The sequence below is a fragment of the Centroberyx gerrardi genome, chromosome 15 (genome assembly GCF_048128805.1).
Source record: "Centroberyx gerrardi isolate f3 chromosome 15, fCenGer3.hap1.cur.20231027, whole genome shotgun sequence".
NCBI classification, from domain to species: domain Eukaryota; kingdom Metazoa; phylum Chordata; class Actinopteri; order Beryciformes; family Berycidae; genus Centroberyx; species Centroberyx gerrardi.
The window spans coordinates 17,785,404-17,929,582 of record NC_136011.1 but is presented as its reverse complement, the minus strand read 5'-3'; the positions used below and the strand labels follow the sequence as shown (position 1 = coordinate 17,929,582).

General features: G+C 41.1%; 7 protein-coding genes across 13 annotated transcripts in view; 2 read left to right on the top strand and 5 right to left on the bottom strand.

Annotated features, from left to right (window-relative positions):
- The window catches only part of LOC139911243 (transcription factor COE3), a 67,963-nt gene extending 25,953 nt beyond the window's left edge, over positions 1-42,010 (bottom strand). For all 6 annotated transcript variants that reach the window (XM_071898736.2, XM_071898741.2, XM_071898738.2 and 3 more), the window contains exons 1-7: positions 41,291-42,010; positions 40,846-41,002; positions 40,488-40,551; positions 40,116-40,171; positions 38,056-38,129; positions 36,292-36,360; positions 1,418-1,499 (exon numbers count right to left, since the gene is read on the bottom strand). In XM_071898736.2, coding sequence (XP_071754837.1) covers positions 1,418-1,499; positions 36,292-36,360; positions 38,056-38,129; positions 40,116-40,171; positions 40,488-40,551; positions 40,846-41,002; positions 41,291-41,421 — 633 coding nt within the window. In that variant the 5' untranslated portion in view covers positions 41,422-42,010. The remainder of the gene's footprint in view (positions 1-1,417; positions 1,500-36,291; positions 36,361-38,055; positions 38,130-40,115; positions 40,172-40,487; positions 40,552-40,845; positions 41,003-41,290) is intronic.
- Positions 42,011-55,373: 13,363 nt separating this feature from the next.
- On the top strand, positions 55,374-59,511 carry LOC139911236 (serine/threonine-protein phosphatase 2A 55 kDa regulatory subunit B delta isoform). The gene is made up of 10 exons (XM_071898729.2): positions 55,374-55,524; positions 55,719-55,793; positions 56,332-56,429; positions 56,573-56,738; positions 56,863-56,975; positions 57,076-57,253; positions 57,394-57,558; positions 57,795-57,964; positions 58,324-58,415; positions 58,592-59,511. Exons 1-10 carry the CDS (start codon positions 55,518-55,520, stop codon positions 58,869-58,871), a joined length of 1,344 nt encoding a protein of 447 aa, XP_071754830.1. The 5' UTR covers positions 55,374-55,517; the 3' UTR covers positions 58,872-59,511.
- Positions 59,512-60,384: 873 nt separating this feature from the next.
- LOC139911237 (BCL2/adenovirus E1B 19 kDa protein-interacting protein 3-like) lies at positions 60,385-64,004 on the bottom strand. The gene is made up of 6 exons (XM_071898731.2): positions 63,861-64,004; positions 63,207-63,372; positions 62,981-63,041; positions 62,678-62,784; positions 62,147-62,296; positions 60,385-61,081 (listed from the first exon to the last, which is right to left on the bottom strand). Exons 1-6 carry the CDS (start codon positions 63,901-63,903, stop codon positions 61,039-61,041), a joined length of 570 nt encoding a protein of 189 aa, XP_071754832.1. The 5' UTR covers positions 63,904-64,004; the 3' UTR covers positions 60,385-61,038.
- A 15,243-nt stretch (positions 64,005-79,247) lies between these two features.
- On the bottom strand, positions 79,248-80,453 carry LOC139911242 (alpha-2A adrenergic receptor-like). The gene has a single exon (XM_071898735.2). The coding sequence runs from the start codon at positions 80,451-80,453 to the stop codon at positions 79,248-79,250; it is 1,206 nt and encodes a 401-aa protein (XP_071754836.1).
- A 2,523-nt stretch (positions 80,454-82,976) lies between these two features.
- smndc1 (survival motor neuron domain containing 1) lies at positions 82,977-87,374 on the top strand. Its single transcript, XM_071898734.2, has 6 exons — positions 82,977-83,114; positions 83,507-83,626; positions 83,749-83,891; positions 85,054-85,215; positions 85,496-85,649; positions 86,761-87,374. The coding sequence occupies exons 2-6, from the start codon at positions 83,507-83,509 to the stop codon at positions 86,896-86,898; spliced, it is 717 nt and encodes a 238-aa protein (XP_071754835.1). The 5' UTR covers positions 82,977-83,114; the 3' UTR covers positions 86,899-87,374.
- A 154-nt stretch (positions 87,375-87,528) lies between these two features.
- Positions 87,529-99,185, bottom strand: LOC139911239 (max-interacting protein 1-like). The gene is made up of 6 exons (XM_071898733.2): positions 98,895-99,185; positions 97,435-97,537; positions 97,054-97,083; positions 94,963-95,077; positions 90,133-90,304; positions 87,529-89,903 (listed from the first exon to the last, which is right to left on the bottom strand). Exons 1-6 carry the CDS (start codon positions 99,121-99,123, stop codon positions 89,740-89,742), a joined length of 813 nt encoding a protein of 270 aa, XP_071754834.1. The 5' UTR covers positions 99,124-99,185; the 3' UTR covers positions 87,529-89,739.
- A 3,573-nt stretch (positions 99,186-102,758) lies between these two features.
- LOC139911244 (gamma-adducin-like) lies at positions 102,759-124,975 on the bottom strand. 2 transcript variants are annotated; one of them, XM_071898745.2, is made up of 15 exons: positions 124,818-124,975; positions 115,808-116,047; positions 114,342-114,486; positions 113,390-113,541; positions 112,285-112,365; positions 111,462-111,611; positions 110,999-111,142; positions 110,210-110,308; positions 109,266-109,439; positions 107,677-107,937; positions 107,353-107,469; positions 106,698-106,787; positions 106,338-106,461; positions 104,882-104,977; positions 102,759-104,623 (listed from the first exon to the last, which is right to left on the bottom strand). In XM_071898745.2, the coding sequence occupies exons 2-15, from the start codon at positions 116,006-116,008 to the stop codon at positions 104,376-104,378; spliced, it is 2,082 nt and encodes a 693-aa protein (XP_071754846.1). In that variant the 5' UTR covers positions 116,009-116,047; positions 124,818-124,975; the 3' UTR covers positions 102,759-104,375. The 2 variants fall into 2 exon arrangements, with proteins under 2 accessions (XP_071754846.1, XP_071754847.1); XM_071898746.2 differs by lacking the exon at positions 124,818-124,975 and adding an exon at positions 117,078-117,201.
- Between the last annotated feature and the right edge of the window lie 19,204 nt (positions 124,976-144,179).

Sequence of the window (144,179 nt, the reverse complement as noted above, 5' to 3'; positions counted from 1 at the left end):
TGGGGAGGGTGGGGGTGTAGAGGGAGGAGGGGAGAGAAGGGGAAGTGAAAGAGCTCCATTCTTGTGAGCAGGTTCAGAGCTGGGCCAAGCTGAGGATGATGGATTGGGCCCTCTCTGGCCTCCAGCTGGTTTTGGGGGGTAATAAGTGGAGTGGAAGGCATGCAGAATACACAACCTTGGCCAGAGAAACACCTATAGTGGAGCATCTGGGAAATCTATTTGGGAAAAAATGGAATACTAACTGTTGGATCGAAGACAAGAGATGATCGCCAAAGATCCCCCTTCATGCCAGAGCTAACAATAATGCAAAATCTGGTCTAGGTTTGCTGCCTTTTTGATTCAATGTAAACATTTCAATTTCACAAATTCAGAGAAGCCGCAACGTGGTGGGAGTCATTTTCTTGTATTCCTTTTGGCACAAAGAAGTGAGGGGTGAAAGCCCTCAGTGGCTGTCATGCATCAGTCCAGATTCACCCTGAGGGAAGATTGGAGGAGGCAGGGGAGGTCTGCTGGTGGTGACATCAGGAGGGGACACCCTGTCTTGTCTGTTTCATGTCCGGGCTTCCTCCTGGAGGATGCTGGGTCTTGTGTCTATCACAGAACACGGCTGGCAGTGACGGACGCCCTCCCGCAGTTTGCCAGATAGAACAAACCTCACTAAACTCTCACTCTCTCACCTTGACCTACTGGACTGCTTCTGGTGAAAATGTCTGGGTGGGATGGATGGATGGATAAATGGATCAACAGGGGGATCATTAATTCCAAGGCTTAACAACTTGACATATTAGGAGAGAGAGGGTTAAGGAACCACAAAAATGTGCTTACTGGTCATGTCATTTTGTCAGGGCGCACTTCTAAGATGGTTTTCTTTGGCTATACAGAGAATTGTGTGTGTGTGTGTGTGTGTGTGTGTAAGAGAGAGAGAGGGATAGAGAGAGACAGAGAGAGACATTGTGCATGCATGTTTCAGTCCGCATGTGTGTATGTGTGTATGTGTGTGTGCGCGCGTATGAGTAGGCATGTGTTTCCGCTGCCAGACAGACCCTGAGTTAACACTGTTGTTACATGTGGTTGGATCCTCCTCCCCTCTGTGCCGAGGCTCAGAAAGCTGTCAGGAACACAATTGATAGCACCTCTTAAATCCTATATCCTTATTTGTGTCAGATGGTATTCCCTAATAAATATTCTGTACATGTGTTCCGCAGAGCAGAGGACACAAAATCTCTCGCTCTCTCTTTCACTCCGTCTTGGCCTTCTTTAATGCCAATAATAGAATTGTATTCATATGTGTGTGAGTGTGCGGTTGCGCGTACGGTACGGCTGCGCGTTGTGTGTGTGTGTGAGAGAGAGAGAGAGAAAGAGAGAGAGGGAGAAAGAAAGAGAAAGAGAGAGAGTGTGTCTGATAGATTTCAGTTACCTGGAATCTGCGCATGTCTCGTGGATTTCCTGCATTCTTCAGACAGTTCTGATTGCACTTGAGGAAGAACTTTAGGAAGAATCTGAAACAGAGCACAAAACAAAACCAAAAGTCATTAACTTTACCCTTTAAGCAAAATCACTGAACGTTAAAACTCGCAGAGCATTTGAATTATTCTTAAACACTGACACACACACACGCATCAGTTCCATTCATCCGTCAGAAACAAACTTCCAACTCCACATCTCACATCATCGAACCACGGGACACTCTTCCACTATTTCCGTATCGGAGGCGACGGTATATTTATTATTCCCACCGAATCTACTGTATAGCATCAATCTCTTTGTCATCCCATCCGCTCACCTGAGTTCATGGGTCTTTCCCAACACCCATCTGCCACTAACATACAGGAAGTCACTTGATATTCCACCCACCTCTTTAATCCCAGGACACCCCCTGTGCAATTAAAGTTCTCCTGTTCAATAGGGAGGCAAATGAGGCCCACCTGTGACCAGGTCTTGTTTGAAGAGCATCAGGGATAAAGGACCTAACAAGGTGAGAGCGCGCCACAAAACTTATAGTCCTGTCAGGCAATTAGGCGGACACTCCTGGGACCACCGTATGCCACACACACACACAGACAGACCTGCACGCATACGCACACACACACACCCATGCACACACTAGTGGGTGGGTGAGGCAATTATGCCACAAATTACAACCTGGCTAATCGTCTCTGAACAAATGTCACGTCTGAGTGAGATCTGGGGTTGGTTAGTTTGCGAGCCGCCTCTCTCTCTCTCTCTCTCTCTGTCTCTTTCTCTGTCTCTCTCTCTCTCTTTCTCTCGCTCAGATCTCAGGGAATTTATTGATAATGCCTCGTATCGAGAGCTGTATTTCAAACGTAGCCTTGGTTTGTTTGGGTAGATACAATAAAATAGTAAGAGAAGAAGATTAACGACAACAGCAACAAGAAAAATTGTGCCAGAGGTAGCCTATTGTCTAAAATCTGACACAACCATGCAGAACAAACAATGAAATTGACTCATCTTTTTTGCAAATTCTCCCCACAGAATCATGACTGATGGTTCCTTAGCTTTCTCCAATTCATTATAAATACAGAGGAGTTTATTTTTCATCACCCTCACGCTAGGATTACTATATGTGCAATACTGTGGTTTCCATTGTAATACTAACTTGGCTCACAGTATCACAGCCACTCATTGGATTACCATAGATTGCACCATAGATTGCATGGCCATTTTATTCAGCTAAATACAGTGGCTTGTGTGGCCTGTGAGGACGCTTTCACAACACTTAAGACTTCTCGTTCGCTCAGTGGGATCCTGGCCAGGCCATAAATCAGAGTCTGAAATGACCCCCCTAACCCTGGCCACATTAACACATGCACTGGTCATTTAGAAGCGTTCTTCGATAGACTCCAATACCTTGTGCTCCGCTGAGGGCCCAGGAGAGAGAGGAGAGGTGAGAAAATATTTTCACTCCACATCCAAGGAGCTTTGGCTCGGACATCAATAAAAGACGTTTTAACCCATGCCAGAATGCTGATTGCCTGTCGGTGTGTGGTGAGGCCATAAAAAACCTGACTTGTCATTAGTGCATTTCGCTTGATTGTGTTCAGTGTGTTTTCGGGTTGCATCTGTTGGCTGATCATCAAAATGACCATTATGTACTCTAATTCCCTGACCCTGTTTTTATTTCCCCAAAGAGTCATAATGTAGAGCAGCAGACATCTGCGGAAAGCAGACCTGAAATACGACTTTTATTTGTCTGTCGCCTCTCATACAGATTGGGTAAAGCCAGTGTGTGTTTGAGTGTGAGTGCGTGTGAGTGTGTGTGTGTGTGTGTGTGAGCGCGTGTCTGCGCACGCATCGACATGTGCATGTGTGCATGTGAGTATGTGTGTGTACATGCATCACCCATTGCTAGACAATTTATGTCAGAGAAAGAGATAGAATACATTTCCTAGGCAATGCATTGACTTCATAAAAGAAACACATTACTTTCAGAGTTAGTCTCCTCTCTTTTCTGGGATACTTTAATGCTTTTACATACTGTTTCTACTACAGTGAAACCAAAAGTTAAGAAACAACAAACAGAAGAAATTGAGTGCCCACGCTATCATAAACTAGCTCCTTTATGTTTACTGTTATGAAGGCAATTAAGCACAATTTCCCCGCTAAAAAGATAAGCTTAATTTTCATAGTCCACAGCAGTGGCAGTGCTATAGCATCCATTACATTTGAGTTGGTTAAGATTCTCCATGAGCACGGTGCAAATTGGTCCTTGGTGAAAAGGAGAGCAATTAAGACAAGGCCCCTCTCTCTCTCTTTTACTTCTTAAATATCTACAGAAGTTTGTGCTGGTGTTTTGGCACGCACGGAGACAAAAGGAGGTTGTTTAATTGTTTTTTAATGGGATATCAAGTCGTCGCTGCCATTAGATGTTGGCAATGGAGGGCAAAGGGGGATAGAGAGAAAGAATGAACTGCAATTAGGTTTGATTAAAGCTATCCTTCTCAATAATCAGCTGTTCTGACAGGACAGGGGGACCCTGGTGGCCGCTGAGATGGAGGAAGGTGTTGAGTGATATTAAGGCCAATGAAGGGGATATTAACATGGCTAATTAAAGCTCTTCCAAAGCCGGGAGAGGAGGCTCTCAGTGGACCGCACTGGATGAAATAATCGGCCAAGGCAGCTATCAGTTGGAGGAGAGAGAGCGGGAAGGGGTGGGGTGCAGTCCATCTGAGGGATGGGGGGACGGAGGGAGGGATGGTGGGATAGAGGGAGGCGTGGAGGAAAACTATGAAGTGTGAAGAAAGACAAAGAGGAAGAAAGAGACAGGCATATAGAGATAGACTTACAGGGCAGCCATGGAAGCTCATTTTGACACCAACCCTCTCTCTCTCTACATGTCTGAAGACTGCCAGTATAACTAAGACCTGACATCAGCTTTTATCTCTGACAGCTAGTCGTACAGGTCCACAAATCAACGTTAAAACAATCCTGCTCATGCCTAGGTCTAAGGCAATTAATACGATTCTCCTGTAGTACCTCCATGCTCGCCCACTGCCGAAGCTACTAATCATGCCATAATGATTTCTCTCCCTCTGGTCAAAGGGGAAATAGATTGTCTCTTTAGTAATGCAGCAGGCTCTGCGCCTTCCACTCCCTGGCTTCACAGACCCGGTAATTGAGGAGAAAAAGGCCGACTTTGGCACTTTGACTGATTTGAGGGCTGCTAGACCCTCTTATCTTTACTCTGATCATTTTAGGCTGACACTCAAAGGAAGACCCATCGCCCTAATTCTAGCTCACCCTCTCCCATCATCAAACGGAAGGGGGAATAGAAAAAAAAGAAAAAGAAAAAAACAAACAGGCGAGGTGAGGAAAGCCTTCCCTCATTTAAGTGGCCAACTTAATTGCTGGGTTGATGTCACTCATGCATAAATGTCCAGCCCTTTGATTTGAGTGAAGAGGGCAAATAAGGATAATGTTGTATTATTAAGGAGGCTCCACTGTCACATCAGCGGAGGCTATGTGTAACTGTCTATTTGAACAATTTCATTCATTGTTTTATCCATTTATTACCTCTTGTTCTATTTTTATTTTACATTGAATTGTATGAGCAAAATATGCAAAAATTTTAAGTTATTTGAAATTATTTGTATTCTCTAATTTCTCAAATTACACACTTTAAAGATTTTTTTTTTTTCCTTCAGTGGTACACCTTGTTCTAATTGCACAATGAGCAGCCCCATATTTGTTTAGGACCGTTACACAATACACTGACAGATGGCCATAGTATCTGTAAGAGTCAGGTATTGACAACCCTAAGCTCCTGATTGGTGCCCCGGCACTAATGACTAGCATGCAGTGTCCACAGCCGGCAGCCATGACAGTGAGGTCATCCGTTGCAGGGCGGTGAGTATCGATCACCACCCAGCTCCAGCCCATCAGGCCCCAGCTGCCTCCCAGACTCAATGGGCCCCTGTTACAGGAGCCCTGTAAGAAACGGCTCCCAACACCAGACTACAATCTGCTGACACCAGATCTCTGCGCTGAGATAGTAGTACACGGGTCAATAGCGTATCGGATTTCCAAAACGCCGGGGTCTTAATGTCAAGCCTCCTGCCTTCCCTACCTACTGCTCCAGTTATTAGGCACTCCACTGAACTGCATTCAGATCCCTGTTGTGACAAGGCGGAGCAGGTAAAACGAGAAATAGAGACACTTATAGATCTTAATCTTCCTGAACACTTATTTATGCAACTGAGTGGGCTTGATATATCTGCCAGTTAAGTCCCTGGGAGGCCGAGCCGAGCTGCGCGGCCATTTCTGTCGTATTCTGGTTCGCCGCTGTCTGCTCTCGTCAAGCGGAGCTGTTTTTCTCGCCTTAGCTGAAGTAAACCACAGCACATTAACAATATTTGCTCTACCCCTGTACAAGCGCCGAGGGACCAGACCCACAGATCCTATCACTTCTTTATCAGGGAACAAGTGCCTCACTATCCAACCTTATTGGGTTTGGAAGATTAACCCTTTCCACTCATGGGCTCTACCCATCTCCTCCGAGAGCAGGGAGGCAGATGTCACAGTGATTATTATTGTTCAACATCACATATCGCGCCGACGCGTCTTGTAGAATTTATTGGGTATTTCCGAGGCTTTCTTTTATTTATTTTTTTTTATTTTTTTTTTTGCAGCTGCCGTAGTCAGTTGATTTTGTTTGTTTCATATTTCATATTTTTGTTGGTGGTGTGTGTGTATTGCGTGGGTGTCACAAATAATTAATGTGCTCCCGCTGCACCTTCAGATGTAGCTGTGTCCCTCCATTCATCCCTCTTTACCCTCTCCTCCACCACCACCCCCCACCCCCCCACCCCCCAACCCCCCTTTCTCTCTAATGGGCAGAGTGGCATTGACATTATTTCACTTGAGGATCCCCCACTCTGTCAATCCCTCTTCATTTACTCCATGGCTACAGAACTCATTATGGTACCTCTTCCTCCTTCTCTCTCTCTCTCTCCTCTCTCTCTCTTTCTCTCTCGCCCTCTCATTCTCTCACTCATTCTCTTCACCTCCTGTCTCGCTGCCCTCTCTCTCTCACCGGACACTGTTAGTTTCTTACTTAAGAGAATCGCTCGTCTTCACAAATGGTTTCACGTCAAACCTACTCCCGGCCAGCCCCCACTGACTCCCTTCAGGCTTCGGCACAGGTTTACTGTAACAGATTAGACGAAGACTCAGTGCTCCTGCTAACTATCCATCACTTGCTAACAGTGGACTAGGGCTGTGTGCTTTATGCAGCTTTTAGCTCCAGCCCGCCACATACTGCATGTTTAGCCCCAAGCTCTCTCCCTCTGCCTCTCCCATCCCCTCACATCAAGATACTGCTGAGGCTGTGTACTGTTGCACGCTGTTCTTTGTTTTACTCCGAATACGGCTTTTCTCCGCCACGGCTTTGAACACAATATAATAAGACACAAAACATAAATAATTCTGCGTTGTTTTGTCTTCTGTGGCCCTATTGTAAAAATGAATCAAACACTGGTTGCCGCTATAGAGCCAACATCATTTACATCCCAACTGGAATTCATAAATATTATCGCATCATCACCGGCGCCGTAAAAACTGTGTGATGATTATTGATAATGACTACGACAGTCTCAACGATGTCGGTCACGAGGTTGCTGACATTACAAAAATAATCACGTACATCAACAATACAGTCCTCCAGAATATTTACTCTGCTCACCAGCTGGACGGGAGAAAGGTATCTCCAGGTTATTTTTGCACAGGGGGAGAAATATGGTGCTTTGATTACTGGTTAGCATTGGAGCTTGGGGCCTTGAGGAAATACCAGTCAGCACCTCCCTGCACTGGTGAGATGGAAGATAAGCATATGTTGGGAGTAGCGGGCCTGGGTGAATAGTAGTATTTAGGGTGTTGGACGTGGGGTGCCTGGAAGGCCCCAGAGCCAGTCTACAATGAGAGCCATACAGCGGCGTTTCTCCCCTGCCCTCTGCTCTCCTGTGGCACCTTGGAGTGATCAGACCCAGGCAGACGCAGAGGAACGCAGCTGTACAGGGAAGGCCAGCAGGGGGGCTTTGACCATTTACTGACAGGCATGCTGGATCCAGCAGGACGGTGGGGGGTTGTTTGTGTGTGTGTGTGTGTGTGTGTGTATCCAGACGGTGTGCATACATGCGTGTGTGTGTGTGTGTGTACATATTTGCGCGTGTATGTGTTACGTAGGCCTGTGAGTCAGTGGTTTTGCTGTGTGTCCATGCATGCACAAATGTATGCGAGTGTACTTCTACATCATATTATTACTAATGTATAATACATACATCTAAAGTGGCTGTCAGGACTGGTCAGTCATCATAAAACATGAGGCAGCCACTCTGACACCGCTGCCACATTAACACTTTCTCAAAAAAAAAAAAAAAAAGAAAAAACACCTACTGTGGGCTGTCATGTAGGCAGGGGGGATAGAGACAGAAAGACACAGAGCGGGTCGGTGCTTAAAGCTAACAGGTAACCTTTCTGTGCACCTAGGACAAAGGCAGGGGGAAAAAGAAAATGTCAAATTAAGAGAGGCCAGGCAGAGAGACGTGGCTGCCATATTTGTGTGAAAGCCCAGTGCTGTTGGCAGCAGAGATGGCTGCTTTCTGATTCATCTGGGGCCGTATGGCAAAGCTTTGTCAGTCTGTGCGAGGTATAAATAATTCAGGGTGAGAGATGGCAATTACAGGGCCCTGCACAACCAAAATGAATATTTTATAAGGACTAAAACTGCCCTGGAATGAATCACACACATGGAGTCACACACACATACACACACACACACACACACACACAACCATAAGTGAATATGTGCACACGCACACACGTAAGCTCACATGCACACACAAATGTGCACAAACACACTCACACACAAAGGTAGCACATATGAACCCTTAGCACAGCTGTTGTACTGTTGACAATATCACTATTATATTGTATAAACCCTTGTATAATAGGTTCATAATTTGTAATATACTTGCACATTTGATTTATTATATTGCTTGGTTGAAGGTGTAAGAGCATATTTATTGTTTTCATTTTTTTGTTATTGTATTGTTTTGTTGTTTAAAAAAAAAGGTTTTACATTGTAAACAAATATGCATTTTTTAGTTTTTAGTTATCTACTCTTTATTAGCTTAAAAAATTAGCCTGTAAAAAATAAATTAGCAAAAAAAGTGATGTCAATATATAGTAAAGGCCTACACACAAAGCAGCCTCCTGAGACCCAGAGCCTTTACTTTTGACCCTGTAAATATGGTCTTTGTGTGAGAGCAGGGGGGAAAAAAAGCAAAATGCTAATGGGAAAAGATTAAACCCAAAAGCCGCCTGGAGCATTTACCTCTAAAGGGTTTTGTCTGTCAGGTTTCCTGCAAAACTCTGTCTTTATAATTCTGAGACAAAAAATAACATTGTTCCCCAGTCCTGAGGAGCGCAGCGGCTTGGTTGAATGGCCATTGTGTGGGCCTAGCTAATGATACCTTAGCCTTTGTGAGAGGGAGGCCAGGTAGGTCTGTGACATCAGCGCCACACAAGTGCTTCTCTGTCCGGATGTTTAGGGAAGGATTTCGTCCGTGGTGGGAAAAAGGTATAGAGAATAAACAGACCCTGTTTTTGTACCAGCGTTTCGAACCCCTCCGTCTAAGGTGGGGGTATTATAAGAATAGAATATTCCACTCAAAATAGCTCTTTATTTTAAATCATCAACATTACTTCTAATTATGTGGATTTAATGTACGTGCGCTGACTTGTTGTACATTTACTTAAGCCGTGAATGATGTAATTCCAGGAGTCTCTTTTTTCCTGTTTTTTTTTTTATTATTTTAGTGGGAGTGTGGGCGTATTATTTGTCAGTCCAAAGGGAAGATGGCAACCCTCTGAGGGAGGAGAGACCCCAAGCATGAAGACACAGATCGCGTGTGTTGGAAAAAGTGACAGCAAGGCAAATGCTAAGAGAAAGCTGCTTCCTTACCGAACCGCACACTGTTAGCGATATAGCTAGCTGTTGTGAAGGCAGCTGACAAACCCGTAGCGTGGCATGTCTCGCCCCGTTTGTGAGTTTTCAAAGAGTGTGATTTGCAAATAACATGAGTCTCTGGGCATAGACTGGGCATGTAAGTACGGTGAATAAAGCCCCCCTGCTCTGCTGAGGGAAACCCTTACTTGTCAGCTCAGTTCTTTGTCAGGAACCTGACAGATAAATAGACAGTGTTTTGCCGCTCACTCCTCCTGCCTTATGTACACAGAGGCGTGTGTCTGCTTCCACATACAGGTTGACTTGCTTTAGGGGAGGAATTTGTTGAAAGACACCCCACTGCTTCTCAGGGCAATGACTGAAAATATTGTGGGCCACTTCAGACAGCCTCAAACAACAAACAATGGGGGTTGATGTGTAACCAGATAAAACACAGATCGAGTAGCTGGGTATAAGCACCACTACAGGGCTTATTTTTCATGCAAATTACTACTAATGAGCTTCCTGAAATCTGACTAATTATATCAAAGTGATTTCTTTAATTAGTTTGTAATAATTCCTCGCATAAACATCATAGTAAACAGATTAAGCTATATAAAAATATCAATTTGTCACACTTTATACAAGATGCTGTGAGGTTGAAGCTAATGTCGCTTCTCCAAAATGCCAGCGCAAACATTTATTAAAGAATTAAATATGTACTTAGAGAATGTTTGGTAACATTAAGGAAGCATATCTTTTGCAAATTTGTCATGGCTTCTCCGTAAGGACCTCTGTGACTTATAGAGGAGAAGCCTCTATAAGTCAGAATAAGAAACAACCATGAAGTGAGAGGAATGACTTGCTTCCCCATATGTAAGTTTATTATACAGTATGATAATATAAAATACTCTTATCACTAGTATTAAAATATTGCATGAATACCCAACTAAAACACACAAAGACCTAGTGTTCAGCAGTAATCAGGCATCACAGAGTATACCACAGAATGACTGGAAATACTGTGTGTCAAGTCCAAATACCTATTTGAAAAATAACAGATGCCTTCAGAAAAGATAAGAAATTGCATTTATCTACCACTTTGCACCTCTTGCTAAGCCAACAACATTCCACAAACCCCTAAAGAGTAAAAATATCTAATATACTACCAGTCACAAGAGAACTCATCTGACTACCGATCTTTCTGATACCCTCAATCTGCACTGAGATGGATTAAACATTCAATTTGTTACTCGCCAGACCACCACCTAGGTTCACCACTTACCATACAAATGGAAAACACGCTAGTAATCTATTAGCCTGCTTGGCCTGACACTGTATTATGTTGTATTTGTATTATATTTACTTCAGGGAAATTACGATTCAAGTCATATTTATCTTCATGTGGAAATGTGTGTCTAAATGGAAATCACCTTTAGTGCGAGGGTGGATGCAGAGCAATACTAATGTGATCCATGAACCGTGCGATTTAGTCACCCTCTATGGATGCACTATGGGCTGATTCTACATATCAAACATGCTCTCCCCCTGTTAAAGCCCGTACCCAGAGCCCCCGATGCTGTTTGATAATTATTACGCTTACATTACAACACAAGACCTTGCCTGTGGAGCTGCAAGAGCCGCCCCTTCCCCATAAACACACACACATACGCACACACACATACCACACGCGCACACACACACACACACACACCCTTTGTCATATACAGTAGTAAACAGCTTCCCAGTAAGCTGTTTGCACTTCACTGCCCGCTCTAGGAAATAAAAACAAAGAGCAAATTGGGGGGTTTTGCGTCTCAGTGAATAAATAAGGTTGTTTTACTCACAGAATCCATTACCTTTTAAAACATGTGCCTAATGCGTTGAGCCTTTTCATTTTACAAACAAAGCCTAAATTAAGAATTAAATACATTCGTATTTAGATAACGGCATTAGCTTTATGACATCAATGTGAAAGAGTTGGACGCCATCCATATCATTCCCATGCTTCCATTGTCACGTTAAATTGCAATATTAATCCTGGCTGAAACCAAGGTACTGTAGCTTTTATGCAGTACACTTGAATTATGCTATTGAAGTAATTGATAGTGATTCAGTCGTTGAAGGTACTAATCCCATGATTCAGTTCATCTCTCTCAGTGCCATTTACCTCCAGATGTTTAGAGTTTGGGGTAATCAATAAAGAGGGAATAAAGATTGGCATTCACAATACTCCCCTTGACAAGCTCCAGCCGAATGTTTGTCAAGCAAATTAAACACACTTAGACTTTTCACCTGCTCCTACAACGACACCACATATGGCCGTGAAGTTAAAAATAAGAAACTGTGCATACATTACCATGCATAATGCACAACTCCCTCCATTTAATATGCAAATTTTGTAAAATATTACTGAATACCTTCTGTTCGGAATGAATAAATTTGAATTGCAATTAGAATAATCTTGTATAATTAATGAAAACTGTCAATTTTGGTTCCGAAGTAATTTGATTAGCATGTTGATAGGACACTTATCAAGTTCAGTAAACTGTTAGATTAAGAAGATGAAAAAAAAGATTCTAAGGATATTTTTCTCAACGGCTCTGACATTTTCCCTTGGCATTGTAAACAAAGACAGTAGCTGGCAAACTTCCTGAATCGAGGGGCGAGAGAGGGAGGGTGGAGAAAGAGAAAAAGAGAAATAGAGAAGAGGACAGAGATAGAGAGCCTCTTGAGATAATCTGCGAATCTCAGTCCACAGATGAAAAGGAGTCTATCGTCAAGGCTCCTGAGTGAGCTACTCATCTCTGCCCTATGCTCTCCAGCTAAGCCCAAGTTTATGGGATTTATCTCTTGAACCATTTGTAGTTTTCACATCACATGATGATTTAAAAACAGCACACAGCTTTTCTAAATGTTTGGAGGCTATAAATGTAGAGTTCTCGAGTAAAACCCACAGACAACTGATCTCACTCTCTCCAATTCATCTGAGAGTAGCTATCTATTAACGATCAACAAATTGATGTACGCCATTGTTGTATTGTATAAAACAGTACCATCTGTACTGTCTACAGATGAACAGAGCTAGTGACCTCCTTTTCCCCTCTCTTTCTCTGCTCATTAGCTATCCTGAACCTCTTTCTCTCCTGCTTTCAGTTTTCAAACCCCCAAATGAGACCTAAATCGCTTGCAATACAGGTTAGCTTGAGGGAGGGGGGGCAAACATCTGTCGCGCTAGGTACCCGCACGCAGCTCGGGGTATCTCCTGCGAGGAACTTTGGGGATGTTTAATTCATAAACGCTGTCATCCATGTAAACCTCCTGATTTCATAATGACTAACTCTTGGTGGTTTAATTAATTTAATAATGCCTTTCAGAAGCCATAAATGAAAGGGTCTCTGAAGTGGTGCATTAATTAGCCAGCGCCGATGCTAGCCCTGTCAGACTGGTGGCTGTCAAAACGCAGGGCAAAGCGGAGGATGGGCACAGCTGACGTCCCGGGGTCAGAGGTCATGCCAATCATGCTTCTCACCACACTTAATGAGTCATAATTTGTGTCTAGTATACACATGTATTAGGGTCAACCTGTGGTCATGTCCATAATTCTCTCCCCTTGCTAGACTACATGAAAATAACTGGCGGGCGACAAGGTAGTTACATTCTCGGTAATAAGCAGTGGCACGGCCACATTATGTTGCGACTTGTATTTACATGGTAACTACCTCTGAAAGTAGAATTCATCAGAGCTTTGCCTTTACCTTGTTTGAGCCGATGCCGCCGCTCTCTGCATCCCAGCATTTTGCTTTAATTACAATGTTATGACTTACTTGCTCACAAGGTTATAACATAGAATAAATCAAACTTCATTAAAAGTCTCAGCAACTCAACACATGAGCACACAAAATCATCACAGAACCAACCAGATTATATTCCAAACTAACTCCATGCATCTCATAAGGAGGTTGTTTTCCTTTTTCATATTTCATAAATATGAACCAGGGAGGCTTGTGTCTGTGCCTGTCCATTTATTACCATAAAAATCAGCTGACTGAAGTATCTCACTATCTGTGGAGGCAATTAACTGTTTTGAGAGAATGCGTAATACGGGACTTTGTAATGGTATCATTTGGAGTCAAGGCACAGATGCGCCGTGCGGAGCCATACTGTAATTAGAGAGAAACGCTGTACAGGTTTTCCACTAATTAGCAAATTATGCTGAAAATAGCATCAAGCTAATTAACAGTTATTATGGCATTTTTGAAAGTATGACTTTAATTAGCAAAGTCCTGACGCAGGCAATTTCAAACTCGTCTCCGAGAAGATGAGGAAGAAAAGAAAAAAAAAAAAAAACATGGGGCATGATCAAGAAGATACCCAGATTATTATGATGCCGTCAAAAACTAAAAGAAGGGAGAAAAAAAAAAAACAGGAGGAGAAAGAGAGAGACTGAGTGAGTGAGTGAGTGAGAGAGGGAAGGGAGGAGGAGGAGGACTGGGGGGGGGTAAAGCTTTTGTGTGTTGTGTCTGAATCTCCATCCAAATGAGGGGACATGTGTGCTGTGCCACGTTGCCAAGAGGAGCCCTGAGCCGTGTGCCCAGTGTCAGGTGGCAGCGGCTCACCCCTCAGCTACCAGGCGAAGACGAGAGTGAGCTCAGCTGGTGCCCACAGCCACTCACTTATTCTACTCCGCTGCACATTAAAGGAGCCCTCGAGTGGAGCCAAGCAACGCCAGCCAGCCAACCTGACAACAACACTGCACCTCCTCCTCCTCTCCAACAGTTTCTCCCAGCTCTTGCCGGGACCCACCTTGGTCCTAATGATGGTCGGTGACAGCAGATAAACCGGAAGAATTCTGCATCCTCTCAGTTTAAGAAAATTACCAGAAAGAAAACATCTTTTCATCCATTTCGGAAATGCGGTGGAGAATAATTGCTGTCGGGGGCAACGCCATTCATTAACCTCACAATTGTTGATACAATGGATAAGAGTGAGTATTTAAGTGTTTTGTGGAAAGGTGTGTTTTTAAAGGCACCTGTGCAGAAGCTTTGAAGGGAGAAAGTGTCACCAATGGAAGTGGGGAAGAGAGGAAAAGAGGAGTGGAAGAGATGGAGGAAGAGAGGGAAGAGAGGAGAGAAGGAGAGGGGTGGACTGGAGGGTCTTTGAAGGCCCAGTGTGTGAGAGAGAACAGAAGTGTGCCTAGCCCCAGGCAGCCTACGGCTCAGGCCCATTAGCTAGACTGACCTTGCCCGCGCCTTTGTCTTTGTGCTCTCCTCCCGCTGCTTCCCCTTCTCAAGCATTCCCTTTTTGTTGTCTCCGAGCGAGATTGGGAAGGGGGCCATAGCTTTCAGCTTTCTCCACCTCCCAACCCCCATCTACCCCCCCACACACACCCCCCGCTCCCACCCCTTGCCTGGAGCTTGTGCCCCAGAGGGCTCGGTACAGTGACACCCCTAGCCGGTGGCCACCTCTGCCCCGATGAGAACTTGGCTGGAATGGTCAGCGCCCCGAAGACCCCCAGAGAAAAAGGCTCCATATCGGGGGGCCCAAATCACGGCGCTGCAGGCCCCACATACGTGCACCCACTCTGGGCAGCCTGCCTCTTTATTGCCTGCCTCTCATTTGAGAGGATGGAGCCTGGCTGCCAAGTTTTGACACCGCCACATATGGCCTCCTCCATCAATCGGACTAATCAAGCATCAAGGGGAGGCAGGACCAGCTTAATTGCCAGCCAGATATAGCTGCTCTCACTTGACACGCAACCTGAAATAGATACAGGTCTGAGGAGACCTGACAGAAGATAAATGAATATGGCCATTGTTCTAATAATTATATCAAAATGCACTTCTTTACAATTTCTGTAACTCTGCCACTGCTGCCATTATTATGATAACTGTTTAAAGTTAGAATATAAATAGTAGGTAACGCAATACATACTACTATTTCAATGTTACACATTGCAAATCAACACTATTGCAAATATTGCCTTAATATAGCATCATCTACTCATTAAAATGTGGATTATGTTCACATTTGTAATGTTTGGTACCTCGGGTTAGAGAAGTGTACAGTAAGTTGTTGGGAGGGGTTTTTTTTCCCATGCAGGCTGCAGTGCTCTGCTCCTCCAGAGTCCTTGAGGCGTTCTGTCTGCCTCTGCCTGCCTCTCTCAACTTCCTGTTTCCCTGCACCCCCCACTGGGGTAGCAGCCACGGAATAACTTAGCACACGGAATGAGCAGGAGAGATCAACAGCAGTCATCCATTCATCTTGAGTTTCTCCTGTCACTCTCTCTTTCCGTTTGTAAACACTGAGGGTCTGTGGTCAGAATGGCCTTTTGTCCACTGTGTTTTTCTGCGTCCCTCTCTTATTCACTTCAAAGGTAACAAGTGACAGATGTCTGTCTTCTCTGCGGTCTTAAATACTAAGGCTCCGCGATAGCATCTGGGCTGAATGTCAAACTGTGAATCTTCCCTAAGAATGTACTGTGGTTATGCCAAGCTCATTGTTATTTATGTCAGGGACACAGCCTACAGAAGTATTTAAGATACGCCCTGTAGCTCGCAGCAGGCTACTCTTGAGGGGTGCGTATGTAAAAATGATGGACAAACAATTACGAGAAAAAAAGGAAAATTAAAATAAAGGAACTACTGCAAAGGATAAAGTCAATGGATGAATAGTTCAGTTAGCTCCATATCAAGATTTCCTGGTGGGCTTGCAACTTCCCATAGATTCTGACTCTGCGTGAATCAATTCAGCCACAGGAGATGATCAATCATACCTGCTTCAAAAAAAAAGGAGAAAAAAAAGAAATATAATATGTCAAAGCAGAAGTTTATTTGGATTAAAGGGTTTCTTGGAGTTGCGGGAACTAAAAAATGGCAAAGGTGGTGGCATTTTGAGCTTGTAATCACAGCACGGTGCAATGTTTATTTAACTTTACTCGTCTCCATCTCTGCCTGCTTTCGGTATTTACATGTTTAATTGAGAAGTGTGCTGCCGGTTTCTTCTGCCCATCTGCCGAGTCCCTTCCTCTTATCAGGCTCATTCCTCAAACTGACAGCTCTCCTTTTCTGCATATCTCTCTTTCACTCCCGTGCCACTGCACTACTAACTCCTTTTTCTCCCCTTCCCTCTCCCTCTTCAATCTGTCACAGCCGGTTATGAGTAATGACAATGCATTTTCCCCCAAATCAAACCAATAAGTAGAAATATGCACAAGGAACCTCGAAAGAAAATATCATGTTGTTGTCTGCATGAGACACACAACTGCGCTAAAGGGTATCGCGTCATGAAACTCTCTCTTCTGTGGTCCGGGATTTTATTTTTTTCCCACGTCTAAATCACCGCCTGTCAGACGCAACATGTGTGTCATTGTATCCCCATCAGCGTGTTTCATTGTACACACTACCACCTCTGAAGAGCTGCCTCTTATCAGTCGAGTGTCAGAAAGCCCCCCTGCACCACCACCTCCTCCCCGCTGCCTTTCTAAATGCTTTTCTATTAAGAGCAGTGTTGTGTCCCTCTGATAGCGGCAGCTCCTCCACTTCATCATTCATAATCCCAATGGGCATCAATGGACTCTATAGCCTCGCCATCCACACCAAAGGCTTTGTCATTCAGTGCCAGAGAAAACAACCTAAATGAGAGTGAGAATCTGAGTATTCACTCAAAGGGACCAGGAAGTGGCCCAATAGGCCAAAGCACTCCAGTCATGAATAGTCCACTTTACTGCAAGGCATTGGCAAAGGTACCTGCCGATGGTTGGAGGGGCTTTCGGTCTGGTTTCATCCTCCTTGAATTTAATTAAATGGTTTACTAACATATGGAGGGCATCTTACGAAGTGTAAAATGATACTACTCATCTGCTTTGTCTTTTGAATGCTGTTCTATTTTAGCTAACTACACGGTATGACAAAAAAAAAAGAATATTCCCTGAGGTAGACAAACGCTCTGAAAATCAAGAAATGAGAGGCATATAGGAAAACAAGAAGGAGGAAAAATACCCACTGCTCTACATTATAGCACCGGCGTAGTCTAACTTTCACCGGCTCAAAAAGTCTAAAATGATGTTCCCGCCCTTCCCAGCATGCAGAAGTCCCGCTGGGGGCCTCAATGTGATCAGTAGCATCCCCACCACGTCTCCTCATTATTGAGTAAATAGGTTTGGGCATGTCCTCAGTAAACAAAGCCAAGACTGACAGTTAAGGGAGAGAGGGGAGTGGGAGGCAGCCTCGTTCCCAATTAGAGTCGCCTCAGGCAAAACTTTAAAGAGGAGATCAATCCTACAGATCGCTAAACTGATCCTGTCACAGGCTGGGGATATTTAAACCGTGGCGCAGAGCAGAGCAGAGCGGTGCAGGGCAGTTCTCAGTACAGTTTGACTGTGTGTGCTAATGACTTGGGGGTAGGCTCTCTCACCAGGACACACACCCCACAGCGAGGCGGCCGTGATTGACGGGTGAAATCGGACCTCAGCTGCAGTTCTCGGCACAGTAGGGGCCAGATGGGGAAATAGTGATTTGCGTTTTTTAGTATGCAGCTCCTACACGCACGGATATTCCCTAATTGTCTCCCTTACTTACCTGTGAGGCTGTTTCCCATCACAGATGCAGAGTACATTTCAAATTAACCCAGAATGTTTTGATTTTTTTTTTTCTCAACCTACACCTTTGAAGCAGACTTATTAAAATTTGCCAGTGGGGCTCATCCCTGTCCATCTACTCGAGGTGAAAAGTTAGTTCTCACTGATGTTGAGGAAAAATAAAGGGACTAACATGAGGTGAATGAAGCTGGAGTGGTGGGGATGACAAGTGAGTTTAATCGCATTGTCAATTCATGACATCCTGCTAAAGCAGCAGATACTGTATCTTTGACTACAAGTGAGTCGCTGGCAGACTCCAACTCCCAGGCACACATGGGTAATGTGTAATGAGCTACCAGGCACTCTGCAACTGCAGAGGAACTGAACATTTAAATGAGCGAATGATGCATTATGTATATCACTGAGGTTCCTGTGCAGGAATTAATCATGATCATAAAAGCCAAACACAAAACAACATGCTGAGGCCATTGCTAAATTGTTGTGATCTAATGCAAAACAAATTCATTTTTCATGCCATTAAAGATAAAGAAAATCTTAAAAGGTTTGGTTTTGCTTGTCTGCGTCTCTTATTGAGAGTCATTCACTTTCAACTTTATTTGCGGATTATTGTAAATCCCCGGTACAAATCATATCATGAAATCATGTAGCTGGGACATTGGATGTGTTCTGCTAATGCTCAAGGAAGATCCCCTGAGGGAGCCATTGAGTGGGGGAGAAAGGGAAAGAAAAGAGAGAGAGGAAGGAGAGAGACAGACAGAGAGAGAGAGAGACAGAGGGAGAGAGAGTTACAGGATGGGGAAGGGAGGGAAGGGCAGGAAAGAAAGACGGAGAGGAGGGGAGGGCGGCAGCAGTCAAGCTGCACTTTATCCTGACAGATCTCCTTTACACACTAATTTCCTTGTTAAAGAAGAGAAAATGGCACTCAATCCGGAGAAATCCTTTTCTCCTGGAGCAGGCCTGTCAGCTGAGGGATGAGTGGATACAAGCAGAGCTTTCCTCCTCAGGCTAGCTCCCCCTGGCACACAGCAGCTAGGCTACAGCTCACAGCAGAGCTCTCTATCTATAGCCATAATTAATACACCATCGGAATATAATGAACCATACCATGATACATGGATTTCAGTGGGTGCTGTCGACAGCATTCATTTAACTGCTCGCTGGAAATCAAATGTGAAGTGAATTGATTTTTTGATCATGTCATCTCCATCACAAATGGCAAACAAATCGTGTACAACCATTTCACGCTCAGTTGTTGTGTATAAACATTCCCCATGACAAAATGGCAAGGCCTCCTTCATTCACAATTGCCACGTTATCAGCAAAGACATTAATATCCAACGAGGCACATCCTTCAGTGCAACATATTTATCATTGAATGTGCAATCCTCCAAAGTGTATTAGCTTGGATTTGAAAAAAGAAGCAAAGAAAAGCCTCTTTTATTTTAAGTCAGGGGTGTTAGCTGTTCAGTCTGCATGTTCTCATCTCCCAAGATTACTATTCGCAGGGTGTGTGTCAAGACTACTTTTCAGAAATCTCGGTAACAATTCAGATGCGATCGATAAGGAGTGACAGTTTATTCTAAGGCTTAGCACAGACCAAGAAAGGAACGGCTCAAGCATCAAGTTGAGAGGAATGAATTTGTTTTGTATTTGATTTTTCCATTAAATTTATCACCACTTTAACTCTCCCCCTTTTTTCTCTCTCCTTCTTTTTCTCCCTCTCACTCTGTCCCTCGCTTCCTTCCTCCCTCCCTCCTTCCCTCTCTCTGTCACTCACATCAACAACAAGGCTGTAAACGGCTGTCAATTTCTCCTCTCTGATTTCCATGTCTTCACTTTCATCCATTTTTGATTGCTTCACACCCTACACCTATGATGCTTTCAGTGCTCATCTGTGACCTTGTGAGATGATGGGGTAAATTATAAAATAAATGTTGAGAGGCAGAGCACTGCTGCCCTTTATAACACTTCATCATATCTGCTGTGGACGGAAAATAGTTGAGAAACATTTTCTTACAAAATTGCCTAATGCTGGTTTGGCACAAAATCATATGGTAAATCTATTACCACTTTGTCAAGAGAAACCACTTGAGGTTTCCTGCAGTGTAGCAGCGGGCAAAGTGGGAAACTATAACACTGAAACTACTGTCCGATTCCTCTTATTAAAGTGTTTTCAAAATCGTCTCCCTCTTCAGATTTAAGGGTCATTGAGAAAGCCAATCAGAGGGACAGGCCAGTCAGAAAGCCAGCGGCGTGAACAGGACAGGAACCAGCTGATGAAATTCATCCATACTTCTCACTTATGATGACATGATTGATTTTCCCTCAGAGTGCTCAAATGTAGGATTGTCTTCCTACCCCCATCTCCTCCTCCATCCCGCCTCAATCTGCCCACCCACCCGCCAAGCCAACAGCTAATGGATAAAGCCTCTGTCTGTCTCAGGCATGGCGGAGAGTTGACGAGTGGAAGAACAACTGCAACGAATGAAGGGTGAAATCTGAGAGTGCAATTTTCCGTCTGTCAATCTCCCTTCAAGAGAACAAGTTGACCACCAATCAGCGGAGTCGATTCAGGGCTGGCGGTTGATGGGAGCGTTTTGAGTGACAGCGTCATGTCACTACATTAACAGAGCAATGAAAGACATAAAAAGGATTTTTTTTGAAGGGTCCAGCGAGTTATTTGATTTTTTGGGATGTGATTTGGGGGGTTGGGACCATACTTTTCTGCCTTAACAAATGAACAAACTGACAGGTTAATGCATAACATATCACTCTCTATAATTCATGGTTCTGAATTTGGGAGACTCCTATATCATCTACTAGGTGCTTCAAAATACAACCAATTAAACTTTACTTAATTATTAAAGGTAGAAAGTGAGGGAGAAACATGCCTTAAAAACTCTTGCTTGCAGTCAATTACGATAAAACTTTAATGAGCCTGGATAGAGAGCCATAAAAACTGATAGCCCCTCCGTCATGAATTATATATCCATATCGATTTTGTTTCTTTGCCATAAGAATTGCAGGTAATCGTATGTTACCACATGTAAAGTGCACTTCCCTAGCGAGGATAAATATTAACTATCAAATATATATGAGGTGTGTGTGCATTTATGACCAAGCTCATGTAGAAAATGAAGAGCAGAGATGTCGAGGCAAGGGCCATTGGGAATGGATGAAGGGTGCCATATCTGACAGTAAGAGAGACCCTTAGCGGTGCTGGCTTGATATGTTACCTAGTTAGCGTCACAGAGAGAGGAATAAATAGTTCTTTATTATTTGTGGTTGCCATCATGTCTCTCCTAATAGACAGGCTATACTGAGTTTAAACCACATTATCCTCTGCGAGACCATCGCAATTACTCTTGAGAGCAGGGTCTGATGTGTGGATAAGGCAGGTCGCCCATGTCTTAATGAACACAAACAATGTGAAATGGAGGAAGGAGCAGTGGGGGGAAGGCTAATGGCAGGGGAGGGCTTGTTTTAATAGAGACAGCACTAAGTTGTTTGCTATGATCTATGCTGACTCTGAGAACGCTGAAAACCCCCAATGTTAGTTTGTAGAGATCTTTTTTTCATGATCCCATTACCAAACCCTTTCCACTGCTTTTCGCCGGTGAACAGCAGGCACAAATCCTGTTTAGTGGATCGCCATTTGTGGACTTGTGTATCTTGCCGTCATTGTCACAGAGGCCTGTCTTGTTGGACACTCGTAAGGTGAAAGGGCACCAAACCGGATCACCGTGACACCCAGAGAGAGCGTTATCCCCAGCACAAATGGCTCAGCGCTGGGTTAATTGATAAACTGCCGCTCCACTTCATTAGTCAGACAGACCAGGCTTAACGAACGAACACAGAGAGAGTGTCACTCTGAATATGTTAATCATGACTGGCCATTACGGGGCTCTCCCCTCTTCCTCCTTGTCTCAATCTCTGGTAAACTACAGAGAGGAGAGTTGGGCACTCACTTCAGACTCTGTGTACGCTTGTATCATCCGAGGCTATTTATCAATGACTGAAGAAAAAAAGGGAGATGGACAGACACAAGAGTGGTCCTTGGTGTTATTGAATATAAATATATAATAACCATGTAAAAAATGCATCATTTGGCCTTTTCACAAAGGCAGTTGTAATATAGCGCTAGGTGAGCACTGTACTTGACGTACACACTGGAGGTGAGGGTGTCAGGGGAGAGCTCGCTGGAGCGAGAGGAGGTTTTATTGTTGCCCAGCCCTTCCGCTTAAGTGCACATGGCTGGGAGGAAGCCGGGACCTCCAGCTCTGACCTCTGCGCATGTATATTTAATAGGCCATCAGTTGGCCGGGGCAGCGCTCTGATCAGGATTCAGAGAGGGGCTTTGAACACCCCTGTGTATTCCTGAGCGTGCAGCCTCAAGCTGCTCTCCCCAGCTGTGTCAATCCGACAGCACTGTTACAGGCACCCAGACAAGGCGCTGGGCACTACACTGCTACCGCCTAATGACTACAGAAAAAAAAGCAAAACAAACACAAAAACAATAACATTTGGCGTATGGAGCTCTGCTACCATCTAATGAGTGGCTTTAAAAAGTGAAAAATAACGCCAGCTGATATACTGTAGGGCTTGTGGGATGTGTTTGGATTACATCAGCTACATTGTACAATGCTGTGTTTCCCTTAATAATAACAAAAAGGCAATCTCACGGTGACTGCACTGCACACGCCGGTAACGATTGCAGAAACAAGGTGGCAAACAGAGAAGTGCCACTCGTGTGTCTTTTCTTCTAACAAGGTATCACTACACTTTGAATCAAATAGCCTGTGTGTGTGTGTGTGTGTGTGTGCGTGTGTGAGCATATGTGTGTCACAGTGCACGCACGTGTGTGTGTGTGTGGGCAGCTTAACGAGGGCGGTTCATTTGACAGGCAATTAGTTTGCGGAGCTGCTATTGACAGCCCCTGTGCTTGTGTTTGTTCAACAGCTCTGGGTGAGTTCCACGCTCCCTGGGCTACGTGACAAAGCACCTCCGACAGGGAGCTCCTGATCTCCACCGAGGCTCGGAGGCTCGCTCTGTGAGGGGGGTGGATATGTGACAGCCTGGTGGAGAGAAGAGAGGAGAGAGAAGGGGGAGAGCTACAAAACCACCAGGGTCTATTAGGGGGTTGTTGCAAGTTAATGTAGCTACAACCCACTTTTTTGTGTCGTATTTTGAAAGGCCTGAGCAATGATGTTGTCATTTGTTGTTTGATTGTGGGGATAGCGGAGGGTAATCTTAGGAGACACACAGGCTCTCACACTACATGCGCACACATAAAAATGCAGAAAGAGAGGAGAGAAGGAGGTGGGGGAGAGCTAGAGGGAGATAGAGGAGAGGAAAAATATAACAAGATCCAAACACTCTTTTATCCTCGAAAATCCCATATTCTAATGCAAGGGCCCATCCCTCTTTTAGTTGCAACCGTTTCGTTTGTAGAGCCAAGCTCCAATCAATATCATTATTTTCACAGAGGATCGAAGCGCCTTCACCGAGTTAATGGGGGATTGAGGTGGTAAACGTTTACCCTCTCACTGTCAGCAGTGCAGTGGTCCATAGTGGGGCCCAGATGACAGCACTGGCCCCACTGTGGACACACTGTGTGGAGATGTCCTGTGGGTAGACAGGCTGCATGGACTGTCAACCGCCTGCCATGCCCTAGATGGCCTAACACATCAGCCACTTGAGTTAGAGCAGCAGCATGGGCTTTGACTTCTGCTAGAGCTAACAGAAACAAACCGGCCAGCACAGCCACTAGCATTACTGCACTGTATGCCATTGTTACTGTTGATATAAGAGAAACTGTTAACCAGAAAATACACTTTGGTTAGTCTGTATTATTTTAACCAAATGGTCCAACTTAGTGCAGGAGTAAATGTGCTGTTTAATTAAGAAAAATAGCAAATAACATGCTGCATTAACATAAAACATTATTTTTGGTCACTGCTAGCTGTCTTACTATGGATCAGCTGTTCCACTGGATTTTTGGGAAATGAAGACTAATCTGCAGCTGGCAACGGCGAAGCAAATTCTCTCGTATAGCAGCATATGCTAAATAGCTCTTCAAGCACGCAGATGCATTGCTGTAAAATACCTCTCCTGTCTGGGTATCTGCGTCTCCCAGATGGGTCCCAAGCTGTGCCAAACCGCATCTCGTCAACAGCTATGAACTATGGCATCACATGACCACGGGAGATACGGGGAGTCCTTTTCTGTCTCGCCTTGGCACAACGTGGTCAACCGATGCATCATCAAGCCTACACTCTGTCTGTCAAAATGGAGGTAACTCACAGAGCAGAGCAGAGCGCCTTTTTACGCTCTGAGTGCTGAAACTTCTATTCAATGAACAGGAGAATAGAGCAAGAGTTTTGTCAGGTTTTTTTTTTTTTTCAGTTTGGAAAAAAGACTAATCAGCAAAGAGTTAGAGTTGATTTGGGTTTGCATGAGGGTGTGACAGAGTAGTGAGAGATTTCATGGGACGCTGCCCCATGATTCATTGAGTTATTGGTTTCCGCCCTGTTTTAATCGCTGGCGGGCCCGAGCCAAAAAATCTCGGAGGATTCCGGAGAGCTCTTTTCTCCACCATTCAGCAGAATGGAATTTGGTGTGCAAGTGCCTCACGTCATTCGAGGCGTCCTTCACAGCTTCGGGGGCCCTAATTCAAACCACATGGAGGCCAGCGTCCGGTTACGGACCTCTGCAAAAAAGGACACACTCCCATTGGCTGCTCCAGGATGGGAAATGGGGTGTCTCGATGGAGAAAGATAACAAACACATCTAAGTAGGAGTCACAACATAGCCAAAGCACACACACATTCTCATGCATAAATATACATACACATGTACATACACGGAGACATATACAAATATACATGCATATACACAAATACACACACAGACTGTGAAGTGTACACTTATGGGCCTGCAAAGGCTGTTTGCTTGACATGATGGAAGAATGAGCAGCAGGCTCTGTAATATTGCTCCTATTCTTCATTGACAAGCATATATATTTTTTGCTGTTCCCAACTGACTTTGCAGCGCTGAACTCCATTTATGAATTATCTGACATATTTCCTGCTATTTTTTTGACAGGAGTACTCAGAGGAAATTTCAAGGCACCTTTCTCCTGACAAGTAGAAATATCAATATTTGAATAAATTGCAGATTTGGATCTCCTCACATGGATGCTCTCCAGCAAGTGTGTGTGTGTGTGTGGCTGCATGAATGCGTGTGTGTGTGTGTGTGTGTGTGTGTGTGTGTGTTTGTGTGTGTGAGTGAGGGGAATGGGAAGGGGTTTGTTTCATTCTGTTACCACGGTCTTATCCCCCTGAGCCCGCAGGCAGAAATCTGTATGCAGCATTTCATTAGGAGAGAGCTCGACTGAGTGACATGTGAAGCACACCTCGCCGTCGACCTGATGAAGTTTACTTCTCTCAAACGACAAAAAGCCACTTTGTAGACTAGCCCTTTTTTCCACAGAGGAAGAGAGGGGGTGATGGCTGAGCACCAATAAAAGAATCATGAATGTTGTTTCACAAAATGACAGGCCTATCTGTACACAAATATTTCTCTTCCAGAAAAATGTAAGCTTCAGAGCTTTTTTCTTTCTAAAGTGGAGACTATGTGGCTTGTTAGAACTGACAGTGTTCAAAATATGATCACCTAAATTCTAAGCATGGAGGAAAACAGCTGAAAGGAAACAAAAAAAAAGGGAGAAATAGAAACCAAAGGAGCTATTCTTCTTATCTTACAAGAGTGGCAAGTGTTATGTGAGGAAAGTATCATTTCACCCAGTGAACTAAATAATTTACAAACAAATACAGGATTGTGCTACAATGTTGATAAATACACCGTCTCTGTATGAGAGGTCAATGTCAAGCATCCATAACACTCAGCGCTGTCTTCTCAAAGCTCCTGGTGTTACGTATGAGAGACTCCTGCCTATCTGTCTCACTCTGTTTAGCTGCAGTAGCTGCCATGCTGTCTGCATGTCTGCTGTTGCCGCTGATAGATCACTCTCCTGCCCACCCCTTAAACCTGCCCCCCTCCCTGCCCCTCCCCACCATCATTTCAGGGAGCCTGAGAAATGGCTTAGCCATGTGAGGTTACTCAGGTACCAAAAAGGCTGTGACCCTGTGACCCCTAGAGCCGACCTTTCTGACCCGAACGTCATACTCCCTCTCCAACAGAAAACAAAAACAAATCTTATCATGCGCCTCCGCGGCTCTGAGAAAAAAAGAGCCCTTATATCAATGTGGTTCTTTGACAATCATCTATCCACATGACCTGTGATTTCTCCGACAGGGTCTGCTTGACACTTACAACAGAGAGGTGACGGCGTGCGGGTTGTCCATCTCGCTCCGCCTGCCCTTATCTCCTCTGCTCTCCATCTCTCTCCTCACTCCTCCTTGTGTGCACAACTTAATAAGCAAGCAAGGGGTAGATTCCCATTATGGAAACCCTGGAAAAGGGCCCGGACATTTTCCCCCATATCTGGGATCTCCATCTGGAGAAGGCACTCTCTCTCTCTCTCTCTCTGCCCCCCTCGTCCAATCTCTGTGTGTGTTCTGGTGAGCCTATGCTGCAGAGATGGCTTTCACTCTCCACTGGCTACAATGAGATTGGCCCACCAGGTTGACTCTATTCGAATCGACAACCCATTTCAATAACGTAACAAAACAGAACAGAGTGGCGATGTTGAATAAAACATTTTCTGAGGAGTGGCCAGGGGGCAAGATGGGGGTCTTAAACGATCTAAATCTCTAACATAATGGAATGCTGTAGCATAAACATACATAAATCTAGGTATAACACATAAATAATCTGTCACATATTCATTCAATAATAGCATGCAACCTGATTTGTTTTAAAATGCTTCACCCTTCATATTTACCCCTGCCTTAACCCTCTGTTGTCCCTCAATGCATGTCTGTGTCACTGCTATCAGATCAATTATGGCTGCCTCATAACCAGAGGATATGGTTAACAGACTAATAAAGATTACACTGAGGTCAGCAAGTCACTAATCCCCGACGTTATTAGTAAAAACAAAGCCTACAGATTTACGCCATGCACCTCATCGCATATGAGTGCCTTTGCACGTGCACAGGGTCCGAACATAATACGGTGTGACTTAAACCATACAATGAGAAGAGAAAATAAATACGCTAAGAGCAGCAGGGGTGGACTGGGCCAGGCCTCTGCGGACCTATGTCATCACTCCCTCTGGTCTCGGCTGCGCTCCCCACCCGAGGGGAAGGGCCCAATGATTACGGGGGCTCAGCTTCCCTCTAAGAAAGCAAACCGGAGCTGCAGTCCAAACAAGGCCGAGCCAGCAGCGAGGGAGCGCTGCTACACCAGGCGGCTCGGGTTTACCGTCGCCTCCGACCTGGCTGGCCCCCGGGCTTGCATTAGTCCCCCAGCCCAGCCTCTCCAGGACAAACAAACAACCACCACTTACACAGTCAGGGACGAGCAGCGAGGCAGGGAGAGCTGGTGCCACCAGCGCTGTGTGGAGGGGAACCTGACCCAATTGGATTTGCTTTATCACACCATATAATGACTCCCAGACTGGCCTGTTCCAATGGTAGAAAATAAAAGATTAAAAAAAAAAAAATCTGCCTGCCTGCCATTCTGAGTTCGGCCCAAAATGGGCAGCTCCCCCAAAACAGATGGGGAGGCATCTCAAAAATGTTCTCTGCCCCTGGGGACATGTGGTTTTCCCCATCATTATATAACTGTAAACTCCTGGATGTCAGAGATTGGGGATAATAACTTTCAGATGTTGGCAGCCCAGGCCAACGCTGGGACCTGCTGGATGGGAACGGTTATTTGGCAGAGAGGAGGAAGTCCGAGAGATTAGGACTAAGATGTGACAGGGAGAAAAGTGGATCTGGACCGGAGCTGAATGGGTCGCCCTGCTCTGCTCCAGTGTGCTCTGCGCTGCGCTGGGCCCTAATGGTGACCGTGTGGGAGGCAGAGGCCCCGTATGTGTGTGAGGGTGGGAGAGGCCAATTAATATCAAAACCGCAGGAAGCCATGTCATCGTGTTAACACGCAGAAATCAAGCTAAAGTGCACATGGTTGATCCAGCACTTTTAGCATTCCATTTCAATTTTCAGATAGATTTGATATGACAGTTTTAGCGCTCCCCGTTGCAGTGCAGATGTGCCACTAATTCAAAAACGGACACGCCTCCTTCAATAAATGAGTCCTTATAGAAGTGTCATCCCGTTAAACCATTTTTATTGGTTTGTCTCACATGGCTGGAGAGGATCACTGTTCAGTGTGGCCGTTGTTGCTCTCGATGGTACACCACCATGTGGTCAAGGTTTTGCCACTTAAACTCACACTCCTCTCATGAAATGAAATATCTCCTCACATATTTGTTTATGTCTGTTGGTCACTGCATGGTAAAAGCACAACCTTGCTTTTTCTTTTCGTTTTTTTTTCTTTTAAAGTATCGAACGCGGTGCTGAACAAGCAGAGGAGTGTTTTTTATTGTAAATCAATACTGATCGATCGGCAGCCTGGGTGTTGAATATGGATCAATATCACACCAGGCTGTGGAGGAGATCTGATTTCAATTGGCAAGAGGAGCCCGCAGCAGGTTTCCATCAAGCGGTAATTCAAGACATGGGAACATAAGTCAGATGGATTGATATAGACTAGCCAGGACCTTTCTTGCCACTGAACCAGCACAAGGAAATTTCTGTCATATATCATTAACGCAGTTGGGGCAGGCTATAAAAAAAAAGTGTGTGTGGGGGGGGCAGAGTACCTCAATGACCCACGATGCAGAAGGTTGCTCAAACATTAAATAAATACTCCATTATTAGCATGACTCTCAGATTAGTCTATAGAGGAACAGCAAAGTGAAGGGAAGCCTGACTAACTCATCCACTAAAATAGATGATGAGGCTCTACTCTCAGCACACACACACACACACACACACACACACACCACAGTGTGGTCATGTTCTGTGGGACTTCTGGTACTGATTATGCAGAGGTCAGCTTGAGATTCATACTGTAAGCTGTTATTAATTTACTCAACAAATGTCCTGGAGAAAACTAGTGAATGGTGAAATATTTTCATTGGACTTATCATATACTTGATCTTTATTAAAGCCGCATATTTGTTTTATTTAAGCACCAGAACAAAATACATTGTATAATTTAACAGCATACAAATGTTGCCAAAGTGCACTAAGGGTGTGTATATGTTAAAAAAGCAGGTCACCCCGTACATTCATCAATTGTTTGTGATTCCTGGACAGAGGGGCACTGTTCCAAATGACAGCATTGTAAAACAATAAAAACAGAGCTATAGTTAGAAATAACTTGTCACTTTTAATAAATGACACTGGTTCAGGGCTCTTTCTCAGGGGCTTCTCCTCCGATACATCCCAGGCACCCCTGGGGCCAACGGAGCAGCCAGCAGACCAGCTCGTTTCCCCGAGGTAACTGATGACCCTATCCCTGAATTCCCCCATCTTTGTCCTGTGACCTCACACCAGCGGGAGCAGGACCATGTCCGATGAAATCCTCAGACTGCTTCCCATCCTAATCTTGCCCGTGTCACACTACAAATTGCTACATTCAGAAAATGGAAATAGATTGAGGTGGAGATGGAGGGAGGGACTGACGGAGGTAGGGAAAGAGGGAAGGAAGGGAGGGGAGGGGGAGCGGAGGAGTGTGCATCGACAACCAGTCCCCTAAGAAAAATACTTGAGGAAAGAACGACTCGGGAGATCCCGACAAGGAATCACATCTCAGCGAACATATTGATCTGATTTACAAAACCTCCACTCTAATGCGAAACAAATGGCGTGGGCGTGAACTGGTACTTAACCATAAAACCCCAGCATTACTCCGTCTCCGATGAAATACCACATATATCCCTCACCAGGGCCTAATGTGCTGTTTTACGGCCAGATACGACTGAGGTTGACCCAACAGTTTGTTTGACAATTAGGGGGAACCTAATAAGGATTGAATGGGAGTGAGAACATGCCAAGAGAAAGAAAGGAGACCCTTTTTCAAAAGAAAAAATGGCTGAAAAAACATTGGTCTGAGTGACCTAAATGTGATTCACAGAATCAGGAGCTGTTCGAAAAAGCTCTTGCGTCATTAATGCTTTAAGAAACCAAACAACATCTTCAAAACAGCTACGGAGTTTAATTATAAAGGAGAGCTGTTAAATATTTGAGGAAGAGTAGCATATTTTATTTAGTTTAGATTTAATTTCAATAATGTAAGATTTTTACCATGTGGTCTTATTGCAGCAGTGTGTCGTGGAAAAGTGAATACATTTTAATAGATTGTTTTCTTTCATAATATTAAAATAAATCATTTGCATTGCACCGCAGTCGGGTTTAAATCACATTAACGCTCTGCTCTACCAAGTCAATGAATGCAACTGAAGACAGTAAACTTTAGCAACACATAAAAACACCAAAAAAAATCTCTGATAACCTTTCTCTTCAGCATGCATGTGCGTGTGTGTGTGTGTGTGTGTGTGTGTGTGTGTGTGTGTGTGTGTGTGTGTGTGTGTGTGTGTGTGTGTGTGTATACAAGGGCCAGTGTTGCTCTTGGCCCGGCATTCATCCCATCACCCCAGCTCTGGCCTTGTTTCTGTCAGCAGTGAACCAGGGGAGTAAAGAGTGGGGGGGTGGGGGGGTGGAGAGAGGGGGAGAGAGCAAGAGAGGGAGAGGAAGAGAGGGAAAGAGAGGGGGGGGGGGGGTGAAGGGGGTGGGGGGGAGGGGTTGTCTCCACGGACAGATGGACTGCTCTTTCTCAACACATGTGGAACCATGTTTCGTCTTTCACTGCCGTCAAGCTGGAGCCGAATCCGTCGCTCTGTTGGCCCGCGCCACTCTTTCGTACTGCACACCTCTCTCTTTAGCACACCGCGCGCGCACACACACGCGCACAAACACACGCGCGCATACACATGCCTATACGTGCACGCACACACGCGCGCGCGCACACACACACACCACACAAACATCTCCTTCTTTCTCTGCACACATGTTAAAGTCATCACCCCTGCTCAGCGCTAGTAAAACACAACACCCCCGGCTTCTCTGCTGTTGTCAAGTCTTGCCATTAGCTGATGCCACTGGGGAATCCTACCCTAGTGAGGTGGGTCTCCCCCGGGAACGCCAGGCACCACGTTACGTTCAGCCGCCACTCATGTGAACCCAAACATGAGAGCATAATTTGGAAAATATCATTTATACTGTGCGTCTTTGTACGTGTCTTGACATTTACAAACTGCGATAAAACCGACATGAGGGAGGAGGGAATAGAAAACAGGGCGAGAATAATTTGAGGTAATGTTTTGCTTAGTGAACAGTATTACCCAATCCTGGATGTTGGAGCACTGGGAAGGAGGTTCTGGCTCCGGGGCTGCAGAGAGGGTCTGGGTTTCATTTTTCGGCAAGTGCAAGCCAACGGAGAGCTGCCAAGTACAGCTTTCGCTCTCAACACTTCCTGCTCTTCCTACTCTGGCTCAGGAGGAGACAGGCTTCACTCAAACATCACGTCGGCCCAGGCAGGGGTGGCCAGTTTATTCTCCCATTTCTCAATGGGTGTCAAAAACTCACATCTGTCACATGAATTACACCGAAAACAGCCGTAAATAAAACGCTGAGATGGAAATATTAAGGCACGAACAAAAGGTGTGTGTGTGTGTGCGTGCGTGTGTCGCGTGCGTGTGTGTAAAGAGCGAAAGAGAGCATTTCCCATACAAGGCAACTGCTTTAATCGACTTCGCTGTAAAGTCTCAAAACCACAGCCAGTGCGAGTCCAACCGCTCAACAGTATAACATAAAATATCCAGAAGGAACACCTGCAGCAATCAACTCTCAATAACAACAACAGAACACTTTTGTGACCCCTCCGCTGCATCGTTCCCACTTACGGATGGTAGGAGCACAATGATAGATTAACACTACCTACTGTGTGCCATCTTAATTGCCCCTCAGCAGATGCAGTGAAAACATGTCATTTAGGTACTTCATAAACAGACCCCTCTTAGCAGGTTATCAAGACAGTGACTCGCTGAAAACACGCCCTCTTTTCCAACGCTGATGTGCAATTAAAATGGTTTTAGAAATCCTCTTTGACAGTCCAGGGCTTAGCCAAAAATGTAAATGACATTAAAGGAGACAATGAATTTAATTTTGTTTAATGTCCCCTTTCGCTGATTCTCATTTACATCACATTTCCACATAAAGGGCTGACCTTATAAATACTGGCATTTGTTCAGCTTTTGGAGGTAATCACGGTTTTGCAAAAACCAGATGGGAGCACACAAATTTTCCGATTTGTTTCTTAGAAGGCAGAGGAAACCACATGTGAGACATTCTAAGGCTGCAGTCTTTTGTTTCTGGTAAACAACTCGACAACAAGTCAAGTGCACTCTGGGAAATGACCTCGTAGGTGTTCCATAAATGAACGATAACGCAAAGTCATTTAGAAAATACAGGCTCACTAATGAGGGACATAACGAAAAGCTAAGCAAAATTTACATTAGGCCAAAATTTAATTGCATTAACACACGAACAGGTGCGGTGAGGCCTTTATAAATGAGCTAAATGAATAAAAGCCTCCCACAGCACAACCATGTGTGCTGACCAAAAAAAAGAGACAAGGGAAAAAAATAAGGGGAAAAACAAGTCAATGTCATGAATTATTCAGTGGCTGGGCTGCACTCCAAAGGTCAGTGCCCTTTGACCTTTGTGACAGGAAGTGAAAGGGAGTGCCGTAGCTGCTAGAATAAATGGAGCTGACATGTTTAGATCTGGTCCAGAATCCGTTTCTGAATGGCAGCGTAAATTGACACTGGATGTTAAGCTGTATGAACATACATTAAATTCAAAATTCATGTATGGGTAGCATGCACATTGATAGCACGCTCTCTCTCTCCCAGGTCTCCTTGCATATATTTGCTGCAGCTTCTCAGTGTAAAGTGGGACCTTTGAACCCTGACATGCAGAATGAGTCATTTTCTCTCCTCTTTCAACAACATGTGCTTTCTTATTACAAAATCCATGTGTAAGCCGGAACAATGTATCTAATCTTTCACACAAGAGAGGACAAAGTCAATATGTAAGAGAGTGAAGACAGATACCAGGCCTGGAGAGTCATCACAAATTGAGTTATGTTTGGCTATACACTACATATACTGTAAATGGGGAAACCATTTAATCAGATAATCACTATAACTCTAAAGTCTGAATAAACTTACACTCCCACTTAACTTTAAGACGTCATTAGCTTAAAGATGTGACATCTGTACCGCTGCTGGTTTCATAAAGGGAAGATATGATTACAACCAACAGCAAAGAGCTGTGGTCATAGCAATAGTGATACAATTAGTCACTGGATGAAATCAGTGTCTCTTTTGTTTTACGCACAGGCCAACAGACTCCCCGACATTTTCATTTCCTGATTTGATGTGGGAAGGAAAAAAAATGTGCGCGCTCACACAAATGAAAGACAATAGACTTTTCTTTTACAGAGTAAAAGATGAACTGGCTTTCCCCAAAGATATTGAAATTTGCGTCATGACACATATAAACACACACAAATGCAACAAAAATAGGGCCTTTCTTCATCCAAAAATGAGTATGAATAATGCAAGGGCATCAAATGTAAGTGTTGAAATATTTAAAGACCAAGCAGTGCTGAAACTTTGTGACAGCTGTTGGGCCTATATCTAACCAACTTTTTTTTAAAGAGAATCCTTCCTCTTCAAAAATCTGAGTGAAAATCTGTATCAAAACTCTGAGAGAAAATAGGGTAAACAGATGTCTGGCTTGACCGCAGGAAAATAGGACACATTTGGAATGATAAGTTTCCCAAACTCCGTTGGATATGCCAGATCCATGGGAACGCCAGTTAATGTCTTGCTAGATGCCAGCTAGCTGTGTGCGCTTTCCCCTCATACCATCTGGGAAAATGTTACAGCGAATGAACGCCATCAATGATTCACTCCAAATCTGTTTCTTAAGGTTCGGCCATGCTACTGTTTCTCTAGGAAATGTGGCAGTGCTAGCTGGTTTTCATACTGTAATTGTAGACAGATGAGACATGCCTGATTCAACAATCAAACCTCTCCTCTAGGTTTATGTCACTCAACTATGTTCTACTCAATTGGAAATAATCAGTTTCTGCCAGCAGCAACCGCAGCACAGGTGCCTCTAATGATGTGCATGAGAAAATGACAGATGTAACAGAAACGGCTGTAAAACATGGAGGCTTTAACTAAAAGCTTACCCATATGCACAGCGGGAATAGTCAAGTAATTGCAGTAAATAGTCTTACGTAGTAAGCCTACAGTGCACTGGTCATGTCAGTAACTCTTGCTAAACCCTGCAACCTTTCACAACCGCCCCTCTCTGCAAGCCTCCTTCAGTCACTGGGAACCTGTGTGGGTCTGTTAGGGTGAGCTGACGGGCTCATAGTTACGACATGGAGACAATGGGAGGGTCTAATGAGGAACATATGCTTTTGTGTTTCAACAGAGCCGCTCATTGTGCAAGGAAAGGGATACTCTACTCCTATTCAGACTCGTCACAATGAAAATCTGAGCCCTCCCTGAGCCAGTTGAGCTTACAATATCCATCCGCTTCTTTTTTCCCCTGTTCTTTTTTTTTCCCACCCCTCTTCTTGACTTTAATTCTCCATGCATTCATTTTGCTTATTGTACTTATGTTACATGTTTTGTCCCGCAGATTGAAGAACAATGGTGTGCGAAACTCTAAGCAGTAAAAGGCAGCAGAGCAATACAAAGCAAACATGAAAGCAGCGGAAATTAGACAAACAAAAGTACACGTCTCAAGTTATATGTTAATGTGCACACTATCATCCCTTCACTAAATGCACCTGACTAATAAATTAAGCAATCCACTTAGTAACAGATACAGCAAAAAAAGAGCTCTATCCCTATATTGTCCTTAACACTTCAGTACTTTTCCTACGTGTATGATACACTGAGACTGTCAAAAAGAAATATAAACATTCTCCTAGAGCATAACCAACAGCATAAACAACACAAGTAGCATGCGTGCGTGCGCGTGTATGCGTGTGGGTGTCTGTCTGTCTGTCTGTCTGTCTGTCTGTCTGTCTGTTTGTGTCTTCGTCTGTGTGTGTGTGTGTATCTGTGTACGTCTATGTGTGTGTCTGTGTGCGTTGAGTTCAGACAGCAGTAGCTCTGGTAATCCATCCAGGCTCCCAGGGCAGCCAGCTCCTACTTCCTGATGCATGAGAAGCCGCTGGAGTGGAGTGGCGGCAACAACTGCTCAGCCCTATTTGATTACTAATAAGAGAGTTGTCCCCTCTGTCAGATACCAGGCATTCTCCACTAAGCAAACAGTGATTCCGGCTAGTCAAACATTAGCATTGCTGTCTCTCCCCACTACGTGGTGAGAGTTACATTGAGATCGACGCAGAAAATACACCCCCTACCTCACCCCCATACCCCCCCCCCCCCAACCCCAATCCCTCACCCAACTGCCCAAACATATTCAGTCAGAGGTGATTGAGGAGACCGGAATGTATAGTTACACGGTGTGAGAGAAATGTCAATGCCTAAAAAGAAGGGCATTTATTCTCCCTTTTTAGAGTATGATGAAGGTAATATCAGTGTGGCATCTGTAACCTCCCTGGCGGTTCAGAACAAAACAGCCGGCATAAAATGTTTATCCCTTCTAAAACGAAACTTTAACAGCGTCGAGCTCACAGCTAACTTGAGAGAAGGAAACAGTCAATGAAAAACAACTATTGACAGTGTAAGCATCACTGCCGTAAACAAAGAAGGGAAGCCAGCCAAATAAACGTGAAGTTGCCTAAGCTAATTAGGAGTATTCCCAGCATGATCCTCTAGTGATTGAACCACCTGTGATTGAACAAACCCTATCCAGGTGGTGACCGCCCCTCAGAGCACAGGTACCTGGGAAAGACGCCCCTCAGCCACTCACACACAATCACCCACAGTTCCCACACTGTGGGCTATAAGGTGCAAGTCAGCCCAACTGGGCAGTCTAGCACACCGGGAGGGAACTCATTTGTTCATTGGCTCATCCATTTGCCTGCTCATTCAATCACTCGTCTGAATCCTCACTCGCTCATTCACTCGCTCATTCACTCGCTCACTCACTCACCAACACAGGTCACAAAACAGAAAAAGCTGCAAGCAAAGAAGGCCTACCTGTCAATGATCACAGGGTCTGATGGAGTCTCGTTCCTGTTTCCACAGCTTTTCTTGTCACAGCATCGGCTGGGAACAGAGATAGAGTGTTTCAGACCAAACAATACTTTGCTAAATAAATAAAAAAAATTAAATAATACACACAAATACACATACATTTATGAACCGCCTTGTAGCGGTTTTGATATAGCAAAAAAAATAAATAAAAAAATTGCCATGAGATTTCCTCCACCCAATCTATCCGTTCCATTGATGCTGATTGCTGATAAAAATGGTGAAAACAACATGTTGTGTTGTTTGGCTTAGTGTTGGAGGGGAGGGGAGTGGGGATTGGGCCAGGAGGCAGGGGAGTCACTTTTCACAGCTTCAGCTTTTGTTTACCTCTAATTGCCAAGCTGCTATTTCTGAGGGAGATGCAAGGTGCCACCCTCAACCAATATTTCTGCAGGGCATTTATCAATTATGGCCTCAAAAGCACTAATCTATCTCCCACCACATGTTTCAACCATCTCCTCCCTAAGCCTATAGCTAGCTGCCTCCAGTTCTTTGATTGGAACTTGAATCAAAACTGCTAAAATAAACAAATACATCATTCCAGCTTCTATTTGAAATGAAAACATATAAATGTATGTGAATGATTAACGCCATATGGTAAAGAAAGAAAAACAAAAACTTTGCGCAAAGCTACTGTCAGTCAACCACATGCTATTTAAATGTGTCTGATTTCATGACTGTTGTAGTAATAATAGAGATGAGTTTATAAAGTGCTGCAAAGTATTAGAGTAATAATATAATTCAAAGAATAACGTTTTATAGGTCTAAAAATAAAAGAAGATTGTCAGAGGATTATTATTATGCTCTTATTATTATGTATGCCTTCTGGTCTGATAATAGGCAGTAGTTCAAGTAGTTCTTTATTCTACAGCAAAACGCACTTCCCCAGTGACAAAAAAATATTACCTCTCGAGCACAAGCATATTCAATGTGTCACAAATAAGTGATGGATGCATGTATAAATTGAGCGTGAGTGATGAGTTTATGCATGGAAAAAGACAAATCATTCTCAGCTCTCATGCTGCACTTGCTCTCAACCAGTAACTTGAACAATGCACCGGTGCAACAAAGGAGAGGTTAACCGACAGTATCCGAATTCAATGTTCACAAAGCTCATGCTGAGCTCAACAATAACAACAAAAGACGTTTTTCCTTTTAGTATCAATGACACCGCTGAATAGCAGCGGAATATGAGAGGTTGAGATTTATGTGGTTAAATGACGCTAAAAGGCTGGCTGATCACTGATGACAGGTGGGATCAACCGAGAACTGACTCTGTGCGAAAAGAAAAAAAAAACTGATAGATATCATGAGATATCTATGCATAACTTAATAGATAACACATGGTGTCTTGCGGGCCTACATGGTGGCATAGGGTTGTGTGAGAGAAAAAAATATATAGTGTGTGTGTACTTCTGTTATTGATTGTTTATAATACGTCCAATAACCCTTACCTAAAAAACAGTGATGGCATGATTTTAGGGAATTTTCACTGTCATATCCAAGCATTCATATTCATATCAAAGTCATATTATGTCATGGCAAAGTTTGAAATGATAGCAGCCCCTTTTCTGGGGCTGCTGAAGGACTTTCACTGCAGGACAGTCAACTATAAGTTTGGATCATATCATGAGTGGCAAAACTTATTGAGGGAAGGGAATGACTTTTTGCCTATATCTGCAAAATGGATACAGACAAAATAATGCTTACCTGCACATAATTTCATGAGTAAGAAGAACTCTGCACATTTCAGGATTCTTGTCCTGGCCCTCATAAATTATCGCCTTTGAAAAAAATTGAGATGGAAATAAAGTGATTAATCCACAAGAGAAAACACAGTCATCTCTTCAGCACATATCATTCCTAGAAAATCAAAATGAAAGAACTAAAAACAATTACACTATCAAGTCTACTACAAAGCATTTGCGCTTAATAAAATAAATGAATGCATGAATGCCCATGATGTTAGGCCAACACAATATCTTAGATGAATGTAAAAGGCTATGTAATAAATATAGTGGGGAAAAATAGCTGCAGTCACCCAGTGTTACTATGAATAATATTTATATCAACATCAACATCATCCACACTAACAACAACACAACAATAACAACTACTACTACTACTTGTATTACTCTACTACTACTACTACTACTACTACTACTACTACCACTACTACTACTAATAATAATAATAATAATAGTAGTAGTAATAATAATAATCATAATAATAATAACAACAATAATGATGATAATAATAATGCTGATGATAATAAGAAATTATAGATTTTTTTTTCTTATTTTCTTATAGCTAAATAATATCCAATAGCTAAGACACACATAGAGAGAGAGTGAGAGTGAGAGAGAGAGAGAGAGAGAGAGAGAGAGAGAGAGAGAGAGAGAGAGAGATTTCATGAGGAGAGATCCAATAGAAGTGTCATCAATATGCTTATAATCTGGGGATATTTGGGGGAAAGTGTTAATGGGCAATCTGTTGTTTATTTTGAGCCGCTAACAATGATCTTTCTGTGGATAAAAAGCGGTGTCTGGCGGTACGGTTGAGTAATTTTTGAGCATTGGCTGAAACAGATGGCGTGGAGCTATCAGTTCTGCCGCTCTTCTCTCCCTCCCTCGATCCCTCCCTCCTTCTTCCTATTCTAAGGATAGACACTTTACTCCCTCGTACTGAACCGGCACCAAGTGTACTAGCAAGCATCATTATAAATAAAACACTTCAAAAACCAAAAATAATAAATTACATGTTTTTGTATTTTTTTTTATTTTTTTTGCTTTGCTTTTTATTGCCATCCATAAATTCTTGCACGCGGGCTGTCGATCTATAGAGAGAGTGACTTTGAAAAAGTGACATATATGAAGCAGCTCGCATCATATCCTCGCTGTGAAAAGCTGGCCAACTTGACCTGATGTATCTTTTCTTTTTTTTTTTTTTTTTTTTTTTTTGCCTTTGCTGGGCACCAGGCGATTATCTATATTGGTTTGATTTATGTCGCTATTTGCAGCTGTAGAAACAGAAATCCATAAATTGCTTGTTCTGCGTCATTGACTCGGATCATTCGCGCAGGAATGCTGTGTGTGACCAGTGGCCCAGGCTGCACGGCTCTATTCGGATGGCTCTACCTTAACCCTCCGTTTAATAACAAAAACAGACGTGGAGGGCTGAAATAAGGCTGCCTGAATTTATATCATCAATTATAATAGGGTTTGCTCACCTATGCGTTGGGTTAAAATGTGCATAAGGCGTCAATAACAGTGTGTGCGCTGGGCTGCAGGTTAAAAGTCACACTCAATGTGTGTGTGTCTGTTTGGAAGGGAGTGAAATGCACCTTTGCAAAAATATTAATATTTATAATTAGAAATATATAGGTTGTGCAAATAATAAAAATACTATTTAGAATGTTGCCTCTGACTCTATTCAGGAGAGTCAAATCAGATAGAGCAGACCTGCTGTTCAAAATTTAATGTGGACAAACTAAGCCTAAAGAAGGCTAAACCTCTGCAGAGCAAACTGGACTTTAGAGTCCTGCAATATGATATGGCCAAACGTAAACAGTCAAAATGGAAGCTGTCTCTCCTTGTTACAGCAGTAATTTGATTTTATTTGTAGCACGGCTGCATTTTGCAAGCAAATGTGAAAAACCGTGTGGGATTTCATGGGTGACAATTTGCACGGCGTGTTAAGATTTGCACAAGTGAAGTGTAGATGTGAGCAGGACTGGACTGTGCATGAAGACAAGTGTAACAGCAGCTTACCTGCTTCGTCATCGAATCGATTAACCGTATGTAAAGATCCTGTTCTGTTCTGACGCCTTGGGAGGAAAAAGAAGAAGAGTTGTTAGGGATGATAATTTTTAACAATTGCAGGCTATAAAGGAGAAAGAGAAAACTCCAAAGAATTTAAGTTTTACACCATGTTAAGTTTATCAATCTCTCAGATAAAGTATAAAGAGTTTAAAGTCTTTTGAAATCAATGTAATTCATTATTGACTATTATTATTATTAGTATTATTATTAGTTGTAGTATTATTATTAGTAGAATTATTATATTTGGTTTTATGCATGCAGATAAACTAATGTTTTATATATTGCCTATGTTTGCAGAACAATAATGACTGTTTTACTCACCATTGCTGTACAATAACTGTAGTTTGTAATGTATCCCATTGTTAGTTTTTTCACTGTTTGGTTCCTGCAGGAGACAACAGTTAGTGAAAATCAACATCCACAAAAAAAACTGTCTATCATTTTCACATATCTGCCAGTTGGAAAAATAAATATTCATAGCACATGTGCAAAAGAAGAGAATCAGCCTTATTAGTTCATATACAACCACTCTCTTGTCATCAACGAATTGAGTTTAAAAAAAAATCAATATTACACGTGACTCCCCCTTAGTAACCCGCTGCCATTTCAAAGAACATAATTTCAATACATGTGCAGATTATGAACAGGAGGTGCATGTATTCTTAAATACACGGCTTACTTTTTCTTTCTCCACAAAGTCCACAAAAGCTGTCCTTTCGATCTCCACGGGCTGACCCTGTCTGTCATACAGCGCCAGGACGAAATGGAAAAAATTGGATTTTCTGAGGTTGGAAGGGGGCTGCTTTTCATAATGTGCCCGTGCCAAGCCGACACCGCTGCGGGGAGAAAACAAGAGACCATCTCGGTTAAGTACCGGACACCGGGGATACTAGATGATGGAGAAGCTGATGAAAACATTGGAGATGCAGAGGCACGCTTGAGTACGGGGGAGATTTCTTGATTTGTCACAATAATGGGTAATCTGATGTAATGAAAGAAGGGAAAGCCGAAGGGGGGGCATTTATTGGGAGACCGTAATTGATACAGAGTATTGAGGGGATTGAGGGGTCGATATGATGAGGAGGGAATGCGTGAGAAAAATCAGATGCTTTTGGCATGCGTACCTTTGGGCGGCTGTGTTTGCATCCACCACCCCAGCTGTGTGCATCCAGGAGCGGACCGAGTTCAGTCCACCCAGCGGTTCCTCCTTCATCGTCGTCCCACCCCGCGGTATAGTTTCCTGAATCCCAAACATTTAGGACAATTTGCGTGAAAAGAGCCTCCTGCGAAATTAGGGAAATAAACGTCCAAGCGTGTTATCCTTCAGGGTTTTTTTTTCACAGGATAAGTAGCGAGAGCCGATTCAGACTTGCGAGGGAAAACCCGGTCCACAGGTCTTGCCTCCCTCTTCAGTCCGTCCGATGTGAACAATTCTCAAAGTGCTGTACTTAGTTAGAGTGGTATCCACAGACTGGAAAAGTGAATTGTTCAATAGACAAGATTTTTTTGTGTTGCTATTGTTCCTCTTTGTTTTTTCTTTTCTCTCTCTCTTTTTTTTTTTTTTTTTTTTTTGGCTATTCACAGAAAAATCGATGGCAGTTGTTTGTGTTTGTGGGTGATGCTGCTCTCAAAGTGCCCACATCCCTGAAGCACCGCATCCAAAACCTTCAGGACTTCTTGTTGAATAAAAAACCCACTCCTGAAAAGGTGCTGCTGCTTCTCCACAAGACAAACACAGGCAAAGGCTGATCACCAGTGGAGGTGTTCCTAGTACACAGGAGAGGTGGATAAGGGGCCCTTTCGCGTCGTGCAGGATGGATGGGAACATGCAAAACTAAGCCCTCTTTCCCCGAGGACTGAAATCTTTCCCGGGAGCCAAAACTCTAAACCCACGGGAGAGGCGCTGTCAGAATATGACGCTGAAGGGGCGTGGTTTTGACCATACATGGAGCTCTGACGGTTCCTGTCAAGCAGTGGCGCTCCACTATACGGGTACAGCCCTATAGTGCAGCAACCTGAGAACACTCATTCGCTCCACTTTTCCTCTTGCTTAGGCCCTATATGTGGTGAGTTTGATTTTTTTAATGATATGGAAAATTCAACGAGGTGTAACCATCACACATATTCAGGCAAAAAAAAAAAAAAAAAGATTAAAAAAAAAAAAAGAAACAATAACTCGGAATTCAGAAATTGTCAAAGCTTATTATTTTTAGCTGGCCTAATGAATGCAAATTTCGTGATTGGTTTGATTATATTAGATTACAACTAGTATTTATATATTTTTTCGATTAAATTTCTTTATTATGGCACAACATTGACATGTTATGACAGTCTGTTCACTAATGTAACGAAAGCATCTCAATAGCCCTGTGAATACATAGGCCATAAATCATATTTCAGCAATGGCAGATCATTTCTTCATAAAATTGATATATATTTTTATTGTGTTTTTCAACTGTACGCTATGATATAATAGCCTATTTTACTTTTCATCAAAAATTATATTTCAAGTAATTGAGCTTAGAGACTATGGGAAGATTAATTTACATTAACTTTTTCGTTGACATTTTTCAACAAAAGTTGATTGCCTTTCACTTGTTTCGCTGTGTATTGCAGGGCAGAGAATTTCTCATCATATCCTTAATTAGGCTATTACGGTAACTATAAAATAAAGTTTGTAAATCAGACATTTATTCTTAACCTCCACGTTATTAATGTCCAACCATATCAATCACTTCAGGATACAATTTATTTTAAAAATGTCAGATTCTCTGACCTCTTTATAGAGGCTAAAAATCAGAGCCACAGTGTCTCATGACATTAAACAAACTTCAGGAAATCCATGCTTTGGTGTCTTCCTTATTTCATGCACGTCCTGTAAAATCAGTAATAATCAGAAACATCTTAATCATTTTTAAAGAGCCAACAGCCTACATGTCCGAATCTGTCCGAGAGGGGCAAGCAACCAATTCGGTTCATTAGTGGTGAAAAGGAGGAGAGGATGGAGGGAGAGAGGGGAGGGTGCGAGCAAGAGAGATGTGTGCTATATCCTGAGCAATCTATCTAGCTGGTGCTGAGGGTTAATAGCTGCTGCCAAAGATAAGTGAATTATAAGCTGTTGCTTTCACCTCTACAAAATCTATTGCCAAATTGCCTAGTCACAAAATGAGGGCGTGAAAAAAATATTTTTTATCATTTAAAAGTATGTTACAATTTCTGGAAAATATATTAAAAAAATACTCAGAGGATGTCTCTTTGTTGATATTTTAGCATTTTTTACTCTTAGGTGAAACAAACCGAGACGTGCCTGGTGTAATTTTTTTGTCTGTTCTACCGAGATTGCAAATATCTTTTTTGCACAGAACTCACTACGGTTTTTGCACACAGTTTCAAGTCGTTTATTAGAACTTAACCCCTGATTACACGCACCAAGGCGATTTAAATCTGATTATCAAATTAGGAGACTTTGAGACAAATCCTCTTAGATCTGATACTGTTGACTGGAGAGGGAAAATGGATCTCCACACCCGTCACGTAGGTAACGATGCTGTCCTGAAAGGGAGTTTTAAACCGTATTTGACAACAAATGCAGCTGCCCCGCTATTTCAGAAGATATTAGAGGAAAATGAATGCAAATCTGTGTGCAGGAGCCATCTGGACGTGGAGAGAGGGAGTCAGCTGCTCCACACACAGAGGCGCGGAGCCTGAATCCGTCTCGGCTCATTCTGTGGGATCATCTGCGTGGTGGGCTTACACCGTGGAAAATGCGCTCTCCATCATTAGGTGAAATGTTAGTATCACACGTTCAAAATAAAGGAAATGCTGATCCCCTGTTTGTTTTAGTGAATGCATGCATGAAAACTTTGCACGGGCGTGGAATTAGGATATTAGTCACATTTTGCCATTTCTCACTTAAAGCAGCCTGTGTCTCTCAACACACTGGAGGTAAGTGGTGGTTGACAAGCAGGGAAACAAGTGCAAACTATTTGATTGTTCTCTGCATCTTGACCATACTGCCTGCAGCCTTATGCCAGCTTTAATGACCGGTTGATGACACAGAGGCCTGCTATCTTATTCTTCTATTCAATGGCCACAAAGAGTGAACCCCCAAAGATGCGGGCCTAAACCCTGATATAAAACCAAACTCCTCGGGACGCGTGGCTCTCAATAAAAATGTACACGGTGACTTCCAAGACCTCCCGTCTCGACGGGACGAGCCTCCTCCGTATTGAGGGTGACGTCTTCTTTTTTGTGCGAATTTACGGGGCGAGGCCCTCATGATCTCCTTAAATTTGCATGTAAATGGCGACATCAGCCTATACGCGTGCCAGGGGCCAGCGGGCCTCCCAGATGTCAAGGCAAAGTCAATCAGCCGGCCGCTGCCCAGCTGTCCATCGATGCACTTTATTGGGACAACACTTTCATTATGCTCACCTGCATTGTTTTTAAATGGATTGATTGGCAAAAGGGGGAGAAAAAAAATCTTATTCGCACTATCAAGCAAGTTCGCTCTCGGCGCATCATAGGGATTGTTTTAAAGTGATCTTTTTTCGATTAAATATTTATCAAATGCATACGCCTACAGTTGCGCATCTTTTCCAAATTTCATATGCAGTCGTAACCTAGTTATGGTTGTTTATAGTAATTCAACTCACATTATTTATTCCATTGTTTAGACTTGTGATATTTTGTTTAGGTGACTGAACTGGATGTTTTGTGCTTTTTTAACAGGACCAATTATGTAGGAGTATTCTTTTCTTTTTTTCTTTAATTTTTTTGGACATTGCAGGCTGCCCTCCTCTTTGCAGGACACTGATTTACTGTGAGGTGCCCGCTTTACTTTGTTAGTTTTTACACTGCTATCACTTGTAGCTTTATTTCAAAAGACAGACCAAGTGTTTCCTCAGACAGAGAGTTAAAGGAAATTCAGGACTAATTCTTCTAATTGAAATTAGTCAAATGTTTGATTAGACAATAGCCTGCAACTTATATTGAAAGCCTGTCTGCAAACTTTGCTTCCCGAAACTATTCATATTAGGCCTAATTAATGCACGTCGGATATTCGATATGGCATATTCAAATACAGTTTACACGTTGTTGTTGTTGGGGTTTTTTTTGTTGTTTTTTTAATAATAAGAGGAAAATATCAATGACCTAAGATGCCAGAGTGAGATCAATCATGTAGGCTATTCATGTCAAATCGTTATAGCTGATAGACGGACAGCGCCCCTCGTTGGTTACAGTTGAGATCATTGTGTCGATATGAGACAGCTGTTGTCTTCAGTGACAAGATAGCTAAATCTCAACATAGGTTTATTTAACACCCCCCACCCCAACCCACCCCCTCGCAAAAAAAGCAGCCAAAATGCCGGCCAAATTATTTCAAATCACACTCACAATAATTCATTTGTGACGGGAGAATATTGTATTAGGCTATATTTTTAGACCAAAAAAAAAAAAAAAAACACGTTAAATGAAGGATTAATGAGAGCAGAGCTTTTTATTCTTTCCCACATATCTTCACAAAATGTCTTAATAGTAATTTACCATACAAAATAGATTATTATTACTATTATTATTATTATTATTGTTATTATTAGTATTATTATTATTATCATTATTACTATTATTATTATTATACAATCCCCATTTCTATATTTTTGAAATTGCATTTTATGCTGGGTTGTCTGAAATAAATGCACACATTTTGTGACACCCAGCCCGTGTGACCTCACGTTTCGTCACTAACTTCTGTCAGAGTGCTCATGTTAATTGTGTGCAGTGGTGAGTTCTGTCAAGGGCATTGCCCGTGCGCACAATTTGCATTTCCATTCTGCTGTGGAAATGATGAGAGAGTTTCTGCGCGGTTTAGAGCCTCGCGGCGCAGTCTGTGGGCGAATTACATTTAAAGAAGGCGAGAGAAATTAAATAAGAAACCGAGACCACTTCAGGGCTATTAACATCTAAAATATCCCCTGGAAATTTAGACCAAAATACACATGACCATACCCCAGGATACCATCGCTCTTACAGCCCGGCTTCATTGTGTCCATCACTGTTTTGTAGACCTATCTGAAATTCTTTATTTAAAAAAAAAAAGTTGTCACGTCGCCTTGCACTGCTCGGTGATGTTGATGGAACTAAAGTAAAATAAATGTGATCACGCAGCCCTAAACTGAACCATAGGCCAATTTCCCTATTGGCCTCCTATGGCCAAACGGACTGTGCACGACGAGTGCAAAAATCTATCATTAAAGTAATTTAAAAAAAACTCATCAGTAAGTATAACATGGTCACATGTTGCGTTAAAGTGGCCTTCTGAAATCTGAGACAAGTGCTCTAACCTTGTCGTTTTTACAGCACGTTTTGTGTTTGCATGACCAAAGGGAGCAGCCTTTGCCTCAACACCCAGGAGAACTTTAATTTGCCCGTTGACCCTTCGGATTGAGCTATCGCCAACCTATGGTGATATTGCCCCACCTACAGGAGTCCTATAATTCTCAAGTTATTTAAATCAAAATAGATGTTTTCCTACATGCCTGTTGTTGCAGTGCCTTTAATTTACTTAGATTGCCGTCATAAAGGTGATACAGGCTTGATGGAGAGGTATACATTGGCAAGGTGTCTCATATATCAGCAACTTAGTGCAATTCATTACCACTCTACTGCTACATTCTGGTATTAGTGAGAGATCCTTATTAATATTGAACTGTGTTACTATTAACAGAAATGTTAATTATGATGTCAAGACAGAGAGAGAGTCAAGGTGAAAGCAGCACAGCAATAGCTAAAAATAATCCATGCCAGCTAGAGTACAGTATGATCCTGCAGAGGAGTGTTACTGGCAAGGGACCTTTTTGCTGCAACAAAGAGGTGGAAAAGAGGAAGTAAATGAATTAGAGTACAAGCCAGATTTTGTCTTTGTTTCATCCACACTTGTCCTGTCCCGATTTTCCAACCTCTCCCTTTTCCTTGCTATTGGAAGTGGTGCAAATTGTATAATGCTGGTCTTTGTTCTACAGAGTCAAGCCACATGAATAGCCGTCCTGAGCACACACAAAAACACACTGACAAACTGATCATCTTAAAAAAGCAACGCCCTGGTGCTCACTTGGCCTACTTTCCACGGCAGCACTGGGACGTGGGAAGAGGAATAGAATTCAGGGGAGGATGTTCTTGCACTCTGGGAAACATTCAGTATAGCAAGTGTGATGCACATAAACATAGCCTTTGCATTGTCAACCTTAGACCGCATTTGCCCCAGATAACTAGTCCCTGTGCTAGACTATTCTCTTTGACTTTGCAATTGAAATCCTGAGAAGATTATGCCAAAGCTAAAAGAGGCAAACTCCAGGGTGGGATTTCAATTGTCAATTCCTGTTGGATTTTATAGCATTATGACATATAGTACACCATCTGTTATGCTCCCTGTTACTAGGTCTACGTCTGCACAAATGGAGTCGACAGTGTGAACATCATTACCAATATGACCTGTGGTTTTGAATGGACAGCACTATTTAATTGCCAATATTCTTTTGTAATATAATCTTTAACATATATTCAGATGTATGGCTGAGCATGGGGGGTCTCCAGGTTACAGAACATGAGGGAACATTGGCTAGGTGCAGTAAAGTAACCACTCCTAACTTTAGCTAAACAGACTTTCCCAAGCGCTAGCTAATCTGGGGCTTCTATGTACACCGCCTAACCAAATGTCGACATCTGTGAGGGTGTGCATAAAGAAAAGCCCCTCAGAGAAACGGGGGATAATAATCTTAGTTCCCCTCACCTTCAGCTCGCCCATAGGGGTTTAAAAGGGAGACGAAGAAATCCTATGTAAACATGCCAAGTCAAATTTTCACTTGAAATGTGACATCGAGGCAAAGGGCAACCTTGGTGCATCTCTAATGTGGTTCCATTACCTGAGTTTTCACTGCCCCTGGATGTAAACAATTGATGTATTCAGTCCATGGTGCGAGCACTGACTCACTGAGCACACTTTATATCTTTGAACACTTCTTCATCCACAACTGTACTTTACGCTTAGTGCATAGGTGAAGCGCCCTAAGAAGTCAACAGAAAGCTTGTATACAATGAGAATCTCTGTACTCAATAGCTTCCATGAAAGTGAGTTTTGCTCTCCTGAGAAACATACAAAGTTTGAGCATCTGTTCCATCATGTAGTCTTTGTTGAGAAATTAAATATTGAACTGATCTAGTGTACCATGAATGTTTCACTCACATAGTGATTAGACAGACTGGAGAGGCAAGACATTGCGGCACTTTACACTCTATTTTAATTTACTGTATTTGTTGTTCTTGCCTTTAAGCGTTTTTTACACCAGATTATATTGTTGTTGCGGAAAATGGTCTTTAATGTTGTTTAAATTAAGTTTAACATGCATGTGTAAGTCAAACACACATACACACAGACATAGAAATTTATATGCATATGTATAGGCGTTAACGCAGACACACAAACACACACACACAAAAACACACACACACATCCAGCATACAGAATGGGTGTAATGAGTGTAGTCCGACAGATACAGCAGGTTAATGAAAAGAGAGATGAGGTTTTTGGTTGTGATTCCATTATCAACTTGAAATGTGAAATCTGTTCTTACATTATACAATAAATAAAATAACCACAAAAACTGCCTAAATACTGACTGAAATTGTTTTCCTTGTTTGCAATTAAAATGCACCTCAATATAAAGGGCGTCTCATTTCTCACTGCATTGTTCTTTGCTCCAAATCAACAATTGTCTCACAAGAGTGAAACCGTAATCATGTTTTTTGACATTAACATTTTCGATTAGAGAAGCAGACCAAGGTAACATGCACGCAGGAGAAGGAAACGGTATCATCACAGAGATCATAAAATGGTGTCGTGAGTAGTCTTTTGTCCGGGACCATAGGAGAGTTCTGTTGCTAAAGGGAAGGACAAAAGCAGAAGGCGCCACGGGTATAAGGTTCCCCTGAGCAACAATGCTGAAAGTTTCAACTTGCAGCACATGGGTGTAACTTTAACTGGAATACTGTGGATCAAAGACTCACAAACAAAGTGGGTGGAAATGCTGGAGGAGTGTCTGTGCTCAAGTAAAGGACAGGTTCACTAGAGAGAAAGAGGGAGAGACCATTTATGAAACACAGACCAGGCAATCATGGTTAATTATTGAGACTGTGTTTTGTGGACTCAAAGGGGAACATGGTTCAATTAACACAATTGATATGTTTCATAATTTACACTTATTTTGATTTTTTTTTTAAATACATTGACAAAGTAAGTCACAAAACAAGCTTATCAAATATAAAATACATTTTAAATTAAAATGAACAAATAAGACCATCGTAATTTCCTCCTTGCTTCACCCACACTTTATAGAGAGGATGATGTAGATTTTGCACACACTGTATTGCATCTCAAACATTCATTCCACACTCCTAACATCTTTTAGAGAGTGGAAGAATTATTCTGTTCTGGTTCTTTAAATGAGAAACACAGCCTTGAAATTTGTGGGGCTTAAGGCAACTCATCAGGTTAGATCAGTACAATGTGGATGTGTAACCTTTACACTGCAGTTGAACCTGCGCATACAAGTGTTATGAAAGGTCCCTGTGGCGCTCTGCTCTTCTGACATGGATTTGAAGACTTGCCACTTTATTAGCTGCTAAGCCCCCAATACTTGTTCTATATAGTGGAGGCCTATGTTATGAGCCGGGATCTCATTGTCTAGCGTTATTAGAGGAAGAGTCTGCAGCACTCTCCTATCCCCCCCAGAGAATAGCCTGACTGTTTGAAGGCAAGCTACAAGTGCAATTTAACCCATCTTATTTACAATATGATCTGTTACAAGGACATCATTGCAGCAAGGATTCACATCTAATATATTTCCTCAATGTGATTCTTTTCTGTTTTCATTGATTCAGGAGAGTATATTTTGTTTGATGTTCACTTGAGCTTTCAAAAATCTCAGAATCTATCAAGTCAGAGTCGACTTGGAGATTTAGAGCAAACTCTGGCGATCTACATGTTATAGTTGTGAAATGGCTTATGCCAATTCTTATCAGTAGTTTCACATAAATTTCATCTACTAGACTATGGCAATTAAAACATGCACACATCTGCTGTGCTTAAAAGTCTAAACAGTTTATTCCTAATTATGAGTGAATATGGAATTCTTCATGATGCAACTACTTATCAACATAGGTTCAGCTTGTGGAAAACGAGCAGTTCATGATCATCACTTGTGTCAGCAGCAAACACCAATTTTTCCAAAATGGAAATGTTCTATTGGCTTTGAATAATAAGTGCCATAGTGCCATCTAGTGTACAAATTTGCACACTGAAGAATGACAGTCCCTTTGACTACATGCATGTAAAATGTATGTATAGGACCTTATGATAGAAGCACAAATAAAAATAAAAAGAGCAGGTGAAGGATAGTGTAGCATGTACACTGACCTCTCATATGTGTGCCTCAGTGTAAGGTTTAACTACATTGACTGACCACAGACAATTTCCACCCAGAGGGGAAATAAACAAGCAGACTGAGGTTTGTCTTAGAAGCTAAGTCTTTGACAACCCTCAGTTGTGGAAAGCCGCAAGGATAATCTCCATCAGACAATGAGACGATGTTGAAGGCTATGCATGCAAATTATACTCTGCCATCTAAATTACAAAGACATACACAGATCTCAAATCATCAGGCCTCATATCTCACTCATCGGGCCTCCTGGCTCTCAGGCTGCCAGAGGATGCTATAGAAACAACACAACAGAAATAATAAGAAAAAACACAGGAGCCAAACAAGAGTCCTGAATAATTGATTGTGTTTGTCTTTGCTGTTGTGTGTATGTGTGTGCGTGTATGTGTATGTGTGTGTGTGTGTGTGTGTGTGTGTGTGTGTGTGTGTGTGTGTGTGTGAAGTGCTTGTGTGTGAGTCAAGTCTGAGGGTCTGGACAGAGCTCATGCCCCTGAGCAGACCAGACGCATCCACTGGCCAATGGTTTGTGTTAAAAACTGACTGACCGACCAAACATGGGGGGAAGGGTATGTTTGTGTGTAAAGGTCCAAAGGCATAAGCATGTGTATGGGTATTTATGTGTATAAATGTGTTATAAATTGAAATTGAGATAGGTGTTGTGTAGATAATTGTGATGTTTGATTTTGCCAAAACAAAGCTATAGTAGTGAACATGATGAGTTCACGTTAAAATCACACCCAGGACTGTGAATTGTTTTTGTGTTCAGTTATATGAGATTAAAATGAAGCGAAAGATTTCAGAGATAACAAATGCTTGTTGTTAAAAGGCTCAGGAATAGCTACGTTGTAAGATGTTAAAAAGTCAATATACCTTCATTTTGTCTGTGCTGGTAATGAGCCATATTTTCTGGGGAAAATGGCTGCTTCTCCGGAGGCACCATGTCTACTGAATGTGGCCCTGATCCTGGATAAAACAGAAGGCTCACCAATCAATCTCTCCAGGTTGCCCACAGCCAGAGAAAGCAGCTGCACCACATGTTTGCCTTGCGCGATAGCGACAAGTTAACATACGGGCAGCACAGTAACCATCCACAAGCAGCCTCTAGCTGTCTTATAATGAATTCCCACAGGGATGGGGAACTATCAGAGTCAGTGGTGTTACTGGAGGCTCGGAATAAAGTCAACACCTCTCCTTATACCTGATGAAGCTACGGCACAGCAGCACACACACACACACACAGCCACAGCCACAACACTGAAGCTGGAAAAATGTGAAAAATCCAATGTACACAACAATTAAGCTGTAAAATCTGTTAAATCACAAATTAGGCTCAAGTCAAATGTTTCTCCTTCACACTGTGATGTTGAACACAAACAGTTTTTTTTATGTTTTAATGGTGCACCGTTAAACAAGGCAGCAATTCTCTACAGTCTTAACAAAAAAGGAATATATAGTAACATATTTAGTAACAGAAAGTCATTGTTTCGGCTTGTACAAAAGACAACCCTTTTTGATGCTATACAAAAGCCTTTGAAAATGTATGAAATATTCCAAATCAGCTCTATCAAAAATCTCCATTACATAAAGTATTCTTTATTCTGGCTTGCCCATTATTATTTTATCTCTAGACAGTATGGTGGGGACTTAACACTTTGAGATCAAGAAGTGTTCGAAGTTACCCCACAGAAAGATGTATACACTGCCTCATCAGAAAACTGTAAAATGTGTCTCAGTCAGTCAGAGGTAGAAACTATCAAAACAGTGAAACGTCTGAAGAAACATTTGGTGTTATATGAAACCACCAGGTGCTACATGGAACCACAAATGGTTCTTCATTTAGAAGTAAAGGACCCTTTAGAGCTTCAAGTGGCTCTTAAAATAATGATGGCTCTATAAAGCACTGGTGGGCAATCTATTTCTTAAAGTAGCATCAGCATATGTACTAGAAATCAGGTTGATTACACAAAAAGGTGTTAAGTGCTTCCTCCCCCTTACTTTAACAAATTCCCTCTAATGTTTAGGGAGGTAAACTAATTTCAAAGGCACTATTCATCAGTAAATTAGCGCATACCTGTAAAATTAATCAATTTTAATTGCACAAATAAAAAACTGCCTTGTGAATTCAGTATAATCTCCTTTTTATTTCTATGCATAGTTTGTCATCAGAGCAAGGTGTTCTATTCATATAATGCCAACTGAGAACTTTTTAATACTGCAGTGCTTCAGTTTAGCCCAAAACCCCGGCAACTGAAGAGGAACAAGTAGGCTCACATTCTGTATATGTTTTTATATTATAGATACATTGAGAAAATAAATCTTAAAATAACAGCTACACTTTTGGTCACAAGTTAGTCGCTCTAACCTTTGGGCTAGTGCTTCTCCCCGAGGGAGATGGTGTGAATGATGAGAGGGATGTGGAGCAGGGGAGATACCAGGAGAGAAGGTTTTGGCGAGATCTGATCCAGGTCTTTCGGGGCACATCCCTATTTATTCACTTGCCACCTCCAGGACAGTGTGCAGATGCAGAAAAACAAATAAAGCAACCAAAGCACCACAGACACAAAATTACCACTATGCAGTAGTTATCCAGAGCCACAACCCATCATCAGGACAACTGAAAGTCAACAAGAATAATTAACTACCGTAACTTCAGAAATATATGTGACCTGTAACATGTAGGTCAAAGAATTGTGTTCAAATTTGTTAGTGAGCACTTTTTGGGTCACCCTAGAATTTTTAAGGTTTCTAAGAACAAGAAGAATATAAAAGCAACTAGGTAAACATGGGACCTCATTTCACTCTCAATGGAATTAATGGTGTGTTTCTGTAAATTGGTACTCAAAAGAACACATCACTGGTTATTCTGTTTTACTCATTGAACTGTGGCCCAGATATTCCATATTCTCACACTTCATCAGCATTTGCCAAATCTTTCTGGAATGTCACTTTCTAAATTGCACAATCAGCCCTTCTGGGCTTATCCCTCTCCTCCCATTCCCTGGCAACTCCCAGCCTTCAGAGAATGCTGTTTACAGATGCAAAACAAACATAAAAATAAAACAACTACCACAGCACTAACATCAAATTGTTTGGAATATTTTGCACTACATTTTTATCCACCACTTCAAGAAGACAACCCCTCTTTTTACAAAATGATTGATAGCCTAAAATGAAATCAAATTATTAAGGGATATAAGGTACCATAAGCACTTCACAAAATGATAGCAGATTTACAGAGTGAATCCTTGAGTATTTTGAATGACGTACCAAAATATATATTTTATGTTTTGGAAAATAACGAATTCTCAAAAGCAAATATAATAGGGATAGGCAGAATTACTTTTGCATTGGAATTCACTTTTATCATCCTATCCTCTTCACGGAAGCCTTTGTACCATGCATATCTTTCACTATGGTAAATCAATATTTTTTTCATAAATTTCAGATAACTTCAACGGCTGTCTTACAGAGTGCAATTCAGAATTTGTTTCTTTGCATATTCCTCTGAGACACACATACATTATACAGGCATTTCATTTCATATCAAAGGGGTCAGAGTGCAGCGTGGCCCTGGAGCAGGAAGAAGCTGAGTGCCTTGCTCAAGGACACTTTGACAGGTACACTGGTTGTTATGGGGATCAAACCTATGACCACTCTGATGCCTTCAGGTTTTATGCTTTATGCATACCAACAAGGCTTGTAGGCACCAATCTCCAAAAGTAATGGCAACAATGATAGTTCTGTGACTTTTGCAAAATCTCACAATTTACTTGAATCACTTGGGAGTTTTGAGACTCCCAAACTTTGGGAAATGTTATGCTTGACATCTATATGGCAGGCAGTTTGTAGGAATGGCCTACTGAGTAATTGATTTCTAATTCTTACAGTTCAAAAATTCATACTACAAAACAAAAATTTTGCATTTTGACTGTACACCAAAGGTGTTTGCTTGTTTGCTTGCTTAGTTAGTATCTTATGAGGCCAGGTCATGAAGGTCAGACAAAAGGCAAAAAGCCTCTTTAGTGTCAGTGAGATTAAGTGAAAAAGTAGGACTATATGACAACAACAATAGTCAGTTTGGTTTGCTCCGGCTTAGGTGCAATATTCACTCCCAACCAAAAACTGAAGTGGATCTTCATTATTTCCCCACTAGATGTCACCCTCTGACCATATAACTGAAGGGGGCATTTTATCCTAGGTGCCTCATGTTTTTGAGTTACAAAGCATCACACACATTATATACAACATCAATAATCACCTAGGAAGCAATCAAAAAATGTAATAATGACACATTTTGGAAATGGAAGTTGTTTTTTTTCCATCTCTACAAGGCCATATTCTGCAAATCTCACTCATAATAAATACCAAGAGCATTAATGCTTACTTTAAGCAATAATGAATGTTAAAGCAATGCTTGTTTGGTTTTTCTTTTTTCTTTCTTTCTTTTTTTCATTTTAATCCAAATACCCATTAAGATATGCAGTTGTTATTGGGCGACTACATCCATGAGATGGTAGCTGAATTTGTTTTAATGGGCTTAATGAGCAGCTATTGGTTAATATGTAATGTAATACAATAAAGTTGAATGGATAGAAAATACAGAGTAAATGCAAATTTTTAGAAAAAAGATGCTCAGGAGGATGGATGGAGCCAGGATGTGGCATGTGTGCATGACGTCATTTGTCCATGTACTGTGCGCCATTTTGGAAGAAAAAAATCACGGATAATTTCCGTGGTCTTGACAGATCTGGACCCGAGTCCTCACACTGATTGTGGATGTTATCTATTTCCCTAAGCAAGTTGCATTGGCTGAATAGGTATTGCAAGCTGTGTACAGCAAGAGCTGCTAAATGAAGCAATGGCGGGTAAGCTACTTTTGAAGCCAGGAAAAGGATCCACCTCACTTGGTGTGTGTGATGGCCTGAATCTGCAAGTTAGCTAGCCAACGTTAGCGCTGGCCAGCTAAGTTGCTAGTTGTCAAACTGTGTCACTGTCAGGTCATTTTATCACCAAACGAAATGTTTATCCGATACAAACTAACACGGTGTTCTTTTTATAGGAGTTGCAGGTGGAAATGATTTTCAGTGGTGTTTCTCTCAAGTGAAAGGGGCGATAGATGAAGATGTTGCGGAAGGTAAGTAGCTAACGTTAGCTTGGCGGCTAGGCTAAAACGTTAGGTAGCTAGCTAGCTGGTTCTGATGATGATGCTGTGTGGGCATCTTCTCGTGAGATGCACGATAGCTAGATGGTCACACAGCTTTTAATATAGTTCGACTGTGGAAAATGACGGAGGTCTAATTGCGGATTACTTGCACAAAACATCCTTTTATGTGTAAATTACAGTCCGTTTGCTAGCTAGCTATGAGCTAGCTGGTAGCTAAGCTATTAAAGGGGAGCGACCGTGTCCATGACGTCAATGTGCTGCGTCCATAAATTGTCGAGTGACATCATGCTTGTTTTCATGAATTGGTACATAAATGGGTCTACCTGTTTACGAGATATTTGTGTGCCAGAGGTATCATGTAGCTGTATTACTGTTTGCTGGACAAGCTGTCCCATTGGCCACACATTCAGTTTGCAGTCAGTCATAATGGCACAGCATTAGCTGTCATTACAGCAATCATCATGAAAGCTGAGCAATTTGGTAAATTCTGACTTTAATCTGTTTTCAGCCGACATAATCTCAACAGTTGAATTCAACTATTCTGGAGAATTACTTGCTACTGGAGATAAAGGAGGCAGAGTAGTGATATTTCAGCATGAACAGGAGGTAAGTTTTATATTGAATGGAAGGTGACTATCTTCATCAACAGTGTGATGTCAGTTGTGCTGTGGTATAGTCTAGTGACCCTGTGTTGGTATTTTGGTGTATACATAGCATTGTGCCTTATGTTTTGCACATCTTTCTTTCAGTCTAAGAATCGTCCACACCTGCGTGGGGAGTACAACGTCTATAGCACTTTTCAGAGTCATGAGCCAGAATTTGACTATTTGAAAAGTTTAGAAATCGAGGAAAAGATAAATAAAATAAGATGGCTACCCCAACAAAATGCTGCTCACTTTCTACTTTCGACAAATGGTAGGAACTTTGTTTTCCATCTGTCTTGAACATTTGTATATATCAAGTGTTAACTGTGAGACATACATATCACACAATTGTTCCTCACCTTTACAATCTATGTATCTTATCTGTTTTTGTTCAGATAAAACTATCAAATTGTGGAAAATAAGTGAAAGGGATAAACGGGCAGAGGGTTACAACCTGAAAGATGAAGATGGACGACTCAGAGACCCCTTTAGAATCACCTCTTTACGGGTATGATTCATCATACCTCAGACCGTTCTCTTTTCTGAAAATGACTTTGAAAGTTACTGAAACAAATATTTTCTCTTAATGGCGCATTTTGTATTTTCAGGTACCAGTGCTGATGCCAATGGATCTCATGGTAGAAGCAAGCCCACGGAGGATCTTTGCAAATGCGCACACCTATCACATTAATTCCATTTCTGTAAATAGTGATCATGAAACGTACCTCTCCGCAGATGACCTAAGAATAAATCTATGGCACTTGGAAATCACAGACAGAAGTTTTAGTATCCTTTTTCTGCAACAGATAGCAGAACTTAATCTTAAGATATGTGGCTTATTATGGGCTCAAATTGTTTGCGTTCTGTGCTGACTTTAAACCTAAGGGCACTCGTTTCAAAACAGTTCCTTAACAGTGTGTTTCCAGATATTGTAGACATCAAGCCTGCCAACATGGAGGAACTGACAGAAGTAATCACAGCTGCTGAGTGCCATCCACACCAATGCAATGTATTTGTGTACAGCAGTAGCAAAGGCACCATCCGCCTGTGTGACATGCGAGCAGCAGCACTCTGCGATAGGCACTCAAAGTGTAAGTACATCCAGCAAGTATGAAGTGTAAAGAAAGCATTAATTTGTAATAGGAGGCTGTTGCAGTTTTTCTTTTACTTGCTAATATACCAATAAGGATTTCTGTATTTGCTTTAATTTTACCAGTCAATATTCAGTGCTAAGAATGATTTTAAAAACTCTGACTTTGAAATATATTGTAACAGCACGTGATTGTATTTATATCAACTGCCATTGTGAGGATGTTTCTGTTTTCAGTCTTTGAGGAGCCCGAGGATCCAAGCAGCAGGTCCTTTTTCTCTGAGATCATCTCCTCCATCTCGGACGTGAAGTTCAGTCACAGCGGACGCTACATGATGACACGTGACTACCTCTCCGTCAAAGTTTGGGACCTCAACATGGAGAACAGGCCAGTGGAGACGTATCAGGTGAATATGCTACATATTAATATGATATCCGGTGACTTCAAACATTACCGACGTTAAACCTTGTGTGAGTCCAACTAGAACTAAGCCTGAAAGAGCTTGGAAAAATGCCCTCTCTGATTCCACTCAACTTAAAATCTCATTTTACATAGACTGAATAGTTGCCCAGTGGTAAAGTCCTTTGGCTATGTGGCTTCCATCATGCAGTGACACCAACGTATTGGGTGCAAGTAAAATATTTGGGCCAAGTATTGAGTATGGTGGTTAAGTCCTTTTACACAGTATGTGACTTCCACCATACACAGATACAAACACATTGGCACAAGTGAAATATTTAGGCTAAGTATTGTGTTTTGTTTCAGGTCCATGAATACCTTCGCAGTAAGCTCTGCTCCTTGTATGAAAATGACTGCATCTTTGACAAATTTGAGTGCTGCTGGAATGGCAGTGACAGGTAAGGGTCTTTGCTCTGTTTTTGTACAGGATTGTGGTTCACTTCTTACTGGCCTGTGTTCTGTATTTCCCGTATTTTCTCATACTTTTGGACTGGATTATAGATTTTTTTTTGCCTGTGACACTGAGGTTTTATGGCAAGTAAACAGCGTTATTTTCTTTTCCTTTCTCCCTCAGTGCCATCATGACCGGCTCCTACAACAACTTCTTCCGAATGTTTGACCGCAACACCAGGCGGGACATCACACTGGAGGCGTCCAGGGAGAGCAGCAAACCACGGGCCACCCTCAAGCCACGCAAGGTGTCCACTGGTGGCAAGAGGAAGAAGGATGAGATCAGCGTGGACAGCCTGGACTTCAACAAGAAGATCCTCCATACTGCCTGGCACCCCAAAGATAACGTGATTGCTGTGGCGGCCACCAACAACTTGTACATTTTCCAGGACAAAATCAACTAGAAGATTTGGGGCTCCAGAGGATAGGGCTTTTACCGTACCTGTGTAGTTAAGCCTACTACTTGTCTATCTGTATAAGAAGAAACAGCCTCGTTGTCCTCCTGGTGAAGAATTCGAAAGCACGTGTCTACTTTTTTTGCCACAGGAGGTTGATCCATAGGCCTGTTTTATTTTGAGTCTGAGCTTAGGTTGTTTTTGCCTTTGGCATCAGGGCAATCAACATGCCCCCTGACCCAGAAAGCCCAACTCGGGTCTAATTGACGGAATGGCACTCCCTAGAGGTCAAACTCTTGAACGTTGGTGTTTGTGTTGACATTTTAAGCCTTCATTTCATGATTTAACGACCGAACTCTTGGAAGCCCTAAAAATGACGTCTTGTCAAAGTTGTAACACCATTGCAAAGATTTTGGGCCCATCTGAAACATGGATTGATGGCCAATAAGCCTAACTGTAACATTCCCCCATTGGCCATGTATTCAGGCCAAACTACTGGTGGCAGAGGTCATGAATTTGGAAAGTGGACTTATTTCTTTTCTTCCCCTCCTCCTATTACTTTACCCCAGTCAATACGGTGACATAATTTCACTGACTGTATCTACTCAAGTACACCTTGTCATCCACATAATAAAAGAAACTAAAACTACAGATGTGTTTTTAAATTTAGAAGTATGTATTAAAACATGTTGTTCTTTATTGCTTTGCATGTTTTTATGTTGTAGAGAGGTGGAAAAATGTCCAGTCACACCACTGTCTTTTGAGCAGATCTCAAGCAATCTTGTTATGGAAATACTATTTGGGGCTATAAGTTTCAGAACCACTGTTGGAGACAACCGATCATGTGTTTGTGTCAAGACATTTATTTCTAGTTTTTGACCATGTTTTAGGATGCAGGCTGGAAACTACATGGCACAAGATGGGGCCCAGGACAAAGGGAATCTGCAGCCTTAATACCTACTTCTATCAGTGACAGCTACAAGTTATGTCCCCAAACGTTTTACAAACCTCATGTGCATTATTTTTAAATCCTATTTTATAGAGTTATGTCCTCATATACTGCTGCTATATGTGGCTGTCTATGAAAACACATTAAGAGGAGGAAAATTGCACACCATACAGTTTATGTGATAGAGTGCCTCCAACTCGTGTAATAAGTAGGAAATTCAGACAGGCCTCATACATGTGCCCTTATTCATTTATTAGGGATGTCACTCAAATTTTAACTGCGTATTGCAAATGTGGATCTTATCTCTCTAGTTGTGAATGCAGAAATGAAGGTTGACTACACAACATATACTGATGACATTAAAACAAACACATAATAATGCATTGTCTTTGTCCATTGATTCCTAACATGGTGGCAATGTATTCACTTGTTTATTATTTTGACCAAAGTTCAATAAAATCATAATTGTGTTCATCTGCATGTGGTCCTTATCTTTGATGGTGATACAGGCATCATGTTCTTGTTTGGTGTGTAAATACAGCAGGGCCATAGAAAGTGATAATTAGAATCACATGGTTACACAATCTTTATTTTGTCTTGAGAAAAAGAAAACAGCACATGGACCATAATTGTGTTGAATAAGCTACCGTATTCACAGTTTTTTTTATAATATCTGTCAGTGTTCCTCTTGCATGTTGCGTTTGAACAAGTTGAGCAGTCATTAATGGAGGCAATCACTTAAACACCAGGCTAATAATTATCCCTTGGGCATAGGAAAAAAATACAAGTCAAAAACCGTAATTTGCTTTCATCAACAGCCCATGTGTAAAAGAAACCAGACATATACGAGAATCAACTGACAGCAGCTATATTTAAACGACAGTGATTTTTCATTGTGAAATGAACAAGGCATGGCATGTCAGTTCCCAAAACGTGCAGATTTAAGGAGCAGGAAGCAGCAACAGTCATCACCAGGCCAGGGTGAGGACTACAGCAAGGAACAGAGGATTGGTCATTGTTGTCTACATAAGTAAGTAGTCACAGCAGGAAGACAGCAATGACTGATCCTTGGTGCTCCATGCTAGCATGAGTGACATGGGGGGCAATCAACCACATTGGAGTGTGTCACATGGCCACATCTCCCTTGATCTTCAGAAAGTCCCATTTTAAGGCATGCCAAGCTGGTCACATCAATGTGACAGGTGTCACAACACATCACCATCCCGCTCAGTAGGTGTTGTGAGAGGTCAGGCGCTTCCCAATGTATATCCTAAGAGGAGAGGGACAAACAAGGAAAATAATCAAGATGGTGTTGGTCACAAGATATAGAATAAATTACTCTCTCTAGGTGTCATTTCCCTAAAAAGATGCATTACCAAAACTGTGCTGCTATTATGCTTGACTGAATAATACTAAAAGTAGAGGTTTATCTGTGTTATAGATAGATCCAAAATTCGTTTCCTCACTAGAAAAAATACCCGTAATGAGTTCTTTGAATTTGATAAGAGGTTTATGGAAGTACCATCAGGGTTTATTTAGGGATTGGCATCCCTCCTTTATGAAATTTCTGTTGTTTTTATATTTTTACTTTTAAACAGAATAAATATTTTGGATGTCCTGCATTTTATGTAAATATCCTAATTTTTGAAAACCAAACTAGCTTGTTATCAGTTCTCCAACTAATTTGTGGGATGAACTGTGAAATGATAACGCGATCTTATTCCACACTGATTATTTTCAGGCAGATTAACACTCTTAAACAGCTGAATGGCTTGAAGAAACCATGCAGGACTTTAGCAATTGGTGAAAAGTGCCGTGTAAGGCGGGACTTCTGATGTAAACAAACCCAACTTCTCAGGTGAAAGTGAACATGCGCTGATTTGCAAAAGCAGAACTTGTCAGTCAGGTACTACTTTTCATTCACAAATAAAATGTAGGCTATATTATATGAATTTATAATACTATTTTATGCTTACACCTTCAACCCATAAATCTCCTCCATGGATTATGTTATTACACATCTCTGAAGTTTGAATTTGATATTGTAAATGATGAGCGATATCATAAATGGGATTGAATGGCATCTACAAGGTAGGGAACACCAGTTTCATTTTAGCTAATTGTGTGATAATGGCGTGTAAACATCCACAGCAATTTTGTAAGCGAGAAAGGCCAAACTGGAAAATTAGGCCAACTTTCATCAACAACAGAGGAATCCTTTAAGGGGTTCTTCAAGGATCCTAAAGAAAGAACCCCCCCCACAGGTTCCTTGAAGCCTTTTTACGTTTTAAAGTGCATGGCCAAAGTTAGATCATGTTGAAACAATGCTACTTACCCTAGGCCAACAGCAAGTATGTGAGAAATGATTAACGAGGGAAGGAAAAGCTTCAGAAAGTCAGCTGAGAGAACGCCTCCCTTTTTCATGACGCTGGTGTTCCTAATGCTGAGAGAGGTCGAACGCTTGGGGTGCTTCAGCAGGAACTCCCTACAGAGGGGCACATCAATTTTTCATTCATTTGAATTCATTAAAATAAATGAGTGCCTGTCTAATGTCATAACATTAACACCACCACTCTCACACAGACGGAATCTGAAATTCCATTAATTACAGTTACAAATCACTGCGTAAAATAGACGTAGATGTTTTAGGTTAATCTGTGAAAAAGATTAGGATGAAAGGTTTAATAAAGTCCTATGGCTGTTAACTCTGGTAGTGATTATTATGCTTTATAATTGTGTAGCGGTAACCTTTTTGCCTGTGATTATGCCTTACTACAATTATGTTATCTAAGTTAATTCCATTGAAATTACACAAACGTCCCTACAAATGCTGAGAGCTACAAAATCAGCCGATCAGCCTACATACTTTGGTGGACTGTTCTCAGGTCGACTGGACCAGTCCCAGATCCAGTCAGCATTTTTCTTCATCAGGTTCTCGACTTCCCGTCTTCTCTCTTGGAAGTCTTCATCTGACTAAAAAAACACCAAATGCGGATAATTAGCTACTGTTAGTGTTCTCATGGCCTAAAACATTGAAAACAACAAACTCTCTTACAAAACAGCATGTGAGCTATGTAATAAAACCAAGCTAAATGACCTAGACTTAATCTAAGAACATATTAACCATGTGGCACATTTCCGTACAGGTCAGTAGTCACAATGAATATACCTGCGAGCTGTTTCCCTCTGAGCCTCTCCACAGAAGAAGGGGGGTCTGTGCTCTTAGCGGGCTATTGTAAGGCAGACAGCAACACACAAAGGAAACTTTGAAACATGAAACATTCAAGACAGGATTTAAGACAGGATAAGACAGGATTTTGAGGGAGAACAAAATATCAACAGTTCACAATCTGCTTAACAGAATATACATCTGAATATACACCCAAATCACAAACCTGTTGCACTGTGAGCTTCCTTTGGAGCTGCTCCTGCCCGACTCATGCTGTGCATCCAGCAGCATTTTCTCCATGTCACCCTCCAGACTCGATGTGGGTATTTGTTCCTGGCTTCCGTGAGGACTCGAACCCCGAGAGCCTGGGAAGTGAAGCTCAACCCAGGAACCTGAAAACAAATCAACTGCATAGTCTTGACACACATACACAACTCGCTTGGTATCCAGATAAGAGCGAGTACAGTGTTACTGGCAGTGTTATAAATACAGGGAGAGCCAAGCATAGCAGGGATTGACAGATAAGGCTGTAACAATAACGGGACACCTAACGTTACTGGCCTTGAAAGCCTTTTGCAACGATAGTCAAATGAGCTTTATTAGCTGATGATTAGATGATAGGCTTTAGCTAGATGAGCTATTCTCTTGTAGGGATCTCTAAACAAGGATGTTTTTCTAAACAAGAATGTTTCTCCAAACGTCTTGTAAATCGACAAGCTAAAATAGTTAGCATTAGCGTCAATCTAGCTAGCTACCCGACTCCCCAGACCAGACTGTTTACAGAGCCATCTGATTTTGAACGTCGTGTTTTCCACAACTATCTGCTAATGTTAGCATTAAAGCTGGCGAGTTATCCGCTGCTCTGTCATATATACATTACCTTGCAAGCTCTCGTCAGATGCAGTTTCCTTTGGAAGCGACATCGTGGTGATATAAACTTTTGGGTCAACTCGTTACACAGTTTAAATGCGTGAATTTAAGCGAAATGGTGGCGAAATCTGTTATAACCAGCTGGAGCTCCAGCTACCACAATAACAATGACGCAATGTTCTGTTTATCTAAAATCTGATTGGCTCTGAAAAGAGGGCAGGCACTGTACGTACACTCGGCTCCTGTCTGCCCAATCACACACACACACACACACACACACACATACACACACACACACACACACACACACACACACACACACACACACACACACACACACACACACACTTCTTGAGCAACTTCCTTCACATTGTTTTGCTGTCAGCTGACATGCTATCTTCCTTTTAACCAATCTTTATTTTCACAAAATCTGACATTTAGCCCAGGCTCGATTCTGTACATTCCCTACTTATGGTACCTTGTCGTTTTAAATTACTTTTTGAAGCACTTTAACTGATTTGTCTGCAGATGGCAGTGATGGCTCACACTTCTCTCTGTCTCCCTCTTTCCAGGGCCATGTTAGAGCAATGTACTCTTCTCACTGTACTTTCTGGACTGTCTCTTGCAGTGAGTCTTTGTCCTGTATGTGTCCTGTACGCCTAAGAAGGCGTACCCAAATGTGATTAAATAAATGTAATTCTGGTTAAAAAATTTGCTTGAATCATGACCACAGGAACAGAGAAACATGGTATTAACTGCGTTCCTAATGACTCAAATTCACTTAATTTCTTCAAACCCAGAGTAACAAATGAGAGTAATAAATGAAACCTTAGGCCTCTTATTAAAAAAAAAAAATCCTGTGGAGACAATTCCATTTTGGATCAATGTGATGAAGCAGGGTGTTAGGAAGAAACATGAAGAGGTGTTTATATTGGCATGAGATATACCCAGAGGTGCTGTATTTTGACAAGGTAAAACAGATTCACTTATTGCTTATGATTTCTTCAAGAAGTGACATCAAATTAGAAGCTGTCAAAATTAATTATGTTCCGCGCACTAGCTACCATGGAGATTAGTATGGCTGATTGTTCTTGCAAAATTAAATCACATCTGCAACTAAGGAGGGGGGGGGGGGGTTATCATTCTTCTCCTTCCTAGTAGCCTACGGTTTACAGTGGAGTATGGTGCTCACATTATTTCACAAACAAAATAAATTACTTGGGTATCCTGGGTTAGCAAAAATTTTTCTCCTGCAGTTTTCCTCCTTGCGACAAATGAGCCTGAACAAATAAGCAATATTAATGAGATTCTGTTTAGGATGGCAATCTTGTTTGGGTCTTATTTTCTGTAACCATTTATATAAAGATTTTTATCTTGTACTGTAAGTCATTGTCTAGGATCATATTCTCCCTTTTGTCATACAGTTGAGTGAACATTATATATAGAGGGTCTGAAAGAGGCACATATTAATTAAGCAAGGAATGGAGAGAGCCATTTGAAATTCTCTTCACTCTAGCAGTGAAGAAAAAATACCTTTGTCGCACTGCACCACATTATTCCTTCATCAGTTGAAAATTCACCAGTAAACCAACTAAGATAGATCAGAGTAGACACTTTACAGATTATGGCATTATGAGCGTAGGTAATCACCATTTCCCAATATCAGAGAGAATGACATAGTGTATGGAACTGTAAAAAAGTTAAAAAGAAAAAAGTATGGTCTGCTTCATAAAATAGTAATGTGTTATGTTAGTCATGACATGTTTTGGAGATATAAAAAAAAAGACAATAGAGACCTTAGAGGATGAACGCTCGAGTTAACATATACTGCTAATAGGCTACTTTAAGAGGACAAAAATGATTAGATATTTCCTCAAGAGTAAGTGACCTTTATGAAAGGTTACAGAAGATTAAAATATGAATCTAATCATGGCATAATATTCCAATAGCCAAACCTCTTGTTGAAACCATCATTTTCAGCACTTTGGTGATGAATGCCGTACAACATGTGTTAAAATATGTAAGTGATGTCTATGGTGCTCAATGCGATTTGAATGAAAAGTTCAAAGAGTATATCACAACAGTAATATATCTAATAATATGGGATACCAAAATTGCAACTGTTTCTGTTGACTTAAGTTTTTCCTCATGTTCATTCAGTGTTGTCAGCGTCTATAATGGAGGCAATATTGGCAGTAATATTGCTAAGTACAGTAGATGTTGTGTTCTGCTCCACATCCCAGCACTCATCACAAGAGTGCTCTTACCAGATGGCATTGGTACCACAATGAATGCTGTCTACAATGTTATGATAATGCCCCTCCATCACGACACTGAACTATTTACCATTTCAAGTGTACCACATGGCTTTTACCAAAAGCTTTCACAGCTCAGCACAGAATCTAATGGAAGAGATACAGCAAAGCACTGATAAAGTAACATACCAAAACACAAACAACTTACTTTGCCCCATGTATGAGTTCACAAGACCAGTGTACAGCTGGTCTTGGGAATACCACTGAATTTCAGAGTTCATATACTTATGGTTCGGGACAGTACGACCAATAAGCCATAAATCAAAGAACTAAGACTTAAACCTATGATTATATCAAGATGTAAAATCTGGAGCTGCCCGACCAACAGAGTTTTACAAAACTGACTGGAAGCAGCTCAAACACAGCCTCATTATTATACAAGTATATAGACTATATATAAAGGGAGAGGTGCTCATCCATATCAAAAATAAATAATTATTATTGTAAGGTAAAGGGGATCCAGAGGAAATAATATGATGCAACATATAGGAAACTTTACTATGTACAAAATGTTCACCAAAGCCCAGGAAGGAAGTCTCCCTTCAGGCCATTAAACTAGACCAGAAATGAGCATCAGGAAGTCAACCACAGATAACCACAGATAACCACAGATAACCATAATCTGCCATTATCAGAGATACAGTATCATCCGCTACACAGGAGAAAGCCTCATCCTGTTTTGCATCAACTGAGACCGAGACAAAAAATTAATAAAGCAAAACAAAGCTAAATGCCAGTGGTATTAGAAAAGGATCAGGGAGTGGATAAAGTTAATAAAAAATAACATCTCCAACAATATTAGTCTTTTCCCACAGAATTCGAATGTATTTGTGGTGGTAGTTGGGTTGGCAACAGAGGGGGGGAGGGGGGGTTGAGTGCCTTTTTATTCTTGTATTCTCTTATATTGTCAATATATAGGCTAATATCAATAAAGGATCCCATTACCTGGATGGCTGAAAAATTATCTAATGTACTCCATTTTAAATAGTTCCATTTGTCAAACAAATAACTAACCTGTATATATCTAAAGTACTTTGTGTCAAAGATAACATAACTTAAAAATATAAACAGTGCTACACTGTTCTGTTTGTTGCTTGCTTTTGTCTACAAGGTGAAGAATAGAAATGAGACTCCTTTTACAGAGAAATCAGCTTTCTGCCCCTCTGCCCTGCTGCATCTCTCTGTGCTGTCAGTCTCACCTGGATCTTTACATCGTTACATTACAGCCTTTGACATTATTATCTAATGTTACTCTGTTTTACTGCTCAGCTCCTCTGGTCCAGACTGTCCCTGCTCCTCCTCAGGACCAGTCCTTTTCCTTCTTTGAAAATATTTTCAATATTAATCTGGATTGAGGGAGCAAACATTCAGAGTCAGAGTTAAAAAGTTAATATTAACGTTATCAGTCCACTCAGTGGATACTGACTAGCAGCTAGGCTATACAGTGTGCTAATCTCGGAAACTCAGCTGTATTCTGAGTAACGTTAACTGTTAGTTCTTCTTTTCGGGAATTCAGTAATCCATTCTCTACAGCCTAATAATCAAGCCACACGATGGAACAACCCATGCATAGGAGGCTGCCCTTTTTGAGGAGCAAGAGGTCTGCAAACCATGGTACAAGCAAGGTACAAGTCCAACATGAACTGTCTTCACAAGGACAAACTCTATGACCATGGAACAAACTCATCCTAAACCTATCTGCCCTGTACCTGATGTATACCTATCCACCTGACTCTGCCTTGACTCCACCTTTACTCTACTTTTAGTGGCTCAGCAATATGTTTTTTGCAGACCTACCCACAGGTACGTCTGTCCATTCATTCATCCATCCCATTTTCTTACTGGTTCCCCAGGTCAAGGTAATGATGAGAACAGGGCAAGCAGAGCGGCCTAGATGTCCATTTCCCCGAGAAACTTCCTCCAGCTCCTCCTGGTGATGTTTTTCCTTTCATGATGGACAAACCACACTGTACCTGAAAATATCCAGTGCACTACTATTGGGTCCAAATCTGAAAAACAAAGACAAAAGAGTAACCTATAAGGTAAATCATTTTGCAAAAAGACATAAGCTAACTTTGTATGATAGATCAATGTAAACAAATTCACCTGCTGTGTAGGTACATACATGTTAATCTGAATGGATGTATGTTGTACTCAGTGTTGGCTATAATCTGCAATGCAAATGGGACAAATCTACATTCTCTACTGAATTTGTTTGAATGTGACCTCAGCTCTCTGGCTCCCAGTTTATCAGCTGCCTGTATAGTAACGTTAGGCTACTTCACTTGCTAGTTAACGTTAGCAAATAAACCGTTAGCAAAAATAGCTTATAGCGTACATTAGGCTACATAGAAGCACTGCTTATACAACAACACTGCTTATACAACATGATTTATTACAAAGCCAGAGTATGTGTTGTCTTACAATCATCTAAAGATTTATATATCACCGTACATCACTCGGCAGTCCATGCAAACTATGGATGAAGCACCAGAAGTACGAACTCCTGTCGTGTGTTGACGGTTAAAATCATTTACAAAGAGGATTGTGGGAGTTTTGTGAAAAAAACACAACTAAGATATGAACATTTATAGGTTAAGTTAAAGAATTTCAGTAGGCTTTATACAACTTTTTACTTTTACTTTTTACTTCCATGTTTAATTAAATACTGTTCAATAAATAACTGGCTTCATTTACAAAATTATTTTTACTACACTGAGATGAAGCTAGGACCAAGTGGGTTGCCAACTATTCTCAGAGAAACTATATAATTGTTATACTGGGAGAGCTAAAGAATTACATATGGTCTAGTGGTCTACAAGTTAATACTGAATACTGAGTTTTCAAAATTGGCCCATTTGTTAATTTACCCATTTAGTGATGAGGACACAAATTCATCCATGGTTCCCCGGTTTTGGTATAGCCTGTGTAGCACAGATATAATTTACACTCAAAGCCAAAGCTACATGAATGCTACACGCTAAACTCATGTGAAAACATTACACCAACGTTACACCTTCCCTATGTGTTTAACACCTGTGTCTCCATCGTATGTCTTAGAGGTTTGGTCAGACTCTACAGGTCTTGGTCTGATGCTAGGTAGATGTTGCCGGTGCTGGTCACTGTTGCCAACTCTTTTCCAATCAAAGTAGCTATTGGCTGCTCAAATTCATAGAAGTTTCCAGATGACATCATTCGCAATATTTGGTACAGAAGCCCTGCTCTCCCCCGCTCTACCTGTGGGAAGGGACACACTGTGTATGGAAAGCTCACTGGATTAGACAAACAAACAGCAAAAATGCAGCAGCTGTAACATGGGCGTACATACTGGGCATTCACTTCCATCTTCCATAACATGTGACATCACCGCACCATTTCCATATGGCGAGGCATTGCAAACTACCTTCACAGGTTTCTGTAGGTCAAAGTGTGTCACTGTGTCAGAAGGCTGTTATTTTCTTTGCCTTTTGAAATGCTTGCTCTCATTGTTTAGTACACATCCACTTTCTTCTTGCCTGTAGTAGTTGAATACATGTTTTTTCAATATCTTCGCATCCTCATGTTAGTCAAAAACTGTTTAAGTTTGTATGTGCACATGACACACAGCGAGTTGCGCAGCTCCATGTCAGCCTTCTCCAAAACTACAGAAGTGGCCGGGGATTGCTTCTGTAGAGTTCCAAAAAGGGTAAAATTTGACCATAAAATCACTCCCAGCAGCTCGTGCAGCATAATCCAAGTGTTCTGAAGCCAAACGATTACACTATGAGTCCAAAATACTTATATTTACACCAGTATTTAGCGCAAGTCTTCACTTAAACCGCTGTTTTGGAAAGTGTTCGTGCTTGCATGCATCCACGTCGCTTGTTCCTGACGTGCTCTACTTGACGTGAACGCATGACCTTTCCCCATTTGTGTGTTTACACGCCTACACAGAGGTCTACTTCACACAAACAGCAAGAGCTCTGCTCCAAGTGACGCTAACCTCTTACAAACCTAACTTTCAAACAAAGAAGAAAAATGTCAGATGACTTTGATAGAGAAGAGGAACAACAGATCTTTGGTCGACCTTATTTATTTGAACCTGAATATACAGAAAAGTTGACATGAGCGTTTTTTCCCATGTCAGCAGATCGTATTTACAGAAAAAACAGATACGACTTACGACAGCGTCAGAGTACTTGAACGGTCTACTTGTCAACTAGCTCACACAAGTTTAAATAATATATCTAATACCCTCCCTAAAGATACTACAATACTCCGCGCTAACCCTGTACACTATGGTACACATCATGAAGGAGCACAAAAGGACTTGCAGGATGCAGCTGAACTGGCGCTTGAAGCAGCACCATGCTGAGGTGTTAAAAGACATACATGAAGCTGCATCTCCCACAGTGCGCACCATCAGCCACTTACAAGAGGAAATCGCCAGCTGTTCTCAACAGCTCAACAGTATGGCTCTTGAGGTTGTATCCATTAAACAACAAACCCACCCACCCAGTACCCACCCCATCTATGATGAACACAGCAGTTAAAACTGTCCCATCTAACTTAGCTTAATTTTAGTCTCAGAGGGGGTGAATCTTGAAAAGCATGGCATACTCATTCCTTTCCCTCTTCCCCCAGAGAGAGAGAGTGAGTGAAAGAGAGAGAGAGAGGCACAGATTTTCATCAGCGTAGATGTTTCTACACCCATTCACCAAAATATAATGCGAAGACCAAAATATTGTTTCATAAAGGAAGATTACATCATGAGTTGGGTAACTTTCAAACAATACCATGTTCCATCTATAGCCACAGTCATAATAAATGGAAGCTGGAGTTGATAGGTTTTTGATCAAGGAATTGTTATTGATCTAAAACTATCATTTTGCTGTTGTTCATATGTTGTGTTTTGGTTGATGGCAGGTTTTCAGTGTGTTATTTTTTACTTTCCAGGGGAGGAGTTATCTAGATGTTACAGTAGTTTCTAGATTTGATTGAAGTCTTCCATTCCCTGAATAATATAATGTAAACATGATTAATTCAAGGTTGTGTTGCCTGTTGTCTCCTGTATGCATTCAAAATAAGTACATAGATTGTGTTTAGTTCTGTTGTGTAATTTCATCATATATGGTTGCTTTGTGCGTGTGCCTTTGTCATTTCTGTAAAAGACATGCGGTATTCAATGTGTAGTTATTATGGTCTGTTATGTTATACAAGTATTTGTATACAATGACCTTAGTGTGTTGGGTGCAGATGAAGTTGTCCTTTATCTGAATGTTGTCATGGGCATCAATGAAGGAAATAATTGGAAACGCTTTCATTTAAAGAAGAAGAATAAGAAAAGAAGGATTTAAAAGTAACCTAAAACTACAAGGCAACACTCTGTCCAAGCTCTGTCATAGATGAAATGCATCATGGTCATTGTAGCTCACCATGGTGCCATCTGTATTTGACAGCATTTAACCCTTTCCAGTCCATATTTTGAAAGCTGTTTTTTGAAGCTACATTTAGCAAAAATCACAGGTTTGAATGGCAGATTGGTGGATAATAAAACTCAAAATATAAAACGAAAATGTACTTTGAGAGATAATATTTGCAACAAATAGCTACATGATAAAGACTTGTCCCATATGGTGCGTATCCACAATACTTCACAGCCAGTACAACAAAATACAATTGCCATTTGGTGGTTCATTAACATATTCAAAACAACATTATGATAATGATAGTAATTAATAATTAACCCGTTGAGTTTAAAATAAAAACATTTTCTTCCCTATAAAGTCCCCAACATCACAACCATAGCAGCTGATTTGGTCATTAGAAATTACAGTGATAGTCTTCAATTCCTATTTCTGCACTCCCCTTTCCTCCTGGGTCCTAGTGCAAGCCTGGGTTTTCTCTTGGGTGTCTTGGATCTTAATACTGAACCTGTCACTGTTTTGTCCACCACTTTTGTGATGGGGCATCTTAGCTGTTAGCTGTTTTCTTAAGACTTCCAAGCTAACGCACACTAAGTGACGTTTTTTCATGAGCGTGTCAAGTCGGCAATCATAAGGGAATACTGTCTGACCTGTCACCTCTGCCTAATTTCCCATCATTATTGCCACTACATCATGGTGAAAAGAGAGTCCCAATTCTCTATTGAAATTATAAAATGAAGTGTTGTAAATTTATTAACAAAACATTTATTCAGTGTAATTTTGCAATAAAGTAGGATGATCAGAATTGTATGTTGATGCGATGGTAAAAAAAAATGATACATAGCTTGAGACTGACGTACATAATGACACTTTCCATTAAGGCAATGCAGCATGATAGTGCAGACACTTTACAAATGACACTCATCAGTAATTCAAATTTGAATGCCTGGTTTGTATTTAGAGGACCTGTGAGGATGAAGCTCTTGCTCAACTCAAAAATTTACCTCCAAATATGTTTAAATCTTTTTTTATTTTAGGCATTTTTATGCTTTATTGATAGCAACAGTGTGAGAGAGAGACAGGAAGGTATAGGAGAGAGAAAGGGGAGGACATGCAGCAAATGACCGCGGGCCGGATTGAACCCGGGTCGCTGCAGGAAGGACTGAGCCTTATGGTACGCACTCTACTCAGTGAGCCACCGGGGCGCCCCTAAATATGTTCAAATCTTAAGGGAAACTCATAAGGAGAGATTTCACTCACAGTATGTCAGTATGGCAGACACCATCTGTTGTATTGTATAGTCTAATCCCCATCCCCAAATGACTGAAGCTGTGTTTTATTCATTTCAGAAATTGCACACATATTTCCATCTTATTTTTTTTTTTATTTAACCTTTGTTATACAAGGTACGTCCCATTGAGATTAAGTACCATTTTTTCCAAGAGTAACCTGACCATGAAAGCAGCATCATGGCAAATATAAAAGTTGTTGGCAAACAACATACATAAATCAACAGCAAATCAACAACAAAAATACAATCAAAACCATATCACAGCTAAATACAAAGTCATAATTCACTATATTAGTTTAGATTGGAAAATGTAATGACAGTGAATTCATTTTGCTTTATTTTTTATATATTGTATTGTTGCATAAGCAATTCTATTTCAATACGTCTGCAACCATCCCAGATGCCCTTTCACATTATTTGTACATCAAATAATACCCTTAAATATTACTCCATCTGCATCTACTCCATCTCCATCAATTAAGTGATATTTTCGCTTAAATAATTCAGCAACACTGTGACTTATGATGTCAGCATTAGCTTGAAACATGGCAGTAGTGGATTAAGCAGTTGAACGATTCTTTTCAGATTTGCCTCATTCAGCCTGAGAACCTGTCAGAAGGAGATAAAAAAAGAACAACACTGTTGACAACCCAGCAGTACATGGCGAGGGTGAAAAGGAGCAGCAGAAAGCCCATGGAGAGGTAATTTACAGTCGATAGTGTGACACAGCTTGCTCTGTGTGTGTGTATGTGTGTTAATTGACAGCATACTGAGGGATGAATCGTGGTCCAACACAGCTGGCTGCTGAGGACAGTGATAAAGTACACCAATGATAGGGAGCTTGATCAGGTGTCTGTGTATGTGTTGTGTGTGTGTGTGTGTGTTCATGTAAGTGTGTAGTTGTGCAGGTGTGGAGGGAAGTCTGGTCAGAAAAGGTAGACGTGGTCCAGCAGCACGGGGGCAGGCGGAAGGCTGTGGAGAAGCTTGAGCAGAGAAGAAGAAAAGGCCAGACTGGAATTGGATACGATCGATAGCGCAGACAGGGCAAGATGGCTAAGGAAGAATTATGGTGTCCGGAGTGGGAGATTTGCCAGAGCTTTGTGTGGTTTCAATGAGGATTCGCTACAGAGAACAGAAAGCCTTGTTGTAGATGGTACTTGGTAACAAGTTTCACCCAGTGAGCCCAGGGCAGAGAGTCTCTACTTCTGATGATGATGATTAATAAGGAGAATCAGTGGTTTCAAACTAGTAAGAACTTACAGGTATGGACCAAATCCTTATTTCCCTCTAAGTAAGGCTATGATCACTATCATAATTACACAGTGCTCAAATAATTCATTCATAAGTAAGTCCCTTACTTTCAGCTTTTGTCCCAGCCATGGGAATATTTACAGCAGCTCAGCCTCTAACCTCTCACCCAGATCCCCACCCACCTCTCTCTCTCTCTCTCTCTCTCTCTCTCTCTCTCGCTCTCTCTCTCTCACACACACACACACACACACATGCACACACACACATACAGAGAGGCATCTGTTATTACAAGACAGGCTCTAGGGTCAGAAAAGTTCAGAATATCCTTTAAAACATTTTGTTGTTTATTAAATGTAACTTTAGAGATGCGTTTTAATGCACTCAAAATGAATAGATGAAAACAGGCAGAGTACAGCCAAAAAAAGCTTGGCACCTCGTGTGCTTGAAAAGGAATAACCTAGTTATAGTGACTGAATGAAACTCCTGCAGGAACATTAGATGGCATTATGGTCTAACATTTTAAACCTTGCTCATCCCAACATAACAGAAGGCCATGCCGCATTGTATGATGCCAATAAGAGATTAACTGTTTTGCAGAACATTTTTTAAATATACTCATATCAACTTAATCTGATGATTTTTTTTATTAAGCTTTCTCTTAACAAAAACTGAATAGCTTGAACAAGGAAAATTGTATAATTTAACCACTGTTTCATTTTCTGTATCATCTCCATATGGTCAGAAGGAAAATCTGATTGAATGAAGACATGAATGAATAAAGGCTATACTGGCTGTCCCAGAGAGTGACCTACCATTTGTTGGTAGGTTTGTTATCCTTGGTTAATTCCACATCCGCCATGCTCCATGGCTTTCTCAAATCCCGATGGGGTCCTCACTCCCAGCAGGGTCATAAGCCGCTCTCAGACAGGCATGTTTTGCTCTTGTGATGAGCTAAGGAAATGCAAGAACCTAGTAAGATTTCTTCATCCCTGACACTAATCACACTCATTGTCTTTCTCAAGGAAGCGAGATCTGAAACGTCTCTTTATAGGTGCGATCTCACCAGTCAGAGGGCATTGTATATAAATAACCATATTTTCAGTTTTCTCATTGACATGGCAGGTCATTTGAAGATTTGTACATCTTGCATAAATGCAGCCATCTTCCTCACGGTTACTTAGATAGCTAGAAGGATGGTAGTTAAATATTTATGCACATTTTTAATACTACATGCATTCAGAAACCAGAGTTTAAAATAGGCTTTTTCATTCTATTAAATCTCCATTGTAGATGCAATGGTGAGACAGAGGAGGAGAGAGAGTGAGAATGAGATTACATAAGGCAAATTAAACTGGATCCTCCTGCTGCCTACATCCCTCAGTATGTAATTTGATTATCTTGTCTCCTTATCAGTTCAAGAGAGAGGAAGTATGATACACCTCACGTTGCATGACATATTGTACTCTACCCATAATAAACGACCCACCATTCAATTAAAATTCACTCTATATATCACTGGCAATGATTTAAACTCATTAGTATGGTCTTGATGCCTCTTCGTCTGAGTCTTTGTGTGATCCTGCCTTGACTCTCAGTATTTTTTGGGAACAGTCTTTTCTCTTTGGTCGTATATTGCCTTTGAGTTCATCATCCTGTTTGAGATACATGAGTTGCGGCTTCAAAAAGAACATATTGTGTTGTAGGCGGGAGGAATCAGGAGGAAATGGAGAAGGCTGACTGGGGAGCTGTGTGAAAGTTGTGGGAACCCCTGCCAGCAGCAGCTTATAAAGCATAGATTTATAAGCTGTGGTGTCACAGACATAAATTGTGACGCTCAAAATGACCTTTAGAGTGGGAAATAAATCACTGATTGCAGTCCCAGCAGACAGCAAAAGTGGATGTGTGTGTGTGTGTGTGTGTGCACTTTGAGAATAGCAATAGTTGCGCAATTTGTAACCAACCAGAATGTACATGGATGTGGAATGAGATATGAGATCATCAAGGGGAAATGTAATTCATGCCACTGAAACATTATATGTAGACATGACACAAAATATTCAGTTATAAATGATTAATTCAATAGTAATAACAGTAAACTAATAATGAGATATTGCCAAGTCAAAGCTTGGTGCATTTTTATGATTTTTACAGTTTTCTTTATTCTCTTTGAACAAGTAATATGAATATTTGGGCATTCAATCTCTGTATTGCCTGCTGAATATGTGCTTTAACATTGTAATGTATGCATACAGCTGCTCAAGCATAGTGTCGGACTCTGTTAAAGTTGTTATTTTGATTAAAGAATGCATTCAGAGGGCAATCATTTTGTATTTTCATCATTCAAGTTACGTTGATGTCTCCTGGATCAGGGCCGAGGAGAAATATTTGAGGAATTTACTTGCAAAACGTTACCTTATGTTACCAAATGTTTATTCCTCAGTATTAAAACATACACAAATGATTATGTCAGTTAAAATGTTAACTTCAGTAAGAACTCATAGTGAGTTTTATTTTTATGACATCAATCGTTTTGTAAGAGTAGGAGTTACATTTTTCAAATGATGGGAATCTCTTTTTGGAACAAACATTAATTTATCAAGTGGGTTCCACAACTTTTTCATGACATGTGTAGGCGGCTAATAGCGGCACCCAGCTACTGTACAATTTAAACATACAGATAGTATCTGTCAGCATCAGTGCTCTAATAAAAAGCCTTACAATGATTAAACAACCTTGTGGAAATAGATCGGTCTTGCATAAAGTCTCAGTAACACAGCATTTCAAAAACCATTTGTTTTCCAACAGTCAGTGACATTTTGGGCTACAGCATCAATATTTCACGTGTCAGATTCTTCGTGGGAACTCTATCAGTAATGGGTCTATAGTTTACCATTTGTGGTGAGTAATAGATGTTGTATTTTAAGACTTGGAAACATGGCTGAACCGAGACATGTGTACCACAGGAATCTCAAAACACCAGAGTCCCAGAAAGAAAGTCATGGGGATTATTCCATTATTTAAAAGAAGGGATCACTGGAAATGTTTTCTGAGTTTAAGGGACTATGAACGCTGCATTCCAGGGTCACAGACAAATATTGGTCTGAAAGGCTATTTGATGAAAAAAAAGAACAAAGATATACAGTATATAAGTAGTACAGTGAAAAGTAAGCTAATGTGTTAAGAAGGAGGAGAGAAGGGAAATGTTGATAACAGACCCATTCTAGCAACACAGCACATTGATAAGCTTGTGTGGATATTAACCTCAGAGTGTAATTTGCAGTGGCCAATCACGTTTGTATTGCGGCATGATTTCTGTTTGACTTTGGGGAAGGATTTAATGATATCTCCAACTGAACAATTATAATTCATGGTAAACTGCACTCAGTATTGTTGTGCCACGCTTAGCTGCAAGGCGTAATTTCCCTTTCTTATAATTGTCTTGTTCTCACATGCTTATTATGAGAGCAGGGGACAGTGGGTGGTGGGGGGATGGCACATTTTTTGTGTGTAATTCGTTCAGGCGCTTCCCTTTCTACTGTACAAAGATAATATGTGTTGTTCTGTATTTGATAGCATTTGCCATTATCTGTTTTTCACAGTCTGTCTTTTATTAATTAAATTTTTATGGCAATGAGCAAGTGAGGGGGGACTTACTTTCAAAATAAGATGCAGCATTTTACCATTTCATTTCTCTTGCATAATTTCTGCCATAAACCTACAACTCAGTTTGGAACATTAATAAAGTTATTGGCCATCTGAAGACCTTTGTTTACAAAATATTGACATTTCAGTGGATGTAGTATCTGTATTTTAAAATATTGAGCAGTGAACACCAGAAAACATTTTTTCCACAACAACATGGATAGTGTTAAGGAATTAAAACTTTTATGTGATATTGAATAGAATTGAAGAAATAAAGCAATAATCCAGTTACATTTAGTGAGCATGTATCACAGATGCTGCGTAATTGCCTGAACTAAACATTTTTTTAATATATGGTAGCCTTTTTTCTCGATTATCGAAGAAGACTGTGGTGTTAGTTTTCCAACACCACAGTCTTCCTCTATAATCAATAATCAGATGTTGAATACTTCAGTTTATATTCTCCCAGGTAACGCATTAACATAACACGCCTCTAGTTTACATTGAAAAAGTGGCCCTAATTGAGGGGCATCCTGGGCATTCAGCAGCCTAAGGCTCAAACCATTTACTTAGAATATCATGAATTTGAATCCAGCTCACATGTCATCCCGTCTCTGTCCTGAAGATAGATAGATATACTGCTCTCCTCCATATACTGTCTAGTAAAGCAGGACTTCTATAAAAAAAATTCTTTAAAAAACTCACATATCACATTACATGTACCAACAATGATATATAAAGATCTGATAGCTATCCCTTTTCCCGTAATCCAGACTGACTCAAATAGTGTTGAGTGAGAGTATGGCAGTCCATCATAAATGTTCTATAGCTCTGTAAAAAAGCCAACATGCCAGATCGTTACCCACCTCCTCACCACTCCAACACACACATAAACACACACACACACCATATATCTGGAGTCACCAGTATTGCTATCACAATTTGGCATTCACCTTTTGCAATACTTGCTACTGTAAATAAGTGGTGTGGGTCCTCAACAACTGCCTTTTATCCCCATGTAAATCATACAATCAATTCCCTTCACAATGACATCCATTTGAAAGTGTATATATACTGATACCATAAACATCTGGTCCCTGATAAAGCATCAACACTGTTACATAATACATGGCATACCTATAGAAAAGCATCATGCATGAAGTCACAGTCCCACAACATCAAGTTATAAACTTCAAGTTCAGTACATTATAGATAATATATAGGGTTGATACTAGCTGTCAAACAAACTGTATACATTACGTATTTTCTGCATGACTTAATATTACAAAACAGCTGTATGACATGAAACACAGAAGCTAAATGTGCTACAGTTCACATATTTCAAATATTAATAATATTTCACAAAATCTTTTTCAGGTAATATTTACATTCATAGGAGACTGTTTATTCAAGGAGCCTTATAGTGTAAAATGACCAAAATTGTGGTGATAAATGAAAGCTTTTCTGAAATGTTTACAAAAAAACAAACATATTTATAAACCTCTTCTGTCCGACTTGCAAAGGATCTTTTTGAAAGACCTCCTGAAGTCATTATTGAATATGGTGTATATAACTGGGTTTAGTGAACTATTGCAGTAACCAAACCAGAAAAACATTTTGAACAATGTCTCCGGGACGCAGCAGGAGTCACACACAGCAGTGAGCGTGTAGGTGAAGAAAAAGGGGAACCAGCAGAGAACAAACACTCCCATGACCACAGCCAGAACAAACGTGAAGCGCTTCTCTCTGTTCTGCCTTCCCTTCCACCTGCTCACTTTCACACAGGGCTGCGCGTCTCCCTTCGGGGAGGTTTCTCCAGGCTTCACCTGAGTCACTTTGGTCTTTCTCATACCCCTCATCTTCTTCAGGGAACATAGGCTGGCTTCATTCCCATCAGACGAGGAGCACTCTTCCTCCACATCCACCCCGTTGACCTCCCCGCCTCCCCCCTCGCCCGCCTCCCTTCCTTCTCCATCTTTTCTCTCCAGGGGGTCCGAACCGCACCGCCTGTCATCCGAGTTGCCGTTCTCTCGCCTCCTCTCGCCTGGCGGGGCTCTGGTTCTCTTCTTGGCGACCTGGTAAATTCGAAGGTACACCAGAATCATGATGACACAGGGGGCGAAGAAAGAGGCGGTGCTGGAGAATATGATGTACCATTTCTTGTCATTAATTCTACAAGTGGGGCCGTCCTGCTTGTCCCCTTCCTTTTCCATGGTGATGAGCGGTGGGAATGAAATGATGGCAGCCAGCACCCAAACTATGAACACTATGCATTTAATCCTGCGCGGCGTCCGTCTCTGGTTATACTCAATGGCTTGAGTGATGGACCAATACCTGTCCAGGCTGATGGCACACAGATGCACGATGGACGAGGTGCAGAAGAGCACGTCCAAAGCCAGGTAGATTTCACACCAAACTTTACCAAAGTACCAGTAGCCCATCAGCTCATTAGCCAGAGAGAATGGCATCACTAAAGTGGCTACCAGGATGTCTGCACATGCCAGTGAGACTAAAAACAAGTTCTGCGGCGCTCTCAAGGCCCGACTAGTGATCACCGCAATCACCACCAGGACATTGCCAAACACGGTCAGTAGAATCAGGATACCCACCAGTATTGTTAGAGGCACAGAGGTCTGGACAGTATAAGGGTGCCTGCTTGGCAAAGTCCCATTTCCACTGGTTAAATTATCACAACCCATCAGGATGATCTGTGGCGTCCTTAATTTTGGCCGGACAGTGTTTGGTTTGGAGCTCTGGAGACTGTGCTCACCAGCAGTCCATAAATGTAATCCATTCAGGAGCACAGCATCACAGAATGAAGTGTCTTTTCATTTTGCTCACTGGAAGACATTGTTTGAAGAGATTTGCACTTCTTTCCTCTTTGTCAGTCAGAAAAATTGACACCAATAGACAAAATCACAAGCAAAATATATATATATAAAAAAAAACAAGAAGAAAAAACAAAGGGAACATTCATTTATTCCCAGTTTCAAGCATCAGATGTTTGGTCCATTTGTGTATTCTTTAAAAAAAAAAAATCTTAATCCACCAACCTTTTTGATTAAAAACTCGCCGAAAGGTCCCTTGCAAGACTTTTCACAGAGTGGGATTCAGCCATACAGAGAATATATCCCTTGTATCCCTGAAAGTGTTGGCTCAGGCAGATCTTTTCATCTGCTGTGGCTGAAGTGGGGAGTACGTCTTTTATATGGGCTTGATCTGAGGCTGAGGATCTGTGATGCTGGCTCCAGTATATCAGTGGGAACGGTAATGGGCGGAGTTCATCTGCTACTGGAGATTCAGAGGCAATTTACTGTCACTCCCAGAGCACGAAAGCAGTGGCTGGTAATGACATTAACAATATTTCTGATTTATAGAAGTAATACCTATAGCTTATTGAATTGCAGTGGGTTTTAAGACTATGCTTTATTTCAGACTGGACAAAATGTGGAGAAATAACATGACAGAGAAATAGCTTAAAATAATGTCTCGATAGGAGAGATCAGGGCGAGTTGTTGAAGGGATCGGCCATTATACAGCAGTCACACCTGTAAGAGCAAACGTTTCAGCTATGCCAATGTTTGCTTTCTTGATAAGAGGTGATCCAAAGTAGTTTCAACAGAAATGAATGGGTGCTTTTTGATACACAAATATAATAATTTTAACTTTTAGCAGGCTTGTCCTAAATTTGTTATATTGCAAGCAAGTGGTGCTGTATGGCATATGCAGGCAAGGGCTATCTATCACTTGAGACTGAATATGTGAGGCTAAATTAAAGTATGTGCTGGATATTTGGTCACAGTAGCAGCTTGCAGTGCTTGTGACAACATGCCACACAGGAAACACAATTTCTTTTGCCTAAAGTAGCAGCTTCATCACAGACAAGCCAGCATTCAATGCCAATACATATTGTTTGATATAAGCTACCATTTATCCTACTTAATCCTACTGTTTAGGATTATTATATAACTGTGTGATTAGATAGCACCATTCACTGTGACTATGTAGCCTAAATCTAAATAATTATTATCATATAGTATAAAGAGTTTGTATTGCAGTATTAATGTTTTTGTCCTTATTCATAAGATTATCAAAAGGGTATAGGTTAGTGTCCATAAAGTGATATATTGGGGTTTTAGTGTATCTTCATGCTGCTCTCTACTCACCCGATGGAAGAGCCTGCCTACATGCAGTGAGTTTGCCACATAAATAGCACAAAACCTATGTTATGTTCTGTTGTAGCCTACATAGCACAACTTTGCTCGCCTTTCTTTTCAGCAATCACAGTTATATTCTCTGTGCTGCAGTTGTAGGCTATTCTTTAACTTTGACTTGTCTGGCTTGAAGAGGGGAAGCTCAACTAGCATTTAGTGACATCTAGCAGGAGTGATAGGCAAATGTAGGGTATTATGGGTGATTTTCACCATGATATCATGGTTTCTCTTTTCCCCCCTTTTTTCCATGATGCCAACTGTTTCGGGGGACAATTCTGCAATTGTGAAATTAGGAAATTAGGGGGCAGTAATACAAATTTCCCTCCCCATAGAGACTGAATCTCAAAAGAGAGCCATTACTGATTTACCCGTGAATAAATGGAGTGATAAACCAACACTCTCTCCCCTAAAAGACTGTAAGCATCTGGGCTGCAGTCCCAACAGACAGGCTTATTCAAAAATCATATTTTTATTTGATATGGTTGCTCTCTCCATTGATGAAAACCAATACCTAAATGTATGAGAGACCATGGGACTTAATTCAGACTTTGCACGCAGATAAATTATGTATATTCTTTTGTCTTTTGAGTTGACTACCATGTGGTTAGGATGCAGGCCCATCTGCTGGCAATTTGTGGGACAAACACCAAAATTCAATCAAAGAGAACACACTTACAGAGGGTCGACATGAACGTGGTCGCTGGGAATGTGTTGATCCAGTTTGTAATTCGGAAGCGCATGTCTAAATCCAATCTATTATTAATAACACTTATTATCAGTGTGTATTCTATTGATTTGACGGAACACAGCGCACAGCTCATAGAGGTAAATATTTATGAGAAATAGCAGTAGACAGAAAAGGCAATTACAATATCGTGCAGGCTTAGGTTAACGTCCCCCCCTAGCGTTTACAAGTCAAAATTCTCTCCTCTAGCCATCTTGGACACGACAGAGGCATAACGGCATCTGCAGTGTTATCGCGAGAGGGGCTTATGTTAACGAGATTCTACAGGCTTCCGTTTGGCTATTTGTGTTTGGGGGAAGACGAGCGTTCTGTTGTTTGTCATTAGGCAGTCATTTTGTGATACAATTGAGTTAATATCTGATTGTTTATCGTATTTATTCGTCAAATAGAACTATACAGAGGTAAGATTGTATACGAGACATGTTTTGAAGTGTAATTAATTCTGTATTTGTGATGGCTCCTTCGTCGTTTATAGCTAACGTTAGCCGTCGAGCGTACCATGCAACATTTTAATTTACGTCGACGGGAGAGGGCCTGACGAGCGCAAGGGGATCTCGCGTTAACCGTTCTGAGCTAAATGTTATAACTAACATGATTTATTTTCGTGCTTTAGTGCTTTAGCTTTGCGACCAGTTGAAACGAGACGAGAAACATACCTGATTCGAACCTTAGCTTACTGCTAACCTTAGCTAACTGAAGCTGTGTGCATTTCGCCTAGCTATCATGTGTGCCGATAACGTTAATAGTTACGTTAGCTACCGAGGCTAACTATTTCTTCTTTGTCATCACACAGATGTCAGACGACCTGATGAAACAGTTGAGCAGCTACAAAGCCCAACTGCAACAAGTGGAAGCTGCCTTATCTACCGACACAGAAAATGAAGACCTTCTCAAGCTACAGAAAGACTTACAGGTGTGTGTGTGTGTGTGTGAGAGAGAGAGAGAGACTGATCAGTGTAATGAATTTACAGTCTACTTGAGTAACATGCTCTCCATGAACATCTTAACTCCCTCTGCTGATTCTCTTTTCCTCAGGAAGTCATCGAGTTGACGAAAGACCTCCTGACCTCTCAGCCCTCCGAAGGAACTACTAGTGCCAACAGCGCAGATGCCGCTCCCTTGAAGCACAGCTGGAAAGTGGGGGACAGGTGTATGTCTGTGTGGACTCAGGATGGACAGTGAGTGTCACCAGCCTCTTCTCACTGAAAACACTACATGCAGCAGCCTATCCTATAGCACTGTCATTTGAGGATGGATGGATGAGCTGTTGCGGATGAAATTGGGATAGGGGCTGCTACGAATTGGGCTTTGTCCGTGGGTAACTTACTTGTACACCATATCTCAGTAAATACTGCCCCGATTTTGATAAAACTTGGGTGATGTGTCTGGCAAAGTTAAAGGATAACACCAGTGTTTTTTTGTTGTTTGTTTTGCCAGTTGTCTAGTTTGCCCCTCTCCTTTAGATTATTTCTGGTTGCATCTACAAACAGTCAGCATTGTTGGAGATATCAAGGCTTGTTTTCCTACCTTCAGAGCAACACATTTTCTGCCATTCATTTTTGGAGAGTATGAAAAACAACTTCCATAGACTTGAGAAAATATCCCGACCTAGATAATCCATCACAGTTGACACAAAGCCTAAATTTTCAAAGTTCCTCTGTTTCATCGTTACTTCATTGTGCCAGAGTTGAGTGTTTTCATACCAATGCGTGCATTACGTTTCACTCTGCTCACTGTCAATCACCTGACACCCACAGGAAGAAAGTCTCCGCCAGAAAATAATCCTTCAAAAACATGTCGCCTTACAAACTCTTTAAAAAGTTTTTTAAAATGACAGGGTGTAACTCTAAATGATGCCAATATTCTCCTTTTTAAATATACTTTCTGTCAACAACTACTAGGTTAACAGCAGTGAGAAACTGATTCCATTCATTGTTTAAAGAGAAGACTGGTCTGTGATCAGCTGAGTGTTTTTTAAGTGGTTGCCAATCAGAGCAGCAAGGTTAGCGAATGCGTTTTGGTGTGTGTGGGGCTGGCTCTGCAAAATCTTTCCCGCATTATGCAGGATTACTATATTTTAATGGTTATTTTTGTTGTATTAGATAGTTCACAGTGGAGATTGAGAGAGAGAATGTTTGACTTAAAGGGGAGCAACAGTCAGTTTTTAGAAATTCATATTCTTGAGGTAAACTATAATCATACAAAACACTGTGACCGTGCCCCATGTAGGATCACCTATTCATCTATATTTCACATTAACATTATTCTTAAGCTTTGCTTGTTAAGTAGGGCTTGAGTGTGACTCGTACTCACCTGCTTACAGACGTGATTCTTTGGCAGGTTGTATGAGGCTGAGATTGAGGAGATAGACGGAGAGAACGGCACGGCAGCCGTCACCTTCAGTGGCTACGGGAATGCAGAGGTGATCCCACTGCAGAACCTCAAACCCTTAGAAGAGGGGAAACGTCGTGATGAGGATGGAAATGGAAAGCCCAAATCCAGGTATGAACAAAGGGTTTTCAATGTGAGTGCTCTTCTAAGTTGACTCTTCCCACGTATACATTGTACCACAGTGACGTCTTTCAGTATGAGGCTTCAGTTAACTGTACAGTATATTAACTGCATGCCTGTTGTGTTCATGGTTATAGTGCTCTGTTAATGCTGTGTTCCTTCAGTCACAAAGTTACTCACTGATATTAAAAACTCATCTCTTTGTCATAACATGGTTGTGGATGTCATATACATTGTGGATTTAAATGTCCCTTTTCCCTTGTCTTTCTAGGAAAGAGCAGATAGCTGAGCAGAGGGAGTACAAGAAGAAGAAAGCCCAGAAGAAGGTGCAAAGGATGAAGGAATTGGAGCAAGAGAGGGAGGACCAGAAGTCAAAGTGGCAACAGTTCAACAACAAAGCCTACTCGAAGAACAAGAAAGGACAGGTACCAATTTTGGTTCTTCATAGGCCTAAGATTATTCGGGAATAGTGGTGGCAATCCTGTGATACATTGTGCAAATACAGTGGAGCAAGGATATGTAGATGTCTGCTACCTGGTTTGATATTCGGTCCTCGGCAGCGATTCTGTAGTGTAACGCCACAAAGGAATCAGCTCATAATTAGAGCAAGCAATGGCTCTCACTTCGGCCTGATACTAGCATAGTAGAAAGTTTCGAAGAGGCAACTAGCAATAAATGATGGTCATAAAGTCACATGGGTCAGGTGATCTGGTCTTCTGCCTCTTACCGCAATTAAGACTTGACTAAATTAATACAAAAAGACAGTGTGTCTGTGTGCAAGCTACCGTTTATCTCCACTGCAAAGAGTTACTGCAGCAATGGTCTATTTGTGTTTAGGGTACTTTTATTAAGTTGAGCTCCACTTTCATGAGTGAAGTTCCCAGTTGGGGACTCTTGGGGGATGCTAGCTACTACAGAGACACTGCAGAGAAACTGTACTTTTGATTATTTCATCGGGGCTTCATTGCGGTACTTGGTCATACCACCATGGTAAGTCAGTGACTTTAAAACCAGCTGCTTTTGCTGCCTGACCCTCTGTGTAAGTAATCAATTTCCCCACAGGGATCATAAAAGTTTCATCTTATAATCAGACCCAAACCATAACTTGTGTAGGGTTTCATCTGAAGTTGAAGCTGCTCGCTAGGTAGATTTCTAGCATTAAATGTGTGCTACATCAGTAAAAATACAAATTGTAACAAAGCCATGTAAGAAATATAAAGCAGTTCAATCATCATTTACGTTTTGAGTGGGAAATTGTACAAAATAATAAATGTAAATTTGGCTTCAAAATTGTGAATTTTGGCAGCTATTTAGCCAGCTAATTAGCTCACTGCTTGTCCTTCACGCTGCATGATGTTGCATAATGCAGTGTGCTGTGGGTCTGGAGGATTGTCTAACTTGAAAAAGTTGGCATACAGTCCATTCAATGAACCCCATGAATTGCTGTTTAAGATATACTTTGGTAAAAGTAATCCATAACCTCAGATCTTTTTGGTTCTTAACCATTAATAATGAAATTTCTGTTGTGTTTTGCAGGTCAAGAGGAGCATATTTGCATCTCCAGAAAGTGTGAATGGGAAGGTGGGAGTGGGAACTTGTGGTATTGCAGACAAGCCCATGACCCAGTACCACGACACATCGAAATACAATGTCAGACATCTAATGCCACAGTGACCTAATATGTTGTGTAAATAATAGCCCACTGTATACCAGCTGTATCAGTGCTTTCCATTGTGTTTATACATGATTTAAGTTTCTCAAGTAAAAGCTTTGAAATGAATCGCTTGCACACCATTGGTTGAATTATTGATGTAGTTTTCTTATATATTATGTAGGCAGAACAACAAAATTCCAAATAGAAGGAATTTCCCCTGTTGTGTAAGAACGGGAAATGGTGTTTAGGATTTTCATAGAACTTGCTGTTATGTATTTGGATGCCACAGAGGCCAAATACCCGCTAAGATTTGTATAATTGTACAACTGTAGACTTATTTGAGACTAGATTTTGCAGGCTGAGCTGGATTTTAAACACTGACCAGTTCTGTACAGTAATAATAATGAAGATTTAAAAGCGGATATCACAAGGCTAAATTTACATTTCATATTTGTATATATACCAGTGAAATAAACATTGTTTGGTTTTGTTTTCAGATTTTTTGATACTTGCTTCTATCTCGTTGTTTTTTTTTATTCATGTTTCCATTGTGGGATTGTCAGTTCCTGTAGATGGCAGTAAAGACTTGTATCTGGTAGTGAATTCATGTCATGAGCAGCATGTCACAGCTGTTAATACAAACTTATTTTTCTCCATAAAAATCAGGGATGAGTTTTGTTTTTTTTCTGCTGTTCAGCTTTGTTAATTCAGGATGCTTGATGGACAGTATTACATCACACATGACAATTTACATGGAATACTTATATTTTCTCTGAATAAAATGTGTCATTTACCGATATGGAGCATGTGCTATGTCAACATGAGAAACGTACTGAAGTTGAAAACATGAACATTATAGGTACGCTTAAAAAAAAAAAACAGACAGCACTTCACTGTGGTGTACTTCTGGGTGGTAGAGGTTTATTAAGATTCCAGGGACAATAATCAGGAACCGTAACAAAGTATTAGCAGGGGACCAGCAGCACATGTTTTGCAAAAGTCACCTTGGATGGCTGATTAAGCACAAGAGAAAACATTCTGGGGTGTGCTTAGACATACTTCCTCAACACAAGTCTTTTTCATAGTGCATTTTACATTTTCCCAAACACAGATGTTGGGGAAAGAAAAGACCTGTAACAAGGAGCTTTGTGCAAGAGTCCATTTACCCATGTTAAGACACATTTTGGTGGTGATGATCTACTTAGGACTTGTACCAGAAGAATGCAGATAAATGGTCATATATTGAAATGTCTTATTTGGTTTCTTGGAGTAGAACAGGATAGCAGTGCAATTCTATGTGTCAAATAGACATTTAATTATTGATGGGAAGTCTCCAAATGAGTAGGATTTTAACTTCAATACTTTTCTGCTACAATACAAAAAAAAAGATACAGTATTAAACATTGGTGGAATACAAACCAAAATTACTGTTCTTTCTGTAGTGTTTGTGTTGTTCATGCTACAGACATTTTTTTAAAGACTTGTCAATCCAAAGCACATTACAACATGATTAGAAAGGCTACATTCAATACACATGCACCATAGCTTTTTTTTTTCAACCATTACAATCATATTTTTTTTTACTGCTGATTATTAATAACTGATATAGCCACTGTAGCAAGTAGAAAACTAGCAAACTTCAACTTGGTGTTGGACGGACAGAACTGTGTGCCAAACACAGCCAACACTAAATATTTGACAAAACTAGGTGTTATTGCTTGAGCCTTGTGCTTGGACAAGTGCAGGATAGCTTATTACTGTCTAAATACAATGAAATTGAATTTGCTTACAGTTTGAATGAGGTGTGTGTCTTTTTTTTTTTTTAACAAAATACCACTGAGTACATTAAGCCCGTCTTGTAGCACTGCATAAGCTTTGGTGGGGGTAATATGTCCAGTAATATCAGTAAACATAAGGTGGCAAAACATTAAGAAAATAACTTTTAACTGCAGAGTATTTTTTTCCATTCTTTTTTTTCATTCAAGCATGACCAAGACCTAGCTACAGTACAATTAAATATACCAAAAAAATAAATACTACACATATGATAATCATATGCAAAATAAATTAGAATAACATTGGTGGGCTGAACCACCTGTTTGGATAAGACTGTGTTTCAGTCATGAAGAGGGATGCCACATGGCTCTAGGATGGTTGTGGGTCCTAAAGCAGCGGTTCTACAAATGTAATAAACATCTTGGAATGCAGATATCGTAGCCCTTGCCACTGGCTTGTTCACTGACAAGAAGTGCTGTTTGGATAATAAGGGGTATCCAAAGAAAAAGGGCAATGTTTTTACAAGGCAAATGGAGCAACCTTTTTCAATGGTGAGCTTCTAGCTGGTATTGGGCTTTTTTTCGCTGGTTTCAGGAGATCAACTTGACTAAAGGTACAGTTGCCCTTTCAAATGTTGGACATTAGTGTGATTATGGGTCCTCTACAGGTTCAGATAGGATCAATATAGAATGCAGGTACAGTTGATTGAAGCTGGTTATGGGAAAAGAGACTTTCAGGTGATTATTTTAACTTGGAGCTGCAACTTTGGAAGTGAGGAAATTGTATATTGCCGGAGAAGTTAACTTGAGGCTCACTGTAGTGGAAAATGCCAGTTTCAGATTGTTGTAGAGGAGCCACCTGGTTCTTGGTAGGAGACCATTTTAAACCTTTAGATTGAGTTGAACTTAAGGCTGGTTCTTGGGTGAAGGGTAGAAGTTTCATGCTTCAGGTAAAGGTGGGATTTAGGCTGGTTCTTCTTGAGACGATTAGCTTAAATTGCAAGGGCTAATGGAGCTGTAGGCTGGTACTTTAAAAGGTGAAAGCCATATAAGACTGCAGCTGAAGTGAAAGTATAGGCTGGTGCTTTAAGCAGAGAAGGCCAGTTTTAGACTGCAAGTGGAGTAGCCCTCATCACTGATTGAGCTCTGCCGGCTGCTGTGGTCGTCCAGGTCACTTCCACCACTGGTGCTCACACTGTCCATTTCTCCATGGGAGAACTCAGTGCTTTCCACATCCACCTCAATCTCCTCTGTTCAAACACAAAGACAAAAACAACACACCAGTCAGTGGGGATCTTTAAAAATACCTCAAATACATACTATAGCTATAGATTGACGTTATGGAGCCATATTGTAGTAGCACTAAGACTTAGACTTAGACATTAGAAGCACTCAGACTTATGGAAATACAAAAAACATGATGCCGCCAGTACGCTGAGTTTGCCCTTCAATGATAAAGGCCCAGATTTGGAAACTAACCTCTGTCAGACTCTGAGCGGTCAGAGTCCATCGGGGAGCCCAGGCTGTCCATGCGGACCCTCTCCCTCTCCCCAGGTGTCTGCAGGTGGGCTAGCTGCCTCTGCAGGTGCCTCTGCTCCCTCTCCAGGTTCTCCAGCTGATGCTGACTCCTCCGGTCCATCTCTTCAAGTTTCTGAAAGAGAGAGATGCATAAGAGTTATTACCTTATTGTTATGGAGAAAATGAGAGGTAATGAGTGTTTAGTTCCAATGTGTCACGCTTGGTATTTATATGAATTATTTTGCAGAAAAGTACAAAATCCTCCATTAAGAAAACTCCTCTCATGATATTGAGTTCCTATCACCTCATTATGTTGATGAGAGCATAATGAAATTGTCTTGTAAGCAGTAGGGTGAAGTTAACATGTAGTTGCCTCTGGCGTCATGCCTGACACCCCCTGTGCCCTCTAATAAATCATTAAACTAATGAGGACAGCAAGTTGCCGGTTGGATCCTAGAGAAACAGCTGATACCTCTGAGCTAAATGCAGCAGAAGGATGGATGCAACTGGAAGATGACAGGATGGATGAGGCAGGGTAATTGGATTAAGGCTTTTGATATACGTACATGAGTGAATAGGAGGCTCAGCCTATTCCGCATTTGGTACAAACAATCAATATTGGTTTACTCATATTGCTCTCCTCCCAAAACTAAGCTGAAACTTCCCCACTTTGGTCACCAATTTTGGTTAATATGTGGTGCTCAATAGTAACTATAAATTAAGTCTGTATATTTAAAACAATGTGCTCAAACTGCTCATTAAAAACATCTCTGGTTAAGCAAACAAACACAAAAAAGTCCTACAGATGCTCTCTGAACCTCATTAATCATATAGGAATACAATCATTCACATCTGACCATGCCATAAATAATCATACAACTGTCAAAATAAATCCTGACATTGTATGCCAGCCAATTACAGAAGAGGATTTACTGCTGGTAGGAAAACATGGGCAACTGCAGTGGTGTCTATGCAGCTTGCTAGGCTAACACAAATGAGGACTAGCAACTAATACTTCCACTTGAGTTGCATGGAAATGGAAATAGGATGATATTACTGTATGTCAAAATGAATATTGAAGCTGTATATTTCACAACTTTATTTATACTTTTCAGTTGAGTAGACCTATATATTTAACAGTAGGCCTAAGATATAATGCGAATCAGCTTGCATATGCCCAGACATGCATGTTGCTAATTGGTGAGAAGAATGTATTATTACCTGCATGAAAAACAAATGGCCTCTGATCAGTCATTCTACAGTCAAACAGTAGAGTGTCAGCCGTGGTTTTTCTTGCCCAGTATTTTTTGTGAACCTGTCAGTGACTGTCAGTTTAAGCAAATTTTTTTTCCACTCTTCAGAACCCTATGATATAGAGTGCAGAATGATAATGTATCCAACAATACAGCAATGCTCAAATTCTCTTTCCACTACATCTGCTATTGAAAAAGAGGAGCCAATACCTTCCAAGGCTAATGTGAGTGAGCTGGTGAGGTGATGCTTTTAATGAGCAGTTTGAGTACATATATCCATACAACACTTATTTCAGTACACTTATTTCAGAATTGATTTGCCTGTTATCCCCACAATTCTCTCTCATCACACATCACGCTGGCCGGTAGCAAGCAGAGAACCAATTTTAAAAGTTAATATTTTATTGAAATAAAGTGTTGCTTAGTGGGTCATCTATATGCCATAATGGAAAAAATAAAACCTCACGATTCAGAAAAGTCTTGCATCATGTTTAAAGAGGTATGTACCTGTCTGAATCAAACAAGGATATATTAAATTGCCTGATTTTTGAATGGAGTTTGGCACAGTGTTCCCTCCATACAAGAGGGAACAGCACCTATCCAGGCTTAACTCGTAAGGCAATACAGGCCGGCTTCTCCTGCAGTTGTGGGCTTCACCCTGGCTCCACCCACTCCACCTTTTACTCTTCTATGCAAACTCTGGTTCCAAAAATACAACAGGACAGCATCCAGAAACCCCACTTCCTGGGCTTCAAACCGGCTAGTTGAAAGCCAGCGTATGACATCACTGTCACTTTGTCCATTATTCCCCCATGAACTGAACTCCCATTGTCTCACTAGACATAACATTAACACTAGCCATAATCTCACTAGCCATAACATTAGCATAAGTACACAAATGGTAACTGGTCTTCACATTCCTATCTGTGGACTCCAGAACATACGCCAAGCTATCAGTTACATATTGCGCCTGGACAGGTAATAATTTTTGGGGTGGGGGATTCCCGTTTTTGCAAAGTTTTGAGGCAAGACGCAGAGAGAATCAGGTACTGTGTGATCCCACATCTTTATATGTGTGATGCCCCAGCTTAGTGTGCACATCTTTCCAATGACAAGGCAAGAACTTTCTCAAGACCAGTAATTTGGTCTGAACTGCCCATGTCAGGCACAATTTGAGCTGTCTTGTAGCCTGACCTAAGCTTAAGCAGACTGCCAAAACAAACAAAGATGTAAGTGTCACCTCTGCCTCCACAGTTACACCTACATGGTGTGAGTTGGCTTCAGTGGCTGACTCTAAGCAGGCTGCCAAAGCAGACAAGGAAGGTAGAATAAACATTCCCACCTTTTTTCATCTGTGTCCTGTTGTCACCACATGTGTGACAAAGTAGGATTCCATTTTTCCAACATCAATTTCAAGTGTTTCCAGAAATTGTACAATCTAAAATGTCTGCCAAAGTATTCCAGAAAGCTATTGATCAACTTCTTAGCTCTGCTCCTGTGGATCTTTTTGCCACCACAAATCTGACCACAAAGGAGGATTCCGTACTTTCGAAAGCTGATGAGCTCGCCTCTAAGGTGACCAATCAGCAGGCCGTCAAAGCCGACCAAGACTCCATTGGGAAATTTATCAACTGTTGGGATCTCTGCTGGGACCTCATGCCATCTCAACTGTGGATGTGAACAAGGTTTCCTACAAATTTGCCTCAGAGGTTGCTATCAAGGTTGAGGCCACAGCAGAACTGGATCAGACCAGACCACAACATACCATCTCTGTACCTTTGGATCCTCTTTTCACTACTTTGACCACCACAGCTAAACTGTGAATGGGCCTCAGTGGCTGGTAACAAGCAGGCTTTCTGTGACTCTAAAGCCGTCTTTACACAGAGCATCTAACCCGGGGAAAAGGTGGGTTAAAATAACCCGGTTCTGACCCTCCTCACCACCAAGAAGAAAAGCCATAGAAAAGCCAGATCTGACCCGGTATGTGTTCTGTGTAAATGAAAGCCGGAGAATAAGTGGAGCAAATACCATGGTAACCATCTCGTGCCACTCAGGCATTTGATCACTAGCCTAGACATAATGGCAAAGTCAGCTTGAAGTATCAAGCGCCACGGTGTACGCGTGAAGTTATTTCCCTCTGCAGTGTAAAGATGAAAAGCCGGATGAGAGGCGAATAAAGAACGTCAGTGTAAATTGATGATTATGAAAAATAACCCGGCTCAGCCCCGACTTTTTCACCCCGGGTTAACTTCTTGCTCTGTGTACAGACGGCTTTATACTCCAGCACACTTTTGCAGAGAAAAATGCATTAATATAATATATAGAACAATGGAGTGATATTAAATTTGACAAAACTAAACAAAAACTAGAGAAGATGTAACAAGGGAACCAAGAAGGAGAAAATAATATCACTAATTTTCTTTTTTCTTCTTTTATCTTTCCATTGTACCTGGCACTAGGCCAAAAAGGGCGCAGAAGAAACTCTGAGGCGGACAGGCTGCTCTAACATCTACGAGGAGGAGGGCCCTCGAGTCCACTGAGATCCCATTCTCAAACAAATAAAACTATCAGCGATAGCATATACAACTATAAATTCCATTCCTAGTGTTTATACAGTGTCAGCTACGATTACAAAACAAGTAGGAGTGGTATCATATGTCTTTATCGACGGATAACTTTCAGGCAACAAGGATTGAACTGAGATCCTAATGCACCTAGGAATGTATAGAATTTCAAAGTTCAAATGGATTTCAGGCTAAAACTGATACTGAGCTTAAATATTTCCTATGTAGAAAGAGCTGCAGTGTGATTATGCCTGGTGCCAACTTTTTGTTCTTCTGTGAACTGATATGTGGACAGTACAGTACAGTACAGTACAGTACAGCACAGTACAGTACAGTAGCTTGTACCTCAAGGGGAAACCAGAGACTGGGGCTCAAACAGTGAGAGCTAGGATGGTAAAATACAATTTTGCTTGTCTATTGACAATTAAGTCTTCTGCTTTGAAAATTCATCACTCTGCAGGTACATTAGGCCATGTCCATAGAAATAAAATGGATAAAAAGGACACTTCTTAGTGTAACATGGTCTTCTTCTGTGGTACTGTAGACCTACAGTGGCTGCCGATATTAAGTCAAGTGTATCCTTACTCAGGGAAGTAAAATTTATTTTTGCTTTGTGACTATTTTGATTTGAAACTCAACTATGCACAAATAACTAATAGTGACTAAATGGTTATGCTGCTTAAGACACTGATATAATCAAATAGAAAGGAGGAAGATTTGCACCATGGATGTTTTTGAGCGTCTTCGAGCTAAAGTGATGACATGAAAATAACTATAATTCTGCCTTCCCACATGGTATTGCCAACCGTTAACGTGTGTGCAGTCAGGAAAAGGAAGGAGAAGGAACAGTAATTAGATTAAGTTGTGTTTACAAGCTGATGCATCCTCTTGAGCAGAGAATTGACAGAGTCTTCCATTTAACCCCTGATCCCATGAAGTACCCATAATGCAAAGGCTGCTTCGGGCTACCCCACCTTGATATGTGCTTTGGCCTTATTGAGCAGTCCCAGTGTGGTGTGCCGACTGCAGTCTGGTCCCAGAGGTATGAGGGACTTCAACCTCTCCAAACACAAGCGGAGATGTGCTCGTCTGTGGGAGGAGAGACAATCAAGAAGGGTTGATTGTTTTGTTTTGTTCTTTTTAGTGACAGCATACACAGGAAAATCTGCATTATACAATTACACAAGATCCTTCATTTGGCATGGTTTTACTGATTGTGCTTGTACACTGTAAGAGCAGACTAAACGATTCATTCCTGGATTGCTGTATTCCTGTCCCTCTGCATTGGTTCTGATCAATTCAAATTATGATACTAGTTACCCCTCCCTCCCCCCAGTATTATGGCTAATAATTGTATTTATTCATTTTTTGCTACTCTATGGCAGCCAGCCATGGACCACCATCTGTAAATAATCATTATTGTTCATAATTGTAAATATTAATAATCGTTACTGTCAAATTGAATAGGCTACGTACAAAAGCTGGGGTGATGCGTTAGTGTAATGGGAACATTAACACCAGTTTGTTGTTGATGGGGCACTATTAGTGCAACACCAAACAAGGAAAATAAGATGCGTCCTACTCCCTCTGATGAACTGTAATTGTGGAAAAAACATATTTTGTCAACAGGAATGTTTGTGCTGACTGAAGTTTGTTTTTGAGATATGAATGTTTGTGACCTTATTTAACCTTATTTATTTAAAGTTAAATAGCATGGTTTAAAGAGTGTAAATGTTACCAGCATGCTAGCACAGGCTACTAGACTATCAAACTCAACCAAAACTTCTAAAAATGTATTTCATTATTGTTTTTTAAAACTGAAAGTTGCAGAAAATGAGTTTTGAGAACCTTGAAAATGTTCTGGCCCGTTGAATATATACTGTAGTTCTGGCTTTGTAGTCAATGCATGCAGGTAGGCTACTTGATTTATCTGTTTATCCATTCTGCTGGTTAGCTACACCAGCTGACCAATCTGCAACCCTCCTGCAATTACATATGGATCTGTCTGGGCCCAGCTTTAAAAGCTGCTGAGGTCAGCCAGATACTCTGTTTCTGATCCACCAAGGCCTCTGGGCCTGTGGTCTGAAAGAATGGACATACTGGCAGAGGACAGTCACTTTCCTTTCAAATAATGGAGTAAAAATGTAGGTCAAGTTGTGATGTCATCTCTCCTCTCTGCATTGGCCACTATTTTGCAATGAAAAAGAGTCAAACGTGAAATAAGCCTTCATATTCCAGAGCCTTAACTCATACCACGATTCTCACACACATTGATTGCTCTTTGGAGATAAACTGGGCATTTAATTTGAGGAAAAATATGCCCTGACGTTTGTTTCTTCTTCAAAGCAAAGGTCCAGCTTAGCCCAGCAGCAATATAAGCAAGCTGCTATTAGATTTGCAGCTGAGAATGTCTCAGGAAGGAGCCCTGTTGTCTGGAAACAGACGGTTCCCGTTTGCTGAGTGGGGAAATGTCTGAATGTCCTCCAGGAACACTGCTGCTACAGTGGCTGGATTACACCTTTTTTTTTTGCCTTGCAAAATGGACACTTCTATCCTACACAATAGGTGAATTTCCAAGTTATTGATAAAAATGGCTTCTTTGAAGTCCAGTGATGATAATCAGCTGGTTTATAGGCCTACACCCCAGTTTAAAATGGTATGGTCAACATATTTAGCATAGTACCAGGATATGCAAAAATGGCAGCCTGGAGAGTGTTTTTGGATTATCAGCTCCAAGCTCCATTTTGAGACAGCTGGCTCTTGAGATAAAGTCCCTGTGAACCTCATATTTGCTACACCAGTTTTAAGGCTGTGACAATGCTGTATTCCCTCCATCCTGTGTGACTTTTGTATGTCCGCATTCTGAACTTGAAACCTTCTGCATACACAACAAAGGTGGATTAAAGTATGATTGAAGTATAAATCTAAAATGCCTGCCTCAATGTCTTCACCTTGCTCTCTCATCATGTCTCTCAATGCCTTTCAATATTGTCTTTACCTTTCAATACTGACTTGTTTTGCCAAAAACAAACAAATAACCACTTCAATTGATTTTTTTTACTCACCTATTCTTTTCCAGTTCATTGTGTGCTGACCTGTTGAAAATATATATAAGGAACTGTAATACTAGTCTCAACAATGCAAAATAAATCACACCATACAATCTGTATATATGGACATATAAAATCCAACAGCTCTAGGTTATTACTTCAATAATAGTATAACCATGTCATAAAACAATTGTGATAATATGATGATATTAATAATACATGATTGATTTATAAATCCTAGGGCAACCAAATAAACAAATAAACTAAATAAATGGTGCAGGGAGGATTTAAAATCCCTACATTTGTGATCCAGATACATAAATGAAGATAACCATAGTCAGTGTTCACCTCTGCTACATTTTTGTGTGTTGACATTTCTCAAGATATTTAACCTACCTATTGTGAATATTGTCCATTTTCTTGTTCTTGAATTTGCGTTGTTTCTGATGATGTGCAGTCTGAGTTGCAGGGTATGTTGAAGCATACCCATGTTCACATTCTGGTGATGAACAAGAAAAACAAGATTAAATACACTGTGCAGTTGTTGTTTTTTTGTCAAGTGCTTCAAACAAAAGGCTTCACCAGGGCTTGGTTTTGCAAATTTGATGTTAATTTGGACTTAATCTGTGACACACACATCCCTGGAATTAAATTTAAAAGAATTACAATTCAATTCAATAAACCCTTCTCGGAAAATATAGGAACTATCAATAAAGAGTTGCAAAATGTTTTAAATGGTTAATCTCTATGATGCAAATATCATGTTATATTGTTGCAATATGTTGTATGAGTCTGCCTGTTGTTACTTATCATTCACAGTAGCCCACATTAGTCGGGGCCTGCTGGATTAACACATCTCAGCAAAGATAATTTAGGCCTAATGAATGCAGGTTGATAGTAAAACAATTTCTCTGAACCAGACATTTACAGTCCTCTCAGATGGGTTATTCTATTCTATTCTATTCTATTCTATTCTATTCTATTCCTACTTTTGCTAACAAAAAAAGGGGCCTACAAGTCCCATGAACCCTCTCTCAACCGACCCCATGAGTCCGACCCAGTAACATGCGACGTTAGATATGAACCTGAGCGTGATTGGCTATCTGCAGTGACTCTAGCGCTGGGAACATGAGTGCAGACCAATCAAAACTTTACAATTTGTTCCATGTGGAAACCATGTGAACAACAGATACAAGGAAGCGCAGACTGCCTCTGAAAATGATAGCTGGGCTTTGAATTGGAAATTTTGATTGGGGAAAAAGACTAAATGTAACTTGCCATTTGCCTATGCAGAAGGTTCCATGAATGCAATGTCTTTCCTTCATATATGGGCACTTGTGAGTGGAATACGCTCTATTTCCATGTCTTGAAATAAGCTGCAATAAACTACAATAAATTAAAGTTAAAGTTTGAGTCTCAAAATAGCCACAATTTAGACATGTATTAAGCTAAATATGCACATACTCATGCCTAAGTAAAATAAAGAATGGACTATAACATGCTTAACTCTCACATAGGCTGCAAAAGACCAATATAAATGGTAGCAGATTATTTCTAGACTCTATTGTTGGAGAGATCTATTTCCTTTTAAATTCCATGTCCAAATCGATGCATTTGCAGCCCGGTTCCCAACATTACATTTACCCGATCTTCTGACTTTTATTATTTATGATCATGTTTCACAAGGTTTAAGAGAGGTGGGTCGACTATACTGTTTTCCAAAAGCAGGTGAAATATTATTGGTCGCTGTCAGGGCAATTCATCTGTCCGCTGCGCGTCTTTTGTCGCCTTCGCTTCTATTGTTGTCTGCCCTGCGCATTACGTGTTAATATCCCACACATCCCATGTTTACTTACTTCCGTTGTTCTTTTCGATATTTTCAATGTAATTTGCTGCATCGAGCAACACTTGCACGTTTTTCATAAAAGTGCCGATTTGGTCCATTGCGGAACATTTGGAGTATAAAACGTCGTTGAAAGAATAGTCGGACATCTCTCTAAAATCCTGCTGGTCCATGGACGCATCAGACTCCGAGAGCACCTCTTCGGATTTCAGCTCGCTGTGCTGTCGCATGTATTTGACCATGTTGCCTATAGATTGTCGGTCTTAGACAAATAAACGACAGTGAAATTGTTCTCCTTGTCCCGGCTGTGCACTGAGCGGATGACTGAAATGAACTAGGCTGGATGGAATTGCAGTCCTTAGCCTCAGCCACTTGCCCTACTTGGTGGATAATCCCTCCCACTAACGCATGCACATTGCATTCATTGTCAACAGTGCCATAATAAATCCTCATTATCAATACTGCAGGAGAGTAACAAATAACACAGTTGTAAGTTGCCTATGATGCCCAGTGACATGCTATTAAAAAATAAAAGTTAATGCTTTCACTTCATCTGCTTTCTTTGCTATCTCACATAGCATGATTTGTAACAATACTGCATTGTTTCAATTGCAATAAACCTATTTAATGATGTACAGTGAGCTTAATGATAGCTTATTTTCATGTTAACACACTTATGTCTAAAAATAGGCTATATGGAGAGTGAAAAGACAAGGCCACATGGCAGTAGACAATATCAGGTCTAATCAATACTGCAACCTGGATATCAAGGGCAGCCTCCAGGGTTGGCCTCAGTTATAAATATGTAATCACTTGAGGCCTCTATTTTGCTTAGTGGGCCCCCAGACAGTGATGGGGATTTGTTTCATGTTAAAAACACAGTTATATTACTGCCAAACTTTTATTTTTGATCTGCGATTTGCAATTTCTATGCAATTGTTAGGTAAACATAGAAGTCAGAAGAGCAATTCAGAGCGACCCTACAGTTCCTCACATATTCCTCCTATCCACCTATTTTTGCCCTAACTGCAGTCTGTCTCAGATCACTGTGGCCACTACTGTCTGACAGTGACCACTGTCACAGCCAAAAATGACAGCTGTGGGATTCAGAAGCCAGCTGAACGTATGTTTGGCCGATCTCTACAGTAAAAATTATTCTGTCATACCACAAAGCTGTGAAAATGGGCCCTAATTGGATGCAATTGTGTGTGTGTTTTTGTCAATCACTGACAAAGTGCATTGTCAGGTTTCAGTCAGGTAAGGTGTCCTACATTGAATGCGATGTGAGACTTTGAGGTGATTGATTACTCCCCCCCAAAGTCAGGAGTGTTCAGGATTTCCCCGTGGACGTGAATGCAATACATTCAAATGACCCGAGAGGCAATTTGAGATTATTTGCCTACAATAAATCCATTGTTTTCCCAAACTAGCGCCTTTCTTGAAGTCTCTTGTTGCCACTTAAGCCCCCCCCCCCCCCCCCTCCCCTTGGGTGTGTTGTTCCAGTTCTAAGACAATCTAAATCCACAAGGAGATAACAAGGAAATCTAAGATAGCGATAAATCAGTAAAATTAAAGTTTAGTAGAGTCTGTGAAGTCCTTTGGGGGTGCCTCAAACCCAGTGGACGACAGCATGTATATGATACTGCAAAATGACCATAAATTATTTCACCATCTAAAGCTAACCTTTTAAGTTACCCGTCCATTGAAAAACTAACCTTGAAATTGAATTCACTTCTAGCTGGACGGTCCATTTCTGTTCCCTTTGACTGATTAAGAAGTCATTTTTCCACAGACTGAGAGGGATGGAGGAGGACAGAGGGGAGAGGGCCTGCCTTTAAGGGGGCAGCCATGCGTGCAAGGCTGTGTTGTGCCTCTGAGACAATGGGTGCAGATGGCTGGCCCGCTGCAGATGTGGCCAGGCCTGTAACGGACGCCTGTGAGAGAGAACACCCTCCCATGGAGTCTATTTCAGCTGCCTGGCAAGGCCTGACACACACACAGGCAGCCCTAGTCTGGACGCTGAAACACACACACACACACACACAACTGGCAAACATAAAATCAAAAACCAAATGTGCTTATGTTAACAGACTACTTTCATGCCCACATGCAAAGGTACTTTATCAAATGACTAATAAATAGAGATCTATTTTTAGACATTGAGAGAGGGTTGCGCCTTCCTGTCCTACTATGCATTTTTACATTTAACACTCCTTCTCTTGATCCTGGATTTCCCTTCCACTTTGTCAAATGGCAACATTCATGTAAAACTCAAACATCATGCACTCAAAAAGAGAGATAAATAGAGATGTACATGGACAGATATTTCAGTGAGGGTTGCAAACTGACAGCATTTGAGCAGGAAAAGGCCCGTCTCTGCTGAACGGCTGTGCAGGCTGCGCTTGCTGCACGCTGATAGCGACAGCATGGAAAGCTGACCCACTGTAGGTTGGTGTAGAATGTGACCCCAACTGGAGTAATCTGAAAAGCCTGAGGATTACACCAGTGGCTCGGCTGTCACAGAGGAGGCAAAGTCACACGGTGTGTGTGTGTGTGTGTGTGAAAGAATGTGCCAAACATCCCACACTGGTCTCACTCAGCAGGGAGTATAAGGCATGATGTGTGTTGTTGAACAGAAAGCTGAGTATTTTTGTACAGAAAAAAATAACACGGGTTATGGATGGATGAATTGCACAACTACCTCACATTTGAAAGTGAAATCTATGCATCTATCTATCTATCTATCTCTCTATCTATCTATCTATCTATCTATTGATCTGATGCTGTTCCTCAGCATGCTGGTGGGTAAGACGTTGGTCTCAGATGCAGTGTTGTGTGGCTGTGTCCTTTTGTTTTAACACAATAGCTGCACTTTGCCCCGAGGTCACAGCAGAAGGACACTGCAGCCGGCCCAAGTGTGTCACCTGCTCCGTCCTCCTTAACACTGTCAGGAGACGGAAGAGCTCAGCGCTAAGCTTTGTCATCCACACATTGTAAGGGATTGTTCAGATGACAACTTTGGAGTCTGTCAGCTGCCCTGCTTTCTGTGTCCTTTGGAGTAGATTACAGCTGGAAGAAATTACAGAAGAAGAAGACTGTTTTGAAAGTCTTTTTCTTTCATATCTGCATTTTCCTGACCAGAGAACATTCATTCTCCTGAACTGAAATGTAAATCCTTCATAAATGCCAGTCAAATTGTGACGCTGTTGTCTTAACTTCAGCTTTAATGTGTCTTATTTTAGAAGAAATGCAAAGAACGTTATTCACTTCTGTTTCCTAAGAAGTGCGTTATTATCTTTGACCCTCTTGTCTTGCCCTCATGTCACCTCGCAGGCAGGGTGTGGGTGGGGGTGGGGTAGGTATGGATCCTGTCACTCCCCTAACATGAACACCTGTTGGAGACACCAAATCCCCTCTTTGTCTCCACGGCCCCTCTCAGTGGATTACCATGACAACACCCATTCATATCATGGCAGAAGACTGATTATACGGCTCCACACGGACAATTATCACTGAACAGAGCACATTGTTTTAGGGGGACGCTGCTATTTTTTTCACTGAAAGCTGTGTAAATAGTTTTGTAGAAAGCTTTAATTTGTACCTGGGGTGTTATTTTGTCTCTAATGAGGGGCGTTCAGAATCTCCAAGCAGTATGGTTAGCTGGGTTTTCATACCCATCATAATGAAATATAGCAAGCGAAATAAGGAAATGATGAATAAAACATGCTACTTGGAATATAGCAGGTGAAATAAATGCATAAATATTCAACCGCATCAAAAACCTGTCCATGTTTTGAGCTATATTTGTGTCAAGGTAAGACGTACCAAAATCAAATAGCTTTCAGTCAAAAAGCAAGAGAGCAATAAAACTATTAAGTAAACACATCCCAGTTTTTATTACATCAGGTGGAATGCAATTTTAAAGGGACTATCATTGAGGCAAGGGGGCTATAATGCAAAGCACCATAACCTATGCAAAAGCCCAGGCGATACAAATAGCAATGTAAACAACAGAGGAAATACAAGCACTAGGCACACAAATTACTTTAGTAATACAATCTGTAAACATGATGTACTGTGTATATTCAGGTACGAATGTAAATAAGGAGCTTACAATGAAAGGCATTATGACAAAAGAAATGTTGGAATATTGATATTAGATTGTACTGTCACATTTCCATATTTCATCTTTAATACCTTCATTTTGGTTTAGCGTTAAAAAAAAACTTCACAAAAACATTCTATTTACAAAGGCAAAGAGTTTTCTCCCTTTGGGTCGAAGCAAATCATTCACATTATTGACTGGGATGTTAATATATGGTCCTCTAAAATACTTTATATCAATCTCAAACAGTGGCTACAAAGAAAAGCTTTCCACAGCAATATTGCCATCAACTTACTATTTGGACATTATTAGTCAAAATATCCATGACAACATTCAACTTTCGGGATTCAGGCCTGGCACTTCTCATTGTCAACTCACATCCGTGCATGTGCTGATTTGCTTCCAACTCTGTAAAATTCATAGCTTCTCACTGATAACCATCAATATGCAAAAATATGTCTTAGGCCTTTACTTTCCTTAACTCGCTCTGTTAGTCACAGTCAGTTCCTTGTCACAATTACAATTAAGCAGCAACCATGGAAAAAAGCATCACTGACATTATTGGAATAACATGCCTAACTTGACTTATTTTCTGTATTATTATCAATTATAGAATGTTTAATAAAACAGTCAGAAGTATGTAAAGAATATCAAATCATTTATTGAACTATCAAACACTAAATTGTATTACCTATTATATAAACCAACATATATTATTACAAGATAGTATAACTATGGATAAGTCCAGATAAAAATCGTACTGCTTAAGGCTCAACTTCAGATTTCCAGCCGCTGTGACTCTCTACTGGCGTGATCGTTACTCTTAAATTGTTTAACAATTTTCTTACCTTTCAATATACATTCAAAAATGAACTTATGCAAAAAAAAAAAATCCACAAATACTTAATAAGCCAAAATTTGATGTATTTATGAAGTTCAAAGCGTTGTTAGTGTTTTATGGCATCCGTTTTCTTAAACCCAATGAAAATATGGGTAATAAGAACCACCAGTATGCAGCCTTATGTTCACCTTTCATTTCGTTTCATTTTGCCGAGCTCTCAGAAGCGGTCAGCTAAAAACTCTCTCAGGAAAAACATCCATATTACCATCTGCTGGCACATCTTGGAAAAACTTTCACATGAAATAATAGCTGTGAATGAAAGATGTGTGTAACAAAGGAAGCAGGGTATGGCCTTGAATACATTTCCTGTGAAACCAGAATTTTCCCCCAACTGAGGAAAACGCGACACTGTCCTGGGAGATTTTTTTTTGACCAAATGATATTCAGTCATTTCTGTTATTTTACTTCCCTTCAAAAAGCTGAGAATCAATTAAAAATCACCTCTAAGTCGGCGATTCACTTATCTTTTTTTTTCAGTTTATGCACTTTTAGGCTTCTGTTTTTTCTTTCTCCTTCGGCTTTTTCTTGCTCTTTTTCAGGAATGAAGGTGTGCGGAACTTCTTCTTTTTCTTGGGGGACTTGGTTTGGCTCTCTGGGGTCTGCGGCTCCCCCGTCTTCTCTGTGGTTGTTATGGAGATTTCAACCGTTTCTGTAGTGCTCACGCTCAGCTTGGAGACCTTGATGCTTAGATCCTCCTCCATCTCTGCCAAGTGGTCTTTCCCATTGGGCATTGTCTCTGTCAACAGATGAAACCAAATCAGTGAGGAGGGATGTGGGAAAAGAACTGCAAGCATACAGACAAGGCTGTAATGATAATGATACAATGAGAGTTAGGCTGTCCACACTGTGGCAGGCAATACAATGGCCTTTTATTTTAATTTAATTATATTAGAAAAGCCTAAAAAACACACAAACAAACTAGAAAACATCAGTTTTCCTCTGCTAGGAGGAGTTAACACCTAATAATTTAAATACCTATTGAGCAGCTAATTACCTTGCTTAGCTGGAGTCATTATGGGGGAGAGGGAGAGGGAGATGGTCGAGCCGTCAAATGTGGTCATCTCATCTGCATCAGTGGCATCATCATCATCTGCAAAATGATTCAATTCATCATTCAGAGGTCATTCATCAAAGTTGGGGTGTTCATGTGTTGTGAGGATTATCAGATGAACACATTTCCGTCTTTTTGGAGAAGCAGAACTAAAAGCTGAAGCCATTGAATACTAGGTTGGATAAACAACTTTGCTACCTGGGGAGCTAGTCGTTTCTGAAAAGCGCATAAATACAGAATAATTCGGAGCTTCAGCCAGTGTACTTTCATATAACTACTACTTGCTACAAATAGCTCCTTCACTCCCAAATTATACTGGAAAAATTCATTCTGTTCCCCTTTGAAATGTGTGAAAATATGCTGCAAAGGCAACACAATTGTAGTTGCGAAAATAGGCTTCTAGCAGAACAGACTAGTAGTTGGGCCTCAAAAGTATTTCTCTATATACACAGCAGACCTCAGATGAAAGCTGAGAACGAGTAAATTCGGAAAAGGCACATTACTATAAAGGTCAAAGAGAAAGGTGTTATTCTAATACACACTGGTAGAAATGTTGCCCTCCTGCACAAAGCCACATTTTTGCCTTTTGCACGATCAAAACCAGGACATGAACACATGGACCGCCGTCTTTTCAGCCGGTCTCCCTCCATCCCTGAGACATGACTTCATGACTCAGAGGACGAGTGAAACCGCTGCCTGACTATTTGTTCCTGATTGCATTTTTCCTGGAATCTCCTGATTTCAGTGAACACAGCCCAAACACTTCACCTCAACCTCAACCACAATTATAATTTGGAATATAACAATCCAGTTTGATTGGATGCAATATGTAGGCTAGACCATGGGCCAGCAACCTGGCAACACTTTTGGCATGTGTTTAGATGGATCCAAAACAGTTTAGACTGAGGAAAGCAGAGCCAAAGATACTAGAGTCACACCCTTGAATCATGTAATTTAAAACTGTAATTCAAGGCAACCCGTGCAGTAATGTCTTAGATGTGTCTTTCTTAATTTAGAAGCTGAACAAGTTTAATTCAAAGCCAAAATCCTTCAGAAATCTGCATTCAGCTGGCCCTAAACTCTCTTGAACCAATTCCAAGAGTTCCTCTGTCGGCCCTGTATGATGATGTCATCTCTGTTAGGCTTTGAAATTGGCTTTGTCTATGCATCTCAATTTCTTTTTCGACCTCTGGTGACCGCGAGGATTAGCCCCCAAAAAAACTGTACGCTCATAATCTACATGAGCTGATGTCAAATACCATGAAAGCCCAAGTAGGATTAAAATAAGTCGGGTTTTTTATGCCTTTAAAGAGAAACGATGCAAAGTGGGGCTTTATAACAGCATCCCATGATATAGAAATATAGATACCAGTAGGCTGTGCAATACAGAAATGAGTACCTTCTTGTCCTTGCTGCTTTCGCTCTACTGTGCTCTTGTATTCCTCCAGCTCCTTCTCCGTCAGCCCGCTGAAAGGGTTGGGGGGAAGAGAGCGAGTCTGCTCCTCATCCTCAATGATGAAAGCCTGACAGAGAGAAGAGCATAAAACCATATTAGGGTCATCTGATGTACCATATTTTGTGATCACAGAGCCACAGAGACTTTGTTTTTATATCTGTATCGGCTCATCTCAAGACTAGCCATACATTAAATTCAAAACTAAAATGACAGGCTATATTCTGTACGACGCGGCGTGGTTGAAGCTTCAGTGATGTGCTACTTTATTGTTTATTTTTATTGTTTTTTTGTGGATGTACTCACTGGTCCTGGTATGGTGTCCACAACGATGCCTGCCAGTAACTGAGACTTGGGTCCTGGAGTCATCTGGTCGCCTCTGTGCTGGTCTCTTATCTACACAAATTAATTGAACAAATTTGCCTTAAAACTGATTCAGTTATCTCCCGTGTTATATAATGTAACTGGGACACTAAAAATGCTGCCACACACAGTCTTCTTAAGAGAGAAAAGCAGCTACAGTATGGCCAGAGTTTTTCATTAGATCAATCCAGTGGCTTTATGATTGACTGATTCTGTGTAAAATGCAGCTGTCATGCCAGAAGGATGCTTGTCAGAACATATTGGTCACTCTAATCAATATCAGTTTACTTGGAATGCAAGTTCAACAGTAATTTCTATACAGCACATTATGGAGACTGCAACTTTCTGCCTATAAAATGCTAACCTGAAACGATAGAGCTTGGAGATCAGGGACATAAACTGGGTGGCAAGAGGATTTTTCACATAACTGACCCAATCACAGTTTAATGTACTGAACCATGATAGACTAGAGTAGTTCCCATAGCTGATGAAAACGAGCCGAGAAAGTGTGAAAGGTCTTTGTGGGTCTTTGGTGTGCGGGACTGTAACACTTGGCGGGCAAATGTAGTGTGAAAGGAGCGATGACGTTCCGACTTACCCGGTTCCTCTTGTCCAAAGCCTCCGTGGGATCAGTGTTGAGCGGGACAAACTGGTTCGGGTCCTCGATCCTTATTGGGGTGCCGCTGCTGATGCCCGGCTCTGAGGACTTCATCCACTGAAAAAAGGAGACAAGAAAAAAAAAGAGGAATACAAGATTTTAAAAGATGCATTTATTAAACTTTCCACAAGAGGGCAGGCTAATATAGAAGAACTGCAGCTTCTTCTCTCCATTACAGGGTTACAAATACCTTCTGAGGCCAAAACACACTGGTGGTAAGGATTAGGATGTTACATTCACAGAGACACTTTGTTTTCAACGCACCGTAGTTTTGGTCCTGGGGCTGCACTCCCCGCTGGGCGAGCGCTCAGGCACGTTGACCTTCAGGTAGCTGTTAGGCGAGTTGAGCCAGCGGGTCCGTTCCCTCTGCTGCTTCTGCGCCATGAACTTGAAGGGGCTCCGCAGGCCCAGCTCGCTGTCCTCCGGCGGCACGGCAGACACCGTGGCAGGGATCTCCACGTCGTTCTTGGACCGAGGCTTTTCCCGCACAATGGGATTCCTGTGAGAGAAGCCCGTCCTGTATCCCTAGCAGGTCACAGAGAGAGGACACGTTGTTCTAGCTATACTTATTAAACAAGCATCCTTTGCCAGGGGTGAAAACGCTTGCACTTTTCTGCAACGTTACTTAGTATTCTATCACACAATCTGTACATTAAGGAAATCACCACATCAGCTATAAAATATATTGAATGTAAAGGATGCACAAGCCACCCAGGATGCACTTACACAACGCTCCTAAAGGTTTTTAACACTTTTCACAGTATATCGAAACAGCACTTTGCAGACGTGCCCAGTTTCAAAGAGAAAAGACAAGACTTGGTCTCAGCTGACAGCGGGGATCGAAGGGAGTGTGTTGTTAAGAAGGCATCAAAGGCCGAGAGAGACAACTAGAATCTACTGATGGGAACCCACAGTGTGCCGAGTCCAGTCCGACACTAAGTGATTGTGCGGTCTGTGTGCTCTTAACTCCCCGCAGCATGCCTTGCCATCTGGAAGCTCTGGCAGAGAGGGTGGGCGTGCTATGATCACAGAGAGCTGTGCAAGATAACACAGCTGCAACCTACTCCAGTTGTCAGCTAGTCGCACACACATGAGATCAGACATGGTCCGACATTTTTTGTGCCCACAGAAGTTGTCAGGCACTGGTCTTTAGCAGTAGAGTTAGAATAGCAGTGTTTAAAGTGACAGAATTACAAACAGCATAGAAATCTTCAAGGGTTGACAACACCAGCACACAGCATGTTAGCCACAGACTAAGATGAAATCACTGTCTTTGGTGAAGGCCAAAAAACAAGAAAAAAAAGTCCTTAACATGGTCTTGTGATTATTACTAGAGAATCTGCTATTATATTGAGAAAATACTAGGGATGCACCGATATATTGTCAGACAGCTTTAAAAACCAATATTGGTGTCGGTATTACTGCCGATATTTGGCATTTTTGTGAGCTTTTTTCTAGGAGTGTGTCACTTAATACAACTGTCAAATTAGCAACAGAATAAAACTAACATGGTCTTTTGTTTAAAAAACAATTATCTTAAGATAGGCATGTCTGAAAAGCTTCACCTGTTTTGCACCTGCATTTGTACTTAGATTCTTACAAAAATGGGTGGGGATATCGGATATCTGTACCAGTCTAAAAAAAGGAAAATACATCTTCATCAGTTCACTTAGACACAGCTGCCATAAAACAACATCATCCAATTATTCAACTCATTTTAAGGTTAAAGAACATGTCTAGTTTCATTGCATTTTCTCTGTCGGTGTTCTGTAATCAGACACTTCCCCAGGAAGTCCCAGAGAGAGGAAACTCAAAGCATCATGGGTAAGGGGCACAGGTCAGGGTTCACTCACCAGGTTGTCGAGCATCCTCATCAGGGACTCGAACTCCGCCTCGCCCACTTTCCATTTGACCTCGTTGTCCATCAGCACCCCGGCAGCGGCCACTCCCTGGGTCAGGGGTTTGAACTTCTCTCTGTCCAGCAGCACGAGGTTGTCGGCTCCACCAGAACACCTCAGAGCGCTCACCTACAGGAGGAGGTTTATTAACAAAATTATTTAAAAGTTAAAGATTTTACTAGCCATATTATCACGGCTGTGCTCAGTCAAAGTCATTTAAAAATTCCATTAGCAAGTTTCCTTGATGCAGATGCAGCATAATTCTGAAATTTAAATAGGACTTGCAAAAGAGAATACCCAGTCTGGAATGGATAAATATTTTCTCTCTTCTAGGATAAGGCTTTCAGTTCAGGGGAATTGTAATTATGTGTAAACTGAGTTGTCAATATGTGTCAAAAACAATGGAAAAACAAATGCGGTGCAGACACATAGGATGATGAAAAAGCACCCAAGCTGCCTCCCATCACAAAGCAATGACAGAGCGTCTCAAAACACTCCCCAAACACCGCAGGGTTCCACCTGCTGCCGGCTGGGAACAACGGCCTCAACCACATATTTGATTTAGCTTTGTTCAAACATATGTTTGAACACGTCTGATCTTGTCAGCTTTGCTTCCAATGTAGATAAAGCAAGAAGACCATGCGATTCAAAATATAAAATTGGAAAACGGCCAAAACCAAGTCGGAGTGATTTCCAAAAACTATTTTCTACAAGTGAAAGAAAAATGAAATAGTACATCACTATGATTTATACATACAGTATGTAGTTAATTCATAAATGTGTAAAAAGTGTATCAAGGCCACATTGTCGAGTTTAGGAAACAGTTCAACCTGAAAGTTGTTATTATATTTCATTAGCAGACAGAAACAGTGTCAAGAATAAAATCAAGTCTTATCTACCTGGATTTCACAAGCCTGCTGTGAATGGTAAATGTAGTGAAAAGCCTCTTCAACGGTTTCCCCCAGAGCAACCAGCCCATGGTTCCTCAGGACCATCACCTAAAAACACATAACAAGAGGCACTTGAGCTGCCTGATGTCCTGCTATAATCACCATGACATAACCAGTTATGCTAATGAAGTCATTAATTAAGCTCATTAACACATTAATTAGCAAATGTTTCTATGTCAACATACTCGTCTTCACATAACACATGGGTGATATTAATATGAAGTCTGTATCTTAAAGCATCAAGGAGTTATAGTAGCTTAAAGAAAATATTTTTTTCCTCACTAATATGCAAATGTATGCAGCAAGTTTATCAACTGTTCTTGATATATTGTGTTCATAAGAATGTGTCTGAACCTTTAATACATCCATGGTCGTCACCATGACGACATAATGCCTGCATACCATGTACCATGGTACTTTTTACAAATAGCCTGAATTACTGAATACAGTTATTTGAAAAATCTCAATTTCACATAAAATGTTAAAGTTGGAAATATAGGATTAGCAAAGCAAGCATGTTCAATTTTAGTTACTATGCATTAGCGTAACATTGACTAATACATTTATTGATCAACAGGTACAAAACACAGTAATATTAAGAGTAATAGCGGGTTGTTGAGACTACTCTCAAATGACTAAACATACAACCAGCTGCCTATATCATCAATATGGATTTTTTTTTCTAGTGCATGCAGAAGAGCCTATTGTCTTTAATGGAGTCCCTTCGGCTGACATTACCTTGGCAGTAGGGCCCAGGGCTTTCTGGAACTCCACCTTCTCCTCTTTATCATCCAGGCAGCCATGGTAACCAAAGTAGCTGACGTCGCCCAGCAGCAAAGCCTCCTGGGAAATGGGCAGGATTCCACATTTCATAGAGGACACCTGTTAAGATGGGATAAAAGCATCTGTGATTATGATGCGTCCACAACTAACTAAAGGCAGCTTTTTGCTATAAGGGACAAATAAAACTTTACATGGCGATGTACATCATGTGCTGTGCGTTTTACAGCCGAGCTTCAAAGGAAACGGCAACATTACATTACAGGGTGTCTGCATCCAAAATAACTAGGCATGCAGGGGGCTGGTTTTAATTCAGATGTTTTCCTCCGGTGCCAAATAAGCATTTAGCTGTGGCTTTTACACCCTGATTAACATGAACCTTACTGCGCGCTCATTTAATGTTAGCTTGGAGCGTACTTACAGCAGCTGTGGCAGGAGTATGTATATGTATGATGCACCTCACATCTGGGCGCATGGAGTAAATGGCAGCGTGAGGACTGAAACCAAACTGGTCAATTCCCAGATCAGTGGAGCCCTGGTCCACCACATCACCAATCATGTTTACTTTCACCTGAGGGTGGCAGAAAAACAATAAAATAAGGGGTGTGATCGCAGTCAGCTGGCACACAGTTATTATTATTATTATTATTATAAAAGGAGAGGAACATATAGATTCAATGTAATTTCAGAAGATGATAGAATACTGATTATAAATACTAAACCTAGGTAATTACATATTGGCAACTATATGAAAATCCTTCTATTCAGCATAACACTAAACATTTTTTAGCACACTGAGTCCATCTAGTCAAGTCACATCAAGTCATGTTCATTTATATACCATCATATACATGTCATATACATACTACATCATACTACATCATATACATACTCATATACATCACATACTACATATATACATACTATATCATATACATCATATACCATACTACACACAAACACACTAACGCCTATGGGCACTTCAGTTCACTAGAGTCTTCAATTCACCTGACCATCTATAAAGCTAGCTATCAATTATTTTCTTCTATTAATTAATAAACTATTAAATCTAAATTACTTTATCTTTACTTTATTGTATACCTTCTGTACCTTCTTTCCATCTATACTGATGAACATTTGCTTAATGATAAACACTGATAATATTTGTAGCAAGGGTTCATGACAATGCGTACTTTGCTTACGAGTGGAAAATGAAAACACACACACACTGCCATTGTGCTTACCAAATTTGCTCCCGTAACTTCAGCAAAAGACAGACCTTGTGGACTGATAAGAACGTGGTCCTGCTCTTTGCTGACACGCACCTGCGGCAAAAGCAAGGATGGAAAAGGAATTAGGAAAATTCCATGCAAAAATGTCAAATTGAATAGTTAGCAATATCTGACATTTATACAACAAGTTATAATTACGTGAACAGCATGAGTAAATGTCAGTGATTGGAAATTACTGTAAAAATGATAGTAAACTGAATGACTGACAAGAACTAGAACATCACCCCCCCCCCCCCCCCCCCACCCCCCCCCCGCCAATCATAACAGTAATATATTCGTTTCAGCAGGAATTATCTGAAATAATCTACATCATTGCATAGAAACATAAAGTATGTGAAAACTCAAAACCAGTACGACCAGTAAGACTCAGACTTGTAAGAAATCTGTGATACTGATCTGTGCTACTAAGATATAAAATCTGCAACTGCTCCATAAAAAATGATTACTTTCGTCGAGCTCTTACAGGGAAATTGGGGATACGGGAATATATTCCTGGCTCAACACTGATAACACTACTGCAGCAGTTTTCCCCCCCAGAATTTTATTCTTGTCGAGGTGGAAAAGCTTCTGAAACAGCATTTAAACCGTGGGACACTAAAACTCTCCACTGAAACCCTTACTCATGAAATTCTTTTAGGTGGGTTAGCAGCTCCTTCAGGCAAGATGACCCATCCCACCTACTCAAGGGTAGGGGAAACTGTACTGCAGAATAAAGCTCACTTTACTATAAAAACCTCAAAAAACATAGTGTGGTTTGACAAAATTGACTTTCCATCCATTGTTTTTGGGGCAACTCCAGGTTTTACATTTTGATATTACAGTTTTAGCTCTTCAAATTCTGGCTATGGGAGAGCGGTTCATGTTCATAAAATTCAACTGTTTCTAGACCATAAATAATATGCAAATTCTTAAAATATAGAGGCATTCTCCTTTAAGTCTTTCAGTCTTACAGGAGCTAGAGAACTTTAAGATACAAGGTTCACATTAAGATACACAAACCTTGTACAGCATACATAAGCAGATGTGCAATGGAGTCTGATCATGAAGCTGCACTCACAGTAATGTATGAGCTTGTAAAACGAGCCCAGCTGAAGAGGTCAACCAGCCTGTAGAGGCTGGCCAGCTTGCAGCGACTCTGTTTCTCCCCTTTGGCAAAGGACGGGGACTCGATGCCGTACAAGTCGTTGACTGGACTCACCATCCCTAAGCCTGGCACAAAACATATAAAACATTAACAGAATCATCTAAACAAGTCTCTTGTTTTACATTAACAACACTAAATTCTGATCTTTTTCGCTGAAACATTTACAATATGTTTACATGATTTACTTCTACAACATTTAGAAGTTTCTCTCTGTGTCCAGCTAAAGTGTTTGTTATATAAAAAAAGCCAACATATAAAATTAGAACATCCCAGGGAGCTTGAGTGCACACAGCTGAATCGCAAAAACAGCTTTTCTCAGAACTTCTAACAAGAAGCTGCAGGGTATTTTTGGACCATAATACTATATAAGGGCATTCAACGAAACAGGACCCCATGTTTTATGGCCACTTTAGCTTTATAAAAGAGCAGGTCTACCTCAATTACTTCAAAGTCATTTACTACGGCCGCCATGTTTTCATTTTTCAAACAGTAACAGTTTCGACAGTCAAACTTTTTGAAAATGGATCTTTTTAACCCCAGGCAGGCTGCGCTGTGACCTCCACTGAAACACGGAGAGTAACATAATTGACACAGCAGACAGCTGTAATTCATTATTGGGGCTGGTCATGTGGGGCGCTTAATAGAAACATTCAAGATGAAGAATGCTGTCAACAAGTTTCTGCCTTTCTGCTGTTTCAGTGTTTTTCAATGTCACAAGAGTCTGAGAATTTCAGCTTTTCACAATGAAGATATTCAGGCTGCATAATGCATACCGACAGAGAGAAGACATGCGGAATGACAATCAGACACAAAGAAAACAGACAGGCACATTCACACACACACCCACACACACAGTGCCACTCACTGATGGGGGAAGTCAGGGGGCCGGCCCCTCCCAAAGTGCTGGCCATGATCAGGTCAGCTATCTGCCTCAGAGCCAGGAGACCTGTGGGGTTGTTGCCCTTTGTCATTTGATCCTGGATCAGCCCTTCCAGCTCATCTTTAAACACCTGTAAAAAAAGGCAGATAGGTTATACTAAGTATGTTAAATAAAACAGTCCAAGAGAAACATCCTCCATTATAAACATCCTGGGGAACTCAGACAGTCTTCATTTCCCAAGCCTTTCCTCCATAATAGCCTGCTGTATGACAAAGCTGGATTGACTGCTTCACTTTGCCTTGTATGAGTCAGGCTTTTTTTTTTCTTTTGGGCCGAGCAATGACTTGGCGAGGAGAGAGGGGGAGATGCGAGGACAGGACAGGGGAAGAGCACATTATCCTGGTAGCTCATGTGCACCCAACCTAACCTTGACCTAGTTCCAACACCTTTTCAGGATCTGTCAGGGAGCACAGCGGGCTCTCAGACGCTCCTTATTACGAGTTTACACAAATCACGAAAGACCACTAAAAACCTCTTTGTCTGTGTGTGAAAAGAGTTGACTGGAGGGAGGAGAGGGGGGGTTTGTATTAAGCTTGACTATCAATTTATGCCTTCAGAATGGCCTGTGAATCTTGTGTATCCCTTCCAGTGAAACAGCACTATTCTCTGTGTGCCACAGCTAAGCTCCAGCATTCTGCCTCATCTTACCACGGTTCCCATGGTGATGAGATAAGTTCCACTTGTTGGGGCCTGTTATGCAATCACAGATGAGTGTGGGCTCATCTTATTTCCATGCACTTCATGGGCATGTGTTCACTGCATCTCCTTGTACTACATTCAACAAAACTGCACTGCTCAATTTTCCATCCTTCTGGTTTATATTATATTGTGATAGTATCAGCTATTATCCATAGGTATATATGAAAAATGAAAAAGAAGCAAAACACTGCAACCAGCATAGGAAATTGCACAGAATATCCCCTTCCATTTTACCTCTGAATATATTTGTTTAGTATGCTTCATCAGTAATAACGTTGGTAAATATTGTAAGACACCAAAGATGCATATGAGATTTAATCTGATGTGTCAATATTTTAACACACAGCAGGGGGATTTTGGCTGTTTATCTCTGACAGTAGTACATTCCATTGTAGCTGCAGCTGCAGTCAAACACAGATTATCGCTGAACACCCGCTGTCTGTTAATAAGCTTGGACAAGGGCAATACGGCTATTCTACCAACTAAACTGGCAGCTAAACCCATGTCTGGTAGAAACACTGCAGAGTGGATGAAACGGCCTTCACATAAACAAGAAAAAAAAACCAAATGCAGTTCAATCCATCTTGAGTGAACTACAAAGGTTATACCACTCCAGCCTTAAAAGCACTGTCCATTACTCAAGAGACACTGAAAGCTAATAGGGCACACATATCGAGCTGCGGGCTACGTACGGGACTCTGGAGGATCTGGGTCACCCTCTTCTTTTGCTCCATCATGTTAAAGTCCTGCCTCAGGTCCGGGGACATGTTCCTGGAGCGGAGGTACTCCGGGTCGCTCTCGTCCACGCGATCAAAGTAGCGCTCCTTGGAGTCGTTGCTGGACAGCGACAGGGTCATGGACCCCGCCGTCTGCCTCACCTCCACCAGACTCATGAGTCTTCTCTTCACGTCCGCTCACTCTTCCTCTGGAATCTGTAAAGATGGAGGAGAAAAAAAAGTTAGAGCTTAGTTCACAATCACGCTGTCAAGGCAACGAGTGTCGGATGAAAACAAAAGATATGGGCACAATGGTGACTCACGTAATTACAGGGATGGAGACAATAGAGAGGAGGACAGTTTCATATTATTGAGGTTTTTATGTAATCTGCAGAAGGATATGTCAGCCATATCTGCTGTGCACACACAGTATGTAAGTGTTTTTACTAACTACACTGTAATAACACAATGGTATCTTACCCCCACACCCCCAAACACACACACACCTATACACACACACAGACATACACACACAGGCACCACCTCTCAAAAGTCAAAAGTATTTTATTCATTTTATCAGTTTAGGCATAAAGGTTCATTCTCTCTCTCTCTCTCTCTCTCTCTCTCTCCCCCCTCCACCCAGATGGAGGCTAGCTGAGAAAGTGGGGGGTGAAAGCAGCAACAATTTACCTACTTCTACTGTCCAGCCAAAAGCTATAAAGCAAGTCAATAGAAAACAACAGTGGGCCTCTGTAAGCCTCATGCAAATCAACTGGTTTGAATAGCTGTTCGCACCTTTGGTGTTGCAGTGTTACCTTTGGGGGGAGGGGTAGAGGGGGGTGGCTGAGTAGGAGGGTTACATGAGTGTATCTTCTGCCACTGCCACATGAGGCCTGAGGGAAATTAAATACTTTTAACCTCTACTAACAGAAGTAACTAAATGGAAAGCCAGGAGCCAATAGTCAAGGCATGAATAAGTTGTGTAGCCTATGTTTTCACTTTCATTAGACCTGGAAGTCAGTACACTGCATCAAATTACAATGTTAAAGCACTTACACTATGCAGATTGATGCGGGGGGGATAAATTACCCAAAACAGCACTTAGTCAAAGCCCTCTTCACCATTTAACTAGACTTTTTGAGACTTGAGTACAGTTTGCGCTGTAGCATCGCTCCAAAAACAACAACAAAAAGCGGACAATAATAATACAGTAGGAAAACTGATACTGTATGTGTGAAAATTTTACCTGAAAGAAACCGCTCAGTTCGTGAATTAACTGCCTCCAGACGATGTCGAATTTGCTGGATAGAGGCTCCAGAAATAAGAAACAAGGCAAACCAGGCGTAATGTGTTATTCCCGATTCGGATACATTGTGAAATCCTGCAGCGCGCAACTTCGTGCTTCTATCCACAAAGCGCAGATAGCCCGCTGCGTGTGTGAGAGAGAGAGAGTGAGTTGAAGAAGAGTGAAGAGTGGCTGCATGGAGGAGGATGTGGGTGTGTTTGTGTGGGAAAAAGGAAAAGTGACCATGTGACCCAACTTATCCACCCACCAGGCCTTCTGCCGAGTTTAGCGGGACAAAGGAATGAACAGTACCTTCAGGCTTTTCTCCCTGACCAGAAATCACTGTATCATTACTATAATATTCATATAGGGACTTATGGTGTGGCTGTGATACTCAATAGTTTATAGTGACCTTATTTCTATGGTATTTTATCTCCTGTGGAATCCCTGTGATATTCTTATTATATTCCTATAGGAACTTATTATAGGATTACAGTTCTTTTTCGCGAGGACTGTAACACAAGGGTTTTGATTTTTTGATTAAAGGAGGAAAGTGACTACTCTTGCATCAGATGTGAATTTCCCAGTGCATCTCTCTCTCTCTCTCTCTCTCTCTCTCTCTCTCTCTCTCTCTGTGTGTGTGTGTGTGTGATGTGTGCTTCATTAACTCTTACCACTTTAATAAATAACTGAGACGTCTGTGTTCCCATCGCCCCTGAGTCGAGGTTTTCATCAAAGCTGTGGCCCAGCATTACCAAAACAGAGCACTTCAAAGCCAGAACAAGTGCCTTCCTTTGTGAATGAAGAAGTGAGTGCAGCCAACAGAAGTTTTCTAAAACATAGGATGTTTGCTCGCAGAAAGCAATGCAACACAGATGTGGCCTTATAGAGGAGAGACTGCATGGTTTCTGCCTCATTCATTCACAATTAGAGGGCAATCTCAGAGTTAATCCCTCAACCACAAACACAACCTAAAACATTAAGGCTAGAATAATATATGCCCAAGTTATACATTAATACATATCAATTAAATTAAGTATATAAATGTATAAATTTCAGTTGACAGTCCAAACTGAACTGTATCAGATGTAATATAAAGTCATTTATCCACTCATTTTTCTCAGCTTCTTGGTAAAAATGACCATCGTTGAATTTCCTGGTTTAGCTTTCGAAGAAAAGCCTAGAGCCCAAGTTGCACCTAATGATAATTTAATGATAATAACAGCAAGAAACCTAGCTAATGAAATCTCATGCTGGGCTGTTTCAAAACCACTCGCACACTATTTTTGTCCAAGTGAATTAAATTGGCTCTATCACTGTAAACAGGAGATAAGATCGAGATTAAAGTGAATGCAAAGCCGCACAAATTTACTCTGTGAAGAGCAGGGGCTGCCTGGCTGGTCAGTCTCTCCAGAGAGCCTTGTGGCAATATTCAAATCTCTTCCACATTATAAATGTTCAACAGTGAATGCAGCTATGGACGTTTCTCAGCCTGCTGCTCCCGCCAGCCCACACAGTTATTACCCTTTAATCACACACAAACACACATACACACACAAATATCTGGGTTTTTTGGGGAGAGAGAGAGAGGGATTGGATCACTGACTGACATAACAATTCCAGGAAACAGAGTGGAGTCTGGGAGGCGGAGCAGATATGTGGACATATGGGGTTGATGTAATGAAAAGCAGAACTTTCTCACTGCGGAGCTGTGTGACCCCCTCAACTCCCCATGGTTACCCTGAAACCCTGCCTGCCTGTTCTGGCACAGCTCCCACAGAAACCACAGACAAACGTAATACCTATATATACACACCTATATATTATGCACAAATACACATATACACGCATGCGAATGCACACATGCATAAATACAGGCAGCGTGCAACATCCTCCCACCCAGCAGCCCCCGCATTCTTGCTGACTATTTGAACTTTCCAAGCAGGGCAGTCTATCTTGGAAGCATTGACCAAATGTCAGATGTTATTAGCAGAAACCTCATTCATAGAGATTACTGTTGAGGATATTGATGCCCACAGATAAAAGCACACCTTTGTCTTGTCACACACCCCACTGGAAATATCGTCCAGACACAAACACTCAAACACTGCCTGGATAAATCCATCCAAAAACATTTAGAATAGAAATATGAAATAATAAAAAAAAACATTTCCCTAATGCATTATTAGTCTTCATGGGATAAATCTGAGAGATAGCACTGTAAAAAGATATAAATATTGATGCAGTAACTCAAACAAACTTGCACATGACAGCTTGACAGGGGGAAACATAAGAAATAATGATGTGAAAATGATTACAGTTTATGAATATAACTCTGGTTCCTTCAAGAAAGGGAAGGAGGTAGCTACTACACTGTGAGACGAGCAATTTAGAGACCCAGTGTGAAGTCTGTACTGTCATGTTCATCGGACCAGTACGTGCTTTTGTGTGTCTGGGCTGACCCTGCCCTCATCTGAATCGCTGTGCGTCACATGCTTATTTTCTCAATTCTTGTGCAATTCCCCTCACATGCAGAGTCTGCCTTCCTCACAAAATGGTTCTTATTTTCTACAATCACCCCGTCCCACAATTGTGAATGTGTCACTGGAGCGTTGATACAAACTAGACTTTGTGTCTGTTGGCGTCTGTGTTTTGGTGTTTTGGTGGGCTAACCTTCCTGTCGCTACAAACATGTCTCTTTGCAAGAAAAGAGCTAGCAAACTCTGCTAGCCACACTGTATCTGCTCTCAACTGGGATGCGATTAGGCCTCGCTAGAAGAGACTGGATGGTGTTTTGGAATAGCCAATGTCCAACAGGTTGTAACTCATGGGAACAATCGAGCGCTCCCTGGCCCACAGTGCAAAAGTTGTAATTCATGAACTGACTGTGCAGAACTTGAAATATAGAGTGAGGATGGTAAAAATGTTTTAAGCACAAGATATAAAAAAGAAATTTGAATTATAAGGTAAGAGGAGGGTAAAGAAAACACTCCACAATTGACTGGATGTAAGATTCAATATGGGCTTTTAGAATGAACAACATATCCGGAGCGCTCCCTGAGTTGAAAAGTAGCCTAAAGCAGTTTGAAGGCGTTCATCGGACAAGGGTCTGAATACAAAATCATGAAGAGGGAAAAACCAAGGCGCTCTTCCCCTCTAAAAAAAAATTAAAACATCTTTATTAGGGTGGCATACCCACAAGGAAATCTAAAAACATATTAGCCACATTTACTCAGTTCAAGCAGAGCAGTCGTAAAGTCGATGAAGGCAACAGACCAATGACCACAAGCAAGCAATGCGTATGTGGCAAGGTATGCAAGAATAAGAGCAGCCTGAAGATCCACGGCATCCGTCAGTTTGACAGTGATGTGGATGGGAAACTGGAGGCAAGAGTTGGAAACCCTGAGACATCAGCACAAAGTGGCAGAATTAAGGAAGCAGCCTCTGGCGCTTCACCAGGCCGTCGGGAAAGAGCCTGAAAGCGTGCAGCCACCTGTTGCCCGGTGGATTCTCCCCTGCACTGCACAGCCAGGCTATATGATGCTAGCAAGCCAGCACAATAGAGACAGGGATCCCTCAACTGCCACTGTTGGGTTGGAGGAGGATTGTGATGACACACAGTTAGGTTGCTGCTCCATCTGAGCTGCCAGATGACCAGGCAAAAGGTGACGGATCCCTGTCCTTAACACTGGGCTAGCTTGCTAGCTTTAGCAACATGCTACAGTCTGTGCAGATAGACTGGGGAATCCACAGGTGGCCAATGAAGGCTCCTGCTATGGGCTGCATTACACAATGGGTGTGTGTCATCTAATAAAAAAGAGTAATCTAATAATAAAGTGTGGCCCATGCATAATGTGTAAATGGTAAAGCAGTAGATAAATTAATTGTGAGAGGGAATAGGAAAACACATTAGTAAACAGAATAACAACCTTTTTCAAAATCATTGTGCAAATGAATTTATTCAGTAATTTATTAATCGATTAAAGACAGGTTTATGAAATGGAATTATTAATTGACCTATTTAATTTAATCTATATAACCTATCTATTAATTAATCAATAATAATTATTACGGTGGCACAGAAAATGCTCCATACATAATCATGCAGTATTACTGTATTATATGCAGCAAGTGCTTTTTGTGAATTGCCCTGTTCCAAACATTAACATCATTTCAAAATTTTTGGCTCATTGTATTTTAATACATTTTTGGTAGTTTGGGCCTTTTTTATCCTCGGGTCATAAATAGTAATTGCAGGACATTCTTTTCGCTGATTTGTAATAATATTGGAATATACTGTAGAGCATCATTGCCAAGGCCAATCAAAGAATGCTTTTACAATAAAGTCAGATCTTTCATATTTTGAAGTCAGTTGCTCAAACAGATGAACTCATAACCTCTCTTACAGCAGCGAAATGCAGAGGAATGAAAAGAAGCAGCGTGTCTCTTTGTGTGTGACCTGCTCCGAGTTAAGCTGTATTTCAAGCTGAGAGGGAAGATGCTAAGAGTCTCCACTCAACTCACAACAAATGTCACCGCCAAGTGCGGCGGGACAAAAAATTGTAGACCAGAGTCTGCTCTCAGTGAATTGGTGTTAATGGGAAAATTACATAATATGGTTCTCTGTTGCAGATATCTGCTGTTAAAACCATCTAAGGTTTATGTGGACTAAATTATACCCAAGCTGAAAGTAGTAGTATTTTTTAAACAATTATCCAGGTACTCGATGACCTATTTGAGATATAAACATGGATAATGCGAACGAATAGCAAATAGCTAATTTCCATAAAACTATAAGCCAATTATTCACATGGAAATTTTTTATGTTAAAACTGTAGGGAAAAAAGTGATTTTACCCCCCCCCCACCCTCCCACCCCACACACACACCGGAAGAAAAGAGTAATCGAATACTATTCTAAAACGAGTACTCAGTTACTAAATTACTTATTTACATCCATAATTCAGACCTAAAATGTCCATTTTTCGATGAGTAATTTTTGAGAAAAAAAACAACTTTTTTTCAGGTCTGTACCAGCTCGGTTGCTATGGTAACAGTGCTTATGCTGTCTGTGTCTGAGGCAAAATTAGGAGAGTGAATGAGTGAGGTTTAACGTCTATTTTTGCAGACCAGTGGGTGTGTTTTTTTCCTACTGACCACCAGTTTATCTTCGAAACACTGTCAGTCGTTGATTTAAGCCAGAAAATTATATAAGAAAGAGACAGAGGGAAAGAGACAGAGAAAAAGAGGAGAGATTGAGTACAGTAACAGTGTACCATCCAACCCTATAGTCCATAATAAGGCTTCCTGCACAAGGAAATCCAACGAGGTGAACATATCTTCTCATCAGGGAGAAACACCGGTTGTGTTGCCTCCTTGACTGATTATTCTTCCTTGTCATTAGAGCACGAGGTAAAAGTTCATAATATTTCCTCATTAGCCGAAGCCATTCTCTGTGGATTTCCTTAACTACTTCAAGATTGAAAGCACAACTGTTTCCCTTCCGACTGGAGTAGTGTATGAAATATTGGCATAACACTTAAAGAGTTGTGTCGGCCCGCGCCCACATATCAACTTCTGGTAATTATGCTTTGGCCCCTGAGTTGGGTGGGGGGGCACCATTTTTTATCAGCTCAATGACCCTTGACCCTGAACCCAAGCTAAATGATACCAACTGTCGGGAGCCAGATGACAGCACAGTAGTCTGGGAAGCATCATTTGTGTTAATGCCTAAAACTATTAAAGTTCCAGAGCATATTTAATTAATTTCACCAGCCATCATCTCAACTCAGCTCCACAAAGTAAAAACTTCCCTTACCAAAAACTTGAATGAGAATATTCGAAGAGCGTTGGACAACCTGAAGACATTTGACATCAGTTCAATTCTCGAAACATTCACAGAAAGGAGACATGTTGTCTTTGGGATATAATCTTCTCTGGGATATAAGATATCCTATCATCTTAACACCGTGTGCCTGTGAATGTGCTTTTCTCCAGTGGTTTTGTCAGCCAGAGAATAGAATTAAATTGGTGTAATCCTGTAAGAAATGCTGCCTTACTGTATATGAGAGATGCTTTCTGCCCTCACGGACATTTGGACCATTTAGATGATTGATTAGAGCACTTAATTGTCCACACTATCAAATGGCTGAGCATGGTCTATTTCTGAAACACAATTAAAAGATATTGAGCGCAGAAGGGTTTAATTGCACTCTCTTTGGCTTTAAACAAGAACCTTACCACTATCAGTTTTTTAGGTACACATTAAAATACACATTTACATTAACCCTTTTGCATCAGGAGAAAGGTGGGGAGAAAAGAAAACTTTTACCACAGGAGTTTTTTGCTGCAAAACATAGACATTGTTTTGATAACTTCACACAGCATATTTCAATCCACAACCTGCTAAAATGGTCCTGCTACACTCCCACAGCATGGTGGGTGGCAACAACAGAGGCCACTTTGAACCTGAAACAATTTACATTGTTACAGTTGGAACGGTGCCTTCACAGCTTTAGGATGTAGAACTGCATCAGCACACACACACACACACACACACACACACACACACACACACACACTGCGATCGTCTGGAAAGAGAACGGGTTTGTTTATCTAAGTGGAGGAGCTGGCTGTAGCCTCTGCTGTGGTTGTCTTTGGATGGCCTCCATGTTGGAGCTCTAGTGTCTAGGGTGCGGTTCACTTTAACCCAGCGCTGAGGTAGAGGGTCTGGCCGACTGAGTCTGACTCCTGGTAAGTTATCACATTCAAACCACAACCAGATTGAGAGGGTAAGTAAGTTAAGCGGGAGAATGCTCTCTGTTTAGAAAACAGCATAGTAAAGCTGTAAAAACCCTGAGAACAAAACCAGACTGCTGACATTTACCATCAACAGAAAAACAGTCAAATTCTACTTTTATGATTTTATTTACTGGAGTGAAAGAATGCCAAATTAATAATGAAATCGGTTTAGTAGTTTGATGGACACAAAAAAAATGTAGAGTTGATGATATGATAAAACTTAATCTAACATAAAATTCATAAAAAGATAACAGCAATAATCTATTACATGGGTGAAAGGGTTTGGGTCATGATCCACATTTTCAGTTTTATGGGTGTCTATAACTCACAATGCGGGACACAAGTATTATGAAATCCAGTGCAGCTCCAACCCCACATCTAAAATCAACAAATGCTTGTTCAGAGTAATGTTTCTGGAGGGTGACATTAATTGAAAGCAGCTGTTAGAAGCCGCTGCAGCTGCAGTTGCCAATACAGACGCAGACGGGCCAGTCAAGCTAGGAAGATGTACTATAACGCTATCAAGATCTTGACAACCCTGCAAAAACAAATGGAGACGATCAAGTCTACACGCAAAACAATCAAATGCATGACATTCTCACTTTGCTGCATTCTACCCCACTACTGTATATACAGAGGGGAACCATTTATTATGATATATAAAAAAAAGTATGGAAGCCTGTTCCCAAGAAATTCCATTCTGATGGACCTTAAATTGTCCTTTATCTGCTATCAGTGCAGTTAAAATAACCTCTTGCTCTCCAAAAGTTTCAAAGCCGATAGATCCTGCAATTGCACAGTGCCAGATAACTTACTTTGCTTTGATCTTAGCTCAGAACTTCAAGCACCAGCGCATGCCTGCCATGATAGATAAAAAAAACCGTAAAAGAATAAAACTTACAATGTCTGTGGATTTTATCCTCTTCCTGAAGGAGAGAATTCTTCACTTTTTAGTTCAAACTCCCACGGTTCCACCAGTTGCTAGATAGCTGTTTACATTATCACTTTGAAAAGGGTCATCTGGTTTCCCAGAAGAGGAGAAACTGCTGCTTTCCTCTGATCTCCTATACTCCCTCAGCTCCTCTGTGACAGGGGCTGCCTATTCTCACAGCGTAGTTGGAGGAAAGCAAGAAAACTTGTCAGAGGAGGTTGTGGAGAGCAAGCTACTACATGGGACTGGTCTGGACTGAAAAAAAGAAATGGGAGGGGCAACACCTCCACCCCCACAAAACACACACTAACACACACTAAATATCTTATATATACCTAGAAATACACATAACCCTGCTTTTGTAATGTAAGCTCATTTCCCCTTTTCCCATCTGTGTAAAATCTCAAAATTCAATGACAAGAATTTGTTTTACAAGTAAAACTAAATGCTGTGTTGACGAGGAGTTACTAGCAATTATACTATATCTCACAGTAAATGGAGAAAACTGCAGCAATCTCCTTCCAGTAGCTCTGCAAGGCATATTTTTCCTCAGCATAGTGAGTGCAGCGCTTGTTCTAAATTCTGCTGTTGAGGAGGACATTGCACACAGCGAATGCTTGCCCGCTATCACCTCCTCCCACATACTCTCTGAGAGCGAATGAGTGGGAGAGTGCTGCTCTCCCTCTTTACTGTGCCACCTGAATACATCAGGCATCTAAAGAGGTGCGCTATTGCCGGGGAGAAAGTGGATAAACAAGACAATTACACGCTTTAGGCAGCGAATTGCTGTTCTGCTCGAGTAAAGAAGCAAATGCACAATGAAGACAAAGTGACACATGATGTGAGAGGGATGCAGAGTTGGGTTATGTGTAGGGCACAGTCGGGGTAAACCATGCATGGCCATGATAGGTGGGTGTGGGTGTAATTTGTCTTATCAAACATGATAAGAGGAGAGGAAACCCATCAAGCATCATCAAGAGTGTGGAGTATATGCTAACTTCTCATCCCAGTTCTGTATGTCAATGAGCCTCTGTTGTTATTTATTATGCTTTAATGTAATAGCTTGATAAACACAGATAATATCCATTTAATGAGAATCACTATCTGCTTGGGAAGAGAAAGCAACAGGAAACTTTCCAGTGGTGATTTTATTTGGGTTGGCAGCAGCTGATGAGTTAAATTTAGATCTTTCTTTTTCCCCACCCACTATGCCGTTGTTGTTGTTGTTGTCTTTTTACAGGCTGATAAAACACTCATTTCCTGAGCCCGCTGCAATCACCGAGCCACACCCGCAGGATACCCCCAGTCAAAGAGCACAACCAGCAAGGTCAAAGGTCACGCTCCACTGAAGTCATGCTATTAAAATAAACATGGAAGCCTTACCATACCATAACTTTAAACAATTCCGATGCGTATTGTGTCATTATATCCACACACACACATATGAATGAGGCAGTTTTGAAAATGATAAAGTGACCGTGGAAACATGTAACTTTTGTTTGTATCTTGCTAAACGATATTCCAACACTACACTGCCATCTAGTGAAGATCAGGTACAACACTGACAGCAAAACATGTCACCTCTACTTCACTGTCTCCTCCTGTCAAAAACATTCTCTTGCTCTGTTTCTCTGTCTCGGTGTATCTATTTCTATCCCTCTCTCGGAACAAATAAAGGCTTTTAGGCACACACACACACACACTCACACACACACACATTTCACATTGCTCAATAAGGTGTTTTGGATCTCTGTGTCCCATTCCAGGAAGAAACTGGAATGAGTAATGTTCCAATCAGGTGTTATAAGCGGATATTTTAAGTTGTGAATGGTTTGTAATAGGTTATGTAAGTATAGAGGAGTCAAAAGAGCAGTATGTGAGACAAGTGAGTTTTCAGCAGGAATTTTACAGAAGAAAACATATTGTAGTAGTGACTGTGAGTCTTGTCAGGAGCGCTGGCATCAAACCTTGGGCTAGAGTCCTTCAGGACATGTATAACCATTCACAGACGCCTTCGAACGGTTGGTTTGTGCATCGCATCTGGACGGATGATCGTCTGAATGAGGCTGACATTGGCAGAGGTGCGAGTGACAAATGAGCAGCATCTTGTCAGGAAGGACAAGCGGTGTGGCTCTTTGCTCGAGCTGCTTTTATTTTGGCAACAACACAAAACACGCACCGCTGGTGTTTGACTCAGTTCTTGCTGCTCAGCACCGGGCCCAACAGTCTGTAAATAAATCAATGCTCCTCTTTTGGGGTTATACGGGGCTACGGTCTCTATATTCAAGAGCGTTTGCGGGCTGCCAGTCTTGCGGCGCGCTCTTGTCATTCAGTGGCAGGACGTGCGCCGTGGCCAGTTAGTCCTCCAGCTCTTCAGCCAGTGTCTACTGAAACACACAGATATAGAATGAGAGGTTAATCAGGCGCGGGCTGCCCCTCGTCGAGTGGCTGGACCACTCCTGGCTCGCTTCCACCTTCAGCTCAATCCCTGCCCCGCCACAGTGAAGGAGCAGCGCTTCTCATATGAAAAGCAAAGCTTGACTGGGCTTTCCCTTTTGTTCTATGTTAGAAGAAGGGCAGAGTGCTGTCAGACCAAATTCCCAAGTACTTGAGGAGACTGTCTCCGGCACAGAGCAATTAACTGTTGGTTGTGATGGAACCAGCTGGGGTGTGCTGCTTCTTTAATTATACATAGATTTTGTTCTGTATCGACTTTGATAATATCATAAGTGAAAATATAATTGTCAGTGTTCATTTTATCAAATTTTCTCTCATGTTTTGGGGTGTGTATCATCATTATACTGTTTTCCCTCACACAACATTTGAGAAAAATTCATTCAATTATATAATAGCTTTCATTACCTGTCTGTTCTAGGTAATTTTCTTGACAACAGACAGTGCTAGCATTAATAATTGATTGGTAGAGAACTGAATCCTAAAATGACCCAAGATAGCCTAATGGCTGTTGTAGATCTGGGGTAATTTATTTCTGCAGCACCATAATAAAGACAGAAATAACCCATCTTTTTCAAACAATTATGCCCCAATCATTCCAAACAATACCAATGGACTTGGACAGGCTCACTCAAGAGGACGTGAGGCACTTTCCCTAACTCCAGCACTCTGGTCTAGCCTGTCTTTGAACTCTGTAAGGGCCGGTTCACTCACACAAAAGCTCTTCATTTCATCACCCTCTTCAAACTACCCCCATTTGATAGCAGACCCTACCTTTACAGAGCGTGCACGCATGCACACACACACTGACACACACAAACACTGTCTCATACATATATATTACCCCCCATACTGCACCACAGATTGCCAAAGCCAGCTAGTTTGAAGAGCTGCAATATCTCCTGAGGTGACTCCAAACCCTAATTACCCTCGGAACAGAGGCATAGATGGATATCTAAGACAGCGTCTCACTGAGTGCTGTGCTCCCACAGAATCCCTCTAAGGCAATTACTACTTCTGCAAAGAATCAGAAGGTAGGAGTAAAGAAGAGAAAGCAAACTTCATTAAAATGAAAAGCATATCCCCTCCTCTGATCATCATGTTCTTGTCCTGCAGTTCCCTAAACCTGGCTAAAGCCCAGAATCACAGCAGCATCAAACTTACCAAACTGAAAGGGACTCGGAGAGCGCAAACCTCTGCCAGAGCTGAACAATTCTCCAACTTGCTGTTAAACCCAAAGACATCATTGCTATGACTTCAAGTTTAAGTTAAATTGATTTCTTCACTCTGTAAACATGCCCGAAGGATTTGGAATCAAGCCTCCATCTCCATTAGTTTTTATGGCTAAAAAACAATAATCATCTAATGGCGGAAATCCAAGTTCTGGATAATCACCAAACTCTTAATTGTTTGTTTCTTTGGCTCAAAGCCTGTCTGTCCGCCGAATTTCATGGAAATGCGTTCATAAGTTTTTGAGATATCCCGCTGACAGACAGACAAACTAACTAACGGGCAAAAACATAACCTGCTTGGCGGAGGTAATAAGAGTGCTGATCTGGGCTAAATATTTCCACTTGGATCATTGTGAATGAGAGAGCTGAGAAACTTTCTATATTTTCTAGGTCAGTGGTTTCTAACATTGGGTCCTAAAAATCCAATCATTTTTTGCTATTTCTAGCAGAATAACAAGGGAACATGTCAATAAATCTTGCTTTCACTGACCTTTAATAGCCTAAATAAACTCGATGATCACTCCTACGCTGAGAGCCTTGACACTGTGATATGCCACAGTCCTTTGTTGTTAGAGTGACACAAGCTCTTTCTAATGTAAAACAATGTTTGCTGGAATTTAATGTGGGAACGTGAGAAGCAGGTTTTCTCTGTTATGTTTTTATTGACAGTCCCCCAATTTTTAATTATTTGTTTGATCTTCCTGAGCTTCAAAGGAACAAAAACATCTGCAATCTGGAATACGCACTGCTGTGTTCTTCACATTTCTAACAAGCCTGGTAATTCAGATTCAAATCAGAGACTTGACAAAACTAGACTTGTTTGCAGTCTAGCGTAAGTACTTGCAACTCACAAGATTAGAATACACACATTGCTCATCGTTAGAACAGGTTTCCCCTGCAGAGGCAATTGATAAAAACACTTCTGATCGTTGTCATCTGGTTATCCTTTGATCAGACCGTTAACAGAGCATCACACATGTGCCCCGTCAGCACATGTCCGACCTGAACCCGATCTGAGCCTGTCCCTTGATGTGATTGTCATTGAATAGTTTATGAGGCTTTTCGCTGCGCACCACAATGATAGAGTAACCGCACTGTAGCAGAGCCATTCAGCTCTGTGTCGCGTTTAGTGAAGGGGCCACGGACATAACAGGTTTATCTCACCTCAATTTGATGTTATCTGTATTTTGTCACTCTTCATCACTCTGGCACTTACTCAGAGACGCACAATTAAAGGCACCATGTTACACTGCTGTGTGTCAAGCCAGGACAGACACACTGCAAACATGACAGACTTGTTAAGTTATTTTATGTTGTAACCAGACTTATCAAGCTTATTTTAGGATTTTCTTGGATTTTTGGGAAATCATCTTACTGCACTGGCAGATAATTTTACCGGTTTAATAAAATTTGACTATTTTCAGGATAATTTAACTTATTTCAGGACATTTACTTGGTAAAAGTGAAATTGTCTTGGAGAAAGTTTCTCAAGATAAGATAAGATAAGATAAGATAAGATAAGATAAGATAAGATAAGATAGCACTTTATTGATCCCCTTGGGGAAATTCAGGTGCCACAGCAGCAATTGACAGACAATACCAAAAAAGTAAAGTATGTCAAGTACAGGTAATGAAGAAATAAAGGAAATAGCTACTAACATAGAATAAAGGTAATGAAAGATTTTCTTCATTGTTTTAGGATGATTTCTGAGTCATGTTGACATTTATCAAGTGAAATTTACTGAAACCAGCAGGATTATCTGCCAGTGCAGTGAGGTAATTTGGCTAAAAATATCACATACTCACAAAATAAGCTTGATAAGTCTGGAAACAAGATAAAATCATTTGACAACTTTTTTGCAGTGGCAGCTGTTGAGAAAATATAAACTCTACTGGGTATGATTTCCATTTCTATTTTTCACTCATCCAAACTAAAACCATTATGATTCATTGCTAGCCGTTTCCTTTGCAGACCCTCTCTCAAACTGCAGTCTGATCTGCCAAGTTGGTACAGCAGAATGTACTGTAGAATGATTTTAATGTCTTTATTTCTCTTTTATTTATGTAAGGCACTTTGAATTGCCATTGTGCATGAAATGTGCTATATAAATAAACTTGCCCTGCCTTGCCTAGGAGTATAGGTGAGTCCCTTCTGAGTGATTAAGAGACCAGGTGGCAGTCACTCCCTGCAGGCGTTTATGTGCTGACCAACAAGATGGCCGCTCCACCCGTGGATTATAAACTGGTGGAGAGAGAGAGAGTGACAGAGTGAGTGTGCCAGCAGGCTTCTTTAATTGTATTCTCTCTGTGTTCCGACTGTGCTGATCCTGCCTATGCATCTTTAAAGATGAAAGCAGGGAGTCATTTACCTTTCAGCGTAGAGAATGGGACCAAATGTATGAGTGTGAAGCAAACACACAGTCTCCTGAGTTCAAACTTCACTTAACGTTGGCCACAGCTGACGATTTAGATTCCCAGATACAACTCATCTCTGGCAAGACAGTGTTGCTCATACCCAGGAGGAAACCAGAGAAAAGCTTTAATGATTTTTTTTTTTTTTTTCACATTGAAAGGATTGTTAAGTCAAGTGTGAAACCATCCAATATGAATATTCTGGAGCTTTCCATTATTCACGAAGCAATTGTTGTCACAGTTAAATTGTCCATGACGTAACTGATAAAGAACTGGACATGCGGTTGTTATTGAGACAAAATCCATTTTGAGTTTTTTTTTTCTTTGCCTCTTACAAAGGGTGAGCAAGAGCACATTATGAATAGATTTGTCAAATTCAGTAATAGACAATGCTGAATTATGTTTCAGAAAACTCTCTTTTTTCTGCCTTTAGGGCGGAAGACTGGCTCCAGGACATTTACATATGCTAGTGGGGCATTTGTGTATATCAGTGTGAATTTTACTTTGTTTCAGACATTGTAATTTTGAGAGAACAGCAGTGAAATAAGGACTTTGCATGCCACTGACTTTTAGCATTTTATCATATAATGAGTCCTATGGAAATTGTATGCACTGCTGACTCAATCAGGCCAGGAGTGTGCATGGGTGTCATGGATTTTTTTTTTTCATTACAACTGTTCAGGCACTCTCTGCAAAACTAGCTGTTCATTCTACCATTAATTTAAAGAATTTATTCACGCAGTCTACAGAAATACTAACTGCATGCCAAAGTCAGTTTTTATGATGCGAAAGCATGCGTTGTAGATATGCACAGGGACCAACTGCAAAAACAAAGAGATTCAGATATTTATTCAGGTTACATTCAGGTGAAATCGTGCCTTTACTGAAAAAACAAATACATACACTAAGGGCTAACTGTCACTGTGTCACAGAACAGAAATCTGACTTACATGGCTCTAATCCATTTAAGCACTTGTTTACCTATTTTGCTCCGGGGTAATTTAAAATACATTAAAGCATTACAGCAACTTCCTGTCCCGTGGTGGATTTTGGTATATTCAAAGCGCGTGCAGTTAATACGCACTTGCTCTCCTAGTATGCACTCTACTTTCACTCAATGGAAAAAGTGAAAGGATGTGAAGAGAGAGTCTGCAGAAAACCTGAGGGAATCTTTACCTGTAATTCAATACATTGAATGTAATAGATAGCAATGAAAACCCTTTTGGCTTATGAAATATAGCCCTAGGTTTGGTGCCGTACGTGGTCCTCTTGGTTGTCATTGTCATTATCACAGAGGTGCGTGGTTAAATGAAAGAATTAAGGTCATGACCCCAGTATCTTGGCTCTGATTCATGTTAGCCTGCTGTTCTGGGATTTGAACTGTAGCTCTTTGAAGACCACCTTCAATCATCCTAATGAGTTCATCATGCTGCCGCTGACTGAGATGTCCCCTGATGTCAGACTGGAGGGTCCACACAAAATATATTCCATTGTTGCAATCATTGATTTTTTTCACCGCCTTCCTCTAATACATTCATTTTTAATGATGTGAGTCCTCTCCACGCTCCTCGGTGGCATTCACAGAATGACATGCACAGGATCCCCGACTGGCATGTAGTGCTCCACTCGTTAAACATGCAGAAAATCCCTTTGATGGCAACACATTTAAAACAAATGAGGATTGTGGGCTGTTCACATTGTAGGCTAGTGTTGCAAAAACAATACTCAGCTCCTCAGGGGGAGAGACATCAGACACTGAGCTGGTCAATGACAACTGTTCACTGGCAGACTGCATGGTGTCTGTGCAGACTTAAAGATGCATCCATTTCAAAATAAAAAACAGATATTGTAAGTCATTTTCCTTTATGCGTGAATTTTCTATAGACCACATTTTCACATGAGAGGGTCCCACATACAGTCCTGACCCAAAGGGAACTGGGAAAGTCTAGTTTATGATATTTGAATTATGCAAGACTATCATTATTACATACGAATGAAATATGGAGTTAATTATAAAGATCAAATTTGAAAGAAGAGAGAGGTGCTGTCTTAACAAATCTGTCATCCCTTACCCATGCAGATACACGTCGACACGTTGACACACACACACACCGACACATGCATACCGTATGTGTGCACACACACAGAAAGTCAGCTTACCTTGACTTAAAATTTGGTCTTCATAAGGCATTGAATATAAGTTTTATTTGCCTTGTTATTGTCTGTTTTAGCATTTGAACGATAGCTGCCATGACGGATACTTTTATGAGTAGAATTAATGGCTTATCCACTTATGAATGGCTTTATCAATTCCACCATGGGCCTATAATCTAACAAACAAATGAATCAATTTTGACTGCATCACAATGCAATTAAACCATCGTTAGGCGTCTAATTTACAAAAATAATGAGATCAAAACCTCAAGAAACTTCACATTTGATGGATTTCTTCAAGTCAGAGCAATTTTCAGAGGGATGGCTTTGATTACTCAAAGAGCCACATCCTTTGAAAGTGACAATGACTGTATGTAGCTTATTTTCTCACAAAAGATCTATTCGAAATCACTGTAGAACAACCCAGACAGCAATTCCTTTTGTTGCTTAAGCACACCCATGTGAGTGTTATATTTTATTCATAAAGTCTGAAAAGTGTGCCACAGAGAAGGCTAGGCTTCCTACGTCAAGCATAAAAAAAATTGGATGGTGCTCATAAAAGTTTTACCTCCTTTCAGAATGGAGAGTTCAGACATGTTGTCTTTAATTATTTCATTTCACATTAAAAGTTTGAAAACATTCACTTCGTATCCAAAAATGGGTATATTTTATGGTGCAGTCTGAGGGTATCCCCTTCTGGACCTTCCATCTGCATTCATAAAACATATGGGAAAGGTTTGGCACATCTCCAATTACCATATCTGACTGGCTTTTCTCTGAGAACCTGTTCTTGTTTATATCAGATGTAAGCTAACTGAGGAGAGAGACATTTATTATATGCTAACTATTCAGACTATGTTTCCTGCAAATGAAAAAAAAAAAGTGCTGGTGTTTTAACTGTAGTGGATCCTTTAAGATAGTCAGTCACACTATTTTAATGTTATCTACTACAGTTAGTGCAGCCTACTTCTATAACTTGTAGCTAATTTAGGTCTCTGAAGATTTTTGTCTGGATTTCAGATATCCTGAGATTAGGTGCAGAGTTCTTTGAATTATAAATCACATGGAAATGACTGCATCCGTGTGAAATCATAGGTTAGTATGTATGTTATGTCATATGTCCAGCGTTCAGATCCTGAATTTTGTTGGAACCGTATGATAGCAGTGAAATTCATCATTAGGAAGAGTTTGCCCCAAAATTTGTAACTTTGATGTCAGCAATATTTCCAATGCTGTCACATCAAAAATGTTCTGAGCAGCCACTGAACTCTGATAGTCTCCCATGTGAGATGCTTGTACCTCATTTGTGACATGCTTTTTATTAAAATATTTCGCAACAAAGTATAGGCGGCGTGGTTTGATGGTGATAAGGTCACGCAGTTAAATAAAGTATCAGTGTCATCACCCCAATAGAATATAGATGCTTCCATAAATAGATCAGTAGACAGTAGCTTGACGTCAGCATATGACTCCTCACACAGACTAATTTGAACCTACATAAGGCTTGTGAATACATTTCTGATGGCCCTGACAACTCTCTTCTCTCACACCTCACACTGATAAAACTCAACTGAGGAGTCTGCCAGCCTTTGTGTGTGCTTTTCACAGAGGCAAATCTCTGAGGAGCAGCAGTGCGTTGTGCTATGACAGTCAAGCCTGGGACGTCTAAGTCCCACACTCTTCTTCTCTTCTTCCTCTCTTTTGCTTTCCTTGGCTACTGAGAGCAGGCAGAGCCTTCCCAATTAGCAGATTTCTGAGAAGGTGTTGTCACAGCTAGGGAATACAATTTACAGTTGTTAACGCCTATCTGAAATCACTGTCAGTGTCTACCAAAGATAATATTAGGCTTGATAATAATCCAGAAAACCTTATGAGGTTAAGTATTGTGATGATTGATTGGACATTTTTTGATCAAGGGTGGCCTAATCCTTACAGCACATCTGTGCAAGCTGCTTAAACCCCCCTTCTGAAATTGCTGTGTGCTGCCAGATAATGTAGACCAGTCACAAATCACACCTGCCTATTGTAAGCTGGGGGAAGACCTATGCAGCTTAGCCCAAAGCAGGAAGACGGTTTACAGTGGGGAGACTGAGAAAGGTTATGTGAGATTGGCACTGCTTTCTTCCCTGAATTGCTGCGGTTTAATTTATTATTATTTGACAGGAGACAACGAGCAGACAAGAAATGGAACATAATTTCACAAATCTCTCTAGTCCTGGTACTAGTCATATGGAATGTCTTCACTGAATATCGTACCAACTGTGACTCATGCTGTAGAACTTCTTTTTGTTTCACAAATAAAAGAGTAACTATGATAAATCAATATTTTCCCAGCGTTAGTCTGAGAATAAATTATTTTTTTCCTTTTAATCTTTTTTTTTTTCCCACAAGCAACAGGCAACCAGATCTGAGTCAAACATGAAAGTGTTTGCTCAGTGAAAACTCTTTGTACCTCATGGGCCGTACTGTGAAGCTGCCAGAATAATATCTTGCTAGTGGCATCGGAAGAGAAAAGACTCAAAAGTATTGATTTCTAATGGTGGCTTTAATCTTGAATGACAGCGCTGTGTGAGAGCCATTACGTGAAAGCTGCTCCAACGGACTCTATTGATTAATTTTGTCTTTTGAAATGGCAGCCCTGGGTAGTGGAAGTATATTTCTTTTATACCGATACAGACAGTCAATATGATGGCCTCCTACGCTATTGTTCCTGGTTTTATTCCTCAACTCTTTTTCCACTCAGAGCTCTGTGTGTCTTGGGAATGACATAGCCAAACAGAGCATGTCTGTCAATAGAATGCACACAGACATGTTCACAATTGAGGCACGCCCTCTCCCTTGGTGTGGAATTGACTTAGTCTCATTTTCTCTTTATTCATATGCCATTCATGACAGTAACCTGCATGCTGCTGACTTCTGAAATAGCCTAGAGTTTCTGTATACCAAAGCATTGTAAATACAAGCACACACAGCTGCAGCTAGAGTTTGGTAAAACATGCTGCAGTGCAGACTAGCTCTCTGTATAATTGAGAACTGGGGATAGCAGTAAAGGGACTGACCTATATGAAAGAAGCTGTGCATTTTAGACCTTCAAACCATTAAATTAAAACCTTCATAAGTGAAGATTGACAGCACAGTTGCCTTCCGTGCTTGGGGATTCTTGGAGAAGTGCTGCCAACGGCTGTACCTCTGTCCCTGAGCTGCAGTGCAGGGTCAGCGCTGGAGATGGCCACTTGAGCTGGGTGTAAAATGGGCCGTAAATCACTGAGGATAAGGGACAGTGCATGTGTGTGTGTGTGTGTGTGTGTGTAGCGTATGTGTAAAATCATCTACATTTCAATAATGTGCATGCGCAGAGCTATGTCTATAGTATGCATGCATGTTCAGGCTTGGGCTTATGCGCATAGAGGTAGCAGTGTATATGCATGTATGCATGCTGTGTATATGTTTCCATCTATGCCAACATTTGCATGTGCATGTGTGTGCCTTTGTGTGTGTGTTTGTGTGTGTGCAGGTCACCCTGAAGCTGCCAGACCAGATGTGCGGGAGTCTGGATTGTGTGGAGTGATGAGTGGCTCCCTCGCTGACTCTGCAGACTTGGAACAATGCACACAGGTCTCTCCAACTAATGAGCTCTCTATACAGAGAGCACACGGAGAGAGCCTCCACTCTGCCTAGGGTTTCAATCAGGGCCTCCATCATATCTGGGGACCGGAGCTTTTTATACCTCTGCTGGCGCCAGACCAAACTTGACACAAAATGCAAAACAGTATCAAGTACCTGAGGTGGTTCCAGTTTGTTTGTGTCACCGAGTGGAGAGTGGCAGGTTCTTTGGATCAGGGCGGGTTAGGCTTAGTAATGCAGAGGCTACATCAGGCGGCAAGGCTATTTTTGCTTTAGAGTTTAGTATGCTAACAGACACGGTTTAATAGGCTGTGCATTTTTAGGATTCAGTGGCAAACCACTTCTAATTTCTGGGACTTCAAGTAAAACAACCCTTTTCCAAATAACTTCAGAGGTATTTTGCGTGGCATAACATCACATTTACACATCACAGCACAAGGACAAAGATGAATAAATTGTTTTAATGTTGCAAGCTTATTGTTTTGGAAAGCCTTGCTCCCCAATGGACTGTTAAAACCGACTCAAGCAAATATATAAACATAGGTTAGAGGGGCTTAGAGAGTGACGCAGCACCCTTGAGGCAAGTGTCCTGACTTCTTACTGAGCAATGACTTTACATTATTCATTTCGCTAATGTCTTTGTTTTTCAACTATGCTTAAAGCAGCACAGGACCACTACCTTAACTCCGAAATGCCTCATTGCCTATGGGAAGCTGCCAAAACATCTGAGAAAGTTCACTTGGTGCATTCAAAAATCGAAAATCGCTTTTTTTTTGGTCAGCTGGAAATATACCATGAAAAGGGCTATAGCAAGTGTGTCTCATCATCATTAGAATCACCCACAAGGGGGGAAAAAGTTTTATCATCACCAGTAGCTGCAGACTGATAGGGGGCATAAATTGAAACCTAGCCGTTCTAGTGCTAAATTTGGCTCTAATGAGTCAGAGAGTTGTGGGCTTTTAACCCAGGGTAAATATTTTTACCTGCCTTGTGATTTTTAACCTCAGGGGAGACAGTAAAAAACTCCGCCCCACACGTTTTTGGACTGCCGGGTGCATTAATACTGTTATCTAAGGTTGGTAATGCTGAAATTTCTGCACAAGAGGCAGTTTGGAATGCAAATCTACTCTTATACTTCCAATCATAGCCTGGTAGCAATATCATAAAATATTCATTTTCACAGGAACCCTATTCTGTGGTGGTGCAAAATCCTCTGCCTCTGATGGAGAAGTACAAAGATAGACTCACATACCCTACAGTGCTCCTCTGCCATATCGTGTACCTGTCAGGGAAATTACAAAGACTCGTGCGCTCGTGTCAGATTTCAAACGCCTAACCTTTCCGTCTTAGATTTGTGTTTCTCTGGCAGCGCTAAATATATGAGATGCCCTCTAGTAGCTTACAAGCTTGCTGTTTTGATCTATGAGGTTGTGATATAAGCTTTGGTTAATAATTGATGTCTGGAAGGATGTCTCTCTCCTACCCCTTCACAGGACTCAAAAATGACATTCCTGAAAATGAGAGGGGTCTTCTGCAAGATGAAATGTTTCACTTTGTGAATTACTGATGCACTGTGTGGGAGTTCCCACCCCCTCCCTCCTCCCTCGTAATTGTGCAAAGTTCAGTGTTTTTAAGTTTGCCATGGCCTTTAGACTAGTAAGGAAAGGCTGTTCTGACCTCATTAGTGGTTACTGGCTAGCATATGGAGTTAGTGATCTGTGTCCTGAAGTTTCTATCTGTATGCTAAACAACAAAAATGACCTTCTCCTTTTCTCATACGTGTCTCTCCATGACTAATTAAGTTTGGGAAAAAGGGACTAGAATACAACTGCCTTGCAAGGGGAAACATGACAACAGCATGTTGCAGCCAAAACTCAAGCGCTACAAGAAGAGAGTGTGCAAGCCGAGTCAAAGTAAAAGCTGGATTTATTCAGTTCCATGCCACGCAGATCTGTGACACAGCAGATCTATGGATGTACTGTATGGATGGATGCATGGTAGGGGGATGGATGCACATATGGAAGGATGGGAGGTTGCCAAAGTTGTGGGAAATATAGGAAATAGCAAAAGACTAAAAAATGAGGTGTTTGGAGCAGTTGAAGACGATATAACAGCATCACAAATTAGTCTCTCCCTATCATTTCACTTTAACCAACTTAATCTCACAAAGCCATTCATGAAACTAACTCCAACAGTTGCAGACTTGTCATCTACTGAACAACTACACCTAAGTAGACTGACCTTGTTACAGGTAGGATTTATATCAGCTTCTGCACAGGCACTTTAACATTGATTATTTCATGGTCGAGGTGAACAGCCCACTTGAGTCTAAAAAATTTCATCTAAATATTGCAGTATATTAAAAACTCTGAAACTCCAAGTGGCAGCGAGGAGTTGGGGCAAGGTTGATACCTGTAAGAAAGATTCTTGTCCTACTTCTTTGATTAAAAAAAAAAAAGCCCCAAGACAAAGAATTAAACAAATACCCCAGCAAATATTTAGCACCAAGTGATTCGGTACCCTCAGGCAAATATATCTTTCTTCTAACTTTCTTAGAGTTATTACAGTGTAATCGATATAGCTACAGAATACTGTGTTTTATTTGCAAATTGAGAAAACAGGGTGAAAGGAAACTTCTAATATTGATAAATACAAGTCTGGGTGTCTGGGTCATGGTTCTGTCTGTGTTGCAGTTGGGGCTGATGAGGAGCTGATATGAAAGGTAGAAATGTGTGTGTAGAAGAACCTGATTTGTAGAGCTAAAGGATTTTAATAAAATAGCCATTGCACCATCAGGTTTGTCCTGAATATCTCCTAAAGACCCTCAGGAATACTTTCCAAATGTTTATTCAGTTCATTTGATTAAAAATTTATTTGGACACTGGAGCTTATACCTCAGGGGCTTCTGGATGCCACAACTGAGCACCATTTTAATTCACAGACCAAAGTGTTGCAAAAAAGTGACCAGGTCAAAGAGAAAAACAGAAGCAAATTAATTAATAAATTAATTAAGACTTCTAACTTTGTCACACAGACTTAAAGTGGACCTGGAGGAAATCTAAAAGTCTTAATTATAAGCTATTTCGGGAGACTTTTGGAGCCGCTTTGCCAACATTTCTACCAGATATTGCTACGCTGGCAGCCAGGATGTCTTGAATGAAAGGCTGAAGTTTCTCCTTTTTCTCCACAGAGGTCAGAACAGGTCAAGAAAAGTCTAGCTGACTTTCCAGGTTTCCTCTGAAACCTGAAGTCACTCCACAGGAATTCAAATTGGTTGATTTAAAAAAGTATGATACAGTGCACCTAGCCACATCTCCCCAGGTTTCTGTTTACTAAGGAACAATAAGAAATGGGACTGTAATATGAAGTTTTGTAGTGATGCATAATTTGTTACCTGCCCATTTCAAAGGGAAGGAAACTCAACTGTACCTTTATTCTAGAAGCATCTCCTCAGAAATTACTCATTACTAGATTTCATTAGAGGCGCTGCACATGTATACTATGATTCAATGTCACTATACTGTCGAGCCAGTGCGACCATTTGTTAAACAAGACAATACTTTTTCCAAACTAGATTTCCAACACATTTCCATCTCTTTCCTTGTTGGTCAGCATGGAAATCTACGCACCACCAGATCTAATGACTAAAATATTTCATTTATTATATTGCATTTAATTCTAGTATTAAAATTTTAACAAGCTATGGTTTCATTATATAGCCCATATATTGGATCTTGGACAGAAACCTTTTCATCCAAACATGCATAATAGATTAAACCATGATATATTTTGTGATAGACCATATCCATACATGATCATGGATTCACTTCTTTTCCCTCCGCTGAGCTTTCTTTTTCTGAGCATTTTTTCCCCCTGTTTATCTTGGTCAGTGCAGGAGATTTTGGTGGTCAGACCAACAGACACAATGCAGCTCAATGGGTATGGATCTATGCAGTAAGTCTAGGTGGATCTAAATGAGTTGGTTGGTAATGCTGGTAGACATTAAAGTGAAACAGATTTTGTATTTTGAATATCTTCAGTTGCAAAACAACCTGTGTTGAACTCAAACTCAAACAAAAATCAATACAATATATATGGCAATTAATGTATGCATTGGAGCTCTTACAAACTTTCTGGTTGCCACTGGTTTGCTTATCAAATTATTAATGAAACAGAAACAGAAAATAGTTTAACTAAGGTGGAGAAGCCAGATAGCCTCATTCCTCCAATAGAAATACTGCCCTTTGTGCAAATCAGGAGAGCACACTCGGTTTGGCTCAATTGGCCAAGCACATACTGGCAAGCACAACACTCAGGATTCAAGACTTATGGTGAAAAAAATAAAGAAAAATCCTCCTTGCTAGTTGAATGACACCTCAGATAGGCCTAGGCTGCAGAATACAATGTTATGTCAAGTTTTGTGGGAGTAAACAACCCAGTGGACGGACATGGGACCACTGCTCTAAAACACAGCAATTACCAAGGTTTTCCTCAAGGTATAATGTTTAATTTTCATGCTGCTCTTTCTTTCTACTTCGTTTCCTTGATATCTCACTAAAAAAAAAAGGACTGGTGCTGTGAATAATGAATGCCTGCAATGTCGAACAATCATTGTCCTGCTCTTTTAGTTTCCATGTGCTAAGTGCTTAATAGGGGCTGCATTAGCCTATAACAGATTTTTGCTGGCGTTGTTGACTAGGCTATTTACGGGACGCATAATGTGAATATTTTAATATGATATAAATATAATATCTTGCCAGAATAATCAGTGAAACGATAAACAAGGTTGGGAAGGGCATAATCTATGAAAGTATAATCAGAAAAATACATTTATCGGTTGAGAGCGCTTTACACTCAACACCTCTGAAGAGTGCTTACTATTGGTCTTATAGGTCACTACTTGACTGGTTAAGTAGTCTACAACCCCTACTTCAGGGCTTTAAACAAGTAGCTTTTAAAGCCTGTTTCACACCAAACAACCCAAACACTGGAGAAAAATTGGCCCAAAATACATTTTCTCTGGTGTGTTTTAACATTATTCTGAAAATAGTAAAAAATGTACAAACCTGGAGCACTGACTCAGTTTCTTTTCTTCTACTCTTAGTTGGAGCCATTAATGGGCTTAGGCCTATCACACTAATATGTAGTTTTTGCTATGGTCATGAACATCCATTTTGGCTTCACGACAGGAGTGGAGTGAGGGAAAATCTGTAATTACCCTGTAGCGTAAAACATCAATTCCTTATAGTTTCCTCTAATTGTGTGCAAAATGTGGTTCTTTCAATATGTATTCATATGGATTTGGGGGAATGTTTGGCTGCTGCTGTTGTCTTATTGTTGTTTTTAAGCTGCATTAAGGCAAAATTCTAATCAATGATGTTGACATGGCAATAAAGTACTGAACTTGAACTTGAGTCACAAAGTGCATAACTTCCCAATATAGCTTTGGAAGGAAAGGATGAGAGGACATTTTCTAAGGAACCTGAACATATTGATAAAAGAGGGCTGGGATCTGAAAAGAATAAAGCCTAAATAGAGTTTAGGAGGACTAAAGTTTGGTTGAAACTGTAATGGCTGGAAAGGTACTTTAATGGGGAATTCCACCTCATTGATTGCAAAATCTGTGCTGAATAAATTATGCTTCAGAATCAGACCTTAACTGCAAGGCCTGAAGGTCGATGAACAATATTATCTCAAAAGGGAATGAAGCAGCATCTATAATAACTTTAAGACAAAATAAGACGGGAAAATGTAAAATAATGACAGTAGAAGAAACTCTGTATTTTTTAACTATATGATTTTATGCTTCTCATAAGTAATATTACTATTTCTGGCAATTTTAAGGCATTTTCTATTAATTAGGTTGGACATTGATATTTAGCTGTACAGACCTGTTAATCACATTTACGATGTATACCTTTCTGTAAGTAACACAGTAAAGCATCTTAACAATTTGTTATACTGAGAACATCGCCAACTACAAAGGATTCCCTAAAACCTTCCCCCAAATATCCCCCCACTTCAAAAGAGAAACAAAGGGATTTGTGGCATCAAATGGATATAGCCTGCAGCGTTTCTTAGGGGTCAGAACACTTAACCTGCTGTCTGTATTGCATTTCACCGTATCTCTCAATAATGTAATTGAAATCATTATTTGAAAAGGCGATTTTCTCTTCTGGTGCCCCAGAGGTGTGTTCAGCACTAATTGAAGTGGATGTCTCAGGTGTCCATCATTAAATTGAGCTATGCTATTGCTACCTCGAAGCCCCTCGACTCAACATCAGCGGTACAGTAATACATGTAAAGCCAAATTAAAAACCCTGCGCAGAAGTTACAGACTTTTCACATTCGATTTATCAGCAGAAAAGTAGGATTAGGTATACATAATCATTGCATGGTGGAAAGAGAGATCATCTTACTATGGTATGTGCATGTGGTTTTAGTGGCACACGTACTGCTGCTGCTGCTTATACTCAATACCAAGCCACAGCGGTGAAGGCAGATGTTAGCTGTTCAGTTGGAGCAGAAGGGTGAGGGAATGTACTGTGCATGAATAATGTCCTGACTGCCTTTTGTCCTTCTCTATTGACTAAATTCCCTTGCATTTTCCTTTTGGGGGTTTATGCATAGGAGGTGTAATGCTGTTTTTGTTTGTTTTTTTCCTTCCTCATGAACAAGGAACACTGTAATCAGGAGGGTTGTGAAAGTGAAGCTGCCATTAGAGTGGAAAAGGTCTATTTTCAAAGACGGGCTACAGCGCTCCTTTCTCCTTTCATTGAATTGTTAGTTTTGTTTAATTAAGAAAACAGAACAATCCAACAACATGGATTACTCTCGCCTCTCTTTCCTCTGTGTGCCTTTCACACCGTCTGTTCACAAGTTCCCATCATACTGTAGCACTACGAGCTGAGGGAGTATAGCGCAGTTTGTATTCAGTCTGTGTGACAGCCAGCAAAGCAGCAATCTTGTCTGTCGAAAGACAATGAATCCTCTCAGCTGCCATGTTGTGCACACAAATGTGATATACATCTTGTTCCGAAATCCGCCACCTTGCAAAGTGAAATTTTAAAACTGAGAACGAGCCACGCTCATCTTATAAGATCCTCTCTGGATAGGATCTTTAATGTGCTCTTTGCACATACCAAATTCTACTTGTACGTTCTTTCGCCAACATCATTCTTTTTTATTTTACATATGATCTCAAACCCTCGATATAGGGTTCTTAGCGTATTAATTATTGATTTTGCAAAGATTTCTCAAGACTAAGACTTTTACACAACTCCCTACTCCCTTTGTAACTCAAAATAGCAGTCTACCTCTCTCTCATACAAGCATAAGTAGTAGTAGCAGTAGTAGGAGTGCTTTACTAATCTCTCTCTGGGAAATTTGTTCACATTTGTTTCATCACAGAAACATCACAAGCAATGCAAGACACAGTACCAAACAGGGCATACAC

Bases quoted from the DNA above. Each gene is read 5' to 3' on its own strand.
- LOC139911236 (XM_071898729.2), top strand. The intron at 57,559-57,794 runs GTAAGTACATCC...TTCTGTTTTCAG, and splicing joins CTGCGATAGGCACTCAAAGT to TCTTTGAGGAGCCCGAGGAT. The intron at 58,416-58,591 runs GTAAGGGTCTTT...TTTCTCCCTCAG, and splicing joins TGCTGGAATGGCAGTGACAG to TGCCATCATGACCGGCTCCT.
- LOC139911242 (XM_071898735.2), bottom strand. From the start codon at position 80,453: ATGGGTTGTGATAATTTAACCAGTGGAAATGGGACTTTGCCAAGCAGG.
- LOC139911239 (XM_071898733.2), bottom strand. From the start codon at position 99,123: ATGGTCAAATACATGCGACAGCACAGCGAGCTGAAATCCGAAGAGGTG. The intron at 97,538-98,894 runs GTAAGTAAACAT...GTTCATCACCAG, and splicing joins TATCGAAAAGAACAACGGAA to AATGTGAACATGGGTATGCT. The intron at 97,084-97,434 runs GTAGGTTAAATA...TATTTTCAACAG, and splicing joins ATGGACAATATTCACAATAG to GTCAGCACACAATGAACTGG.
- LOC139911244 (XM_071898745.2), bottom strand. From the start codon at position 116,008: ATGAGTCTGGTGGAGGTGAGGCAGACGGCGGGGTCCATGACCCTGTCG. The intron at 107,938-109,265 runs GTGAGTGAACCC...GTGACCTGCTAG, and splicing joins TGAGGATGCTCGACAACCTG to GGATACAGGACGGGCTTCTC. The intron at 106,462-106,697 runs GTGAGTACATCC...TCTCTCTGTCAG, and splicing joins TGGACACCATACCAGGACCA to GCTTTCATCATTGAGGATGA.
- smndc1 (XM_071898734.2), top strand. From the start codon at position 83,507: ATGTCAGACGACCTGATGAAACAGTTGAGCAGCTACAAAGCCCAACTG. The intron at 83,892-85,053 runs GTGAGTGTCACC...ATTCTTTGGCAG, and splicing joins GTGTGGACTCAGGATGGACA to GTTGTATGAGGCTGAGATTG. The intron at 85,216-85,495 runs GTATGAACAAAG...TTGTCTTTCTAG, and splicing joins AATGGAAAGCCCAAATCCAG to GAAAGAGCAGATAGCTGAGC.
- LOC139911237 (XM_071898731.2), bottom strand. From the start codon at position 63,903: ATGTCGCTTCCAAAGGAAACTGCATCTGACGAGAGCTTGCAAG. The intron at 63,373-63,860 runs GTAATGTATATA...ATTTGTTTTCAG, and splicing joins ATCTGACGAGAGCTTGCAAG to GTTCCTGGGTTGAGCTTCAC. The intron at 63,042-63,206 runs GTTTGTGATTTG...GCCTTACAATAG, and splicing joins GGAAGCTCACAGTGCAACAG to CCCGCTAAGAGCACAGACCC.